The sequence below is a fragment of the Hoplias malabaricus genome, chromosome 5 (genome assembly GCF_029633855.1).
Source record: "Hoplias malabaricus isolate fHopMal1 chromosome 5, fHopMal1.hap1, whole genome shotgun sequence".
NCBI classification, from domain to species: domain Eukaryota; kingdom Metazoa; phylum Chordata; class Actinopteri; order Characiformes; family Erythrinidae; genus Hoplias; species Hoplias malabaricus.
Window position 1 is genome coordinate 44,897,474 of NC_089804.1, and position 108,597 is coordinate 45,006,070.

A 108,597-nucleotide genomic window follows, 5' to 3' on the forward strand; every position below is an offset into this window, starting at 1 on the left:
TTAGGCTTGGAAGGGCTTGGGGGTGAAGGTAGTTGCGTCCGGAGATGGGGCCCATCGCCCCAGGCACGGCGTTCCGCTATAGCCCCTCGCTCCGACTTTGACACTAACGCCAGGGCTGTGGAGCAATGTCCTTTCTGTGTTCTCCCCCCATCGCCATTGGGGGGATGGGGCCCCCCTTCGTCTGCCCGAAGCGGTGCCAGCTGTCCTCAGTCCGGGCTAGGCTTGCAAAGGCGAGAGGGGGTAAGGCCCACATCGGCGAACGCCTAAGGTCAGCGGCTAAATGCGGACCCCGACCGCATACGCAGAAGCCAGAGCATACGCAGTGGTACCCGAAAGATGGTGAACTATGCCTGGGCAGGGCTAAGCCAGGGGAAACCCTGCGTGGAGGCCCGTAGCGTTCCTGACGTGCAAATCGGTTGTACGACCTGGGTATAGGGGCGAAAGACTAATCAAACCATCTAGTAGCTGGTTCCCTCCGAAATTTCCCTTAGGATAGCTGGCACCGGGCAAAAACCCCAGTTTTATCCAGTAAAGAAACAATTGGAGGCTGCGGGGCCGAAACGGGCCTCGTCCGATTCTCAAACTTTAAATGGGTAAGAGGTCCGGCTCGCAGGCTCGGAGACAGGCTTTCGAATGACGGTGCCAAGTGGGCCACTTTTGGTAAGCAGAACTGGTGCTACGGGATGAACCGAATGCGCGGGTTAAGGTGCCTGATGCAGACGCTCATCAGACCCTAAAAAAGGTGTCGGTTGATATACACAGTGGGGCGGTGGCCATGGAAGTCAGAATACGCTAAGGAGTATGTAACAACTCACCTGCCGAATCAACTGGCCCTATAAATGGATTCCGCTGGAGCGTCGGCCCATACCCGGCCGCCGCTGGCGGTACTTAACCCCCAAAACGCATGAAAACACGGACCATATGCCCCGACGAGTAGGAGGGCTGCCGCGGTGATGCAGAAGCCTCTGGCATGAGCCTGGGTTGAGCCGCCGCGGGTGCAGATCTTGGTGGTAGTAGCAACTATTCAGATGAGAACTTTGAAGGCCGAAGTGGAGAAGGGTTCAACGCTGACAGCGCTTGGCCGTGGTTTAGTCAGTCCTAAGGGATAGGCGAGTGCCGTTCGGAATGCTGGGGCGATGGTTTAGTCTGCCTCGCGCTGACCGAAAGGGGATTGGGCCAATATTCCCGAACCTGGGATTGGTGGAGATTGAATGAGGAACTCCCATAGCGGTAAAGTAAACGAATGCGGAGACGCCGGTGGGGACCCCGGGGGAGGATTCTCTCTCCTTGCTAAAGAGCTGGAGCGCCCTGGAATGGGACGCTCTGAAAGGCGTCTCATGCGCTATGCGATGGCCAGGACATTTCCTATCGGCCCTTGAAAATCCGGGGGAGGTATAGTGAATTTCCCCCCAGGCCGTACCCATATCCGCATCAGGTCTCCAAGGTGAACAGCCTCTGGCATGTTGGAACAATGTAGGTAAGGGAAGCAGAGGTTTGTTTTTGTTTTAATAAAGTGATTATTTGCATTTCCGTCCGCCTCCCTGTCCTCTGTTCAACCATGACAAAATATATATTTAATGAATATATAGACTGCTGATTTAACCCAGTGGCAGATAATATTGCTACACAGCAAATTCATCAGTGTTAAATCAACACTATTAGTGTTAAATTAACACTGTTATTGTAATAATTTAACACTCTCAGTGTTAACACTAATAGTGTTGATTTAACACTGGTGAATTTGCAGTGTATTTTGCTATACCATTTTAACATAATTATGCTGTAAATAATGTACAAATATTTGTTTGTAAACTGCTTAACAAACACTGGATAAACATTGCAATCAGACAATGTTTTTTTCATCAAAAATGCAAAAATGTAGTTAAATAGTACTATATTAGATATATAATTTATCATATAATTAATTATTCTGTACAGTTATAATTTATCATTTTTATTATTGTTATTACATTGTTAAGATTTGCATTCTATATCTCTGTTTTAGTTTTTCATACTTGTTTATTTCAGAAAAGATAAAAATGTAACTCATGCTCATGTAGAAATGTAACTCATGCATTTCTATTTCCAGTTATGAATTTCAGTCATAGCAAAATATATTTCTTCCACCTTCAAGCACAAACATGGTATAAATAATAAGTATTTATTGCATACTTCTGACAGAACTGCCACTTGTTTCAATGATTCTTCTTCAAGAATTGCTGTGGTTAAGAATATTGTGTGTGTACTGTTGACTTTGTAGAAGTAGGTAAGAACATTAACCAGGACAAGACTCTAGAGATACAACGCTATGTGGAGGAATACCATGATCAGGTCAAAAAAATGGCATCCTTTCTGACCCTTACACAAACAGAGGAAAGACTGCAAGATGAAACATCACAGTATTCTACAAGACAAGGTAAATTCATACAAAACTGCAACTTAAACACAAATTACCCTCCAAGTAAAACTAAATTTGCATTGTTGGCTGCAGCCTGCAAAGACTGCCACCAGTGCTCAGTGGAATGTTGTTAATACACTGTCTAGAAGAAAGAAACCACACACACTGTGTTGTTGGATCACCTTAAAAGAACTCTATGTAATATTATTGCCTTAAAGTTTGAAAATTATTGTGATGAATCACTGACCTGTAATAAGGAGAACAGAGCTCTTGCCATTGCTGCTTTAGGCACAGCCCTGCAGAAACTGCACTATGTAACTTCTGTAGAAGGGTAAGAAGGGAAACTTTCCCTCCACCTCTTGCCATCAAACCCCTCCTCCAGGGAGACTGCTGTAGGGGGAACCCCAGGAGTAAATATATAAAATCTTACCTAGTGTTATTTTAAGCTTTTAAGTTGTATTCATTTTTGGCTTAGATTTTACACCAATGTGTTTTCCTGCCTTACACACAATGATTCTGAAGAGGATCCACCACAACCTTGAACAAGGATAAAGCGATCAGTGCCGTGTGTTCTACACTGTAATCATTTTAAGAAATACTAAATGCCCTGTATACACTCCTATAAATAAAGGTTCTACAAAAGGTTTTTTGAGTGGTGCCATAGAAGAACTATTTTTGTTTAAGACATGCGTGTGTGAAGAACCTTTTAAAGGTTTAAAAATCCATCACTTTGTCTTAAGATTCTTTACCCATTTAAACATATTAAAAAATGGTTCTTTTTGGAACCTAAAGTGGTTCTTCTATGGCATCGCCCAAAGAACCTTATGTAGCACCTTAATTTTTAATAGTGTTTGTTGATGATACTGTACTTTATTAACAGCACCAATATAAATGAGGTTATCAGCTGTTTTATTTGACACATTGTAATCTTTAATAACCATTTTTTTTTAATCATGCTGTTCTCAGACATTGTGGTAAATCGCAAACACATTATCACTGGAAATGTGAACACTGAGCAGAATTACCGTGCAATCTCTAATGACTGTCAGCAAACCTGTATTGATTCACTGATTATGAAAAGTGTGAATTAAAGAATTTAATTCAGCAAACAGCTCATTGTTGGGCGGCGTCATGTTTTGTGTGAAGGTAATCTGCTTCAAAGGGTGTTTACAAGTTGATGGCATTTTAGTTCTTCAGTTCTTTCCACACCACTGTTCTCATTATACTTGCACAAAGCTTAACAAGGTGGGTGCAGATAGATGAGAGGGAGGTGGCAATGCACTGTCAGTTCATTAAAACCTCTCCTATAGTTGTATGTACTGAAAGGACAGGTCAGTGTAAAGGGGGTCATGTAAGACAGCATGGGTCTCAGATAACAAACATGGCAGAAGGAGGAGGTAACGGTTTTAGCGCTTTGCCCACTTTATATTGAAGGTTACACTCTTAAAAGGGGGTTCCTTAAAGGTTCTTTAAAAGGCATTAACTATGGTTTATAAACAGTACATACTGTATACGCTGATCAGCATTAAACCAACATTACAACATTTAAACCACTGACGGAGAATAACACTGATTATCTCTAATTGTGATGGTTCAAAAATCACCTAAATAGCAGATCTTGATGGGTGTTCTTGGTTTGAAGTGGTTAGTATGCAGTAAAAGTGGTCGAAGAAAGGACGATTGGCATCACAATCTGGTGCAGGGCATGGGTGAACAAAATTCACCTGTGACTGCCCCCTGTGGGTTTTTAATTTTATGTTTAATCTTATTTAATTATTTTATTGAATTTTATGTATAAATCTTTATTTTCTCCATTTGATCTTAAATTTATATTGCTATTTTTGTGTCCTTTGATTTTACATTTTTTTTTACATACACATTATGACAATATTACAAAAAAAAATTATAAAAATTACAATACATTTGAAATGAAGTTAGTATGCAACTGCATTACTGTATTTTTGAACTATAGCATTAATACTATAGTATTAATAGTAGTAATTGTCACACGGTGGTATGTAAGGGAGGTCAAGGAGCAATGAACAGGGAGGAGGTAATAACAGGAGACTTAATTAATACAAAAAGGGAACTAAACAGAGAGACAAGGGAACTAGACAAAAACTACTAAACTCACTAAACAAAAAGGGACTAATACTAAGCAAGGCTAAAAACAGAGAAACTAAACAAGAGCAAAACATAACAGGCTAAGCACTAAACAGAGACGATGAACACAAAACAGAGGCTAAACTATAAACAACAAGGCTAAACACAAAGGCTAGGACATGATACACAAGGGCTAAACACAAGAGCTAAACACTAAACATTGGGCTAAACACTAAATAAGAACAGATCTAAAGGGGCAAGACACTAAACCATAAGATAAACATTAAACAAGGCTAAAGAAGATGGCTAAAAAATATGGCTAAACAAGATAACTAAACAAAACAATCTTAAGCACAGACATGGACCACAAACATACATACAATCACAATGTCCCACAACCAGGAAACACTGACATGGACTATAAAAAGACTACACAAACAAGAAACACCTGGGACAGATAACGAGGGGGCAGGAACACAAAGGAGGCACAAGAGGGAGGAGCAAGTGTGGAGACAAATGAGACCGACAGCAGGAACACACTAGACCGGGCTATACATGACAGTAATCAGTACTCCCTAAGGGGAAGTCAGTAGTTATAAAAGGTGAACCAGTTACACTATGGTCCTGCAAATTAATTAAAAACATGTTTTTATTAATGTAGATTATTATTTTATTAATTTTGCTTATTTTGATTAATAAGCACTCACTAACAGAAAAAGTGCTTTTAATTGACAATGAGTATGTTCTATATTAGCTGTAAACACACAAACTGTTGTAAACACACATTATGCTCCTTGAAATCAACAATAATAGTGGATATGCCTTGTGGCTTACAAAATATTGTGAACTGAGTGGTTATTCTGAATGTCTGTTCAGTTGCCAGTATTCAACACTTTATATAAATAAATCTATAACATGTTTGTAAGCTCTCAAATATGATCTTAATATTTAACTAAGAAACTATTAACTGTTCATTAATTGTTAATTACCTGCTTGTTAATAGTTAATAATCTGTTAAGAAGCAAACTTTAAAATAAAGTGTCACCATATTAATTCATATGTCAATCTGAAATCTGGTGCGATCTGGTAGGAAAGGAAATGAAGAGTATTTTCCAAAACCTCCAAAATTTTTTTTTAATTTTTGCCTAAAACAGCATTTTCATGTGAACAAGAACCAAACACATACAAAAAAACCTATTTAAAAATGTCCAGATATGTATAGATGCAAGATGCAGTTCTCCATAGAGAACGTTTAAGGTGAACATGTGCCCCCAAAATGTGTGTCCCCAAGTGAGGAACTGTGCCTTCATTTTGAGTGTCTAGAAATTTCTATAAATTCTAGAGATACCCCTGCTGGATGGGTAGGATGGTCTACTCTGTCACCTACCATCACTCAGCACAATGAAAGCTATTGTAGCATTAATAAATATGGCAATGTTTCTATAGATTTGTAGACTTTATTTATATTAATGTGACTAATATTATGTTTGGTGTTCTTCTGTTGGCCAGCAGTGAGAAATTTGTCCTGGAAGGATCTAAACTTAGTGGTGGAGAGGCAGCAGACACCATACCAGCATAACATGTTGGACGGGGCGTGGCCTTTGCTCTATGGCCTCATCTTTGGCTTCCTTGGTGCTTTGCTCATAGGTGTGCCCTTTCTACTATTGACCCTACATGCATGTGTGTGAGCAGTGAGATTCACTGTATCCCTCCCAGAGCAGAACTTGGCCATTGTTCTACCGACTTTGATCAATATTCCGTTGATGCCATTGAGGGACTCTTGTGCAGAAGCTAAAGAGAAATACAGGGTTTTATGTGACGGTTTAGAGGCATGGAACTCTGGACTTCTGGTTCCTATGAATACAATTATGAACAATAACTGAATTCCTTCTGCTTTATGACATTAAACAGGTTAATGCTTGGATTTGTGATTCCTGTTTCTGTTCTATTCTCGTATTCTGTTTTGTTGCTGAGGCGAGCACTCAAATGGATATGTAATGAATCAACAGTCGCTGTCATCATTCTGTAAATGGGTTTAGTGCTGACTTGTGCAATTGGATTTAAAATTATTATGAGCTAAAAATGATTTCAAAAAGGTGCTGCCAACTTCTAAATGGTCAGGAAATCCACTTTTGCACATATCAGCCAGATCTGGAGGGTATGGCTGGGTTGACACAATTTCGGTTTACCCATCGAGGAAGATGTTTCGATTCTCCTGTTCTAGCTAACAGTTTTCAACAGTGGTGCTTACCAATGGCCTTACACTCCAACAAATCAGTCAATACATCCCATAAAATTTTATCAATATTATACACTTGACAAAACAGAATAGCAGCATTGCACATCTTTCTGAAGATGTGTCAGTGAGCTGTGGACATCACACCAATGTTTGGGACAGCTGCACGAGTGCCTTTAGATGGATCCAGGCAGCTGTCACAAAGACAAGCTTCGCCACTTCCCCATTTCCAGTGCCACTGTGGCATGTGCGTTTGGCGTGAGGGAAAAACTAATTATGCAGCCTGGCTTCTGTCCCCTGAGCAAGCCCATATCCCCTAAAGCAATCCACCAGGCTAATAACTATGACAATAGTAGCAGACAATGCAAACCTGCACAGTAGCTATACACTGCCACTCAAAATTGGACAAGAAAGACTGGCTGACAAAAGTGGAAAACAGGGCACTGAGGACAGACCACCTCAAAGCTCTAGAATGGATCACATGAATACAGGTGTTTTCCCAGAGTCTGACAAAGTGTATGAAATGTAGTTCAACATTTGTAGAGAACTGTGTGATGACTGCCTAGCTTGCAAAATCACTCTTTACTGACATCTGACACTTTTCCATTGTATGGTACCTATTCTATGGCTCTATGCTTGATATTTAGTTGGTTTTCCACTATAAAATCACAAATATTACAGACAAATAAGTAGAGTTTTTTCATTCTTTGTTGCTCCGACTGTCATTGGAGTTGTTTGTCTGAGGGGAAAAAAATAACAGAATAATTTTAGGAACTGCCATCGTGAGTCAAATAAAAACTACTGTAGCTTGGAGACTTTAGAGATGGCTAATTTACTAAACCAAAGCCAACCTGACTGTAAACTTAATGCTAACCCTAAATACTAATACTACCTTCAAACTTAACCTCAAAACTAACCCCATGCTTAAATCATAACCTCAACTCTGAGCTTCAAAATGTCAATTTTTTTACTCACCAGAGCTAAAATAACCTTGTCCACAAAAGGTTTACAATGTTCTTTGTTTAACTCTTTAGGTGCATGTCAACATTTCACAAAATTAGCAAAACAGCTCCACCAGTGGCTAGGAGCTTACTGTATATCATGCTAAATATTTCAGACCTGTGTTAGGTGTACAGCTTTAATAATAGGTTTTATATCCATTGATTCATCTTAATTGGGCCTAGAATACTATGCAATGTAATGTAATGTGCAATTACTTATTACTGTAATTGCAACAAAATACATACATGTTGTATGTAATTGTCTTCTGCCTTAAACCCATCTGTGGCAGTGAACACACACACACACACACACACACATTAGTGCACTAGGGGCTGTGAACACACTCCCCACACTCCCAGAGCAGCAGGCTGCTATCCCCTTCGCCCAGGAAGTGTTTGGTAGATGCCTTGCTTAGGGGCACTTCAGCCATGGATGTTCCTTCCAGCCCTGCTGATAGGACCAGCAACCTATGATTTAAGGAGGCAGCTCTAAAACACAAAGTCTACCTTAACATTTTAAATAAACTTTTCCTCAGATGTGTTCAATCTCTCTCTCTCTCTCTCTCTCTCTCTCTCTCTCTCTCTCACACACATTGTGTGTGTGTGCTTTCTATTTCTTCTATAATTGAACTAATTACTTCATTATACAAATCTAGCCTAATGTGCTCCAGGAACCAGACAGAACGGATTAATAGTGGTGCTAAGCAGCAATTAGAGGCAATTAGTTCATAAATCAACATCTAAACAAATTATAGTGCGGTGCAGGGTGGAACCAAGCGTTCAGAAAGCTGGCAGCTCGAGAGGGCATGGATTGGAACATATTTGACCTGTCATATGGAGAGTTTGAGCTAATGCAGGGAAGGCAGACTTCTATAGCCACGCGTTATTAACAGCAAAAATCTCTTTCTTTTTTCCCACCTTGGTGCCCTGTCTTATATATGTAAAGAATGGATTTCCCATGCCTACAGTCCCCTTCTGGAAAAAATAGCTGCCATTGTTTAGTGATGTCATAAGACTATAGGTGTAAGTAGCAATTAAATTAGCAGGAATGATACACTCATCATTCAAATTACATGTCAGCACCATAAATACGTCCATACATCTGATTTCCATCTTGCTCATGTTTTATTCTTCTCTTTCAAGAGTCATAAAACTCAGAATCCTGATTTTTATTAACAGTAAGGAATTACATTTTAACATGTAATGAAGCAATTTTTGCACAGTGTATGGTCTTTAATTTTCCACAAAGGAAGCACTCATCCATTCATCTGGCAGCTCCAAATATCATCCAGTGTCTTACATGCTTAGCCACATATAGAACAAAATATGTCATGCATTTATAGAGAGATCTTGGACTGCTGTAACTATGGAGAATTTCGATTCATCCTTAAAAGATCTTCATCTCATTCAGGTTTGATGGCAGGTGGTCTCTGTAAGTGCAGAAACACTGATGTGTGAACATAAGCAGAAGATGGTTGCATTATTTGCTTAGTGTTCACACTGACACATTAGATGTTAAACAATCACAGAAATCTGAACCACACTCTCCTCTGTTCTCCCTGACATTGTAGGTACTGTTTATGCCATGAAGCTCAAACAACACACATCTTCAACACCTCCAGTTAATTATCTTTTTAATAAACTTAGTGCATTAATATGAAAATTAATATGTGAATGCCAAGGGTTGTGTTTGGAATTTCAGCCTCATTTTAAAATCAGTACATTTTTTTAATTTTTTATACGTCTAAAAAGATGACAAAACATTTGTGTTCCAAAAAAAAACTTTTGTTTCTAGGTTTTTTACTGCACATAGTTCATTAGGATTTTATTCTTTTGTCCACATCACAACCCAGTGTTTAATTTATTGCAATGCTTTAACCATTAAAAAAATAAATTTTCAATACACTGAAAAAGCTCTCTCCATTTTGAAATATAATGAAGCATAGATATTAATGTTATTGTAACATCAGTCTTGATTATATGCAGCTTTTACAGTATTAATCCTAAATGAAAAGGCTTCCATGTGGCATCAAAAACAGTATTTCTATTGTTATGATGTCAAACCGTTTTTGGTGCCATATAGTGATGCCATTCGAAAAGGCTCTATATAGAACCATAACATATATAACACATTATCTATGTCACATTTAATGGGTCAAGGGACAAGGAATGAAGGTAAATACAGGAGATAAATTTGAATGAAACAAGACACAAAAGACAAGATCCAAGATGCCAATACAAATACTGCTAAAATAAATAAATAAATAAAAAACGGAACACAAAAATAACATATCCTAGATCTCAATGAATGAACTATTCAAGTTGAACATATTTATTCATTACATAGTGGAATTCGTTGAGAACAAAATAACATAAACATTATCAATATAAATCAAAACTATTATCCCATGGAGGTCTGGACAAACACAACATGGAGGTCAAAATAAATGTGGAAGATCAAGTTACAGGCTGATCCAACTTCAGTGGAAATTCCTCAAGACAAGTTAAAATGAAGCTCAGTAGCCACATGCTGGTATGACCTCCCTACATCACCTGGGCATGCTCCTGATGAGGCGGCGGATGTTCTCCTAAGGCATCTCCTCCCAGGCCTGGATTAAAGCATCAGTGAACTTCTGGACAGTCTGTGGTGCAACGTGGCGTTGGTGGATGGAATGTGATGTCCCAGATGTGCTTGATTGGATTCAGGTCTGAGGAACAGGCAGGCCAGTCCATAGCATTGATGCTTTCATCATGCAGGAACTACTGACACACTACTGAAAGTTGTGAGCCACATGAGGCGGCCTAGCATTGTCATGCATCAGAAGGAACCCTGGGCCCACTGCACTAGCATATGGTCTCACAATGAATCTGAGGATCTCATCCTGGTACCTAATGGCAGTCAGGGTATCTCTGTCTAGCACATGGAGTGCTGTGCGGCCCTCCAAAGAAATGCCTCCCCACACCATTACTGATAAACTACCAAACCAGTCATGCTGGAGGATGTTGCAGGCAGCAGAACATTCTCCATGGAGTCTCCAGACTCTGTTACATCTGTCACATGTGCTTAGTGTGAACCTGCTCTCATCCGTGAAGAGCACAGTGCGTTAATAGAGAATCTGCCAATCTTGGTGTTTTCTGGCAAATGCCAATTGCCCTGCACAGTGTCGGGCTGTAAGCACAAGCCCCACTTGTGGAGGTCGGGCCCTCATATAACCCTAATGAAGTCTGTTTCTGACAGTTTGCACAGAAACATGGACATTAGTGGCCTGCTGGAGGTCATTTTACATGGCTCTGGCACTGCTCCTCTTATTCCTTCTTGCACAAAGGAGAAGATAGCAGTCCTGCTGCTCCATGCCGCCTGCCCCCTCCATGTCTCCTGTAGTACTGGCCTGTCCCCTGGTATCTCCTCCATGCTCTGGACACTATGCTGACAGACACAGCAAACCTTCTTGCCACAGCTTGCATTGATGTGCCATCCTGAATGAGCTGCACTACCTGAGCAACTTCTGTGGGTTGCAGACACCATTTCTTGCTACCTCTAGGGGTTTACCTTTACCTTTATAGGGATTGTCTTGCTAATTGCCTCTCATTTCTTCCTGTTGTCTTTTCTATTTGCACAAAAGCACATGAAATTGATTCACAATCAGTGTTACTTCTTAACTGGACATTGCACAGATGTGTGATTGACATGGAGTTACATTGTGTTCTTTAAGTGTTCCCTTTCATTTTTTTGAGCAGTGTATATAGGAACACAAAGCATGAAAACCTAAAGTAACAATAATAATAAAGAGAAATACATAAAAAGGAAATAAGACAAAGAACTAGAGACAGAGCAAGATAGACCAAATAAACATTTATCTAGGAGAAAAAACACATTTGTTCACTAAATGTTGAACAAAAGTAACATAAACCTAAGGGACTGAACATAGAGCTAAAAAACTAAACAAAGCTAAAAGACAAGACACAGAACTAGTGGACTAAAAACAGCTAGAGAATAAAACACCGAGCTAAAAACTACACACAGAGCTAAATAATATTGATTGCATCCCTGGATCTAAAGCTTCGAGGCGTATGTAAAAAAAAAAGACACCCATTGCTTCAAATCACTGTGTCAGTGCTTGATTTGTTCTACAATGATCATGTGACCAACGACATTTAAAGCTTCATTTCAGCACACAACCACGTAATTGCTTCAGGAAAAGGTATAAAAACAGCAAACCCCGGGGCACGCTTCGATCACTACCCACTTTAAAAGCACCCTGTCCACAAGCACTCTCACTACTTTTACATCCATGCACACAAGATTCTGTCATGTGAAATATCTCATAAATCAAGCTCACATGAGCCCTGCCTATGGAAATCAGGCAATGGACTATGTAATTTTGTGTTACCAAAAGCTCTGATCAAGAGATTGGGCAATAATATTAGAGTTTTAGATATATTAACAAAATAATCACATGACAAAAAGTGCCAAACTGTAACAGTGTGAATGTAATTAAAATAGTATAGATTTTCCAATGTGCCTCATCAAGATGTGTTTTGAGTGTATTCTAAATTTAAAGCAGTGAGCGACACATAACGCGGAATTCAGACAACACTTATTCCTGAAAATGATCCTGACCTTTCGTCACATAACACAAGAGAAATGTAGTTTGGCAATGTTTTTATTAATGTATTCTGTAATCATTTAAAAAAAATGTGTATCTACTGTTTTGTTTTATTTTACATGTAATAAAACTGGAATAAGTAAAAACAATGTATGTGTCTTATTTCAGTGCTCAAGCTCCATTTATTCAATAATCTTCACCCACACGCTTTAGTATTAATCAAAATGTCCATCGTGCTTGCAGTCCTGTTAGTTTTAGTAAAGATTTTATCCCTAAGACAGAGATGTAGATGTGCTCTGACAAGAATTAGGGATCTGAGACCAACTGTGTTTGTCAGCAAATTCAAATGGTGAGCTGTAAATTACTGCTGTGACCACAAGGCTATGCTCTTATTCGGAGAGACTTAAAAAAGGGCTTTTTAATATTGAATATTGATATAAAATTTGAATAATTAAAATACACTGCCTGTTTTTTATCATGTATAAACTTATCTAGAATTGTATATACTATTTTAGATTAAATTAAACCCTACAACTTGAATGCATTTTATTACTTATTTTACAGTAAGCAACAATTATTAATTAATGGTTTATGCTCAAACAAATGTAATCTTATTTACTATTACTAAAACACTACAGATACTGTTAACCTACCTTTTAGAAACAAAACTCATATCACTGTATAACAAGAAAGACAGACAAACTGAAAATAATTATATTATTAACTTTATTTTCAGATGGAAGCACCTAGAACATACTGCAACCTCAGTCAACAAGTACTGGTCATAAGGAGGTTTTCTGACAATATTAGTGACCTCCAGCCTGGCTGAATAAAAACCGTGATGTATTGTGGGCTATTACTCCATAAGTAGTGTACGGTTGTTCACTGGATTTAAAGTGCATTGTGGGTAATAATCTAGTGTACTATAAAGGGAATAAAATCACTCACTGAGAATTTGGACAACACTACAAAATGGCTGACTAATAATACACTAACCAGTGAATAGGGAGCAATTTCAGACACAGACAGATACTGGCTATAAAAAGACACATTGGACAAGTAACACCTGGGAAATAATCAAGACACATGACACTAGAAACCTTAGGGGAGGGTGATCACATAACAGGGGAGGAAGCAGGAACAAAGCATCATGATAGGGGAAGCAATCATGTAACAAGTGCTGCACAAACAGGAAACAAAACAAAACAGAACAAAATAAAACAAAGCATATGATACAATCTATCAGTCTGAAGAAACCCTTCATGATGCAAAGAACCCTTTAATAACGTAAAAGGTTTGAGTGCTGAGAGTTCTATATAGAATCATTTTCATTACTAAATAACATTTGTACAACCATTGTTTTTAAGTGTGTAGGTATGTTATAGCTAATGTCATAATATGCATTTTTTAAAATAGAGATTGTACTCAACTTATATAAAAATGCTTTGCAGATTAGCTTCATGTTTTAGTAGCAAAAAGCTTAAAGAGCCAAACAGCAGGTGCCTATGGCCCTCGCACAGGATGGTTGTGTTGCTCCAAGTATGGTTAGCTAACCATGCTGAGAAAGCTGGGTTCAGCATGGTTTGTAAGTACTCAGTGCCGAACTGTGTTTGTGTGGAAAAACCACTTATGATCCAAGACCAGAGGAAAATGGCTATGTCTCACATGGCCACTTGTGATCGAATCACAAAATAGATGTGATTACCAGGTATGGGCTGGGCCTGTGTCTTGTCATGTGTTCCCCTTCCTCAAGCTCATCTTTTTTTCACAATCTTTAAACCAAATATTTCTAACCATCAGCTATTCAGTGGAACATTTTAAGTACCTAAACTCCAACCTGATCATTTCTTGTGTTCGCTCCAGCGTGTCCTAAACACTTTGCAGACACAAGAACAGTTTCTGAGAGGATCTCTGCTACAGAGAGTAGATTTACAGGCTGACACTTCCACCAATGTGGCACCACAGATGGCTTCTGTCATCTACACAACAGAAACAGGTGGGGCCCTGTTTAACAGATATTCGCTGCCTGCATCCTACCAGGAGACAGTCCACGCTTTCAAGGTAATTACTGAAACGGCAAATTTGAACGTTTTCAGATGTTCAACATTTTAGGCGTGGCTTTAGCTGCCATATGCTGGGCTCTGTTGTGATGCTCCTCTGGTGTTTACATCTGGATTGTTTCACATGCAATGGGAGGGAAGAAAGCTAGCACAAAGTATCACAATGTCAAAACACATACACACTTAACAAACATACAAAAACTAAATAACTAACTACCATCCAATCAGCTATCTGGAGAATACTGCACACGCAAAGCCTGCTCTCAAATTGTAGATATGCACAGTAGCTAAATAACTGGCATGAATTTGTTGATCTTATCTGGAAATTCAAATGGATTTACATTTGTCTCTCATTCACAGAGACAGGAGCTTATTCTTGTATGAGTGAAAGTACAAGCACAGGGGTGTTGCCAATAGAGCTGCCAAGTGGACAGACTTTGCTGAAGAGATGCCTCTTGTCGGATGTTGCATTGTGCATTGTTTCCAGTGAAGGGGATGAAAGGGGGAGGAGGGGAAAAAAACAACACCACACCATAGCTGAGCCGTGGTCATCCTGGCATCTAACTGGCACTTACAAACAAGCCAAATGTTATGTTCTGTGGTGGTCTTCTACATGCATATAAATGATCAGAGAGGTCCAGAATACGTCCATCTCTTCTGTCTAATGATGGTACTCTAGGCCTGCTCAAGAGCTGACATATCACATTTGACCAATAGCCATTCTGGCATTTAACTGACAGTTCCTGAAAAGTCCCAAGTGTTGAGTGACAATCATCCACAAAATTTGACACACTGCATTTGTTGCCATGCTGGGGTTTGCTTTGATGCCTCTTGTTGCTGTTCAGAGTGCATGGTTTCAAGTGATCTGGTAAGCTTGACAAAGAACAATGAGGCTGACACAAAGACACATGAACCTCCATCTAAAGCCACCCAGAGGTAATGTCCATCAACTACCCCCTCTCTCTTGCATGTAATTATTAGATGAACAGTGGTATCTAATTGACACTTGAAACAAAGACCTGCTATTGAGTGACAAACACCCGTTGGATTTAACATGACATTGGTTGCAATATGCTTAGGTCTGTGATGATGCTTCATGTTGCACTTCAAATTTTAGGTCTGAAGCAAGCTGGGACAAACTGTCACAACCATCTCCTTTTCATGCACTGTGTAGTCCTCACCATGATCTTGCAATGTTGGAAACACAGCCCTATATGATAATCAAATTAGGTATTTGCAATACTGAATGTAACCCAGAACTTGTGATTGAACATACCAGATGCAGACTTGGCTGCCATATGTTGGTGTCAAATTCTTGTTAGGTTATGGACTAAGTGTTAGAGAACAGGTACTGGACTTGCCAGAATCTTTCATGAAAAGTTCTGTTTATCTGCATTTTGTGTTTTTTATTTTCATCTTATTTTCAACTTCACTGCTTCAAACGTGGAAAAAAAAAACAAAAGCAATTGTGTAATTCATGAAAACCAAACATGATATATGCAAACAATAAAAATGCAGTTGAAAGCTTATGGAGAGAGATTAGTCTCAAAATACACCCGCACCCCCCCCCCACACACACACCTTGTTTTTTTTTAAGGCCCTGAAACTGTTGCTTGGATACATGGGAGCATGTGTTGCTTCAAGTCCCAGCACATAACATCTCCAAACTACACCATAACACCTTGTTTTGTTTAAAATTTCTAAATATATTCATGGAAAGTTCTAAAAAATATGTATATTGTGGATAATTCTACAATGCCCCCCAGTTTCAGCACCACTATATGAACAGAGTATAGAGTCAAACAAGGGTCAAAAAGATTTTGAGCTTGTAACAATACTCACAAATGTAACTCACAATTGTAAGTGTTTAGAAAGTTCCAAATGTGACGTGGATTTAAAGCTTTTCTATTGGTCCATCACTTGGCTTACAAAACAGGGTCATAAATCTGCAACTGCAAAAAGAGATTCACACAAGCAGCAGAGAAGGTGAATGTATGGATTTTTTTCCACCACATTCAAAAACTCCACGTCACATTTGGAACCTTAAAAATGTTTGCTCTTGCACATTTTAAGTCATTTGTGAGGTACTGATTGACACATTCACGACATTTATAACTGGAAATCTTTTCTACACATTTGTGAATTTAAATTAATATTGTTGTTGCATTCCGGAACATTTGTGCATTCTTATTGCAGGACACACGTTTAGGATTTAGATGCTCAATTAAGAAGCAGACCAATATAGGCTGATTCCCTTCAGCCCTCAGCTCCTACTCCTCTTTTCTTACTCTGCAGTGCACCTCCCCATGATCCCACCCCCAGCAAGTTACTTTAAGTTAGCAGGTGTGGTTAACATTTAAAGTGGGCTGTGGCTGCTGCATCTTGCAGGAGGACAGTGATCTAAAGTGCACCCCAAAATCAACACAAATATCTCACCACAAAAATCCATGCAAATGATTACACGCAGGGTGAGAAGTTGGCAGAAAGTAAAAAAAAAAAAAAAAAATTACTATAATGGTATTCATCAGGTCCCCTCCAGGGTGTATTCCCGCCTTGCGCCCAATGATTCCAGGTAGGCTCTGGACCCCCCGCGACCCTAAATTGGATAAGCGGTTACAGATAATGGATGGATGGATGGATGGATGGTATTCATCAGCTTCATTGAGTTCAAACTTGAGAATTGGGTTTTACAGTATATTAGAGGTCACTTATAGGGACCATTATTGCAGTGAGTATATGTTTACTTACATCTTGTTTCATATGGCCAAGTACTGGGGAGATTGACACAAACAAACATCTAGGGATATTCCATCAGCCTGGTCCAGCCCTGACAGAAATAGAGTTATTAGACAAGGCATGGTTGAGCAGTGGGCATCCTGGCATCTAATTGACACTTCCAGAAGAGGCTTACTTCTTGAGTGACAAGCACTCAATGGACAAACGCTGATCCGGAGAAGTTTTCCCTCTCTCCAAGCTGCTGCCTCCTCATGCTTATTTAACAGTACAGAGATGAGAGCCAGGAGCTTGTCTCTCTCCGGGCCTGACGTCCTTCTCTCCTCATTGACTCTGTGTACCGTCAGGAGCAGGAAATCTTCAGTCAATCGACAGGAAGTGAGTTGAGCTGGGCATAAGGGAGCCAGAATCCTTGATGTGCCAAAGCACAATTGTCCTCCAGGGGCTGCTTTTTTTGTCATTAGACACTTTTACCTTCTGCTTCCTCCATTTGTATCACAGCCCTTCTTTCTAAAAAAGCGTCTGGATCACCCACCCACACACACACACACACTGTCTATCTTATTCAGCTCTCTCCATGTGCATGGATCACAGGCCGCAAAAAGATCACATCTGAGACTCATTTAAAGCTATACTTTTATTAATTGCCCCAGTCTAAGGCAGAGCTAAGCACCCCTCTCTCTCTCTCTCTCTCTCTCTCTACAGAAAATGAGACACTTCTTCAAAGTTTGCCATGTTCAGCAGAGTACATCGAGCCTCAGTGACAAAGCCACAGTGCCATCCAGTGGTGGCTGTGCAATATTGACACTAGAAAATCATAGAACGATTTGAATGCAGTTACGGACAAGAAACTGACATCTGCAAGAAAAGAACTTGTGTTCTGTGGAAGACAAGAACAAATTTGTGAAGCCTCAATAGAAGATGGAGCCTTGTTATTTAACATGTGTTCATTTTTAAACTTCCCTGGCATTTGTCTGTACATTGTAGAATGTAGCAGTAAGATTATGTCAAGCAAGAGCATGACACAATAAGGACACACAAGAATGCATACTGAGAAACAGGAAATCAGGAAAACAGTACAGAGCTATAGAGTATCCTTAAATCCTGGAACGATATATAGTTTCTTTCCCATATGAAAGATAATCTCTGAAATTCCTACTATAAAGCAGTGAGCTTAGATGGAAAGACTAACAACATTTTCACTGTACTCCCTGGTATATCTCCTTAAATCTTAGAAAGACCCTAATAATCTCATGTCTCCTCTTGAGTGTATTCAATGAATCTCAAAGAAGTCCCACAATGGCCTCAGCTTTGCTGAGACAAAACATTCATGTTTATCTGCGTCTGAACTAAAGCCAGGTACTCAAATCCTTTCTCATCCAACACTAGGAGCCTTTTTAGTTCTTATTATGAATAGCCATTAGAGTCTTTTTTAACTGGGTGAAAAGTGATTGCATGTCCAGTACATTCAGCTGTTTTGAGGTGCATTAACTGACTTTGACACTCAGTTGTACAGCAATAGTTATTACCGTCTCCACTGAAAAGCATGAAAGTAAATCAAACATAATGCAAATAGTTGAATAAAAGTTTATAACAGTGCAGACAAAGGCGCACTCAAACTACAGGGGTATATCAGGACAAGACAAACGAGGAACACCTGGAGACAATAATGACACAGAGGCAGGACTAAGGCAGGACTAGGGCGGAGACAGGAACAACAACAAACAGAGCCAAGAAGATTTCACACTAGATTTTGGAACATTGTTGTGACATTGTGACATTGCTGAGGTGAAGTATTGATGTTAGACGATTCACCATGGAACACAAACCACAAACACCACTCAGACTGATCCCAAGAGCATAGGAACAGAGTTCCTTTGTTCCTAATTTTAAAATTTTGAAAATAGATTACATTCTCTTTCCTAGATGGAAAGGATAACATCAGTATGTTTTCTAACTGGTTTAAGTAGAAAAATAAAAATAAATGTCTGGAGATAAAATAGGATTTATAAAAATCACTTCAACAGAATTTACAATACAAATAATTTTAGACCACTGTATAATTTTAAGGCCACTGTTACCACTGCAGCACGGTGGCGCAGCAGGTAGTGTTGAAGTCACACAGCTCCAGGGACCTGGAGGTTGTGGGTTCGATTCCCACTCCGGGTGACTGTCTGTGAGGAGTTGGTGTGGTCTGCGTGGGTTTCCTCCGGGTGCTCCGGTTTCCTCCCACAGTCCAAAAACACACGTTGGTAGGTGGATTGGTGACTCAAAAGTGTCCGTAGGTGTGTGTGTGTGTGTGTTGCCCTGTGAAGGACTGGCGCTCCCTCCAGGGTGTATTCCTGCCTTGCGCCCAATGATTCCAAGTAGGCTCTGGACCCACCGCGACCCTGAATTGGATAAGCGCTTACAGATAATGAATGAATGAATGTTACCTTAATTTTAATTTGAAAACAGTTTAAAAGTACAATTAATTTCCCACATTAAAAGGCATTAGGATATGCAAGTGAGGGTCCCACCAGTAAAACTAAAATATTCATAACTATATAAGGTTCATCTACATCTAAGTTTTGTCTGTGAATTTTGAGGACATTACTTGGACCTAAATTAATTTCATGGAAATTTACCCTAACTACCTAACTAGACCAAGGATGGCACGGTGGTAGTGTTGCAGTCACACAGCTCCAGGGATCTGGGTTTGGGGGTTCAAGTCCTGCTCCAGATGACCGTCTGTGAGGAGCTTGGTGTGTTCTCCTCATGCTCCGGTTTCCTTCCATGGTCCAAAAACACATGCTGGTAGGTGGATTGGCTTCTCAAAATTGTCCATGTGTTGCCCTGTGAAGTACTGGTGCCCCCTCCAGGGTGTGTTCCCACCCTGCGCCCAGTGATTCCGGGTAGGTTCCAGACCCTGAACTGTAAGTGGTTGCTGACAATGAATAAATAAACTTCTAGTTTTGCTTCATCTACTGCAGACTCAAAAAAGCACAAGTTTTCTCTGTGAACTGCAGGGACATTGTTTAGACCTGCACACATACACAAAAAATACACAGTCTACTAAATCAGATTCACATTCCTACACACACACATGTTTCAGATCAATAGAATAATGAAAATCATTCAGCTAAATAATCAGCTTCTCAGTAAATACTGTACATACATGAGTGTTCTATTATTAATATGCAGCAGAGCACCCGAGTGTTCACTGACCTCTTCAGATAAATTGTAATGAGATCTCAAGGGAGCTTTTGTGCAGTTTCTGTATTGTTCACCTTACTTTTTACTCAGCTATTGAAGAAAACAAGAGCTGTCATCTTTAACAATTAGAAGATCTCTATTAGATTTGACTTACTGGAACAAACTCAATCAATCAATTTACCTGGATAAAATAAACTCATTAATATAGAAATGCTAAAGCCAAGCATGTCTCGACAAAGTCAGAATAAGCCAAAGAACATGTGTTTTCTTATCACAACAGAATTTTAACTTTCTTCTTTTAAATATTTATTCATTCATTGTCTGTATACACTGGAGGGGGTGCCAGTCCTTCACAGGATCTCTCTCTCACACAAACACATTTTTGAGTGGCCAATCCACCTACCAACGTGTTTTTTTTTTTTTTTTCTTAGACTGTGGGAGTTAACCAGAGCAGCAGGAGGAAACCCACACGGACAACACACTCAAAACATCTCACAGTCACCTGGAGCAGGACTTGAAACCACAACCTCCAGGTCCCTGGAGCTGTGTAACTGTGACACTACCTGCTGTGCCACTGTGCCACCCTTCTTTTAAACATAAAATGATTTAATAATTGAAGTCCTGTCACTATTAGGAGTGCTGGGCTCCTGATTGGTGCAGCTGTCTAAGCATCGGCTCTATTAAAAGGGAAATCACCGGGTCATTCCCTAGTGATTCCTCAGGTATCCAAGGACAGTCGTCCAGTTAAAGAACACCTGACCTTGCTGTTTCTGGTTGAGATGGCCCTGTCTCTCTCCTTATCACTAGGACAGTGCTTGTCAGGTGTTGATGTTGTTGGAGATCTCCTCCAAGCATGCTGTCCAGTAGTGGTAAAAACTCAATTTTACTGAGCAGAACTAAAAGCCATGACATGACAAATTTGCTACGGGCACTAAATTTCCCATAATGTTCCTGTGTCATTCCAAAAGTTTGAGCAGTTAACGTTTTCACTCTGATCACTCTGAAGTTTTTTTGTTTTGTCATAATTATATGTTTTGATTTCAGTCACACTAATCATAAAACAAACATATATACATAATTAATTTAATTAAACCAGCACAGGCATCAGTTAGAATAGGCATAATTTACGCTAATAAAAGGGGCATTGATAACAAGCTCAAAAACTGAGATTAATATGGTTTTTATCTTTTTTTTAAGGGAAAACAGACATAAAAAAACATTTTTATAAGTTATCTCTTTTGTGTTTAACAGGCTTTTTACTAGATGTTGTGCTCCTATGACTGATTGACAAGAAAAGGGTACTGCTGTGCCCCGCTAAATACTGTGCCCCAGTAAAACAACTAGTCTAGAAATACCCCTGGTGTAACAGTTTATTGACCATGGAATCCCATTTTAGAAAGCTCCCAAAAACATAGTTCTTAGGCTGATGTCACTTCCAGAGGCATTGTATTTATGTGTTATGTGTTTCTGCACTAGGGAGCCTGCTCCAGATCACTGCCTTCATGGCTGAGCTTCTGTTTGTTCCAAAATGCTTGCATATTATAATAATAGCACTTACAGTTGGCTGTGTCTTTTCTATAAGACCCATTTTACCACAGATATCTTTCTATAGAGACTGCATCTCTGAGTGGCCAAAATACCTGATCACAAGAATCTTAGGGCCACCTGAAGTTTGGAGGTACGTAGTGATTGACTCTGCAGACATTTGACGACATCTACTGATCCTGCTCTGTCATTTTACATGACCTACGTGGCTTTTTTGCTGTTGTTCCCAATCACTTCCACCTTGTAATAACACCACTCACAGTTGACTGTGGTATATTTAGTAGTGAAGAAATTTCACGACTGGTTACACAGGTGGCATCCCACCATGGTACCTTTCTGGAATTCACTGAGCTCCCGAGAGTGACCCATTATTTCACAAAAGCTTTTAGAAGCAGTCTGCATGCCTAGGTGCCTGGATTTACATGCCTGTTGCCATGGAAATGATTGGAACACCTGAATTTAATTATTTTAATGGATTGGTGAATACGTTTGGCAATTGTGTGTAGAAACAAGGTAATTTTAATGTTATAGGTGATTGGTGTATAGTCATCAGTGGCCAATCTGAGACAAACTGAAACTCTGGGGTCTGATGTGAAATACAATACATTTAGCAGACTGCTTCCCTTGCTCCAATCCTTGGCACAATGCAGAAAACAAATTTATTTGTACATTACAGGAAGTACAGTCCAGTGGCTTAATTGGACATTAAGTAATTAGCCAGTCTCACCAGAAGCATCCTCTATGATTTTATGCTTAAATTAATCACCAGGGCCGGTTCTGGTACATTGAATTACCATTGGATTGGTAGACTGAGACAATGGATAACATTAATTAATATTAGCCATTGGTGGCCAGTAGTGCCCCTGGTCTGTATACAAACAATGCATACTGCATGGTGTTGAGGCAGGTGGCTTGAGATTTATGGCTCCTCTTGTGTGTAAACTTGTTCGTTAAGTGAAACACAATAGATTTTGCAAGCAGCAGATCTTTACGATTAATTGTGCTAATTGATCACTGTCAAGCAGTCATTTTGTATGTTTTTGGGAAAAGGGCTCCCATAGTTTGTCATCTGCACATGTAGATAAATGAGGAGGACACATGCACTTAAACACCATGCTTATGCCAACAGTACATCTCATTTGAGCCAGCAGTAATGCACATATCACATATTCCTCACAGCTGAAGGTTTAAATGCAGCAAATTGGAATTTACATGTTAATTAATGGTCAGTGCTGAGTCTTTCATTATATATATATATATAAAGTATTAAGAGGTTTCTAGGTATAAGTGAGAATAAACTGAATAATAGATTCAATTGACTGAATGGATTCTAAAAACCAAGTGTAATTTTCAGCTCATCTCAAGGTGAACACCATTCCTGCAATTGAATTAAATCATTCACTCACAAAAAAAAAAAAATAAATAAAAATAAAAAAATAAATAAATAAAAACAATCCCAAATGGGTTACTTTTATTACTGTGCAATGGCTACCTCATATTATATTTGTGCTGCATTAGGCAAAGAACACCGTGCACTGAACTCATCTGTTTGTTTTAATACAACAACTTCATAAATGAGACCAATCACTGTTTATATTTATATAGATACATATACCATATATCAAATTTGCAGGAACAGAGTGGCTATTTCTGAGTGTCACAAAGACCCATCCATCTATCAATAAACACCCATCTATCCATCTGAACAAATTAAGTAATGTCATTAAATTTTTAATTTTGTCATATTTGTACACACGTTTGGAAAATGCGGGTCTGAAAGGGTTAAATGGTGCATTAGTTGCATTCTGTCGCCGCTAGATGGCGAAATACGAACACAACTTCCATTCCGTGGAAAAACTGCACATTTAGCTTCCTTCCGCGGATATTATCTCTTTATTTTCAAAGTGTCTCAAAAATCTGAAAGTCTCACTAAAGACACAATATAAAAGACTATTGACATCTTGAAGATGAAGACATTTTACTGTGGAATTGTTTTGTAATGTCCCTGTGAACATAGCATGTGATATGACAGAAATGTGGAAACATGAACTGTGTAGTAAATGTGCTATGCATTTTTATTTTTTAATTGTCAGATTAAAATCATATCACATGCTCTGTTCACAGGGCCATGGATGAAAGAGAAAATCCAAATGAATCGATTGCTCACCCTTGGTGACCCGAATGTGTATCTGAATTTTTTGTAACTCGTATTTTGGCGTATGAATTTCGTACCGAATTTGAGCAACTTCGAAATATATTGATTGGATTTTTTTTTAGCTTGATTTTTTTAAAATCTGAATTTATTAACCTTGAATAATAACAGTGAAAACGTGTTCTTGTAAATTCACGAGTTCTATTCAAGAGTCATTATATGTAGATGCATAATTTCGAAGCAAAATATTCAGAGGTGTCAATCTGAAGATTTAAATTCAAAAGCAGCAAAATTCAGATGCATAATTTCAGTGCAAAAAATCTCAGTGCTGCAAATTTAAAAGTGGTAATATTTCAAAGTCTGATGAGACAGATTTGCTTCCATAGCTGGTCAAACAAGAGATCACCACTTTGAGTACTTCAAATTTACAAAGGCGCTCACTCGAGGGTCTTAACAAATTACCAGTTGGGATTGTGTCAGCAGTCTGAAAAGAGCAGTGAGAAAGCCATTATTTACGCTGCCCATTATTACGCAGCCCTCTAGTGGCTGTGCATGGTATAGCAGTCAACTGACTACAGGCCAACTATTACAAAGCCTGTCTTTCCTGGGCTTTCTTTAGGACGTATGTAGCAGTACTTTTATCTAGCAAAGCCATAATATATCCATTATTATTGTCTATAAAATTTCCATTATTAAAAGCTTCAGTCTTAAGAGGGGACAATGTGATTAATCATAGAAAATTGTGTGAGTAATTAGGTGACTTTTTTTTTCCTTTAATTGATCAACAGCACTAATTAAAACACACAAGGATCTCACTTCTATACATACTGCCCTGCTTTTGCTATAGAAAAAAAAATTTGGAATCTTAGCTGAATTAATAGATCACACTCATGCTCTCTCTCTCTCTCTCTCTCTCTCTCTCTCTCAAAGCTCTCAAAGTGAGTGGTAAACAGACACACACAGGGCCAGTCATTTAATCTCATGCTCACAGACATGCTCCAAAAGCAGCAAATGACAACCAGCTTACACAGAAGTGCCTTGTATAGAAATGTGTCGCACACAGGAGGGAAACTGGGTGCAATTTCACTGCCTTTCCCACTGCTCCCAATTAGAGCCAAAGGCAGTGGGATCCCTGTAATCACACTCCATGCCACTGTGTTCCATAGCCACAGGCAGCCAGAGGACCAGGTGTGCGTATGTGTGTGTGTGTGTGTATGGAATATCTTAGGATGACTAAGTAATAGCCTCATGAATCTACTCATGCATTAAGCATAGCTGAGCTAAGAGCCACTGGGCAAAGCAGCCTTGCACCTGCTGCTCCTGCACACACACACATACACACCAATTCAATTCTCATACTCCAAGGGAATATTGTGTGCAGTCTGGCCATGGGTGTTCAGTGGGCCTTTTTTAGGAAACATAATTAGTTTCCAAAAATGAGTTTTTCTTTGATTAAGCAAGGGGAAAATGGGCTCAGGTGCAAGTTCACACATTGTCAGTGCTCATGTAACACACTGGTTTTGAACAATGTCAGGACTCACACTCATACACTACATACACAAAGGTCATGTTTTGAATCTTGATCTCCACATGCATAGGATCCATATGCACTATAGAGCTGTCCAGAATACCATACCATACAATCAGTCACAAGCTAATCTCTTCATACTCACCTAATGACACTCAGGTTGTAGTTATGCCTCTGATTTATCTGATTATACCTGAAGTTGAATTCTAAAGAAACAAGCAATTATAAACCAGCAGGTCCTTTGCAGTTTATAGTTCTATAATAACAGACTGTAGTCCATCTGTTGCTCTGCAATACTTCATTGCCCCTTTCACCTTCTACAAATACAAGTGGATCAGACCCAGCAATTCTGCTGGTGTTTTAATACCCCTCAGGTCACTGTTGGACTGAGAATAGTTCACAAACGAAAAATATCCACCTCCCAAAAATATCTGCTCTGTGGTGGTCCTGATCATTGAAGCACTGTATGTGGAGCAACAGATGGACGACAGCCTGTAACAGTAGAACTACAAAGTGCACCTATACAGTCAATGGACATTGAGTGTAGAAATGAGGACATGATTGTAATGTTATGGCTGATCAGTGTATGTATTTGTATTCATATGTGGTATGATGTCTATATCATTATTATGAAAAGGTTATGGGGCAAGTTATACTTATAATATTCTGTAAAATTCTGTAAAGTACTAACACTAAATGTATGAAACACTCATGATATAAACACATGACACAAAAACATACTTCATTCATTGACTTAAATGACAAAATCCATTTCAAACTTTTAAACAGCATTTATAAGCATTTAACTTTGATAGACAAAACAGGATAAGGGAATTTCAACTTTATTTTACAACATTTAATTAAATCCTCTTTAAAAACCCTCTCCAGTGACAGCAAAGTGTTTACACTTGTTAGATGTCTGTGAGGTGTTGCTTATTTTCTAGAAGACATATCATACGCAAAATAAATAGCTGAATATTTCTGCTGACAACCTGAAATGGGCAGATTCTACAAGCGAGTGAACATAAAGGCAGGGACTAATTGTATATTGCATATATTAATTTCACTGAAAGGACACAATGTAAGACTTTGTTCCTGGGCTGCCCTACAGCTGCAGAGTGTAATTCGCTTTTACAGAACTGTCCTGAAATCAAGGGGGATTGGTGCTGTTTCTGCAGTGCTGAGCTCAGCATAGCAACAACAGAGGCTCTATTCTCTGTATCACAATCAGTGAAGCAAAGATTACAAAGATTTTGCAGCAGTAGTTTTAGGGTAAAAACATTACCAAATGTTCCTTTAATGAAGAAGAAGGTGTAGTTTTATAAGCTCCAATATAAGCATTAGCTGATTGGTTTCTATTAAATAAATAAAAAAAAAATGATAACAAAGGACAGAGTTGAGAAAAGTTGAGTTTATGACAGCATGCATTTTAATCTAAAGCCTTCTGATCTTATGATAGTCGTGGCATGCTGCTCACATTCTTTCTAATAACCATATTTAAGGTGTTGTTGTTTTTTTTATTACAAAGAAAAACGTGGCACTGACCAACACACCATAGCCAAACTTTGTTTTTACATTAACTCTAAGTTGAGGAGTGAGGGTCATCATGAGAATGGCCTTCATGGCCATGCCGATATTGACCTCGCCCATGGTGACCATGGCCTTGGTGACCACGACCATGATGAAAGTGGCCATGTTGACCACGTGCATGGTGACGATGACCATGATGATGAGCTCCACGGTGATGACCAGTATCATTACTATCAGATGACTGGTCATCCTGGTTGGATTGCACAGGATTGTCAGGTGTGCTGTTATCACGATCATGATGGTGATGATGATGACGATGATGATGACCATGAGGATGGCGGCCACACCTTGAGCAGGAATCATGACCATGAGAGTGATGAGGCTGAAGAGACCCAGACAGCACCTTGGACTCTAGAATAGCCTTTTCGCGTTCAGTGCAGTTGAAGCATATAGAGTCAGTGAAAGTGCCAAGGTCTAACACAACAACTCCAACACCACCAAGCCCCTTCTGCAGCAGCCAAGACACCTGCGCAATTCACAGTCAGAGCATTTGGGTTGGCTGGCTTTTAACCTCAGATTTTTATGGAAATCATGGTCTAGTGCAGAGGTCTTCAAAGACAGAATTTGGATTCACATTCCGGGCCAGGATTTTAAAATACTCAATCCGTATGACACTACAGTTGCAACTCCTAATGTATCTGACTGGCCAGGTATGGTGCCATCTCAAACATTCATTTTAAAATCCTGGCCTGGAACCTGGATCCAAGATCTAGATTTGAAGACGTCTGTTCTAATGTTTTATTGGATTTGATTTATTGTCATCTAGACTAACATTAAATGGAAAAAATGGAAATAAATAATAAAATGGAAAGAAAAACCATAGGTTACTCTAATGTTATGGTCAAATTGGTCATAGATATATTCAGAATCTCACTTTTTGTCTTTTTGAAAGTTTGAAAGCAAGAACACTACACCCTATGTCCTCAGGAATAAAAATATAATCATTCAGTCTGCACACTCACAGTGTCCTAAACTCACCTCTTCCCCAAGGCTTTGAGCACTCTCCAGTTTTGTTAAAGTCCTTAATTCTGTTTGTCCACTCTTAATAGCCTGGCAGACCTAAAGGGAAACAGCACACATTCACTGGGATGAGCAAGACCAAAGAAACTGCTGTGTACCATTTCACTAAATTGTCTCTAAGCAATCAAATGTCAGTCCAGATTACCTGTTTGGCAATCATGAGCCTAGGGCCATAGGGCTGCTCCTCCTTATCTGGATTTAAGTCCACAATTTCTGAATGTCTCCTATGCTCCCTTCTTCGAGACTTCCGTAACAATGCCGGCAAAGCCACAATAAGCTTTTTAGGGTCAACACTTTTGTCCTTCCAGTACTGGACTGCATTGTCCTATAGGGCAACAAAATAAGCCCAATCATATAAGCATGCTCTTTTTTCAGTGTTTCAGCTATTATTGCATTTCAATACATCAAAATAATCCATTCATACAATTTGTGTCTCTTCATTCTTAAGGTTTGTGGGCATCAACGAGATGAAATCCGCATATCTAGAAGACAAGAAATTCAATACAGGAGTGACCAATTTGACAGTGTTTAATGTAAAGAATTACATAGCATTTTAAATTAATTAATTTAAATTTAATATGTTTAACAAAACAGGATAAAATTATGGTAAAAGCTTTTATATACCCATAAATATATATCTTATCTCATTACAATTATTCAGTACTTTTGGCTGTAGTTGATGCTGGATTACTTTACAATACTGAGCAGGGAACTGAACCCTAGTCATAAGTCCTTACTGATCTGTGCTTTACATGAGTAGGGAATCAAACCACAGTCATCAGTCCTTGCTGATTTGTGTTTTACCCAGTGAATCAAACCCTAGTCATTGGGTTCTTACTGAATACTGATACTGATTGATCTTTCTGACTAAGTTTATTATTATTATTGTTATTTGTAACAATTATCTGTTAAAGTTTTTATAAATTTTAATTAATGACCATATAATGTATAACTATAATATTACTGTAATTTTACCCACTTATTAATTATATGTAAAGTCTGAGTACCTGGAACAAAATATCAATCATTATAACCTTAGTTTTGAATAGCATTTATTTTAATATGGCACCAAATGTTTTTAATTTATCTTATCTTACAGACCTCAAATATATGAAGTTTGGAAATTCATATTATGTATGATGAAAATAGCTCATGATAATATTACACTGACATTCTGTATTATTTTTGGGGCATGTCGCACACCCCAGTGCACTCCTGGTACATAACAGTAAGATACATTCCTATGTGTATTTTCTAAAAACCTAAATAATAAATACATGCATAAAGACAAAGCTTCAACAAAGCTTTAAAATATGTCGATGTGAATTTCACCAGCTGACATTTATAGTAAAGCACTTCTGAAGAGCTTTTAAAGTTTAGGGAGGTTCTACTGCAAGGAGAAGGAATTATCACACTTCTCAGAATACATTTCACTTACTGTGAGAGTGTTTCCTCGTCACTGTGGGTGCTGATGTTGTCAGCACTGTCCGGAAGAGAGACAGAAATATGTACACCCTTGTTACTGAGCCCAGGGTCTTCGTCAATTGATTCTTTCAGTTCCTGCAATAATATAAATAATGTATTTATTAATACTGAAAATTGGAGGAGTGGGGACCAAGATTAAGGCTAAGCCTACACTAAGAGCAATTTCCACTGATGTCTCTGCATTGACTCGAGCCAGAGTCTACACTATAGCATGTGCAAGAGCCCTTTTTACTTATGTTGCTGTCTGTGTAGCTCTGCAATTATACCACCAAACCACTAGGGCTGAATCAAAATATCTTCCTCCTCCCTATGTAGGAAACAATGTAGTGGTGTAGTAGTATTCGTTTTATAATTCTGTGAAGTGTGCTATTAGGGGGGTAGGGTGCTAATTGGGCATGTGTTTCATGTGTTTAAAGGATATAAAGGATTTTGTTATTTAGAGGTGTTTGTATTTTCCCTTCTATCACTTTATCATTCATTCCATGACATCCAGACCAACAACTAAAAAACCTCTTGCCATGAATGTCCTGCTGTCTGCAGTCTCTGTAGTGTAGAGAACTGGAAATCATATTTCTGAATTTCTATCCTTAGCATCGTTACATTTCTGGGAAGGTTCGTGTCAGGACCTACGCTTTACCTACCGCATCGGTTCGAGACAGAAGCATAAATTGGCCTTAAAGTAGCAAGTTTTCATTTTCACCCTTTGTTTCCACTTCACCTTATATAGAGCTAACATTATACTGACACCTAGTGGACTTTGTGTATCGTAGATTTTATTCTAATATTCTGTCCTATATTGGGCATCCACCCCCTTATAGGGAACGCAGTCCAGGCAGCATAAACTGGCTCATACAGGCAATACAAAGCAACTTGGTTGGTTTCACATTTTTAATATCTACAAAATAGCCTGTGAAAAAATCAGTCCTAACCTTGAGTAGACATATTAGAGCCTCTGTGGTCTTGGGAGGTTCATCAGAGCCAGTGTTTTCCAGCCATGTCAGCTCCAGTCCATCATAGTTTTTCTCTTTCAGATACTCCAGTGTGGAATAAGTAAAGTCCTTCAGAGTAGCCTGGTTTTGGGTCAGCAGCTCTAACCTTTAAAGAAACAAGCACTTCTACATAAAGCTTTGTTCAGAAACTGATAAGAAACTGATTTCATAGCCATGGTATGGTAAATTCTGAGTACCTTGACTGCTTAACCTCCACACCAAGCCAAGTCTTCAAAGCAGGGTTCCTAAAGAAATTCATGCAGCATTAGTGCCATACTCTTCCATTTTAAACAACTAGTATTAAACTGACAGCAATGGAAAAATTCCCTGAAAATCATCTGCAAAATCACAGAAATCATTCATTCATTATCTATAACCGCTTATCAAGTTCAGGGTCGCGATGGGTCCAGAGCCTACATGGAATCATTGGGCACAAGGTGGGAATACGCCCTATCACAGGGCAACACACACTCACGCATTCACTCACACACTCACACCTCCGGACACTTTTGAGTCGCCAATCCACCTACCAACGTGTGTTTTAGCACTGTGGGAGGAAACTGGAGCACCCGGAGGAAACCCACACGGACACGGGGAGAACACACCAAACTCCTCACAGACAGTCACCCAGAGCGGGAATCGAACCCACAACCTCCAGGTCCCTGGAGCTGTGTGACTGCGACACTACCTGCATTTATTTGAAAACTATTATAAATTATATATATATATATATATATATATATATATATATATATATATATATATATATATATATATATACACCATATTTCTTTCAATACAATCTGGCAAAATCCACTAATTTACCATATTTTATTCATGGGACAGTGGTGGGAAAATCTGTTGTTGCCCAAAGGCATCCTATTGGCATAAGCTATTGTTTATACCTAAGGTGGGAAATGAACCCCATTCTTTTGTGTACTATTAACCATCATCCAAATATCCAAATATTTCTATCCTAACAACATCCTATCACTTAGACTTGTCTCAATGCACAGCTAGGTCTTCACTAAGATTGTGTAGATTGGATTTGGTTTGGTGACAATTTATTCAAAAATACAATAGAGAAACCATGCATAGGTATTGTACAAGATCTTTATACAATACCTGGGAATATATAAACAGATTACGTCAGACTTCACAAGATGATAGTAGATGTTTTATGGTAAATGTCATTGTACTGACATACAGGCCCATTTAAAATTTCCATTACTTGTGAAATACAGTACTATTAAGGTGTAATACATAAAACAACACCTAGTGTAAAGTCATTTATGAGAATAAAATAGCATTTATATTATAAACCAACTTATTGTTGCTGCCCAAATAAGAACATGTATTTCCAAATTACAGAAGAAGGAAAAAAACCTTCTTGACTTTCAACGGAATTCAATACAAAAATAACTAATTTAGGAGCATTTCTAATTGTCCACTCATCATGAAATTTTCACACAATATAAAGTTCAGCTGCTGTGGTCAAACGATGTAGTAAATTAAAAACCGACAAAAATGGACATACATGTTTTTCTTTGGACAGCAATATTATACTATCTTGAGATTAGCTTGCATAACGTACAAATCTTGCTTTATAAAATAGTTATTCACTGCTTATATTGTTTGGCAAACCTCTCTTTCACTGTTTTCAGGGAGGTACAACCAGTATCTGGATCCTGGGCTGAGGTTTTGAAGCTGGAGTCATCACCAATGTAAGCAGAGGAGGATATAAGGTGTGTGCAGATGGAAGAGTTGACGTGAAGGAACAGGCGCCGAGTGGATGCATCCACATAGCAGGCCACTGTGTAGTCACTCTGTGCAGTCACAGCTTAAAAGAATAGGATTAATTATGTTTATCATCCTGAGATAATCTACAACTGGATTGGTATCCATGAAAATCATTAGCTGACCTAGGATCAGGCTTTCCTCTGTGCTAAATGACATGCATGAATAAGAGCTAATGAGTGTGTCCAATCTTACAGAGTGCAACTTAGCATAAATAAGAATTATACAAACACTAAACTTGCTCATGATATGTAGCATATTTCCTTAGTGTCAGCACTGACTCTTGTTTGCCATTGCATCAATTGTATTTCTTTCTTCCCAGGTAGCAGTATTAAGTTCCATACCTAGATCAAGAAATATTTATATTCTAAGCTGTTTGTACTGTAGGATTCATTCTCTGAAATGAAAACACAACACTTTTCTACCCTAGATAAGAGCATCTGCTAAATGACATGTATATTGTTGTCAAAACCACTACTTTTTATGCACAGCAGCGATGTGTTGCCACAGTTGGGTATACTAGCCATAAAACCACACTGAATTTAAAGCAGGTGTTAAAATAGCTACACCAAAACCACTTAAGTTTCATCTTAAACAACATCTATCAGCATGATTTGCTCCAAAATAAAATAATGATAGTTTTGATAGTTATAATATAAAAAAAACTCAAAACTAATGTTTGAAATTAAGCCCCTTTTTGTTTCATTTTAGTTTAATGTTCTGTTATGAGATCGGTAACACCCCTGATTTTAGAGCTTCAAATTTTACTTCTAACCAAAAGGTTTCTAAGAGAGGTGTAGAGATGTAAGAGCTTCATGTGCTGTTACATGTATTAAAAGTTTCAACTGCTTTTTTATGTCTGGCTTTAATTTATTTCTTTTTAATCTATTTATTTATTTTTACATACATATGTATTGAAAATACTCATTTTAATATTCACATTTACAAAATGGAACTGCCACAGATTAACCAGCATTTTTACCCTTTTTATCAATGCAGAGTGGGTAAATTTGCGATGAAATTGGTTTGTGCACATGTTATAAGGATAACTTTTATCAGTGTTAGAAAATCTGTTTATTTTTAACTGTAATAACTGTGGTCTGCTGTTGTATGACAGAGATTAGTTTACTAAAAACAGAAAAAAAAACATATGGTGCGACAGCAATTTTAGTAGTCAAACAGTTAAATATTGTTATACTATCCTCCCACTCCCCTACCAAAAACTCACCTGCTGATGTCACCAGGCACAGACAGGCTAACACTAAAGGAGAGAGACAGAGAGTGAAGGAAAAGACTTTAATAACTGTAGAACTGAACTTCATATTAAATCATTCATTCAAAAATACCCTGTGTTAGTGTTGAGCGGCACAGCTCAAGATTGTGTCGGGTCTTATTGATCTTACAAAACGTTGAAAAGTCTGAGACTTTTAAACTAAAAGAACTAAAAGTGCATTTAATCTAAAAAAAAATCTCCTACAAATTTTATAAATATTTTAAGAAATCAGTAAAACAAGTGTAAGTGTAGGTCAGTATTTCCAACAATTTTTATACACTGACAACGTTAGGGCCTTTGAATGAAGTGGCCTGATTGTCTATTCTAATCAAATCAGGTTTTTTGTTGCGTCACATTACCAAGGTGCATAGTCTGTCACAGCAGTAAAATGTACACAAATAAAATACAAAAAAAAAAAAAGAAAAAGGAAAAGTAAATAAGAGTATGTACATATCTTAGCTCATGCTTAACACACATTATCATGCACTACACATACACTATGCACACAATATTGCACTGTTAGAATATACAAAGTGTTATAAATTGAAACCTGTGTTTAAATGACAAATCACTTAATGTAAAAATGTTAAATCATTCTGAAACTCATATTTTCAAACTGTTATGCTGACGAGAAAATGTCAATTAAAGACAATGTAAATGTTTCACAAGTGGTCTTTGACATTTGGACCTAACAAGAGATGAAATGCCAAATGACACCATTTTAGGAAATAATACAGTTTAAACATAATCACACTCCTTTTAGCTGGTAATGAAGTCCTGCGATGGTAACTCTGAGAGCAAAGAAATGGCAGACCACTGTTGACCCACTGAGGGCAAAATTGGAGGTCCACTAGTGTTTTACTCAGCGTGTTCTTGGGCGGACCGCTGGTGATTAAACAGAATTTTAGACAAAATGCCACATTTAAGCACTTTTCCATTCACAGTCCAATTTACATTTTTGTCCTTCATTAGGTTCTTTGCTATTCTTTATAAATAAGATTAGTAAATAATTTTAATCCAGACCAGTGTCAACATTTTTATCATAATCATTTTATATCATTATTATATCTCTCATTGTTGTTGGTAATAATTGTATTAGTTTGTTTTCCAGAATAAAAGTCTCTGTGAATGTAAAATCTGTTTGAGGAGATAGCCATTTTATGCCAGTGAACCGATATATCTCGCTGTCTGGGAAGCTATGGTTGCCAAGCAACAAACAAACAGTCAGAGTACGGCTTGAATAAGAGCATAACCATATTTCTAGACAGTTTCAGTTTGTTTTATGTGATTTTATCATTTGAAAGTTACATATTCACCAATGTAAAAATATATTAGCAATATTAACTCCCAGTGGAGGGGGAATTTTTCTCATGATTAAATTTCTGAAAGCAAATATATACATTCACTAGAATTCTGATGATTCTCAGGTCAAACTTATGTGTCCATCAGGCTTTGGCACACTTGTGGAATTTTACGGAATTAAAACAAATGTAATGCTTGATTTCACCATATTAACAGATAAATCAAATGTATGTGTATTTAATATTTTACATTGGACTCAGAACTTGCTGCAGTTCAAATTTCAGAATCATAGTGAGTTTTACAAAGAGGACAAATAAAATTTAATCAGACAATTCAGGACTGATGTCAAGATCTGCATGGAGGACATAAGCAGTACCAGCATGTTTTATACACCTTGTTTTGTTTGTGTAGAGGACGTTTGTGTGGCTGCTCAAGTTCTCAGTAGAAACAAAAAAGCAGGAAAAAATAATCAAGCCACATCCTCATGAACATGAGACCACTAGAGGCCTACTTCAAACCACTGAGCTGACAGCCCTGCAGTACTATCCCTGTATGTTCTGTTCTCTTTTTTTTTACTGAAGGTTTCATAACACTGAAATATTCTTGCATTTTAAACTGTACTGTGCAATATACACTGTCTTACATATATATATGTTTGTGTTTTTTGTGTTTGTGTGTGTGTGTAAATCTACATGGAACAGTTCTCAGAAATCTGGAAAAAATGTACTATACAAATATAAAAGCTGATGAAAAAGTCTGCCCTTACCTGTGAGAAGCACCATCACTTGGCTGTGCTTTGGAGGGGAGACCAGCATTAACTGGCCAAAAGTGCAAAGTGTGTGCTGATAAAGTAGTGCTACACACCACATCCTGACCAAAAACACATCTGCGATTATCTGGTACACACTGTTCTGCTTCCTGTGTACATGTATTCATCTTATGATGACAAAGTTGTGGGTGATTGCCTACACTAAAAACAGTATTTTCCAAGTGAAAGCATCTTATATCGCAGTATGTCTGTGCATATTTCTCATTATTAGATTGAATTGTTGAATATTATAATAATACTCATGATTTTCTAGGTGTTTAATGTAATTGTTAAATTAATATCATTTAAATGCTTTAATACATATTTTAAAAAAATGACAATTCTGCATGTGTGTTTTTAAGTGATATGACCTTGTTCAGTACCATTTAGAATGTATTATATTATTTTAAGATACTTCATAATAAAAGAAACTACATTAAGTCAAGTTTTATTGTTTTGTTTTATTGTTTTTTTAATAAAACATTTATAAACATTTATAAAACATTTATAAAGCATTTATGGCTTAGTACATTCCTTAGCATTTTCAAATCATATGTTCCCTTAAGTAAACTAATTGCTTTGTATGCAATTCCATATTGCATTTCATATTTAGTTAATGATTTATGCTTTTGGGTTTCATTTTATTGTTTTGTTTGTGTGCTACTCTGTGATTCGTCATACTTCTGAGATTTGCTACTTAAGTATTTAAATTTAGATAAAAACATAAAAAATTGTAAAGTTCCACTGCAAACGTATTTTACAAACTTTATTTACTTGTGTCAGTAATTTACTCATGTAACAATACAATTACTTACACCCACTTAGGATCTAATTACCTATAATTATGTGCTAATGACAGAGTAGTTATATGTCCTTGACATGTTTATTATAAGTTTATCATGTATTGATTAATTCATTCCAGTCATGATTTATTTTAATAATTTTGTATCTGCTATGGACTAATCCATAGTCAAAACTGTAGCATAATGACTAGGCACTTCTTAATGCTCTATTCAGTATAAGATGTTGACAATAAAAATTTTTATGGACATAATTTATGTATTAAGTTCACAACTGGTACTGAATTATAAACACAGAGGGCAATTATGGTTTTCATGGAAATTGCTATTCAAAGTTTTAGGTTAGAGGCACAAAAAAAGACTTCAACCCGCAGGATTACAAACAAACATTTGTTTACAGTACACCATGACCATTATTATATTAATGCCCTTCAGTTGGTCATTATGAGAAAACCTCTCGCCTGAAAACTGTTCACCATTGTCACTCATAAGATATTATTTACCAGAGTGATAACCATTTCTTGTGCAAATTTGTTTTATTGCTGTAGACACAAGAAAATGCCTTTGTAACTGGCATGGCTTAAAATGAATATATCATAAATCATTAACAGTCAATCCTCTTTGTTTAAGTAATTTCAAACAATGTGTTTTTTTCAAGATTTTGGATACTTTTCTGCTTAGGCTTTAATATTTTCAATTAATGCATTTCTCGAAACTGTGCAACCCTAAATTGCTTTTCCTCAACTGATGAAACCATTTACTAATTAAAATCAAAACAAGAAGCTGTAATAATCCATTAATCTATAATGCAAACAGACAAAGGAAATTTTCTATAACATTTATTATTCTTTGTTGTATAGTGTGTTTGTGTGTGTAGGGTGCAACCCTATTTTTTCCCCTCTACTGATGAAACTGTTCACTAATGAAAGCAAAACAAGAAGCTGTAATAATCTATAAGTCTATTAATGCATAATGCTGAGGTATTGCTGTATTATCGAGAGCTGATTCTGTTTTTCCAAGCTTGTTTGACCTTGTTGTAATGAGACATGACTGACACTAGAGGGAAACACACCTCTCAGCATATGCTATATTATTAGCCAAAAGGACCTCACAATTTTGATCATTTTGCATTTTGTTTATTTGTTCTTTAAGAGTCATTTTATCACATTTAGCTCCATTGCAACTGAACATGTTTATATTCATCGCATTTTGCAGACACACTTTTCTTGAGCATATTGTAATTCATATTATGTAACAGAACCAAACAATTGTAGTGTAAAGGAGTCTTGCCCAAGAATTCTTATTGGCATAGCATGATGTGGATACCTAGGCAGGAAAGTGAACCCTGGTCTCCTGCATTGAAGTTTACAGTTCCTCTACACTCTACCATCCGCTCTCAGTCAAAAACCAATGGACAAGATATATAGGAGCATTTAGAAGGCAAAAGAAGTTGGCAAATCATATTAACTTTACTTACATATAAACATTGTGGCACAGCAGTTTACTTCATTACATCCAAATGAAGACACAGGAAAACAGCGTTCACAGACAGGAGTCTTATTGCCCTGTACGATGCTGAAACTGAGCAGCTTAGGTGCTATTGTTTCTCTTAAGCATCCTGATTGGATTAGCCCTTGGAATTTGGTTTGACCATTTGACCTCAAAGTGTAGGTATCTGCAAAAACAATGCTATTTCATCCGTCTACAAATCTGTAAGATGTAAATAATTACAGGATATATTGTGCACATATTTAATAACAATAAAGTCAATAATGGTAATTGAAATCAATGATAGAAAGAGCACAAAATAAGAAAGCACAGAAAAGAAAGTAACCATGTCCAACGAAAACAGAAGCAGTGCTATGTCCAGGTTAATAAACAAGGTCAAGCAGTGCACAGCAATATGGCAAATAACTGCATTATATTTGTGTGGCAATGAGTGGGCAGTGTGGGGGTGGAGAGTGTTGAATGTACACACTTTTATCAATGCCATGGCAGACCATGGGCACCTAAGGGGGGGTACATTCTGATTTGTGAGGTTCATTATTTTATTTTAGGCCAAAATAAGAGAGGGCTGTTGCACTGGTAAATGCTGACCGTTCTAATTTCCATTGCAGTTATAAATGTTACTCGGTACTTAAGTAGTTTTTGTGCCTGTGTTCATATACCAAAGTTCAGTGCAGCTCTAATATTAACATAGTGATTTATCATGTACACTTTGTGTAGTCACAGTGTATGCTGTTAATTTTTAGCTAGTGCAAAACAAGCAGTGTGTGCCCTCTGCTGGCGAGAAGGTAAACAACATGCCCACAATTAACTTGTACTGCCATAAACACAATGAAAATTGTGAAAGTTTTCTCACATCAGCCAGACTTTCTGAATAATTGGTTATAGTCCATGAGGTGTGGGAGCTGTTTCATTTTGGGTGGCTTCACTTTAGACCTTGCATTCATCATCACTGCCCTTAATTATCTATTATAGAAAAAAATATCTACAAAGAATATATTATTCATAACCATTTTCCTCTTTGGAACTCTCAGAACAGTTCCTGTTGGAGAAAAGAGAATAATATAACGTCAGTATGCCCTATTTATTGTATATGTATCATATATCTTCATGTATACTTCCTAGATAACACTATTTGATAACAATATATAAAGCTTTTACTTACCTGCTCCAGGTCTTTGTCCTCTTCCTCTATATCAAAGGCCAGCTTTATCCTGTCTTTGTGTGCCTGGATGTGACACACACAGAGTGTACACACAATGACACAGCGATAACACAAATTGCTCTACACAAGAGTGAACATGAATTAAATGCTTTCATCAATCTCTAGAGTGTATTTGCTTTGATAAAATATGATAAATAGATCCTAGAAAAATGGAAAAATTCCCTGTTCGTGCTCTTGTGACTTACTTCTTCCACAGTGCCAGAGGTCAGTGATTTGTGTTGGGCAAACAGGACGGCGTCATGCACAGAAAGGAACAGGTGGCCATGTGTAATACTGCTTTCCTCAAACATACCTCCAGCCTCCAGCTCCTCAAACACCTGAGCTACAGCAACACATACACATATACTGAACACTTACTGTTCGAGGAAAACCCTTTTAATAAATGAATTCAGCTTCTATAAAGTGCACTGATTATGGAACCAAATATTTCTTAGTATACAAACAACTTGTATAATCTTCACAGAAAAGCCTGGAATGGGACACACACTGCAAATGCTTTGCTTTGTGATATGAAACTTTTTAGCACTGGGCTGTGGAGCTGTGTAGCTTCTCAGGAGTGATGGAGCTTCATTAACTGATGTGGTGTTTCTAACATCAATACTTTACTTTAAATAATGTTCTTATGGCTGAGTACAACCAAATATACTCACAGAAATGTTCCTATACCCATTCTTAATTTCATGGGTTTACAATATATAGAAAAAAGGACAAATTATCAGATATTATTAATATATAAATAAAAGTATTAATAATCAGCAATAACAGCCATATATCCTTTAACCACTATAACATACAGCCACCTGAAAAGAAGGAAAGCTGCATACTTGTTATTTTTTAATTACATAACAAATCTGTCATTGGAGGTACCTAAATAATCCAGTTTAATTCTCCTTACAGTGGGTCCCTCACGTGGGAGTGGCCATGTTTAACATAGGCATGGTATAGAATCACCAATATTATCCATGCCACTAGGTGTCAGTGTTCAGTAATGGCTGTTTCATATGCTGAATTAAAAACAATGGTGAAAATTGAAAACTACTGATTGCTCATTCAAACGGCCAGGGATAGAAGAGAAGACTTTGTGATGCTGCAGCATTGACTATATGCAAAATCTTCACATAATCCAGCAGGACAGTGGACATTCTTTTTCAAACATCCCTACTGGAATCTTAAATGAAGTAAAACCTCTCACCTTGAACATTGGCTAAATACAGGCCAATCCCCAGCATACTGTACATGTTGCTCATCTGTAAGGATAAAAAGCCTGAAATTACTATATATATATATATATATATATATATATATATATATATATATATATATATATATATATATATATATATATATAACAATAATTATAAATTACACGTAATTTCTTATAAAGTCTTCAGCTTAGTAATTTCAGTACATAAGTCAAAATGACAGACGTGTATGTTGTTCAAAACCCATGAAAGCTGGCTGGCTACAGAAGCAAGTTTTTTTTTTTTTTTTTTTTGGATAATTTAATTTGTAATATTTATATATAATTTGTTCATTTAATTTCCCCGCCCACTGGTGCACAGTGATAATCACTTCTCAGAAGTCACTTCTGACATATTCAAAGATCAGAAGACGTTTCAAAGTCTGGCAAAAGTTATTACATTCAATAAAAATAAGAAGAATTCTCTTAAAAAAAAAAAAAAAAAAATATCCATTTGGATTTTCAGTGGATTTTTAATGTTGATTTGTTGTTGATTTGATTGATGTCAATTTCAAGTATGGACTTAAGAATAGTTAAGAATAGTTTTAAATTTTGATTTTGTTTCCAGGTAGATTTTGATTTGGTTACTTTTTACACACTGAATTCTCGGAAATTATTTACTTTAAATTTAAACCTGCTCTATAGTATGTAACCATTAGGTGGCTAATTTAGGTAAAACAGTCTGACGGATTGATTTTGACAACCAATAAAACTACTGAAACTTGAACATTCCATTGCTGTTGTTGGTTTGTTCTTTTTTAGTGAACAACATGTGTTTCCTTGAGAATTTGAATGAATATTTTCATATAAGTGAATTATGCCTATAGTTGCAATACTTTCTTAAATAATACTGTTAATAATCCAAAAACTTTCATTTAAAATGAGCAATGTTGATTTCCTTTGACGGAAGAGTTATGCTTATGGAGTTACAAGTTATTTGTCTGATAGTATGATCCCCCCCCAGTTTACCTTGGTGAGAAGTTTAATCCCCATCAGGTCAATAAAGCAGACTCCTCCCAGGTCCAGTATGAGTGTGTGAAAGGGCATAGGCTGCATCTCTATAGTTACAGAAGGTGGGCTAGTCAGCTCAGGGTCTGGTAACTGATCAGTGGAACTTGAGATGTCACAGTAGGGGTTGACATAACTTGTTGGCATATCAGCACTGATGGTGTAAAAGTCACTCTGCAGGTCAATCTCTGAAATGGTCTGAAAATGTACAGAGTAACATACAATAACACATCAGTTGGAGGTTTTAAGTAAAACGGTATTTGATTTTAGGAGCTTTACTATTTCTTTTGATTTGTTTCTGGAGTTTTTATGTGTCTCTGTAAGAAAACTATGCCAATACAATGGAATGTAGATCAATTTTTAACGTTTGCATCAGCATAATCATGTCTGGACTTTCTCAATTTGTTTTTCAAGTGTGACATAATTTCGAAATATTATTTGTTCTGTTGTTTGATTTAAAATTTCTCAATGAGAAGGCCGATAGAAATTATCCAAATATTCTGTAAAGTTACTTTTATGGAGACACAAGATTTGTACTGACTGTCTGAAAACATTCATTTTAAGCATCTTTTTTTTTTTCAGCGATTACCTCTACAGTTAACATTTTAAAAAAAAGTATCTGAACCTGAGCCTTCATTGTAACCAGCGAGCTCAGTTTCCTCTTTCTGGCAGCCACCTTCACCTGACTTTGCTTTTCTTTTATCTCCTGTTTCTCTTTGTCCTGCTGTTTTTTCAGAAACTTCTTCCTGGCCAGAAGAACCTTGCCTGGGTCAAGTCCAGTCTGAAAACAACACACAGATATGAAGGAAATTGTTTATTAACAAATTATTTTATTCATGCATTCTGATTTTAATAATGAATCAAAGTGAAATATGACATAGTTTACTAAAGTTTGAGAAGTCTTCCAATGAGTGATATCTTAAAGCACAGGTAATAAATTGTTGGGAACAGTCACCTAGTGGGGTGCAAGGGAATTGGCTGCAGCTACAGGTGAAAGATTTATTTTCCATACTGATTTTTTCTTATGTTCATAGCAATAAATGGCCAAGATTATGTGTGAAAAAGCACATTTTCTGCTCAAAATTGCAAAATGGTGGAAAAGAATTGATTGTCAAGTTCTGTTTTTTACTTTTATGTTTTATTAATACATATGCAGTTATTAATACACAGTATAACAAATGGGGTGATCACATCTGATTTTTTTCTACATAAGCTGTGGTAATTTGCATTCTGACAATTTTGTGGATGTGTGCATGTTCACTGCCATGGATTGCATAAATAAGTATATGAATATACACGTAAATGTACTCTGGGTAAAATGGAGATAAATTAATTTAATGTCTTTGGATATTTCTGTACCACAGGCGATTGCTCTAAGACTGCAAGAGAAGCTCAGCTTCCCCTAAAATGTAAAAAAAAAAATAAGTGATCAAATATATACTGTTGTGTGTACATGTCATTGAATAAATATGCACTACAATGCGCTCAACTTTTGTTCAGAATCAGCTTCTTATCACTGGTATAGACTGGTTCACAGTGCTTTAAACAGTGAGGACGCTGAGCGTCCACAGAGTTCAATAGCGAAGCAGCGAAGTGCAGCGAAACAAGTCATTGGATAAATGCTGGGCTTTGTCCCGCCCATCGGACGCTCAGCGTCTCTGGGGGTCTATGGGACCTCGGCTGGCCCGGACGCTCAGCTTCTGCATGATGATTGGATGATGACTCCCATCATGACTCCCTTTTTGATTGACAGCGAAATGAGCGAATCAGCGATCCTTTGGTGTAAAGATCCGTAGGAGCACAGGCGGACACACTTCACATGGGCCAAGGCCGTTTAAGTAGCCTAGCTCTGCTGGCCATTGAGAGGACACTAGTCAAATCCCTGGAAAAGACGCCTTGTTGGTACAACAGGGTCACAGATCATTTTCTTAAAAAGGAACGGAGGGTAGAATTTACGTATAAATAAACCGACACATTTTATGATGTAGGCCGAAATTGAGCTTCCCCTCCTTGAAAGACCAGCATCTGCCACTGTTCTGTACAGTTGTGAGTATGTGTGCATGATAGTCAACCATGAATTAATTAGCAGTTGTAATAATAAACACACTACGCCCCTGAAATGGATTAAGCAGAAAAGATGATGAGAGGAGATGAGAATAATAAACACATTTACCTAGCTAATATCAACTTACTTTTTTGATGACCTTCCTTCGAAATATCTCCACATTGGCAAAGTAAATTGGTGAGCAGTAACTTACAATTTTCACACCTTCAACCATTTTCACCTGAACAAAAAAAAAGGGCACACAACTTCTCAGAATCAAATTTTACAATATATCAGCACTATGTTGTATATATTTGTTCCAAAATTCATATGTATATGAATTAGACATTTATTATTATTATTATTATTATTATTATTATTATTATTATTATTACAGCAATACATCTTTTTTTTAGGCTTATGTCAGTTGTTATGAAAGGTTTTATTACATATCATATAGCCTACAGTAAAGTGCTACTAAGTATAATATTCAACACATTACCATTAACCATTACCTTATTATACACTTTTGGGTTCTTGTACAGGTCTGTGTCCATGACCTGAGTCACTTCTGAGCCATTACGACTACAGCCCAAAAACAAGATCACCAAACAGCATTGTCATGTAAGATTTTAAATATCATTTCTTAAAAGTTAAAAGCATGAAATTCAGATTTCACTTACAACTGAGTCTGGAAAATCACTACCAGGATGGAAAAGCCCACTCCAATTGCAACACCAAATGGCAAGCTCAGGAAAAAGGTTGCCAAGAAAGAAACAACCCATACACACTGGAGAGAAACACAAGAGTGAGTTGTGAATGTTTACTGACAGAAGGTAATATCTGACTTTGATGGGACACACTGAACAACCCTATAGTGCTAATTTTGTGCCGCAATATTTGGACCAAGTGGCACCATTCCGCGTGCACATGCATGGATATTGTGAGTGGGCAATTAGATAATTCGAAGAACATGGCTTCTGAACGGCAGCAGCAAAGCAGCTTTTCACATCCACATGTAAGTAATTATTCTTTAATTATAAAACAGTTTTAATAAAGAATACTCATTAGAAAAGAATAGATACACATCTGACTTGCACTCTTGCACAGCCATTAGTACAAAATGCCATCATTTCAGTCAATCAGAAATGACAAGAGGTTTTATTTTATATTCATTGGATTGGCAGAATTGTAGAATTTGTATCTTGTGTTTTTGGCCTTTTATGTAATAGTGATAGCAATGACTGTAATTGGTACTAGAACTACTGTAGAAACTATTTTATTAATAATAGAAAATACTGTAAATGGTAACTAGATAGGTGGTTATCAACATATATGGCTAACTTATTGTTTAATCACTATTTGATTAATGAAAATAACAATAGTAAATAAGAAAAAAGTCTTTGTAAGCAAAGACTAATTATTTACAATGGGCTGTGGAAAGATGCTTTGTTGCGGCAGTTCAGAAGTGATTTTGTTCAAACTATCTTGCACTCGCTCAAAATATTCACATGCATGTTCAAAAAAGTCTGCTTGTTTGCTCAAAATATCTGCCTGCGAGGAATTGTGGCACAAAAATGAGGAGCAGTTTGTAAAGCGGTACCATCTTGTGGAGAATTTTAGGCAACTTTGTGTTACAAGCCTGTCACATGAGGTGCTCCATCCAAAAATTTCCTTAGGTATACAAATTAACAATTAATATAAGCTGTACATCAAATATTAAAAATGGCATAATACAACTTTATCTTATAAATTAAGTATTTTTAAACATGAAGCACCTAAAATTTATGCAAGGTGTTAATCCGATATTTAAAATTTGAAACAAAGGATGTTGAATAGTAATAATACATTTAAATTGCCATCTACAAGATACAATAAAAGTACTATGTTTAATAAAACAACAGGAAATACATAGACTAAATAACAGAGCAGCTGGTGAATTAATCCACTCTAATTTTCTTTAAATATTGTACATTACAATAAAAATATTATTCTTTTGAAATATAGTTTTGTTCTGCAAAAAAAAGTGTGTGCTGTGGTTGACTTTGTTACCAAACAGGAAATAATGCAAAGTATTTGTGCATTTTAATAATGATATATTAGTGTATATAAATCCTGTCACATCTCAATAAATGACTAAAGTATGTCACTGTTATGCTGTGTGTTGCTCAGCGCTGCTTACAGAGTCATATCAACCACTGATATGGTTTCCTTTCACGTAATGTGTACCTTTAGTTAAGGAACATAAACATAGCATGTTCCGGTACAATTGTAGAGTTTAGGTTGCACTAATATTATGCATCATGCTTTACATCCTATTTTTTATTTTCTTTATCTATTTAAGTTTTATTATAAATATTACCTATTCACCTTTAGCATAACATCTTTAGTGGAGAACAATATACACTACCATCTTTCCTGACAATGTGTTATGAACTCACACAGTCTAGTTTGCTCTTTTTCCACAGGTAGAATGGGTCTGAAAGCTGCAAGAGTGTGTTCTTCAGATTAACAGCGATGAGCGCTCCCAGAACTGACTGCAGACAAACAGGAAACAACTCTGTATCAATAGGCACAATCAGCAATCTGAAGTACTCAGAATAATGCAGAAATAACTGACTAGGTTGATGATGTTTCTTACCTTTGGGAGTGGTTTCAGATAAGCACCTAGAGCCAGCATAGTGACCATAACCACCAACATTACACACAGACTGGCAAACTGAGAATGATAAGTATTTTTTATACAAAGTATAAATAAAATCTAATTAAATCCATAACAATGCAGTATAACATTGACAAAGTGATAAAAACATATGCAATTCCGTTATGCCATATGTTTCGACTGAAAGACGGTACAGTTAGCATATCTTTGCTGTCCCATCAAAACTTATGGTAACTTTACAGGACAAGGAAAGTAAATAAAATTATTATTTCCAGTAATTTTGAAATGATATTTAGGTTGGTCCATTCATTAGGGTTAAACAAAGTGTAATGATGGCTGGTGTTTTCAAATTACATTAAAACAATCAAGATACAGAATTTTAATCTGATAGTGATATAGACTTTGCTTTGTGAACATAGAATTAATATGAATTTGTGTTAATGACTTGACCAGGGAGGAGTCTCACCTGTGAAGAGCCCCCCGCACTGTCTACTGCCAGGGTGACAGACAGAGCACAGCATATGACGTGGATCTTAAAGAAGCCACCAAGGAAGTTACTGAAACCCAATGCAAGCATTTCCTGCCGAACAGTTGTGAAAACTGCTTTAGGGCTTGAAAAAATGTTCATATTACCAAATTACCTTAGCAAGGGATATGATCTTAAATCTAGTAAAATAACAAATCTAATATTTCTCATTGTGAGATTAAGCTGTAAAAGACTATTCAACCCATATCCAGATGTTTCTGCTTTACTGAGTGATTTTATCCATTGCAAATATCTTATTACGCTAGTGGGTCATTTTAATTTGTCTTGCTGACATATTCTCTGAATAAATTCACTTCAAACATGTAAGATGGTCCGGAAATAGGTCAAATATTCTATGATTGTTCTTACTCTTAATCATATAATTGAACTGTGAGATATATGGATATAAGATGATTTCAATTATGAATATAATTTTGAGCAGTGACATGTCCACATCTCCACAGTGTGTACCTGATTGGGGTCCACATCATAGCCATGCTTAGCAGCCAGTGTCCTGCCCATGGCCAAATTGATGACATATCCAACTATGGCCAGAGAGAAAGCTGTACTTAGCATGTCCTCCCACTGAGACACAGTAGGCAAAATTGGGGCTGGAAATCTAAAAGGAGAAATTGAGTTTGCAAAATTGTATTCTACTAGACAGAAATCAGAAATGAAAGTGACTCATGGTCAGTGATGTGTTACCCTAGGGATTTCTAGTCATGAAACAAATTCCATTATATTCAACTGCAGTTATATTTGCATAGATTCTTATATGCTAAGAAGGATACAAATGTGCACATTTCCCACTGTAAAAAGTGAATACAATGTATATTTAAAGTACACTGTTCGATCATTTTTATACAGTTCTGGATATAATTAATCTGGAGGAACCAAACTTTACCTGTATAATGCTGTTTTGCTTCTATATGTGCATTAAAATCATGCATCATGACATTTTCCATCACAATTAATTGTTGCGGTATATCTGTTATGATATATTCATATTTGCAGTAGTTTGCAATATGGCCATGTTAGATGAAATTTTGCATTATTTGTAATTAGCTGTAATTCTAAAAGCCTTTTTTAAGTTTTTGTGCAAAATACATGTCCAACTGCTGTTGATCTATTTGAAATACCTCTTACCCCAAAGGAATTTGTCCTACTATGTTCATGTGGTACTTCTCAGGGAGATCCAGAGGACCAGAAATGGCAGTAGCCACCACCACCTTGGAAATGACAACCAAAATGTACATGTGCTGTAATAAATTATGTGTGTTTTCCCACACTAAATTTCTTCTTCTAAAATAAAAATCTGAAGCATAACATCACCATCATATTCACGTCTGTTCACTTACAATAATGATCTCCATGGGGATGGGGAAGGGGATTTTATGGCGGTAGTGAGCACTCAGTTCTTTCACTATGATAAGCACCACAGAGCTGACTAGGGCAAACAATAGAGAGGCTATGTTGGTTTTAGGCAATCCCCGACATATATCTATCAGGGTCTAAAATAGAAAACATGGAAGAGAAAGGAGAAATTTATTTTACTTTATCAGAAGATGTGACACCTACATATACCTCACATAGACTTATAAAGACGAACAATTACTGAATTAGGAATACCTACCCGGTACCTACACGGTACCTTTTGTCCATTTTATCAGCTCCACTGTCCATACAGGAGCACTTTGTAGTTCTACAATTACAGACTCTAGTCTTTGTGTTGCTCTACATATTATTTAGCCTCTTTTCATCCTATCCTTCTATGATTAGGACCACCACAGAGCAGGTATAATTTGGGTGGTGGATCATTCTCAGCACTGCAGCAACACTGACTTGGTGGTGGTGTGTCTGTGTGTGTTGCACTGGTACAAGTGGATCGTGTAGTAGATCAAGTGCTATGATTCCTAAACACTCACTGTCCACTTTATTAGACACAACTACTAAGTTGGGTCCACATTTTCCAAAGTCTGAGACATTTTTCTAATAAGTCTCATGTGTAATAAGGATTGTATTTACCAAATTTAATGCTAATATAGTATGAGTAAGAAATTTGTTTTCCTTTTTGCTGCATTAATATCTTTTACCCTTCTAAAAAATCTTTACACTAGAAATTAGAATGCTACTTTGCATTGAGCCACAAGAACATTAGTGAAGTCAGGTATGATTATAAGAGTGTTAATTCTGGGTCACAATAAGCATTATGGCCAATTCAGGTGTGTTGTATACCCGTTGAATCCTGGCTTGGCACAGAGCATAGTGAAATTAGTGTCATATTCCATTGAACAGTCCTTCGCTTGTGTCTTTGTAAAATTATTCTTTGGAAGAAGACTTTTGGATGTCACTGTCCCAAATATGTTAAAAATAATAACTTTATAAGAAAAGCAAAGAAGTTCAACTGACATTAGTTCAAAAAGAATTTCTATTGGTCCATTCATCATGAAATTGTCACATGGTGTGAAGGACAGCTGCTGTTTTTAAATAATGTAGTAAACTAAAAATAGACAAAATGGAGATACATGATTTTCTTTGGACATCAAGATATGTATGTGTCATGGGGCACTTTCCAGGACCAGTAGTACTCTTGTTATTATTGGACTTGCAATTTTATACCCATGAAAGGTGTAAAATATATGATATCGGAAAATAAGCAATGAATGACATCATACTTACATAAATGATAGCCAAAGGCCCACTATATGGTGGCACATCAATCCCAAAGATGTATTTGAGTACAGATATGAGAATTTGCAGACCTGCAGCTGTCATGAAGCCTCTAACAAATGATTCAGAGAGGTATATTGCCACAAACCCAAACTGCATCATTCCTAGACCAATCTGTAAACAAGTACAATCAGCAATTCTTTTTATTTTATTCTACAAGTATCAAAATTTCTCCCAAATTATTAGTCATCACCAATTCCACCTATCACTGAGTTTTTTCAGACTGCACACAGTGTCACAAGCCACAGGAGGATGAGGCAATGTGCTGTCTCAGAGACACCCATGGCTTCTTTTTGAACTGTTACTAATGCAACACTACTAAACAGTTTAATATAACAGCATAATTATTACATTACATTTACCTGTATGATGGCAGTGAGACAGGCCAAAGTGCCCGATATACCCAGTCGGACTTGATTCATCCTTTCTTCATCCACTACAGTCGCATTGAGTGTGGCATTGAAATGGCTGAAATCTGACTCAGGAGCCAGCCTCAGACACACCATACCCACCATGATACTCAACACAGCAAAAGTACCTGTGTAAATAAAGAAACATGTAATGGTTCATGACATATTAATAATACAACCACACAATGAAATATTATCACAATGCAGAGCAATTGCACAGGCCATATTATTTTTTTTTTGTCAACCTGTTATTTTACTGCATGACTCAAAATGTAAATGAAAAGTCATTTTTATAAATGAATGACCTTAATAGATTAATGACCTAAAGTTAGTCAAGAAGTCTACAGAAAATAACTGTCCATTGCTATGAAAACATACAAAAATAAAACTCAGAAAACACATTAATTAGAAGTAGCACTTGGAGGCCTGTATCTAATTTGAAACCTCAGGATATTTTTGTCCAAATCAGAATCATTTTTTTCTTTCAGGAGAAATCTGTCATACTCCACAATGAATGTTCTTAATGTTATGACACAACCAGGTAACATTTTATTTTGATGGTCTAGAGGGGGACCATCGAAATAATACCGTCACCCACGACCATTATGCTTGATGTCTAGTAGAAAGGCTGAATTGAAGATCTATTTCTAAAGCAGTGGCGATTGCTCTAAGACTGCAAGGGAAGCTCAGCTTCCCCTAAAATGTAAAAAAAATAAGTGATAAAATATATACTGTTGTGTGTACATGTCATTGAATAAATATGCACTACAACGCGCTCAACTTTTGTTCAGAATCAGCTTCTTATCACTGGTAAAGACGCGGCTTTCCTCTCAATCATTCTCACAGTGCTGAGCGTCCACAGTGTTCAATAGCGAAGCAGCGAAACGAGACGAGTCATTGGATAAATGCTGGGCTTTGTCCAGCCCATCGGACGCTCAGCGTCTCTGGGGGTCTATGGGGCAGTGGGCTGGCCTCGGCTGGCCCGGACGCTCAGCTTCTGCATGATGATTGGATGATCTGTCTGAGGCTGAATCCCTTTTTGATTGACAGCGAAATGAGCGAATCAGCGATCCTTTGGTGTAAAGATCCGTGGGAGCACAGGCGGACACACTTCACATGGGCCAAGGGCGTTTAAGCAGCCTAGCTCTGCTGGCCATTAAGAGGACACTAGTCAAGTCCCTGGAAAAGACGCCTTGTTGGTACGACAGGGTCACAGATCATTTTCTTAAAAAGGAACGGAGGGTAGAAATTACATATAAATAAACCGACACATTTTATGATGTAGGCCGAAATTGAAAGACCAGCATCCGCCACTGTTCTAAACCCATATGGGCGACCCACTTTTTGAAGCATAAACTGGTTCGTTCAGGGACTGAAAAGAAGTTTAATTCTTAATCATATGCCAGCTGATTTTAATGGAAGAAAATCCAAATCTAATAAATATTCACATTCATAAATATCATTTGCTACTTGTTGGTGGTAAAATGACTGCTCTTTTAATTTCAAAAAGTAGAACATTTATAATCTAATTTCCCCCCCTTTTTTATTTCAGTTTACTGTTATAAAAATCCTTTCACAAACTGCACTATGACATTTATCTATGTCCAATCTCCTGAATGAATATTAGAAAGTTTACCTGGCACCATTTGATGTGCCGTGCCCATGAAGAAATATGGAATGAGAGGGAAGAAGGATGAATAAAGCCCATTCACTGGGGGGAGGTTAGCCAGCAGGGCAAAGGCCATTCCTGTTTGAAAGTGAAACATGTTGGTGTAAATATAATGAATTATATAAATGACATAATATTGATTTCCTATATGAGCATTCCAGGAAAAAATCATAATGCAAGGGATATAAAGGAGGAGCTGAGAATCAAGCTTATAAAAGAGTGATATATCATGATTTATATTGGCAGTTCAATAACTTGTTACAATGTATTTCAGGTAAAACAAATTTATTTCATTTATTCATTCATTTTCTGTAACTTCTAATTTGTGGTGGGTCCAGAGCCTACCTAGAATCACTGGGCACAAAGCAGTCTGACTCTGGAGAGGTCACGCCAGTCCATCAAAGGGCACAAACTAACTTTCCTAAGATTAATTGAAAATTTACTTTTCCTCAGGCACTAGTAGATATACTGCTTATTGCCCTCTGCTTTACTAGACAAAAATGAACATTAAACACATTGCCCATTGTACCCTTCTGGTACATCTGACATATTGTCTCTAGCTCTGCTGGACAAACTACATCTTGCTTCTTGCTCAAGTGGACACACTACTTAATGTCCCCTTGACTAATCATTTTTCACTGCCTGTTGTTATACTGGACAGATGTGTATTTGTATGAGTTTAACTGACCCTGTGGAACCTGAATAGTGCCTGCACTGACACCGCTAATGACATCAGTCAGGAGGTTCTGTCTGAAGTTGAATTTGGGAAGCCAGCTGAGTATTGGCAGGTGTCTGAAGAGAAGACTTTTTAGACGCCCGCTGGAACATCTGCATTATTAACACACATACAAACACACATATTATATACAACTTTGTTTTAATACAAACTGAAGTCCACCTGTTGTTTGCTCCCTTTCACCCTCTTCACCAGTTTTAAGGAACTCCACAGGACCACCACAGAGCAGCTATAATTTTGGTAGTGTATCATTCTCTAGTAAACACACCTATCTCTTAGGTCCACCCTGTAGATGTAAAGTCAGAAATAGTATCTCATCTTCACAGTATGTTTTGGTAATCCTCTAGTCCTTCTAGTCTCGTGCTGTTGGCTGGATATTTTTGGTTGTTGGACTATTGTCATTCCAGCAGTGACACTGAGGGGTTAAAAATCTACAGTGGCACTGTTGTGTCTGATCCACTCATATTAGCGCAATGAAGACCAGAGTTAAAAGGGGCAAACAGAGTATGCACATAAACAGATGGACCACAGTTTGCAATTGTAAAACTACAAAGTGCTCACATAGTGCTTTTCCACCAATGAGGAAACCAAACAGTTCCAGTTCCTGAACTAAATTTGGAACCATTCGGTGCATTTCCACCAACATAAATTGGTTTTGGAATGTAATTCTAATTGTAAATTGTAGATAACCTAGTATTTATTTTTAAATAAAATGAACAAGAAAAACATGCTGGTCTTATATATTATAAACAAAACTTTGTGCTCCTTTTTTCATTTCTGCATTTATTAGTTCAGCCTTCCCTAATTTCTGTACATTCATTCATTTTCTGTAACCGCTTTTCCAGTTCAGTGTCGCAGTAGGTACAGGGCCTACCTGGAATCATTGGGCACAAGGCAAAAATACAACCCGGAGGGAGCACCAGTCTTTCACAGGGCAACACACACACACTCACTCCTACAGACACTGAGTTGCCAATCCACCTACCAATGTGTGTTTTTGGACCGTGGGAGGAAACCGAAGCACCTGAAGGGAACTCACATGGACACAAGGAGAACACACCATACGGTGTATAACAAATTCAACACACATACCCTGGAGCTGTGTGACTGTGACACTACCTGCTGCGCCACCGTGGCACTCTATTTTCTGTACACAATCATATAATTAAAGGCACATATAAACAAAGACCAAAGCTTCTCCAAACCTTCCAATATCAAGGGTATGTATTTTGGATTTTCCTGTTTTTGAAATGCCAGAAACACCTCTCTGACAATGGCTATACAGCTAATGGCTGTCCAGCAAAACTAGGCTTGCCTAGTTTCTCTTTGCTCTTGTTTCATAATCTTTCACTAACACTTTATTTATTCATTTATTCATTGTCTGTATCGCTTATCCAGTTCAGGGTCGAGGTGGGTCCGGAATCTAACTGGAATCACTGGCCACAAGGCCAGAACACACCCTGGAGGAGGCACCAGTCCTTTACAGGGCAACACACACATTCACTTCTTACATGTTATTTATTTGTTTATTTATTTATATATTATTATTATTATTATTATTATTATTAACCAACATTTGGGTTTCCCTGCCCACTACCTTTAAATTATTTATGGTGAGAAACATGATTAGAACTTCCTTTCCTTTTTGTCACTGATTTAAAGCAACAACAACATAAATCTTAGCTATTTAATGACAATGCTTTATTTTGCATCAAATTGTATTTTTATTTTGCATTTTGATGCAAAATAAAACACATTAAATAGTTAAGATTTATGTTGTTCTTGCTTTAAATCAGTGACAAGATCAATTTCACGGTGACTAATAAAAATGATATATACACTTATAGCATCCGGCAGCCACCGTTATCAGATTAGACTTTTGCAAGTCAAGTGTCTTGCTCTAGGATTCATATTGTTAAAATGAGCTTTGGTTGCACAGGCAAGAAATAAGATCCTTTGTTTACCATGTGGAAACCTTACGATGGAGTTTTAAGGCCACGACAATGAAAAAAAAAAAAGATTCCAAAAGTAAAGTCAGAATTCTGAGAATAATGTCAGAATAAATCGCTGCACATATAATGAAGCAGACACAACCACAGTGTAATTGAGGAATACAATGTGTTGCTGAAGTCATGCTATGGTATAGACTTCAGGAATAAATACTCAGTTCTTTGCCACATCAGGACCAGATTGTGATTAGTAAGTAAACCCTGAATCAGTTCAAGAACCCATGTATTCATAAGAGGGCATGTAGTCTCACAGGATACAAATAATAATCACAAAAATGATCAATCCAGAGTGAGTGGAACTCTGGCATAACCACGACGCTCTATCGCATTACGACAAGGGCGTAGAATGATCATGTACGAAGGTGACGTGTCCACACCAATATCCAGAGATTATTGAATATCCCCAACAATAATTTAATCCCTCCAAAAAAAAAAAAAAAAAAAAAAACTCCCGATCTGTCAACATCTCATTAACCTAGAGGTGCAGAAAGGGTTAAATCATGTTCTCTACTCAAGTCCTACCTCCCTGTAACACATATGGTCAGTGCTATTGGCTGTGCGTTTCCCTGCTGTCACGTAAGACTCTGGAGCTACATTTGGTTATTAGCAGCAAAACTGTAAGGAAAACTTTCTAGTCATATGATAGACTTATTGTGCAAGACTCAGATGCAAAAGCAAGTGAGGATGGCAGCAAAAGGTGGACATATGTAGCTATAAGACCAGCGTTAACCTGGTAGCTGTTTTTAGATGTCTTGAGCTGGTCTTTGCTGTTCGGAAAACTGGTCATTTAAGCAAAACATACCATAGGCTAGCTGGTTAACCAGCTCTTGACCAGCATAGCGTATGTTGCATTTGATTTTGTTCATGCTTGGTGGTGCCAGTCATGTTGCTGGTCAGCCAGCTTGATTATGCTGGTCATGCTGATCAACAGGAATGGTTATGCTGGTCATACTGTTCAACTAGCCTGGTCCTGCTGGGCATGCTGGTCAACCAGTCAATGGCGCACAGACTGACAGTCTCTGTTTGTCTACATATTATAATAAATAATAACAGTGTTTCTGTAAATATTCTGACTTTATTCTCAGAATTGTACTGACCTTTTTTCTCAGAATTATTCCGACATTATTTTCAGAATTCTGACTTTTTGTCTCAAAATCTTATTTCCTTTTTCAAAGCCATGGCCCTAAAACTCCATCGTTATTTGATACAATGCTACACCAAATGCAGTATACAGTATATGTATAGAGTACATCATTCAGTAATGGTGTTGACCTACCTGAAGACTTTTTTCACTTTATCTCCCAAAGGAAAGCTCCTTCTCTTCCTTTCAAACTCCTCGTCAAATTCTGGAAGTGAATATGCTGGCCTGTTTACATTATAGCGAGGGTGGACTGACTGCATTATGTTGGCCAAACCTTCAGGGAGCAGTAAGACATTTTTACCACCACAAGGTGGTAAAACAATATTTATGAAACCATTTTGTTTATTATTTTACAATCACATGATCTGAAGAAGCAAATTGCTTTGCAGCCCCTGAATCGAACCAATTTGTGGTCCATAGAGTGGAAACTGCCATGTTTAATATAGGTTTAGTACAGAATCTGTGAAATGTCCATCCTTCAATGGCTGTTCAATAACATGAAGAACCACCATTGATGAAAAGGACTGAGCGTTACTTTAAAGTTCAAAGTTATTCCATATGCTTGTGAAATAATACATTTCACAGACAAAGAGAAATGAAATATGACTGTTTTGATGAATTATGACTGCTTTTTTGCAGTCAAACAATAACATACTGAATGAAAATATCGATTAATTCATTTCAGTGGTGAGACACTGGATTTCTAAAAGCTGAGTGAGAGTAAGTGTAGGATGTGTTTTTGTTACACTGATAACAACTCTTTTGTACAGCGTTAAGGCCCTTATCTGACCTTGAGAGGACTTGTTTGAGTAATACTTAAGAACAGATTGCTCAGACCCTATTTGACTTTCAACTAAACAGGTGCATTTCTCAAAATTAAAATTTAAAAGCTCATAATTGCTTGTTTCAGAAGAAGTATATCAAAGATATCACAGCCAACTATAAATGTTCCTATAGTAATACAGAAACTCATAGGTCCACACATACACTTGTAAATAGGAATTAGGGGAAAGAACATGTTCATTTTTAAATAGTATGATAATAATAATTTTTACTTGTTATCATAATCAAATGGTTAATACATGTATACACCTGCAAAACATAAAATCATAGTAACCACTTTATATTAATTATATTAATAATTAAATACAATTAAGAAAAAAAAAAATATATATATATATATATAAATAAACATATTTACGCCATAAATGTGTTCTCAAAGAGGGTGAACTTAAGAGGGCAATACAATGACTATCTGGAATTACCACAGAATAATGAAAAAATAGTATGTATATAATTTTCACATCTGGTTCTTCAGATGTACATCCCTCTTCAGCCATCTATATAAATATATAATTAAAACATTTGTTTTTACCTGTTTCACGGAGTTCTTCCTACCGTTCCGGTCTTGTGAAAATCAAAATCTTACACTGTTATATCAGACCATTGCTTTCTTCAGATCAGAAGCTGCTATGCACTGGTACAATTGGACATGGGGAGGAGCTTAAAAAGCAATCCTGTACATTGCCATTGTTTACACCAGCTACATATTTCTTAGCTCTCCAATGATAGAAAATCACAGTAAATTTTTATGAATAAATCAATCCTCATAAACTGCCCTCATCTTCGCCATTTTTTTAAAGAGTTAACATACCAAAGGGCTTTATCTACATTAATTTTAGATGTTCAACATTTAATTAATAATATATGTACAACTAATTACATCAGAAGTTCCCCTTTTGTTGATTTTGGGTATGATTTGGATTTTCAGCACCATAGTAGCACTGTTACTCTATGGGTTGTGCTGGTACGGGTGAATCAGACACTGTAGTGCTGCTGAAGTTGTTATATATATATATATATATATATATATATATATATATATATATATATATATATACACACACACACACTGTCCACTGTTTTATACACCTACATTGTTGGTCTCCTTGTATGTGGGGAAAATCACTGAGCGTGAGTCACCTGTTGCTGCAGGTAGTGCTGGTCATCCTCCAGTCCATCAGTAGTCACTGGACACTGCCCACAGGAAGAGGTTGGCAGATCAATCCAAATATCAATAATATAAATACCAACACTGGTATTGGTATTGATCAATAGTCATTGAAAAAGATCGATACTCAAGCTTTTTTTCTCTCCCGCTAAAGTCTGGGTGAACACTAGCGGTATCAGTATCGGTATCCATATCGGCGATACTGGCCCTTTATTTACTTGGTATCGGATCGATATCAAAACTCCCGGTATCCCCCACCTCTATCCACAGGACACTGCTGACTGCATTATTTAAGTTGGTGGACTATTCTCATTGTAGCAGTGACACTGAAATATGATAAAACTCCAGAAGCACTGCTGTGTCTGAGCCATTTTATAACTCAAATGAAGGCCAGAATGAAAAACTGGGAATGAGATCCACCTCTAAGTATTAAAGAGGGTGGAATTTCCTCACCCCTGACATAAAATAGTTTGTTAACACAGAAATATCACTCCAGTTCCACATGGCTATTTTCATACCCCAGCAGAAACTTCAAAACTCAATAGTGGACACTGAAACCCTTTAATGGTTCTATATGCACTTTGACAGAAGTACAATTTAAAAACACATGACAAATATAGAATTCGGTAACTTCATGGCAGGGATATAAAGATTATTTTTAAATTGACCTTGAGCAATTTTTAATTTGCAAGCATACCACAAAAAAAAAAAAAAAAAACAAAAAAAAACACACTTTGATCTATAGAAGACTGCACAGCAGTTTTGGGTATAATTTTCCCCCATCAGGACACACTACATTTTGGCATCAATGAAAAGACATGTTTATCAAATATGTCAAAAAAAGATATTTCTCACAGGTGTGTAACATTTTTTTAAGAATGAAAGCATTGTTCGATTTATGAGAAGGGAAACCAAGCAATTCATTCAAGTTTAACATTTTAATACAGATTCCTACGTGTGTGTCCTACTGGGAAATGACAAAGAGTTGTTGACCTAGGACTTTAGTAGAAACCAGATCTGGTGATTAGTGGCTTTTGTTGCTGTTTGATTATCTTTAACTGCTCTAAAGAAATATTGCTTAAGTTATGTTCGTATTTAATGCATATATAACATTACAATCTACAGATTATGGCAAACACTCTAAATAGTGTTCATGTAAATAATACCAAAACACAAACATTACATCAGAGAATGAAAAGTCCACAATCAAAGATGGAAATTACTATGACTTCCATAAGCTATTAGAAATAGCTTAGTGCATGTCTTTCATTGGAAACTCTCCCAAGCATTTCCTTGCCTCACAGATGGAGAACAAGTAACTGGCAGCATTCATATGAAGGTTTTCTCAAGTTGCTTTAAACAACACTTTCACTGATTCATTTAAATATCATCTTGCATTTAAAATGATGAAAAAGGAATGGGATGCAGACAGTCTCTTACAGGATTGATTCTAGATCAGCGGAAAGGTTGAACACAGTCCAGCTTGTTTGTGGTGAAAACAGAAAGAATAGTGTAACCGAAGATATTTATCCACTTCTTCCTGCTTGGCAAGCTTGATCTCTTTCTACCCACCTCATGAATGGCAGGTAAAGCCACCAATAGGTAACAACAAGTCCGTCCAGTTCCAAAGACGTAGCCATTCAGAAGTCACTGAGGATACTGATGTCAGCAAATTCCTGGCGGTACCGGTAGGAGTACAGGCCGAGGAGGAAGGCCCACTTAAACGTGAGGAAGCTCCAAACACAAGAGAGATAATAACTCTTGGGATCTGTGAATGCTGTGAACAATAACACACTTCATTACTTTAACTGAACAGATGTTGGTAGAAATAAATGCTTTTTCAGGGACAAGCATAAGGTAATCACAATTTTAATTATACACTGAAGGATCAATGGATTAGGAACACCTACCTTGTATATTTTATTAGCACCACTGACCATACAGGAGCACGTTGTAGGACTACAACTACAGACTGTAGTTCACCTGCTTCACTGCATACACACTTAGCCCATTGCATCCTGCTGCTCAATGGTCAGGACACCCACAGTGTATGATTTAAGTTGTAGATCATACTCTACAAGGTGGACCAATAAGGTAGGTGTGTCTAACAGAGTGGACAGTGAATGGACACAGTGTTTAAAACCTCAAGCAGCATCACTGTGTCCAGCACATTACTGTCACTGCAATCTTGAGAACGATCCACCACCCAGATTATACCTGTGGGGCTCTTAACTAATATAGAGCAGGGTGAAATGTGGATAAGAAAATATGCAGCGAAACCAGTGGACAAAATAGTTTAACTGTAGAATTACAAAGTATAAATATAAAACGGTTAGAGGGTAGACACAAGGTAGGTGCTCCTAATCCAATGATGGCTTATAGATTTATACGTAGGAAGTATAAACCTTGTAAATTTTTACATTTTTAGATAATCTGTATCGACTGATGTATCTGCTTGCAAGACAGATTATCCAAAAATGGCGACAGGAAGCCCCACAGGAAGTCCCGTCAGTTGGGCTACTATGGTGCGATGTTAGAGCTCCCTCTTGAGTACATTTCACCATTCTACATGCACACGTCAGTGGGTGATATAAAATGTCCCTGGAATTAAAAGCTGCATTCCAAAGCTTAGGCTGTGGCTGAGGCAAGATGTGTCCTCGGTAGGACTGTCCTATGAAGACTCCTTCTTAGTAACCAGGAAACAAAAATGAACTTATAAATGCTCAAGCGCCATCTTTAAACCTATACATTTCAACTGTGATTAAAAATATATACTAAACGTATGCTTTCAATGGGACTGTAATATGCCAATAAGCTTTTTGATTAAATATGGTATAGACACAAATAGTTTACTTAATTTATTTTACACCTTACAAATTAAACAAATGCTGAAGGTCCGAATAACTTATTTATTGTTTTGATTGCTTTTGCCATATAAAACTGTCTGCATCATCTCTCGCTACATGCAACAATATGCAATATTACTTCCAATTGGTTGCATTTGCTAATAGGGGATTTTACTTATTGTCGTACATAAACATTCTAAAAGCTAACGTTAACATCAGCAATCAGCGCTTTGGAGAAACAAACGTTCTGTAACGTTCTACATACAGTTCCTGCATTTTACGCATGTGTACCACCCTCGCTCGCGCACGCGCCTCTCTCTTTCTCTCTCTCTCTCTCAGCTTGGACTAGTTAGTAAGATGCTGCGAGAACTTTCAGTGAGGGTGGGATCATTTATAAGAAGGCTGAAAACTTTGTTTGCTGCATTACAACTTTCTGGTCTTAATTGGGACTGTGATTAAAAACAAAGCTGTTGCTACCATTTGCACTTCTCTAGGTGTTAAGTCTTTTTATTTTTTATTCATAGAATATTTTCTACAGAGATTAGATTTTTGATTACTTATCTGAATAAATAAAGACAATACATGTCTTCGTTATTCTCAAATATATTTCTTTGTTGAAGCTAATAATACATTAGTGCTAAATAAATATTAATTGATACTAAAAATAAAGAGATGCATGTGGCTGGGTGCTGCTGTGTGCACTAACATTTACTTTTATTATTTATTCATGTAAGTTTTACGAATGTTTGTTTTGTCAGAAACAGATGCTGCTAGCTGCTTGTAAATGCTGTTTTTAAGTGCACAAATTGATTTTTCACTGCAGAGTGCAAAATAATGTTAATTTAAGAACATTATTTCAGTAGTTTGTATCTCATTTATTATTATTACTATTAATTAATTAATTGTATTTTATCCGTTGCGCACAAAAAAAAAAAAAAAAAAAAAAAGATAGAGAGGCATAATATTACAGCCATCGGTTGCCCTGCTCTTTAAATATTCAAAAATACTTATCATTCGACCGCTATAAATCATTAAGATTAAAATAAATACATATTTTTTATTGCATTGAACTATTATTTTTTTTTACCACAAATGCATTAAGTGCATCTTCAAAATAGTATCTTTATAGAAGTAAAGTCAAAGTAAAAAGATTTTTCCCCAATAAATTTTGGAGTTTCTATTGGACCATTCATCATGAACATTTCAGACAACATGAAGGACAGCTGCTGTGTTCAAATGATGAAGGTCATTAAAAGAACTATCCCCACAACATGCTGAATTACTCTGATCAAACTCACCTTGTTTTTTAGTAATCGCAAGAGTCATAAAGGTAGCAAAAGCAGCAACAGCCAGCATTGAAAACACTGCACTGGCAAATATGAAGAGTCTGAGTCCCTTTAGCCATGTGCGCCAGTAGTCCTGTATGTACATTATGTGTGTAACCAGAACCCACAAAGCCAGCACTCCTGAAAACACACAAACACATTCAAATAGTGAGCGTATCATACCTATGAATCTACCAATGTTTGTTCTGAAATTTTGTGGTGTCAAGCTGATACAGTTTACCCGTAGATTCTATATGGCCATGTAAGTCTCGTACATAGTCAAAAATATCCTAATACGATTAATATAATATGACACATTGTGGCCACAAAACATAAACAACTTTGTCAGCCTAATATTTGTTTCACTTTCTGTTTTCACACCATGGGTGTAGTGGCATACTAGATTATTTGAACCAAAAAGCCACATGAGATCTAAAATAAGATGTTTAATTCTCAATAATCAGGATTAACGGTTAGTTTCTGTGTACCACAATCGAGAGACAAATATATATGCTACGGCAAAAACAAAACTTTTCGCAAATCGTGTTTAAGTGTGCTCACTGTGAAGTGTATTTTAACCGGGTAAACTTGTTTTCAAAAACACCAGGGTGTGTGATTTGATAGTGTTTAAACATTTGTAAAAACTGAAGACGTTAACATTAGCTCCGGCGGCTAACCTCGACCGAATCTGGGAGGGCAGCTTAACACATCAGTCTGTTTTACGGAGTCTGTTTTTGTTGTGCAGCCATTTCAGCCAGACCACCGGTACAGAAAGTGATAGATAAACATTAAAAAAAACAGATTATGAATACATAACTTGCGGTTTGCTATGTCTGATGTTAACGTTTCACTGAACGTAAAAGCCCCGAGAGTCAGGCGGTTGTTTACCTGATAATCCGCCCATCGCCGCCGTCCACGGTTGCCAATAAACCACATTCCACACGATAAAAGCAGACACTCCGAATAAAAGCCCGAACGACGCGTAGCCCACACTCAGGTACGTCCTGTGCCACCCCATTAATGTAGCGATACTAAACTAATAAAACAAGAAAACGGCCTAAAACCGAGCCTGAGTGCACACCACAGCAACCCAGTGATTATGTAACACAGCAGCTCTCAGTAATGTGAGACTTCTTCATTCCTTTCTCCAGTTCTGAGCGAGCCGGCATAGCGCCACCTATTGTAATAGTCATGCACATAGCAATATTTATATTAAAAATGACTAATTCTCCAAATAATTAAAAAATAAATAACTAAATAAATAAATAAAAAACAGATACAGAAGTTTCAGACCACAGACAATGCAAAAACAAACAAACAAACAAACAAAAAAAAACATCATTAATTTATAAACAACACAATATTTCAACTTAGGGTGAGTCCAGAAATCAATATTTGGTGGAATAACACTGATTTTTCATCACAGCTTTCATATGTCTTTGCATGCTTTCTATTAGTCTTTCACGTTGCTGTTGGGTAACTTTACGCCACTCCTGGCACAGATATTCCAGGAGCTCTGCTTTGTTTGATGGCTTGTGACCATCCAATGTAATCTTCCTCTTGATTACATTCCAGATGTTTTCAATGGGGTTCAGGTCTGGAGATTGGGCTGGTCATGATAGGGTTTTGATCTTGTTGTCCCTCATTCACACTTTGATTGTCCTGTTGAAAAAAACAATCATCAGAATTGGGAAACATTGTCAGAGCAGAAGGAAGCAAGTTTTCTTTCAGCACAGTTTTGTAAGTGGATTGATACATGTGTCCATCACAAAGACAAATCTGCCCTATTCCAGCATTGCTGAAACACCCCGAAACCATCTCTGACCCTGCACCAAATTTTACAGTGGGTGCGAGACACTCTGGCTTGTAGGCCTCTCCATGTCTCCATCTAACGATTACATGACCAGGTGTTGGACAAAGCTGAAAATTGCCCTCTTCAGAAATGACCTTACTGCAGTCTTCTACAGTCCAGTCCCCTTTTTTGCTTCACGTTGATAAGGGGCTTTTTTTTCTAGCTTTGCATGACTTCAGCCCTGCCTCCAAAAGCCTGTTTTGAACCGTCCTCGCTGTGCAGTTCACCCCAGCTGACGCTTGTCATTCTTTTTGTAGGTCACTTGAAATCATCTTACAATTGTTAAGTGACATTCGAATGAGGTGCCGGTCATCGCGGTCAGCAAAGAGACATTTTTTGATATTTGCCAGTCTGTAGCTTTGTTGTCCCATGTGCTTGCTGCTTGACCTTGTTCATATGAACTGCAGTTTTTGAAATTTTCAAAATGTAAGCAAACTGATGCTCACTATGTCCCTCTGCCAGTAAAGCTACAATTGAACCTTTATTTTCAATGCTTTTGGCATCGTCTGTATTGTTCTATAACAAGTGAACAAATTTTAAAAGATTATTATAATGATTTTTACTATTATAAGCAGCTGAGTAAATTGTCAATTTTCAAAACAATTTTTATTAGTCAGGATATTGTCCATATTGGCTCTGAACTAATTGCTGAAAGTCTGGACCTGATGTGACTGTAAGAATTTTGTCAGCCATACATCCTAGAGCTTAGAATAACAAGAAAAATAAGAAAAATACTGTGACCCATTTGTCACAGTAATATGACATGCAACAAATTATCATCAAAAATGCTTATGTTTTTAACTAACAGACACCCCAGACTAACCATTTCTGCAAAGATATCTGATATTAGAATATGAATTTGTCATGTAGTGGTTTGGTCAAGGGACAAGAAACAGAGATGTAGGTATATGCAGGAGATATAATATTATAAGTAACACAAGTCACTGATGAAGACACAATACAAGACACTAAGAAATCTAGAAATTCAAGAGAGACAAAACTAACTAAAAGATTACTGAATCAACCCGGTCTCACATCTATAGGTGATATAGTCACATATATAGGGGACTGCAATTCGTGACATAGTCGCATATTTTCGACATTTTATGCAACATTATCATGATCATAAGTGTATGGGTTATTACGTACAAACACTATGTGACAGTAACATTTAACAAGTAGTAACAAGTTACAAGTAGTAAAACATTTCCTCATTACCGTCATTACTCATAACATAGAAAAAGGCATAATGCGAATTACAGCTCATAGGTTCTTATTCCAACAAAGGCATAAAACTTTTTATAATATTTCTCCTAAGTGATGCTTATTATTGGTGTCCTACTTTAGATTTAACGCTAATGAGAACATTTCTTTCACTTAACGTTATTTTGACTAATTTTCAAAAGGTTAATACTGAAAAGGACATTTCTCTAGCCATTATTTGCTTCGATATTTTAGCAAATCATGAGTTTGTAACATTATATTTTTCGTAAATAAAAATAAGACCGTGGTATTAACGGATGGTAATGACGCCTTAATGAGGAGTCATCGTCGTGTTACTATCACAAAACATGGGGCACTGATATGACTGAGTTTGTATGGTAATTGCCCATTCACTTATGATCGTAATATTGTCACATAAAATTTCAAAAATACGTGACTATGTCACGAATTGCAGTCCCCTATATATGTGACTATATCATGAATAGGTGTGAGATCAAAAATACCAGAGGGAATAACAGAACAAGAAACAGAGAGAGATAATAAACGAGACAAACTAAAACATTAACAGTAAACCTAAACACAGAAGCTGGAGCTAAACATAGTCTAAACACACAGAACAAGGAGCAGAACATGGAACTAAACATACTCTAGGACATGAGACCATAACAGGAATAAACACAGAACCCTGAAAACAACACCATGGACCAAAGACTAACAATGTCTCACAAGAAGGAAATCCAGGCACAGGCCATAAGAAGACAAATAAAACAAGAAACACCTGTGAACTAATCAAGACCTGTGACTCTAGAAACACGAATGAAGGGCATCACATGACCAGATAGAACATGAGGGCTAGAAGATAGCCCGACAGGGGAGCACAACAAGAAACAATACAAAACAGGACCAAAAAAAAAAAAACTAAAAAAAAAAAACGGCAAATGTTACACTTTTGAAGGGTGTACATTGAGAAATATGTAAAATGAATAAACAAATAAATACATTTTGGTCAAAACATGGCCAATTTTAAGAAAATATCAAATATCAGTTAGCATTTAAACCTCAAGTGATTACATATTTGAGTAGCCAAGAGTCTTTAGAAAAGAAAACAACGTATTGAATATGGCTAGGCCACATAGTTATTGTTTAAAGGCAACTGAAAGAGGCACTGAAGAAAAAAAAACAAAAAAACAAACGGACTAGCAAAATTCAATATAGCTAGGGTTCTAGGAGTTAAACAAATCTAATTCTAACGATAACTATCAAAGCACATCTTGTAATAAGATTAAAAAAACAATGAATATACACCAGTGTGACAGGGACTGTAACTTTCACAACATATCACATCTGCAGCAATAGTTTCATGGTCTTCTACACTGGGTGTCTAACGCTTCTTTACTGGCTGACTACAACACTGCTTTGTCCAACCATGGAATATAGAGAATTTCTGCCAAGGAGAAAGAGAATATTCAATTATAAAGACAACAACAAAAGAAGAAGATGCAAAAATATTACCTGACCTTTTGGATGTCCTGCTGGATACTCTCCTTGATATAGACTGAATCCCAGAGTCTTGTTTGCTTTCAAAACAGCGGATGAGATCCTTTGTGCTCAAACACAGAATTGATGACATGACTGTGAAAGTTCTATCTGACATTGCTCGATGCCGGTAGTCGGCGGGCCACAATTTGATCATGAATACTTGTAGGCTTGTGTCAACTAGAAAAAAAAGCTGGCAAAGTCCAGTGGGCACAGGTTGGTTGAAAAGATGTTGAGACAATGTCTTTGTTTGTCGTCAGACGGTCAAAATATTGTTAAATTTGGAATATTTTTTCCTGACGTCCATGTGACATTCGCACAGTAGTTGTTTACCAATTTAATTTTAGGTCATTTTGACAACTTTAGTCATAATTTGTGCTGTGTATTTAGTGTTTCACACTAGAAGTCTGTATTCAGAAGATCACATTTAAACATAAAGAATGTCAAATATACAAATATACATCTAAAAAAAAACATAAAAATAAATAAATCATAGCAAATATTTCAAAGTGTAGCACTAATACACAAACAAACAGTGTCAGATTAAAGTAAAATATTACTGCATTTATTTATGCTACATGAAAACATATACAAACATATTTCAAATAACTTTCAGTTAAGTAAAAAATCAATTTACATCTAAAAGCCAGATTTAAATGTAATTAAGTTAATAAAACATATATTTTAAACATATTCCATATTTTAACAGGGTTAGGAGCTCGGACATCCGGGGGAGACTCGGAGTGGAGCCCCTGCTCTTACACATCGAGAGGAGCCAGTTGAGGTGGTTCAGGCATCTGGTCCGGATGCCTCCTGGATGACCAAACAGTGTGGGGAACAGCCCTGGAGGGCCAGCATCAAGTTAAGCATCAAATAGCTTAAAATGGAATGATGATTAGCTTGGATGATTGAGGGCTTAAACGTTCATGTTTTAAACATTCCAGTGTTCAAGGAGCCAAGCACGAAGAGCTCCTGCACAAATTCGAGAACACTATGGGGTTCTAAATTGTTGCACAAATACAAAAGAATGAATCTTGATAGACAACTGACAAGTGAGACATCACTCAGCTAATAAACAATAAACCTGTATCATCTCCAAAGATGTTAAAAAATTATCTGGTTACAGACCAAATACTCTTATATTGCAATGATCCACAAGTAACCGTCTGATCACAGGAGTAACAAAATTATTTAGCAAACAATTGCTTTTTAGCTACTGGAAGTTGCTTGAATAAAAAGCTATATTAGGGAGAGATTGTTCTGTGAAATCTCGTTTGATTAATTTATTATTATTTATTTAGTGTGTTTTAATTATATTTAAAAACTTTTATTTAAATTTTAGTATCTAGTTTAGTATTAGAGACTGACATTTTTGCCCATCTTCTTTGCAAAATAGAACGTCTTTGAACAGCAATTTATATGTCTTGCCAAAGATGCTCAATGGAATTTAGGTCAGGACTTTGACTGGGCCATTCTAACACATGAATATTTTTTATCTAAACCATTCCACTGTAGCTCTGGTTGTATGTTTAGGGTCATTATCTTGCAGGAATTTGAATCTGCGTCCCAGTCTCAAGCCTTTTGCAGCTTCCAACAGGTTTTCTTCCAGGAGTGCCCTGTATTTAGCTCCATCCATCTTCCCATCGACTCTGAAAAGCTTCACTGTCCCTGCTGAAGAATAGCATCCCTACAGCATGATTTTGCCACCACCATGTTGCACAGTTGGAATGATGTGTTCAGGGTGATGAGTAGTATTAATTTTCTGCCACACATAGCTACATATTTAGGCCAGAGCGTTCAACTTTGGTCTCATCTGACCAGAGCACCTTCTTCCACATGTCTGCTGTGGCGTGAACAAATGACAATTCTTTGTCTTTCTTTCAACAATGGTTTTCTCCTTGCCACCTTTCCATAAAGGCCAGATTTGTGGAGTGCATGACATAGTTGTCCTGTAGACAGATTCTCCCACCTGGGCCTCTTGGCTTCTCTCCTTGCTCGATCTGTCATTTTTGGATTGAACAGTGCTCCTTGTGATGTCCAAAGCTTGGAATATGTTTTTATAACCTGACATTGCTTTAAACTTCTCCAGAACTTTATCTCTAACCTGTCTGGTGAGTTCCTTGGTCTTCATGATGCTTTTTGTTCACTAGTGTTCTCTAACTGAGGACTTCACAGATTTTGGAAAGTGAATAATTTCATATTAAATCTTTATTTTATTCTGATTCTGTTATATTTTGCTTTAGGTTGTTGTGGACTCTTTCAGAGTTGTTTTTCTGTTCTCTGCCTGTGTATCATTGGTTTATAACCTTGATGCTTGGTAGAGGGGGGGGGGGGTAACATTGAGGGTGATAACATATTCTATAATGTTTGTTTGCTCCCACTGACGGCACTGGAGTCAAGCTATCCGCACTTTGGAAACTGACGGTCAAGCCATCCGCGCTTCAAATCCGAATGCACGTATAGGCGCGTCATTACGGTTTTTCATTGCGGAGAACACCACATCCGCTTAGGGACAGATAGAGTCTGAAACCCGCGTTTGAGCAGCGATGTCTCTGTTACTAAATAAATGCACGCAATGCTAAAATGGACTAAATGGGCTAAAATGAACAAGCCATTAGGAATATATTTCGTTTTAAATCTCTTTAAAGAGGCAAAATACGCTTTGATTATTTCATACATTTACGTATTTTTTTTTTATTTTTTTTTACTTTTCTATAAACACTTAACTGGCTTTGAATAGTAATCCTGGTGGACATGTAGAAATACAGATTACATTTTACTGTCATTAAACAGAGGTAGCTCACTGTATAATATTCTCATGGATTTATACTGAATTCCTACCAATATGGATTTCTCAAAAACTACCCATAATGCCTAAACCATTCCACTGCCATTAAACAGAGGGGCCTCGAGGCTATTACCTGTATGATTTTGGTAGAATTTCACTGTGTACTTTTCTCATAAACACATACTGAATATTTAAAAATATGGATTTCTCAAAAATTACCCATAATGCCTAAACCATTCCACTGTCATTAAACAGAGGGGCCCCTTGGCTATCAGCTGTATAATTTTGGTAGAATTTCACTGTGTACTTTTCTCATAAACTCATACTGAATATTACCAACATGGATTTCTCAAAAATTACCCATAATGCCTAAACCATTCCACTGTCATTAACTAGAGGGGCCTCTTGGCTATCAGCTGTATGATTTTGGCAAAATTTCACTGTATACTTTTCTCATAAACTCATACTGAATACATTCCAATATGGATTTCTCAAAAATTACCCATAATGCCTAAACCATTCCACTGTCATTAAACAGAGGGGCCCCTTGGCTATCAGCTGTATGATTTTGGTAGAATTTCACTGTGTACTTTTCTCATAAACACATATTACATACGTACTGATATGGATTTCTCCAAATTTACCCATAATGCCTAAACCATTCCACTGCCATTAAACAGAGGGGGCTCCTGGCTATCGGCTGTATGATTTTGGTGCAATTTCACTGTGTACTTTTCTCATAAACTCATACTGAACATTTACCAATATGGATTTCTGAAAAATTACCCATAATGCCTTAACCATTCCACTGTCATTAAACAGAGGGGCCTCTTGGCTATTAACTGTATGATTTTGGTAGAATTTCACTGTGTATTTTTCTTATAAAGTCATATTACATATTTACTGATATGGATTTCTCAAAAATTACCCATAATGCCTAAACCACTGTACTGTCATTAAACAGAGGGACCTCTTGGCTATTACCTGTATGATTTTGGTAGAATTTCACTGTATACTTTTCTCATAAACTCATACTGAACACTTACCGATATGGATTTCTCAAAAATTACCCATAATGCCTAAACCATTCTACTGTCATTAAACAGAGGGGCATCTTGTCTACCAACTGTATGATTTTGTTAAGATTTCACTGTATATGTTTCTCATAGAGTCATACTCAATATATACCGATATGGATTTCTCAAAAATTACCCATAATGCCTAAACCATTCTACTCTTATTAAACAGAGGGACCTCTTGGCTATCAGCTGTATGATTTTTACAGAATTTCACTGTATATGCTTCGCATAGATAAGAAAGTATTTGATGCGAAAGTATTTGGCCCCCTTGAACTTTTCAAACTTTTGCCACATTTCAGGATTCAAACATAAATATATGAAATTTTAATTTTTCTGTGAAGAATCAACAACAAGTGGAACACAATCGTGAATAAAATAAAATATCAAATAAAAAACTGAAAATTGGGGCATGCAATATTATTCGGCCCTCTTAATAATATTGCATATTTTATTTTATTCACGATTGTGTCCCACTTGTTGTTGATTCTTCACAGAAAAATTAAAATTTCATATATTTATGTTTGAATCCTGAAATGTGGCAAAAGTTTGAAAAGTTCAAGGGGGCCAAATACTTTCGCAAGGCACTATATATTCTGCTGTTGCATCCGTGGTCTCTTCCCTGCAGTTACATAAGCATGGCATGCTGTACTCTGGGTTGCTCTGTAGCGGATGGATGCTCTCATTTGATTGGTTGTCATGTAGGTTATGTTCAAAAACATAGACAGCTAGGGTTAGTTTCCAACCTATACCGAACCACCTCTATCCCCCCAACTCCAACATCCTAACAACTTGAACGTTAATAATTATCAAAATTATGAAGAACTTGAATTACTGTGTATTTCCAGATTCTGTTTAAAAACAGCTGTGCAGTCTGCCTTCCAAGCATCACAGAAAAACAACTGTAACTCAAATGCTTTTGCCATATGATATGAAAATGAACAAGCTCCTTTCCCATGGGCTTCAGAAAATATCTTTCTTATCTATGCGAAGCATATACAGTGAAAATCTGTAAAAATCATACAGCTGATAGCCAAGAGGTCCCTCTAGTTAATGACAGTGGAATGGTTTAGGCATTATGGGTAATTTTTGAGAAATCCATATTGGAATGTATTCAGTATGAGTTTATGAGAAAAGTATACAGTGAAATTTTGCCAAAATCATACAGCTGATAGCCAAGAGGCCCCTCTAGTTAATGACAGTGGAATGGTTTAGGCATTATGGGTAATTTTTGAGAAATCCATGTTGGTAATATTCAGTATGAGTTTATGAGAAAAGTACACAGTGAAATTCTACCAAAATCATACAGCTGATAGCCAAGGGGCCCCTCTGTTTAATGACAGTGGAATGGTTTAGGCATTATGGGTAATTTTTGAGAAATCCATATTGGAATGTATTCAGCATGAGTTTATGTGAAAAGTATACAGTGAAATTTTGCCAAAATCATACAGGTAATAGCCAAGGAGCCCCTCTGTTTAATGGCAGTGGAATGGTTTAGGCATTATGGGTAGTTTTTGAGAAATCCATATTGGTAGGAATTCAGTATAAATCCATGAGAATATTATACAGTGAGCTACCTCTGTTTAATGACAGTAAAATGTAATCTGTATTTCTACATGTCCACCAGGATTACTATTCAAAGCCAGTTAAGTGTTTATAGAAAAGTAAAAAAAAAAAAAAAAAAATACGTAAATGTATGAAATAATCAAAGCGTGTTTTGCCTCTTTAAAGAGATTTAAAACGAAATATATTCCTAATGGCTTGTTCATTTTAGCCCATTTAGTCCATTTTAGCATTGCGTGCATTTATTTAGTAACAGAGACATCGCTGCTCAAACGCGGGTTTCAGACTCTCTATCTGTCCCAAAGCGGATGTGGTGTTCTCCGCAATGAAAAACCGTAATGACGCGCCTATACGTGCATTCGGATTTGAAGCGCGGATGGCTTGACCGTCAGTTTCCAAAGTGCGGATAGCTTGACTCCAGTCTGACGGCGGAAGAGAGTAACAAGTCGCGACCAAGAAGCATCTCTGTAAGCTTTTCGATCTCTACTTTAAAATAAAACATCCTTCTTCACACGTGCGTGACTCTGTCTAATTCATTCTCAACAACCTCAACCAACTCCTCAATCCAACACAGAACAGGTGTAATTATATCATCATCGTCTTTTCCGCTTTTCCATTTCAGGGTCGCGGTGGCAACATTGGCATAATCTCTATAATAAAGACGCTGTTCTTTTGTGTAATAAATTTATATTTACAACTTCAGACGTGTCTGCGGAAAATCTTCTTCTTTCACCATCATCCACACCGCACCACTCCACTCCACTCCACTCCAGAAGAATAAACGACAGTGTTAAAGGACGTTGGTTAAGATTGTGTTACAATGCCGCACACCTGACGTGACACTCACACCCACACGCGTCTGTGTGCAGACATATACACAAGCCATATACTACGGCTCCCACGGACAACGTCCTCGCACGTGTGTTTTACTCAGTCTACGAGAGCTCGTTTTCCAAATAGTAAACGGAGCGCTAGGCCGCTGGTGTTTCGTCCACGCTTTGGCCGAGGAGCTTTTCAAAGGTCACGCCAGGGTTTGTCGCCGTTTTCTACCGATTTTCGCGACAAATGCGCCGTCTCTCGTTCGAAATGGAGGTGAAGAGACACACTTTTGAGAGCGCCGTGTGAAACGAGGCGTCGCTACGCAGCCTTTCCCGGTCTCCAATCACACGAGAGAGACGTTTTTAGACGGGCGCGTGGTTTGTTAGTCGCCAAATCGCACCGTTGTTTCTATTTCTGTCAATAAAAGCCGCGAGAAAACACAAACGAGAGCCTATTGGCGAGCACAGCTGTAGAGCGACCGCCGGGTTGAGTCTCCACCGTTCTCATGTTTCTTTTAAGAGCCGTTCCCCTCGGCAGGAAGGAAAGTTCCTCAGAACAAACTTGTCTCTCTGTATACGCGCACTCGCACTCGCTCCCGCTACGCAGCAAAGCAGGAAGATGGCAGAAGTCGCTCCAGCTCCCGCCGCAGCCGCTCCGGCCAAGGCTCCCAAGAAGAAAGCCGCCGCTCGCCCTAAAAAGAGCGGCCCCAGCGTCGGCGAGCTCATCGTCAAGGCTGTGTCGGACTCCAAGGAGAGGAGCGGCGTGTCTTTGGCCGCGCTGAAAAAAGCCCTCGCCGCCGGTGGCTACGACGTGGAGAAGAACAACTCCCGCGTGAAAGTGGCCGTCAAGAGCCTGGTGACCAAGGGCACACTGGTGCAGACCAAAGGCACCGGCGCGTCCGGCTCTTTTAAGCTCAACAAGAAGCAAGCCGAGGCTAAGAAGAAACCAGCCAAGAAGGCGGCTCCTAAAGTTAAAAAGCCTGCCGCCAAGAAGGTAGCAACAAAGAAGCCCGCCGCCGCCAAGAAATCCCCGAAGAAGGCGAAAAAGCCCGCGGCCGCCAAGAAGGTGACCAAGTCTCCAAAGAAAGCAAAGAAGCCTGCGGCCGCCAAGAAGGCGACCAAGTCCCCCAAGAAGGCAAAGAAGCCCGCGGCCCCCAAGAAGGCTGCCAAGAGCCCCAAGAAGACGAAGACAGTTAAACCCAAGGCAGCCAAGCCTAAGACGGCAAAGGCGAAGAAGGCTGCCCCCAAGAAGAAGTAAACGTGCAGTTTACCTTAACTTTTCATTCCTTTATAAAAACAAAACGGCTCTTTTAAGAGCCAACCACGTTTTCCCTCCAAAGAGCCATATTTTCAGTTTCCTCCGTGAATGAGAATGGATTAAGAAATGTGTCCGATGCAAAGCACCGCGGCAAGGAGATAATGCACTATTCATTTATTGGACTTTCTTTTACATGTATTATTTTCAACGAGAATGGGGAAAGAGCGGAACATGTGAAAGTATGATGTTTTTTATGGTTATTTAAGTTTTTTTCATTGAAACCTCCCTAGATCTTAAATATAATTTCTACTAGTCTCACTTTACCTTAAAATGTCATAGGGAAATAATTCTTTTTTTTCTCTCTCCATAAAGAAAACAAGTCCACGTAATATGATGGATATGTAGACCGAACAAAATTGGAAGAAAAAGTGGGTGGACCGTAATCTGATTGGTTGTTGAGTAGCTGTTGTTTGTATCCAATAGGAACACAGCCAGTTTATCTATATGAAGAGTGTTTTTAAGCCAGAGCTTTTATTTTAGCTTTGGGTTTCATTTGAATAGTGATATTACAATGAGCGGCAGAGGGAAAAGTGGTGGTAAGGCTAGAGCCAAGGCCAAAACTCGTTCATCCCGTGCTGGGCTGCAGTTTCCAGTTGGTCGTGTGCACAGGCTCCTGCGTAAGGGAAACTATGCTGAGCGCGTTGGCGCCGGCGCCCCGGTCTATTTGGCGGCGGTGCTGGAGTATCTGACCGCTGAGATTCTGGAGTTGGCTGGGAACGCTGCCCGTGACAACAAGAAAACCCGTATCATTCCTCGTCATCTGCAGCTGGCCGTTCGTAACGACGAAGAGCTCAACAAACTGCTCGGAGGAGTGACTATCGCTCAGGGCGGAGTACTGCCCAATATCCAGGCTGTGCTTCTGCCCAAGAAGACGGAGAAGGCAGCCAAGACCAAGTAACACTACTTTCTTCATCTGAAAATACCAAAAGGCTCTTTTAAGAGCCACCAACCTTTGCAAGAAAAGTGCAATTGAGTTTGAATTAATGTATAATATAGGTCAGTAATAACACCTGTATATGACTTGCTATAATATAACATAACCCCCTGCCCCCAAATATGAGTAACTAAACTGACTTTATATCTTGTGGTAAAAATGAGTTTTAAGTAGTTTGAGAAGAAAAATTACTGTGTGACTGAGATGTAACATGTCTAAAATTTTATTAGCCTTTTGAAGTACCACAGAAACTCATTTGCATCTCAAGATGAGCTACATGCTTATCGTGGTTTGAAGTTCTTCAAGATTTAGAGTTTAAAAAAATGACAGATGCCTGTTCTCCCCCACGAGCAGAGAGAGAGAAAGTCTAGCGTAACAGACAAAGACAGACCACCGCCCCCTGTCCCCCGTAATTGTTCCTAGACTCCATTAGCTCTTTAGCATTCGTTATTGGAGGCCTTCTGACAAGCTAAGCATGATATACATTTGAGTTTCTTAAACCAGATTTTGTCAAAACTATTTTATATAAACTTTCTGTTCAAATGAGTTTAAACCATTAGATACCTTAAGGATAAATACATAATCAGTGTAGTATAAAAATATATGGGAATAAACTGTAATTTGAAAAGTTGGAGGGACTAAAGCCGCCCAATAGCGTTGAGGCGACGAAAGGAAAGCCGTCCGTTTGAAGGCGGGAATATCCCCGACGCCCAATGAGCTGCGAGCTGCTCCAACGCTTAAAAGGGCCATGAGCTGAATGACCTCTCATTCTCAGACGAGAAGGAGAACTTGATGCGATGGCAAGAACTAAGCAGACCGCCCGTAAATCCACCGGTGGCAAAGCCCCGAGGAAACAGCTGGCCACTAAGGCCGCTCGAAAGAGCGCACCGGCTACAGGTGGCGTGAAGAAGCCTCATCGTTACAGGCCCGGCACTGTAGCTCTCCGAGAGATCCGCCGTTACCAGAAATCAACCGAGCTTCTCATCCGTAAGCTGCCCTTCCAGCGCCTGGTACGTGAGATCGCTCAGGACTTTAAAACTGACCTCCGCTTCCAGAGCTCCGCCGTCATGGCTCTCCAGGAGGCCAGCGAAGCTTATTTGGTTGGTCTGTTCGAGGATACCAACCTGTGCGCTATCCACGCCAAGAGAGTCACCATCATGCCTAAAGATATCCAGCTGGCCCGCCGTATCCGCGGAGAGCGCGCATAAATCCATCGCCTACTTAGAAAGCGATACCCAAAGGCTCTTTTAAGAGCCACCGACCTGTTTCAGTCAAAACGAGTAAAAGTCTCCTCTTTCGCTGAAGAATGGGCTTCAACTTTATTTTATTTATTTATTGTTTTTCTTGTCAACATCTGCATGATACTGTATATAATCTACAGTCATATGTAGAGGAAATGGATGAAAAGATGTAATGTTTACAGAGATGCTAGTTGTTCCTCATTGCTGCTCTATGTACTGGCCATGAGTTTATTAATAATGGAAATCCAAAAAGACCAGAAATGTATAGGTTTTTTTTTTGTTTTTTGTTTTTTTAAGGCTCTTTAATCTCTAGGACACAGCGTGTTCGTGTGTGTGTTTATATATCGTCACTGTTTGATTAAAGCACTTGTCTTCATTTTTAGCTGTTTTGATTCTTTTACGTGTTAAATGTGGACATTAATCTCTGTTCATAGCGACTAACGAAAAGCTGAAAACGTCCAGCTTCTTTAACGAGTATATCCTTTGGCTGCTATCTCCTTAGAGGAGTTACATGCACTGGTAAATGTACCGTATGATAGGACACTTGAGCCAAACGTGTTTAGCGACGAAGATGGAGTTGAGAAAAAAGGCAGGACTGAATACTAAGGTCCAATGTAATGCACAATAATTTATTAAAAAACTAGAAAAAAGGAGAGGAAAGAAACACATTAAAGGAATAAAGGATAAACATGGAAATATTATTTGTAAATGAAATTAGAAAGAGGAAAATAATTAAATCCATATGTGAAGAAACTTATAATAAGTTGCTTATTAATGAGGAAAAATTAAACAATTTCCTGGATTTATCACCTAATCTAGATGGGGTTGATTTAACTCATATGACTGCACATATAGAACAAAATGAAACAACAGAGAGTTTAAATGATGGAAAATCACCAGGACCTGATGGTCTACCAGCAGATTTCTATAAAGCATGGATCTTTTAGCAGAATATTACAATCGGCATTGAATATGGGATTTTGACAGATTGTTTTTATCATGGTGTTGTCTTCCTTATTTATAAAAAAAAGGCGGTGACAGTGATCTCAACAATTGGAGACAGATCAGTGTTATGAGTATAGATTACAAAATTTTAGCAAAAGTTTTTATGCGTAGAATGAATAAACGTTTATATAAAAGTATTGAGTCTGAGCAAACTTGTGCTACAAAAAGGGAGATTTGTGTGGGATAATTTATGTGTAATTAGAGATCTGATTACAGATGAGCATGCTGAAGATTTCTTTCTTATTAGTTTAGACCAGAATAAAGCTTTTGATTTTATCTCTAGAGGATACATATGGCAAGTAATGAGATGCTATGGTTTCCCTCATAAATTCATAGACATGATAAAGTTACTATAAAATAAATCGATACTACAAGTAAATGTGAATGGAGTTTTAACTGAAAAATTTAAAGTTTATAGAGGAGTTAAACAATGATGGTCCTGAGTGCAGCACTTTATGTTATGGCTATAAGTCCTCTCTTAAATAGAATTAAAAGAGATCCTAGAATTTCTGGGGTAGTGTATAAAGGTAAATATAGAATTAAGATCTCTGCTTATACAGGTGATATAGCAGATGATGAGGATCAAGGGTACTGGGCCTAATCTGTGTTAAGTGTTTGTTTGTCCTGTTTGGAGATGTCGGGCTTAAAGGTTCTCTGTGTCGTTCCTGGTCCAGCCGGCTGGGCGGGATGGTCTGTGCATCATTTAGCGGGAAGTCTAGAAGCCGAACGGCTGAAGAACTTCAGACTCAAAGTTAACTTTTATACAACGCTGATTTTTTTTCATAATATTTTTTGTTGATTTCTTTTGCACTACACCTTTGTATTATTCACATATGTCATGTATAGGTTTTCTAAATGAATTTTGACCCATAAAAGGTAACTTGATTTTGTTGACTGGAGGGGCAAGACTATGTGTATGCATTCTTTAGACACGCACACACATAGTCAAAAAAACACTAGTCTGAAGACAAAGAAATCTTTGATTAATGAAACAACTTATTGGGTGGTGAATCAATCTCTATAAAAGATCTGTTGATCAACAGTTTTCCATATTTTAAAGTCCAAAATACACACTATCAACCAAAAATAGCCACTTTAAAATACTTTTATCCATTTATTTCGAATTTTATGTCAAGCATTTCCCGACGTTTCTAAATATCCTCAGATATCCTCTGGCAGTAAATGAAAAGATGTTCTATATTTTGCTCTTCATCGCATCTGAGACATGGGCATATTTTAGTGGTGACTTAACAAGTCCATTTAAACACATCTTACAGCCAATTCCACATTACGTTTGTCATATTTTCTGAAATATACTTAGATTGGAGATTTTAAACACACATATATTTTTCTCTTTCTTTCTTTCTTTCTTTCTTTCTTTCTCTCCACACAAAAGGAACAATGAGTGGGTTTGATAGCCCTGGTCTGATTGGTTGTTGTGGAGCCGTTGTTTGTAGCCAATAGTAACGCAGTCGGTTTTACTATATGAAGAGCGCTCGGGGGTTGGCGTACTTTATTCTAGTTGAGTTTATCCAACGAGCTGTAAAACGAAAATGAGCGGCAGAGGGAAGACCGGTGGTAAGGCTAGAGCTAAGGCTAAGACTCGCTCATCCCGTGCTGGACTACAGTTTCCTGTTGGTCGTGTGCACAGGCTCCTGCGTAAGGGAAACTATGCTGAGCGCGTTGGCGCTGGCGCCCCGGTCTATTTGGCGGCGGTGCTGGAGTATCTGACCGCTGAGATTCTGGAGTTGGCTGGGAACGCTGCCCGCGACAACAAGAAAACCCGTATCATTCCTCGTCATCTGCAGCTGGCCGTTCGTAACGACGAAGAGCTCAACAAACTGCTCGGAGGAGTGACTATCGCTCAGGGCGGAGTACTGCCCAATATCCAGGCTGTGCTTTTGCCCAAGAAGACAGAAAAGGCTGCCAAGACCAAATAAACTGGACCATTCCAGGAATCTGGAAATACCCAAAGGCTCTTTTAAGAGCCACCCACATTTACAAGAAAAGTGCAGTTTTTTTTTTTTTTACCATATTTTTAGTACAACTGATATTTCCATTCTTTCCCCTTTACATATGTAAAAGGTCTAAAATTATGCTAAATTTCACATTTAGTGTTTCATATGTGTTCATAAAAGTTGTTCTGAGCTCCGATGTGACTCACGTGTTCAGTGAGACCTCAGTATGTAGTATAATGTTCCCAATGTATTTATGGTAATGTCCACAATTATAATAAACTATCCCAGCTAGCAAAATTGTATCGGCCCACACTCGGGCCGAATCACGCACGCCGGAACAAAAACACTCGGCCGAATGGGGCACGCGGAGTCGGCATTGTCTCGGCCGTGATGTACGGCCGTAGAGTGGGCCTATAGTTCTGGCCCGAGTCTGGTAAACTCTCGGCCGAGTGTTGTGGCTGAGGCGCGGCTCAAATGACACGGTTCTAGTCCGGCAAGTCATAACTAAATCGCGATAACCGGACCACGGCCGAGTTTGAGCCAGAAGCACGCCATTAGTGACAGACTCGGCCCAGATCTGGCTCATTATCGGTTTTAATAGTTTTTCTCTATACGCCGCACGCACACACACAACCCTCCCTTCCCTTCCCTCAGAAAAGGGTACAATCAGGTTTATGGTGAAATTATTGCTTTATTAAATAACTTACACTCTCAGAAAAAAAAGTACATTGTTGGTCACTGAAAGGTACAAGTGTTTAAAAGTCCAGTTTTGTTACATAAAGGTACATTGCATTCTCTTCTCCGGTTGAAGACACGTTTGTAGTATTTCATTATGGAAATCTCATATAACAAAAAAACATAATAAAAGTCCTGGAGATGAAACAGGGTGTATGAAATCAACACATTTTAAAATCTACAATTATAATATAATCATGTTCCCTAATTAAATGTACAAATATGTACAATTGAGGGTACCACCACAATGACAACATACGAAAACCTTTAAACAATGGAAACATACAGCAATTGCAATGTATACAAATAGTACATAAAATCAATACATAGAAAATATATTTGTAACTGGCATTGAAAATTGAAATCGGCAGTGTCATGATTTCCTAAATCCAATTAAAAATCAAATACTGTTTGAAAAAAAAAAAAAAAAAAAAAAAAAAAAATTGGTTTTACACCCTAAGAACTGCCGTTTAAATTCAGACTTTTCTTTAAAAATATACTATGCTAAGGCCATATAACAATAGTACACATTTGACACATATTCATGGCACACATCAGTTTGATCAACAGTTTGCAAGCCTCTGCTGTGTTGTCACGCTTTGTCAATACCTCACTGCCCTCAACAATGATGGACATATCAGCCATATCCTCATCTCTGGCAGCCTGGAGAACAGGGATCTTCAGGATGTGCAGTGTAGTGAAAGAACACTCAAGTGTAGTCACCTCAGTTGTACTCCTTGTTGAATTCCAGCTCTATAATTAAACAGATAGAGATTGTTCTGTTCTCTTCAATATATTTTCTATAAAAATATTGAATGAAAAACTAAACTGCTTATGCATGCAGATTCATTAACTACAGAACTTCAAATGTAAAAGATTATCAGGTTATAGTACAAACGGTTTTACAAACGATTCTGCTACAACTGATGCTGAAGATCTCATCTAAATAAATTAAATTAACCTCCTATCCGCTTTTTTCCCTGCCCACCCGCATTATTCACTGCCCCACTAGTTTTCTTACTGCAGTCCATCTTTACGTAATTACATAAAGAAAATGAATTAGTTCATGTTCATAGTTAATTTTAAAAATTTTAACTAACTTCACAGCTCCAAAAATAAACTACTTCACATGCTTTTGTTTATTTTTTTTTCTCTCAGTAAATAGGCTTCTACCGTTTTCAATATAACCGATGTCTAAAAGGGGAAAAAAATGGCAATCATTTAAAAAAAAAAAGTGACTTAGAAATACTGTACAATAATTTTGAATGCAATAAATTTGAAGGCAAAATTGAATAATTCTACAACACTATACAGCCTTCACACTATGACCTGTAGTCTATTCAGCCTCCAATCCCTATGCCACAATCATATTGAAATGCAGTAGCAACAAATGTGCTTAAAATAAGCAACAAACCATTTCATCTAGATTATCAAGAATGGCCTGGACATCTCCTCCAAAGGCTGCCCTTCTATTCCTGTGCAGTTTAAGGAGTTTTGGCACGTGTCCAGTGCACCATGCAACTGACTCTTCAGGTTGATGGCAGTTATTCTACGAAACTCACTGCATATCTAGAGAGAGAGAAGAGTAAACAATAGAGAATACAGATTATCAGTCATTATGTACAGAGCCTGTACATTTCTAGACAAACACTGGTTCAGTTGATAATAGTTAAGCAGGGATCCAGACTAAAACCATCCCGTCATCCCAAGGCCAAAAAAATAGCCCTCTTTTGGGACGCTTTCATGACAAGTGTGGTGTGCGATAAAACTTGTTGCCTTTAAATAACATTACTGTGGTTGGACAATGCTGTACGCTTCTTGGTTAATAAGTAAATAAGTTTAAAAAAAAAAAAAAAAAAAAAAAAAAAAAAAAAAGTAAATAAATAAATAATCCAAACAGCTGATGACTTCGCATTAAAAGAGTTTTGGAACTGTTTGGGGGAAAAAAGTATCATTTTAGACAAGTAAACTAGATTGGTTCACACTAGGTTTTGCAGTGTGAAACAATCCTACAAAAACTATAAAAAGAAAAATATGCTGAAATGGGCCAGAGTTACAAGTACAGCAAACAAACACACTACTCACCTGACTCTCCAAGAACAGTGCTGGCCATCATTCTCGAACCAGACCAACCAAAGGTTCCTGCTTAACAACCTCCTTCCGCCGTAAAAAAAAAAAGGTTCACTCCAACTCATGTTTGGACCCTTTTTATCCATCTCAGCCCTCATTGCCTTTCTCTCTTCATCCAAAGAATCCTCACTCAGCCCTGCAGGGTTATATCGCAAACATCTTTGTAATCACAAAGCTCACATTTGAAGGTAGAACTTTGGTGACATGTAGATACTTTACTATGACATTTTGAAAGATGACATCTCAAGGAACCAGCTGTTTTAAAGGAACACACACAATTGGAGTGAAAACAGGGCCAGCGTGTACCATGGAATCCGTGGCGTACTCTGTGGTGCTTCAACCGAACATCCGGGTCTTGGCTTGTGAAAGAGCAGATTTTCCACTTCATCTAATGTATCCCTTTTTCCCTTAAAAATGAAAACAATATTAGTGTTAGTATTGTCATTGTACACAAGTATAGTTTGTAAATGCAATTACAGAACCACAAACGATGTAATGTTATTTAACGTGTTTGTAATTTATTTACACACACACACACACACATATATATATATATATATATATATATATATATATATATATTACATTTAGCTAAATGTTTTGATAAACAGATGTTGCTAGGTATAGTGTTAGGTATAGTACTAGTGCTGTTAGACACCTACGAACTTCTCAAAAGCAAAACAAAAAACAAATAGTAGGTCTGAACACTATTTAAGCCTATTCCTAATGTGGAAAAGTAATGAGAAACGTTTTTACCAAACTGATTCATGTCTGTGCATCTGTTGAACCGATTCAGACAATACCGCTATTGTTGTATCTTTTACGGCTTAATCTTGTAATAACATCCTGATGCCTTCATATAAATGATATCAGACTAAAGGAGCGTTGTTGTAGACAGCTTCCTGAATTTTCCGTTCTACCTTAAACTGCTCAGCCAACACTGAGGAGGCTCAATATAACGTTACCTACTCCAGTATATAAGGTGGAACAGAAAAAAAGCCAGCCAACAAGATGCCAACTTAACATTTTCAAAATAGAACTTAAAAGAAAGCGCTCAGGCTTGTTACACAGCCTGTTTGAGTCTGTTACATTGGGCATTTGATTAAATGAAACAAATGGCTCATAATCAAACTTTCCATGGCTACCATCGAGGTGGCAAAGTTAGCTAACATAACAATGCCACAGCAATTTCCCTCACATATTCATGGCTTTAAGATAGTGTTAAAACTAGAAACGTAACTTTAAAATGCTTTGTGAACTAGTTATTTACCTCAATCTTGAACTTCTCCAAACTTCGAGCCACAACAAAGAGAAGTCAACCGTCCTTCGTGCGTATTCCCGAACCTCCCACTGAGCATGCGCAGGTTTATCTTGATCAGTAACTTTTCCAAACAAATTTTCTCAACACATTTGTTTATGTTGTGCCTACAGGTTGATCAGAACAATACATTTCGAGTTAGATGAACTATCACACAATTGAGTTATATTCCCAACACACTATTTCAAGTATAATCAACTAAATTTGAAGATTTTTTACAGTGCATTAATCACTAGCCCAAAATCACTGCTACTGCCTAATAAAGGATTAGTGTATGTGGAATTATATATTTAAAACATTACATTAGACCAAAAACCAGCCCTGAGATTGAGAATGTATTTTAACCTACTTAGCTAGTACCGTAATGTGTTTAAGCAGTTTTATTTCTTACTTTATTTCTTATACTGAGGTATGCGGTTCTGTGTGACACAAAAACCCACACAAATGCTCACATCGTCTTGTAAAATACACCATCAAACCACATAATTACTCAAATTAAAATAACTCATGTATGAGCGATTGTCATGTCATTTCAATGTTTTCTATGTCAGAGGAAAAAAAAGAGCTAGCTAAACCGGTTAGCTATAAAGTTTGTCATTTGAAAAAAAAAAAAAAAAAACGGTTCAATATTAGGTATGTAACATACGTAACATTAACGATGTTAACTACATTTGGGCGATAACAAAATACTTATGTATCCGAAAATATAAGGTTAAATTGAAATACTTACGGGATGAAGTTGTTCCCTAAGGCCGGTGAGAGCTGCTCGCGCCAGAATCGGCCCAGATCTACCTTGCTAGCTGGGATGTAGTTTATATTAAGTTCAAAAATGTTTTCTCACAATTTACTGCTCCTCAGTCTGTTTGCTCAAAGCCATTCTAATTTGTGCATGAATCCTGTGTCTAAATTTACTTTTTGTATGATTTAAGAATAGTGGGGAAAAAATGCATTATTTATTTGAGATTTTGAGAGGGAATTCATAAACATACCAAAGGCTAAATTGATTAAAGTGTATGTGTGCTTTAAATATATATTAAGTCTTTAACATGCCTGAAAGGGAGAATGATATATCTCTGACTTTTTCAGATTTTCTAAACCATTTCTGTTCACTTAGTAATACGTTTTATTTGTAATGCGTTTTACATTTCAAGGAAATCTCACTTGACTTTAAAACCCTATATTCTCTCTCGTTATATTTACTGTATGCTTTGTTATAGTCCGTTTTATATATTAGGAATCAGATACCCCATTCATATGTAAGGTTATATAATTAATGTGTACATAATCTCAAAACATAAAAAAGCTGATTTTGACTTCCCCTTTGCTCCCTCCGAATTACTACTCACTGGAGCCCGCCACTTTAAGAATAGGTGATGAGACTGAAAATTTGAAAAGTTGCCGGGACTAAAGACGCCCAATAGCGTTGACAGACGAGGGGATGGCCGTCCAATAGGCGGACACATCCAAGACGTCCAATGAGCGACGAGTTGCCGATCGCTTAAAAAGGCCGAGGGTCGTAAGCACGTTTATGCTTTTAGTTTCGCTGAAGGAAACGTAGAGCTTAACGCGATGGCAAGAACTAAACAGACCGCCCGTAAATCCACCGGTGGCAAAGCCCCGAGGAAGCAGCTGGCCACTAAGGCTGCTCGGAAGAGCGCCCCGGCCACCGGTGGCGTGAAGAAGCCTCATCGTTACAGGCCCGGCACCGTGGCTCTCCGGGAGATCCGCCGCTACCAGAAATCAACCGAGCTCCTCATTCGCAAGTTACCTTTCCAGCGCCTAGTGCGTGAGATCGCTCAGGACTTTAAAACCGACCTCCGCTTCCAGAGCTCCGCTGTCATGGCGCTCCAGGAGGCCAGCGAAGCTTACTTAGTTGGGCTGTTCGAGGACACCAACCTGTGCGCCATTCACGCTAAGAGAGTCACCATCATGCCCAAGGATATCCAGCTGGCCCGCCGTATCCGCGGAGAGCGCGCATAAATCCAGTTCTTCAAAAGCAAACAAAGGCTCTTTTAAGAGCCGCCAACCTGTTTCAATCAAAACGAGTAAATACTACTGCATTTTTCTGCGTTATGTTCTGTGTATATAATATACACTGAAGGGGGCCGATAGTTCGCAGACATTTATAACGGAAGAAACAGCCCTATGTAGGTACAAAGGTGGGGTGCTAATGATGGGAATTTCCACTGGTACAGAACAATGTTACCTACATTTTACATGACTATATGGACAAAATATTATTGTTCAATATTAAAAATAATAGTGTTGCAATGGCCAATTGTTTTTATGGCTGTCTTGTAATAACTCACTGATTGCACTCACACATTCAATTGTATAAATAACTGAATTCTTATTTAAACACCTTAATAAAAAATCACTTATAAACTCTGAAATACAGCCAATGGAACCCAAAAGGAAGGTATTACAAAATAGCTTATAAAATTAAATAATCATCCATTTCTGGGAAATAAAATAAACAAATACTCTGCAAAGCACAAAACAACAGCATTCAACGGTAGTGATTAAAACAACCACAACTGTCAACAAACATTTAACTGATTTAACATTTTCTTCAACTATTTTTTGGAAGGCAGATTTGTAATTCAGGAAAACCACGTGTCTCAGCTCGGAGGGTTGGAGCTTGCTTGTTGTTATCTGATTGGTAAATGACAAGCCTTAGAAAAAAATGGCTCGGTCTTAAACGGGAACCGGCTCACATCGTTCACTTACAAGAGCCGGCTCTTTGAACCGGTTCGTTCGCGACCGACACATCACTATTGGGTGCCATCGTCAGCTTGAAAGCACAAGCTACCAGCTCAAAGGAATTTGAATATATTTTGCACGTATTAATGCATATAAATGCAGGCCTGCACACATACATTCATTAAAGGTTTTTGGTTTATCCTCAAACCACATCAGGTGGGCAGTAATAGCAGCTATAATAAGAAAAAAGAAATGTGAAAGTAACATCTATTTCTACATCTGAGTTCATTTAGAATATTTTTTTGGGGGAGGGGGGCGATATACAGATGACTCACCAGCGTTCACAAACAATTTACAGTGGGTTACATATGTTAATTAACAAAAATAAAACCACTGAGCAATTAATAAACAAAGGAAGAGTACAGTACAGGCCCAGTGTTTGGCCTGATGTTACACAATATAAGCAGTTGTAGTTAAATTTAGTAAAGTGTTGAGTTGAGGAAGATTTCAGACCTCTAGGAAATGTCTTAAAAAAGGTCCTTTTCAAATGTAGTTCGTTTTAGGAGAAGCAAGCCTGGAGCAAGGCCCATGTTTGAAACGGTTACAGTGAACAAAATTTGGAGCAATGGGGTGTACATGTGTAAAAGAACTGAGAACAGCTGTCCAAATAGACGAGATTGTGAGCTTGTAAGTTTAGTATTTCGCAGGAAAGTCTTTTAAATGGAAAAGTGGGTGGCTCTTAAAAGAGCCGTTGGTTCTTTTATGCGTCCGGTCACTGCTTACTTGGAACTGGTGTACTTGGTGACAGCTTTGGTGCCCTCGGAAACGGCGTGCTTGGCCAGCTCTCCGGGAAGAAGCAGACGCACGGCTGTCTGAATCTCCCTGGAGGTGATGGTGGAACGCTTGTTGTAGTGAGCCAAACGTGAAGCCTCACCGGCAATACGCTCGAAGATGTCGTTAACGAACGAGTTCATGATCCCCATGGCCTTGGAGGAGATCCCGGTGTCTGGGTGAACCTGCTTCAACACCTTATACACGTAGATAGCGTAGCTCTCCTTCCTGGTGCGCTTGCGCTTCTTTCCACCTTTGCCGGCCGTCTTGGTGACAGCTTTCTTGGATCCCTTCTTCGGGGCAGACTTGGCTGGCTCAGGCATTATGCTGCTCTTCGAGTTCCACTCAAGAATGAGAGGCGAGTGTGCTGGGCAAGGCTTATGTAGACTGCCAGATGCTGATTATGTTGAGCTCCGCCCAGTGAAATGCTGTCGAACGTCCATTGCTCAGTGAGTTTGGTGACGTTAAGTCTCTTTGTTCACCTTCCCGCGCATTTCTGACCTGTAATAAGTTCAAATATCCTATATGTAACATTTCACAGTGCACGCTTTCATTGGGCATATATAAGCCTTTGAAGTTCATGACAACCTGAAGTACTTTTCTTATTATTTTCCCCTTTGTTTGGCAGCCTGAAGTCCTGTGTACGAGCCCCTCTTGGTTCACGTCCAAGCGCATATTTAACTAAAATAGGGAAACACACAAACACATCAAAACAGTTCACGCCTCAAAAGTAGCAAAGCTGTATTTTCCAGCGTGTGTATTCATTCAAACAAAGTGAGGGAGGCAAGTACTTTAATTTAGACCCATGTTTCACATGCTAATTGCCACACAAGGGTCTTTGAAAATAACTATTGTTTACATTACTATAAAGCCAGATATAGGGACGTTATAGTGAACAAGGCCCTTGACTCGTCTAATCAAATAGGACTCTGGGAAGCTATTTTGTTGAAAACACGTAGCTAGCCTAGCGTCCTCAGTTTTTGTTCATCTCCCCGACATACAATTATTCCAGTTTATGTATAGCAACATGTAACAGCCATTAAGCTTAGCAATGCTTCATAAACGTATCTAGGGAGCTATACTATGGACTCGTCTTTGTACATATGCCAATACGTATTTACCACAAACTTTCTGTGGCTAATTCACAAGACATATGTAGCTAACGGGTGTAAATATAGAGCACAAGTTTGCCTTTTTATACACATCTAGCAGATTTACACAAACCTCAACACACAGCTCCTATTGATAACGAGAGGAAACACTTTAAAATCGCTGCTTTTACTGAGAATGTTGGTGGCTCTTAAAAGAGCCGTTGGGTTTAAGCCGTAGTCGAGTGGAGCGTTTAACCTCCGAAGCCGTACAGAGTGCGTCCTTGGCGTTTCAGAGCGTACACCACATCCATGGCGGTGACAGTCTTCCTCTTGGCGTGCTCAGTGTAAGTGACGGCATCCCTAATCACATTCTCCAGGAACACTTTCAGCACACCACGAGTTTCCTCGTAAATCAGGCCGGAGATACGCTTGACACCACCACGACGAGCTAAACGGCGGATGGCGGGCTTGGTGATGCCCTGGATGTTGTCGCGAAGCACTTTACGATGACGCTTGGCGCCTCCTTTTCCGAGTCCCTTGCCGCCCTTGCCTCTTCCAGACATATTTTCTTCTACTCCTTCAACTGCTGCAAAGAGAAAGAATGAAGAGGTGTCTAGAGGGACGCATATTTATGTTCCTCTACCGAAACCAAGCGCCAGAAAGGCGGAGCTTAATACAATAGACACTGGAGAGACTATACCCAACACTCCACGCAGTGTCAATTTACTCCTTTCTGCTTTTTACAGTCAAAGTTTGCTTTTTTTTTAATCAAAAGGAAAACATAATAACACGGCTGCCCAAATCACGGCAGAATTAAATGTGCACCTCAACTCTCCTGTTTCCACCAGAACTGTCCGTTGCAAGCTCCACAGGGTCAATATACACCCCCAGGCTGCTATAGCCAAACCTTTGGTCACTCATGCCATTGCCAAACGTCGGTTTCAATGGTGCCAGGAGTGCAGATCTTGGGCTGTGGACAATTTGAAACATGTAATGTTCTCTGATGAGTCCACCTTTACTGTTTTCCCCACATCCGGAGTGGAGAAGCACAAAAGAAGAGTACCACCCAGACTGTTGCATGCCCAGAGTGAAGCATGGGGGTGGATCAGTGATGGTTTGGGCTGCCATATCATGGCATTCCCTTGGCCCAATACTTGTGCTAAATGGGCGTGTCACTACCAAGGACTACCGAACCATTCTGGAGGACCATGTGCATCCAATGGTTCAAACATTGTGTCCTGAAGGCGGTGCCGTGTATCACGACGACAACGCACCAATACACACAGCAAGACTGGTGAAAGATTGGTTTGATGAACATGGGTGAACATCTCCCATGGCCTGCACAGTCACCAGATCTAAATATTATTGAGCCACTTTGGGGTGTTTTGGAGGAGCGAGTCAGGAAACGTTTTCCTCCAACAGCATCACGTAGAGACCTGATCACTATCCTGCAAGAAGAATGGCTTCAAATCCCTCTGACCACTGTGCAGGACTTGTATATGTCATTCCCAAGACAAATTGACGCTGTACCGGCCGCAAAAGGAGGCCCTACACCATACTAATAAATGATTGTGGTCTAAAACCAGGTGTTTCAGTTTCATTATCCAACACCTGTGTATATACATTTCAAATATGATTCCACATACACATGCTCCACACATACACAGATCTGTTTATTTTTAAAACAAGGTTTTGGTCTGCGTTTTGGCCCCCCATCCACAAGAAAGCTTTGTTTTAAGTCACTGAAAATGGAGGTTTTTCGATATTTGGATGATATGGCTGATGGTAATTTATCTTAACTTAAGCAATAATGGCCTATTTGTATTCATGCATCCACAACAAGAGCAGAGGGGCAGCCCAGTCAAAGACAGTAAATGAGCTCTGAGCACATCCTTGGTAGCAGTAATTCAGTTTCAACACAAGATGTGCTACAATTACTGCAACATTACCATTCATCCATTCATTGTCTGTAGCCGCTTATCCATTTCAGGGTCGCGGTGGGTCCAGAGCCTACCTGGAATCATTGGGCGCAAGGCAGGAATACACCCTGGTGGTGGCACCAGTCCTTCATAGGGCAACACACACATTCACACCTACGGACACTTTTTGAGTCACCAATCCACCTACCAATGTGTGTTTTTGGACCATGGGAGGAAACTGGAGCACCCAGAGGAAACCCACGCGAACACAGGGAGAACACACCAACTCCTCACAGACAGTCACCCGGAACGGGACTCGAACCCCCAACGCCCAGGTCCCTGAAATTGTGTGATTTGTAACAGTACCTGCTGCCCAACATTAACATTAATGGTCATATTTCTACTGTACAATTCCAGAGTCATTATTAATGTGATGATCCACTGAGTTGTAATAGGGAGAAAAGAGACTCTGGCATTGCTACTCTGGGCTCAGTATGGCAGAAACTGCAGGAATCTGGAGGAAATTACATAGTGCAGTCCTTTGATTTCATTGTAGTGCTGTAAAGGTAAACTACACTCTGCAAGTGCAGGAGGTGTACAGGAGCAAAAATATCAAATCTTACCTCTTATCTCTAGTTATTAAATATGATAAATAGCAAGATTAAGTAGATAGTTGTCTAACAACTCCACTACAGCTAAATTGCTCCATATCAACTCCAAATTTTACCTGATGAGGGTAGACCCCTGGATACACAATTTTAAAAAGAAAAAAGTAATGGGACTCATGAACTCTTCAGTTTATAGTCACTTACATTTTTATTTTCCAAAAATAAGACAAGCGCTTACATTTGTTTGTGTTTTTCACAAGCTTTTTACCACTTCATATATATTTCAGGACTCTAAATGGTTTCTTTTATAAATTTGAGAGTTTTCTGTAAAAATAAAACATGATATCTGCCTGAGCAGATAGGATATAGATTTGTAATTTCAGATGGAAAATGGAAAAAATGGCTGCATTGAAATGACATTAAATTAATTGTTATATCTGGGCAAGATTGTTTACCCAACCATATGCCCTCAGTTTTACTTCTATTCAGTTTTGCCCCAGCAACTTCCTCATTTATTTTAAAATGTACCTAGACTACACTTAACTCCATTTACATTTACAGGTAAATGGACTACATTTAACATTTGTTTAGTTTTTGATAAAAACAGCTATATCATCTGCATAAGCAGAGATGTTACTTCTATTTTTACCTTCATACACTACCCCAGAAATTCTAGGGATCCTTTTATTTCTATTTAAGAGAGGACTTCACAGTCACATAAAGTGCTGAGCTCAGGAGACATCCTTGTTTAGCCCCTATACAAACTTCAAAATTTTCAGTTAAAACTCCATTCACATTTATTTGTAGTATCAATTTCTTATATAACAGCTTTAACATGTCTATGAATTTATGAGGAAAGACAGCTTCTCATTGCTTGCCATATGGACTCTCTAGAGATGAAGTCTTCAGCATGCTCATCTGTAATCAGAGCTCTAATTACACATAGATTGTCCCACATGAATCTCCCTTTTAAAACACACGTTCAGACTCAATATTTTTATCTAAACATTTATTCATTCTATGCATGGAAACTTTTTGTAGTCCACTTATTATGTAGATCACTCCTGTCATCCTCTTTTTTTTAAATACATAAGTGAGACAACACCATGATAAAAACAATCTGGCAAAATCAGATGCTCAATACCTTCATTATAATATACCAAAAGATCCACTGTTTCATATAAGCATGCTTTATAAAATGCTGCCGTTAAACCATTAATTCTTGGCAATATTCCATCATTTAAACTCTCGATTACTTCTATTCTTTCATCTTAAACACCATCTAAATTTGGAGATGAGTCCAGGAAAAAAAAATTTCTCATTAATAAGTAACTTATTGAAAGCTTCTTCACATATGGATTTAATTAGTTTCATTTTCTCAGTTTCGTTATAAATGTTTCCATATTTATCCTTAATTCATTTAAATGCCTCTTTCCTCTCATTTTTTCTAATTTCTTAATAACCTCTTGTGAATTACAATGAATTTTATTATCCAGACCTGCCTGAAGTTGTATGTTTAAAACAATTTCTTTATCTGTAAAAGTTCTGAAACCTGTGCTCGTCTTCAATGTTTCGATCTTGTTTACACTGTAAACTGACATATTCACGGATGATTTCATTATAAAATTCATCATGTTCTTTAATGAATTCTTTACACTTTTAAAAAAAGATGTTATTTGCTTCTTGAAAACCGGCACAACCCTGTACTAGATCTCGTTAAAACTTCATTCATGTATTGTCTGTAACCGCTTATCCAATTCAGGGTCGCGGTGGGTCCGGAGCCTACCCGGATTCACTGGGTGCAAGGCGGGAACACACCCTGGAGGGCGCGCCAGTCCTTCACAGGGCAACACACACATTCACTCACACCTACAGACACATTTGAGTCACCAATCCACCTACCAACGTGTGTTTTTGGACCATGGGAGGCAACCAGAGCACCCAGAGGAACTCTGACAATACCTGCTGCACCACCGTGTTATAATTGTCAATGTTGTTGATGTTCTGCTCTTCCTCCTCATGATGCTGAACAGGTGGACTCACACTGCTCTCCTCGCTTGACTGCTTTGTACTCTCTGGACATTTTGCAGCACACGCTTTATTGCAATATGAGAAATAAAGAACTTAAAGAAGTTGTGGCCCCTCTCACCACACAGCTCTTGATTTGTTTGTGTGGGAATGTAGAGCCATAACACAAACAGTTCACGCCTCAAAAGTAGCAAAGATATATTTTCCATTTTCCAGCGTGTGTATTCTTTCAAACAGAGTGAGGGAGGCAAGCACTTTAATTTAGACCCATGTTTCACATTCTAATTGCCACACAAGGGTCTTTGAAAATAACTATTGTTTACATTACGATAAAGCCAGATATAGGGACGTTATAGTGAACAAGGCCCTTGACTCGTCTAATCAAATAGGACTCTGCGTCCTAGCCTAGCGTCCTCAGTTTTTGTTCATCTCCCCGACATACAATTATTCCAGTTTATGTATAGCAACATGTAACAGCCATTAAGCTTAGCAATGCTTCATAAACGTATCTAGGGAGCTATACTATGGACTCGTCTTTGTACATATGCCAATACGTATTTACCACAAACTTTCTGTGGCTAATTCACAAGACATATGTAGCTAACGGGTGTAAATATAGAGCACAAGTTTGCCTTTTTATACGCATCTAGCAGATTTACACAAACCTGAACACACAGCTCCTATTGACAACGAGAGGAAACACTTTAAAATGGCTGCTTTTACTGAGAATGTTGGTGGCTCTTAAAAGAGCCGTTGGGTTTAAGCCGTAGTCGAGTGGAGCGTTTAACCTCCGAAGCCGTAAAGAGTGCGTCCTTGGCGTTTCAGAGCGTACACCACATCCATGGCGGTGACAGTCTTCCTCTTGGCGTGCTCAGTGTAAGTGACGGCATCCCTAATCACGTTCTCCAGGAACACTTTCAGCACACCACGAGTTTCCTCGTAGATCAGACCTGAGATACGCTTGACACCACCACGACGAGCTAGACGACGGATGGCGGGCTTGGTGATGCCCTGGATGTTGTCGCGAAGCACTTTACGATGACGCTTAGCGCCTCCTTTTCCGAGTCCCTTGCCGCCCTTGCCTCTTCCAGACATATTTTCTTCTACTCCTTCAACTGCTGCAAAGAGAAAGAATGAAGAGGTGCCTAGAGAAACGCATATTTATGCTCCTCTACCGGACCTGGTTGAAACCAACCACCAGAAAGGCGGAGCTTAATACAATAGACACAGGAGAGACTACACCCAACACACCACGCAGTGTCTATTTACTCCTTTCTGCACTAAATAAAGGGCGATTGTTACAGTAATGGATGTGTTCAATTCCGCGTCCACTAAGCCTTTACCATATAATGTGATGTGGTGTAGCACATTTCATTTGAAGAATGTGTATTATAATACAGCATGATTTAACAAATTAAATGGGCACTGTATGTAAAGTGAGTTAGAGAAAGTTTAATAACAAATCACACATTTACAGCTATGATATTTCCCCAAATGTTACAAAACATCACTTGATTAATTCTTAGCCCCCTCCAGGGTGTATTCCCGCCTTGCGCCCCATGATTCCAGGTAGGCTCTGGACCCACCATGACCCTGAATTGGATAAGTGGTTACAGATAATGAATGAATGAATGAATGAAGTATGAGAAAATATGATATTGCACAAATTATATCACATATATTATTACATATTACATATGGTTTTGGTCATGGAGGGAGCTTGGCCGCTATTGTGCTGTGGGATCATTGCAATTTGTTACAGAGGATCTTTTGATCATTTCCCCCTTATTTGTATTGTAATGACCTTTAGTCTCCCAGGATGTATCTTAATTTACATCTGGCTTTTGGGGATCAAAGCTGTGTTTGCATATCATGGTTTTTATATAGCCTGTTTATATGTTGAGTTTTGTATTTAAATCCTAGGCTCAGAAACAGAGTAAATGCAGAGGTGACACAGTATTACAGCTTCACAATATATGATACATGTAAAAATATCCAGTGTACAGGTGGGAGAATATATATATATATATATATATATATATATATATATATATATATATATATATATATATATATATATATGACATAAATGGCAAATCGCCATTTTACTCGGCATAATTTCTTAATGGTGTATTCATCCAAAGATTTTTAAGTGCAAGACATAGTTTATGTCAAGGTCTTTTTTTTTTCTTCTTTTTGTAAAACGCTGTTGGGGTACTGTCCTGTGTGACCTGAATCTCACAGATTACAGCGTAAAAAGCACAACTTATATCCCAGCTAGCAAAACTGTATCAGCCGAATCATGCATGCCAGAACAAAAACACTTGCCCCAACGCTGGCACGCGGTGCCTGCATTGTCTCGGCCGTGCTGTATGGCTGTCACAAAGGCCCATAGTTCTGGCCTGAGTCTGGGAAACTGAGGTGCAGCTCAAATGACTCGACCCTAATTCGGCCAGCCATAACTAAATTGCGATATTCGGACCACAACCGAGTTTGAGCCAAAAATATGCCATAAGTGCAAGACATGGCCTAGATCTGGCTCATTACCGGATAGTAGTTTATTTCCTTCTAGACAGCACCCCGCTTCTAACCTCCCTTCCATCAGAAAAGGTTAGAATCACTTCTGTGGAGAAATGACTGCTTTATTAAATAACAACTTACATATTTCCTAAAGCCGCATTCAATGCAATGAGATCAGTAACTGTGCTTTTCATACAACCTTGAAACAATGCAGTACAATACATTGCAGTACAATGCACTGCAATACAGCAATTGCAATGTATACAAACAGTACATAAAATCAGTAAACAGAAAATACATTTGTAACTGGCATTTGAAATGGGCAGTGTCATGATTTCCTAAATCCAATTACATTCAAATATGTTTTTTCAAAGAAATATGATTGGTTTACACCCCAATAACTTCCATTTACATTCACACTTTTCTTTAAAAATATGCAATTTATTTACTACGCTAAGGCAAAATAACAAAATGCATAAATACTATAAATAAACGTTTCACCAGTAAGTTTGTAAAAGTAAAAAAAAAAAAGAGTTACTACATGGCTCTGTTGTGTTGTCACATTTTGTCAATACCTCACTTCCCTCAACAATGATGGGAACATCAGCTGTATCCTCCTCTCTTGCAGCCTGGACAACAAGGATCTTCAGTCCTTGTTGTGCAGTGTAGTGAAAGAACGCTCAGTTGTAGATCACCTCAGTTGTACTCCTTGTTGAATTCCAGCTCTATAATTAAACAGATAGAGATTATCTACATGTTCTGTTCACTTCAATATATTTTCTTTAAATATTTTTTAACGAAACACTGTAAACTGTTTGTGTATGCACCTTCATTAACTACAGAACTTCAAATGTGGCAAGATTATCAGGTTATAGTACAAATGATTATACAAATGTTTATGCTACAACTGATGCTAAGGATCTCATCTAAATAACTTAGTTAAATAGTTAAATGCTCAGTTCATACTAAACAAAATGAATTAGTTCATGTTCACAGTTAATTTTGAAAATTTTAAGTAACGTCACAGCTCCAAAAATAAATTATCACATATTTGTTTTTTTTTTTTCTCTTCCTCAATAAATAGGCTTCAATCGTTTTCAGTATAACCTCCTTCAAGGAGATTGTGAATGTGTTATAATCTATTTATTATTTTATGTCTTCTTAAAATGGTAAAGCAATTAAAAAAAACAACAACAACAAAAAAATAAACAAAAACATACATAGTCATTCATTCCAAACTTACAATGGTAATGGTATGGTATAAACACAGAGCACTTATCACACTTGCTTAATGTGTAAATAAAAGTGAAGAGAATAGTGACACTTGTTAGATTCAAAATGATGAAATGCTTTAGAACATTTTATGAAGTTATATAACTATATGCATGTTTACAAATGTTAAGGTATTAAATGCCAGTCATTTATTGTGAAATATAAACTACCAGTTGCCAAGGGGATCGTGCTGTATATAACCTACAGCCTAATGTAGAGGAAATCGGATGAAGAGTTTAAACATTTACAGATATGCTAAACAATGTTGTCTATTCATTGCTGCTCTTCATGTATTGACTGAGTTAATTCATAGTGGAAATCCAAAAAGACTAGAAATTACAGGGTGTTAATGTACTTTTTAATGACTCTTTAATTTCTAGGGCACAGTGTTTGTATGTGATCATTTATCGTGGCTGTCTGATTAAAACATCTCCATTTTTAGCTGTTTTGCTCTAATGCTCCAAGAATTGAGAGACTTTCTGAGGCCTCAAAAATAGCCACCCTGGCTTCTTCTGGGGTATCAGCAGTCTGTATCAGCATTGTAGAAAAAAAAAAAAAAAAAAGCATACATACACAGCTACAAATTCCACACTCTAAAGGTCCATAGATCCTGTAAACATAGCACATAGTAAGGGAATTTGTGTTCAGTTCTTTGTTGAAACAATGCTTTTTGGCAATAAATCTTATACCGTTGGAAAGCCTGTTAATTTCCCTTTTAAATTGTGCCGCATTTGTAAAAAAAACATTTGTGAGTCGAGCAGTAACGCTAAGAATGTGGGTTGCATCCATGAAAGATTTGTTAAATCTCTGCCAATGCCAAACATTTTATTCTGCCATTGACTCTTTTTTGGTGTTTAGGTGAACTTTAGTTATACAAAATCAGATTGTAATCTGTCAGATTGTAATTATAATCTGCATACGTTGTCAGCTCAATTTTAATGGTCAGGACCTCAACAAGACCACCACAGAGCAACTATTATTTGGGTGATGGGTCATTGTCAGCCCTGCAGTGACCCTGATGTGGTGTTGGTGGATTAGTGTGCTGTATGATTGGATACATCAGGGCTGCTAAAATGTTTAAAACCTCAGTGTCACTGCTGGACTGCCATCATAATAATAGCGGCTCTGTGGTGGTCCTATAGGGTCCTGATCTTTGAAGTACAAAGTAAAATGGGGCTAACAAATTATGCAGAGAAAAAGACAGACCACAGTCTGATATTGTATTACTGTATTGTATTATATATATATTATCTGTGGAACTGCTAATATCTACATTGGGTAGACAGGTTATAGGAATATAGGTTGCAGTTGTTGCAGATAAAAATGAGAACCTTTTTCTCTATTTAGGAACAAAAAATGCATGTATGCTTACAGGTGCTAGTAATAAAATTAGAATATCATGAAAAATTTGATTTATTTCAGTAATTCCATTCAAAAAGTGAAACTTGTATGTTCTACTCATTCATTACACGCAGACTGATATATTTCAAGTGTTTATTTCTTTTACTTTGATAACTATAACTGACAACTAATGAAACCCACTAGACCACTATGCACAAGCACCCTTAAATATTTTATTCTATTTCTTCTTTTTAATTCTAGAATTATTGTGATGTGATTAGTGATGTGTCGGTCGCGAACGAACCGGTTCAAAGAGCCGGCTCTTGTAAGTGAACGATGTGAGCCGGTTCTCGTTTAAGACCGAGCCATTTTTTTCTAAGGCTTGTCATTTACCAATCAGAGAACAACAAGCAAGCTCCAAACTTCCAACCCTCCGAGCTGAGACACGTGGTTTTCCTGAATTACAAATCTGCCTTCCAAAAAATAGTTAAAGAAAATGTTAAATCAGTTAAATGTTTGTTGACAGTTGTGGTTGTTTTAATCACTGCCGTTGAATGCTGCTGTTTTGCACTTTGCAGAGTATTTGTTTATTTTATTTCCCAGAAATGGATGATTATTTAATTTAATAAGCTATTTTGTAATACCTACCTTTTTGGGTTCCATTGGCTGTATTTCAGAGTTTACAAGTGATTTTTTATTAAGGTGTTTAAATAAAAATCAAGTTATTTATACAATTGAATGTGTGAGTGCAATCAGTGAGTTATTACAAGACAGCCATAAAAACAACTGGCCATTGCAACACTATTATTTTTTTGTCCATATAGTCGAAAGAGCCGGCTCCCCAAAAAGAGACGAAATTCCCATCACTACAGTAAATACATGAAGAGCAGACATTGTTTAGCGTTTCTGTAAATGTTTAAACTCTTCATCCGATTTCCTCTACATTAGACTGTAGGTTATATACAGCACGATACAGAAGCAAAGAAAAAAAAAAAAAAAAAAAAAAAAGTTGAAGCCCATTCTTCAGCGAAAGAGGAGACTTTTACTCGTTTTGACTGAAACAGGTCGGTGGCTCTTAAAAGAGCCTTTGGGTATCGCTTTCTAAGTAGGCGATGGATTTATGCGCGCTCTCCGCGGATACGGCGGGCCAGCTGGATATCTTTAGGCATGATGGTGACTCTCTTGGCGTGGATAGCGCACAGGTTGGTATCCTCGAACAGACCAACCAAATAAGCTTCGCTGGCCTCCTGGAGAGCCATGACGGCGGAGCTCTGGAAGCGGAGGTCAGTTTTAAAGTCCTGAGCGATCTCACGTACCAGGCGCTGGAAGGGCAGCTTACGGATGAGAAGCTCGGTTGATTTCTGGTAACGGCGGATCTCTCGGAGAGCTACAGTGCCGGGCCTGTAACGATGAGGCTTCTTCACGCCACCTGTAGCCGGTGCGCTCTTTCGAGCGGCCTTAGTGGCCAGCTGTTTCCTCGGGGCTTTGCCACCGGTGGATTTACGGGCGGTCTGCTTAGTTCTTGCCATCGCATCAAGTTCTCCTTCTCGTCTGAGAATGAGAGGTCATTCAGCTCATGGCCCTTTTAAGCGTTGGAGCAGCTCGCAGCTCATTGGGCGTCGGGGATATTCCCGCCTTCAAACGGACGGCTTTCCTTTCGTCGCCTCAACGCTATTGGGCGGCTTTAGTCCCTCCAACTTTTCAAATTACAGTTTATTCCCATATATTTTTATACTACTCTGATTATGTATTTATCCTTAAGGTATCTAATGGTTTAAACTCATTTGAACAGAAAGTTTATATAAAATAGTTTTGACAAAATCTGGTTTAAGAAACTCAAATGTATATCATGCTTAGCTTGTCAGAAGGCCTCCAATAACGAATGCTAAAGAGCTAATGGAGTCTAGGAACAATTACGGGGGACAGGGGGCGGTGGTCTGTCTTTGTCTGTTACGCTAGACTTTCTCTCTCTCTGCTCGTGGGGGAGAACAGGCATCTGTCATTTTTTTAAACTCTAAATCTTGAAGAACTTCAAACCACGATAAGCATGTAGCTCATCTTGAGATGCAAATGAGTTTCTGTGGTACTTCAAAAGGCTAATAAAATTTTAGACATGTTACATCTCAGTCACACAGTAATTTTTCTTCTCAAACTACTTAAAACTCATTTTTACCACAAGATATAAAGTCAGTTTAGTTACTCATATTTGGGGGCAGGGGGTTATGTTATATTATAGCAAGTCATATACAGGTGTTATTACTGACCTATATTATACATTAATTCAAACTCAATTGCACTTTTCTTGCAAAGGTTGGTGGCTCTTAAAAGAGCCTTTTGGTATTTTCAGATGAAGAAAGTAGTGTTACTTGGTCTTGGCTGCCTTCTCCGTCTTCTTGGGCAGAAGCACAGCCTGGATATTGGGCAGTACTCCGCCCTGAGCGATAGTCACTCCTCCGAGCAGTTTGTTGAGCTCTTCGTCGTTACGAACGGCCAGCTGCAGATGACGAGGAATGATACGGGTTTTCTTGTTGTCACGGGCAGCGTTCCCAGCCAACTCCAGAATCTCAGCGGTCAGATACTCCAGCACCGCCGCCAAATAGACCGGGGCGCCGGCGCCAACGCGCTCAGCATAGTTTCCCTTACGCAGGAGCCTGTGCACACGACCAACTGGAAACTGCAGCCCAGCACGGGATGAACGAGTTTTGGCCTTGGCTCTAGCCTTACCACCACTTTTCCCTCTGCCGCTCATTGTAATATCACTATTCAAATGAAACCCAAAGCTAAAATAAAAGCTCTGGCTTAAGAACACTCTTCATATAGATAAACTGGCTGTGTTCCTATTGGATACAAACAACAGCTACTCAACAACCAATCAGATTACGGTCCACCCACTTTTTCTTCCAATTTTGTTCGGTCTACATATCCATCATATTACGTGGACTTGTTTTCTTTATGGAGAGAGAAAAAAAAAGAATTATTTCCCTATGACATTTTAAGGTAAAGTGAGACTAGTAGAAATTATATTTAAGATCTAGGGAGGTTTCAATGAAAAAAACTTAAATAACCATAAAAAACATCATACTTTCACATGTTCCGCTCTTTCCCCATTCTCGTTGAAAATAATACATGTAAAAGAAAGTCCAATAAATGAATAGTGCATTATCTCCTTGCCGCGGTGCTTTGCATCGGACACATTTCTTAATCCATTCTCATTCACGGAGGAAACTGAAAATATGGCTCTTTGGAGGGAAAACGTGGTTGGCTCTTAAAAGAGCCGTTTTGTTTTTATAAAGGAATGAAAAGTTAAGGTAAACTGCACGTTTACTTCTTCTTGGGGGCAGCCTTCTTCGCCTTTGCCGTCTTAGGCTTGGCTGCCTTGGGTTTAACTGTCTTCGTCTTCTTGGGGCTCTTGGCAGCCTTCTTGGGGGCCGCGGGCTTCTTTGCCTTCTTGGGGGACTTGGTCGCCTTCTTGGCGGCCGCAGGCTTCTTTGCTTTCTTTGGAGACTTGGTCACCTTCTTGGCGGCCGCAGGCTTTTTCGCCTTCTTCGGGGATTTCTTGGCGGCGGCGGCGGGCTTCTTTGTTGCTACCTTCTTGGCGGCAGGCTTTTTAACTTTAGGAGCCGCCTTCTTGGCTGGTTTCTTCTTAGCCTCGGCTTGCTTCTTGTTGAGCTTAAAAGAGCCGGACGCGCCGGTGCCTTTGGTCTGCACCAGTGTGCCCTTGGTCACCAGGCTCTTGACGGCCACTTTCACGCGGGAGTTGTTCTTCTCCACGTCGTAGCCACCGGCGGCGAGGGCTTTTTTCAGCGCGGCCAAAGACACGCCGCTCCTCTCCTTGGAGTCCGACACAGCCTTGACGATGAGCTCGCCGACGCTGGGGCCGCTCTTTTTAGGGCGAGCGGCGGCTTTCTTCTTGGGAGCCTTGGCCGGAGCGGCTGCGGCGGGAGCTGGAGCGACTTCTGCCATCTTCCTGCTTTGCTGCGTAGCGGGAGCGAGTGCGCGTATACAGAGAGACAAGTTTGTTCTGAGGAACTTTCCTTCCTGCCGAGGGGGACGGCTCTTAAAAGAAACATGAGAACGGTGGAGACTCAACCCGGCGGTCGCTCTACAGCTGTGCTCGCCAATAGGCTCTCGTTTGTGTTTTCTCGCGGCTTTTATTGACAGAAATAGAAACAACGGTGCGATTTGGCGACTAACAAACCACGCGCCCGTCTAAAAACGTCTCTCTCGTGTGATTGGAGACCGGGAAAGGCTGCGTAGCGACGCCTCGTTTCGCACGGCGCTCTCAAAAGTGTGTCTCTTCACCTCCATTTCGAACGAGAGACGGCGCATTTGTCGCGAAAATTGGTAGAAAACGGAGACAAACGCTGGCGTGAGCCTTCGAAATTCTCCGCGGCGCCTTCGAGGTAAGCCTCGGCCAAAGCGTGGACGAAACACCAGCGGCCTAGCGCTCCGTTTACTATTTGGAAAACGAGCTCTCGTAGACTGAGTAAAACACACGTCCGAGGACGTTGTCCGTGGGAGCCGTAGTATATGGCTTGTGTATATGTCTGCACACAGACGCGTGTGGGTGTGAGTGTCACGTCAGGTGTGCGGCATTGTAACACAATCTTAACCAACGTCCTTTAACACTGTCGTTTATTCTTGTGGAGTGGAGTGGTGCGGTGTGGATGATGGTGAAAGAAGAAGAAGATTTTCCGCAGACACGTCTGGAGTTGTAAATATAAATTTATTACACAAAAGAACAGCGTCTTTATTATACAGAGATTATGCCAATTTTTCTCTTTCTCTCTCTCTCTAGCCCAAACATCCCGCTTATATAGACTGCTCTCAGTCCAAACAAGATCAAATCATATACCTCTTGTTTAAAATAAACTATCTGTATGTAATGGGGATAGAGAGCTTAGGGACCGCAGACTTACAAAATATATATTGTACTTAACAATCCATTTCAAAGGACTCAGAAGCTATATGTGGAGACCCAGAACAGTTAGGCGTTCCTAGTGCTGCATACTTAGCATCATATGCATACATGGTCCACGTTCATGTATAATACACTTCAACTCAAACACACAACTGACCCCGACTGTGTTCAGACCTTCACCATCACAATCCTTATAGTGGAAAGGAGAAGATGCAACCATAATGCATAAAAAAAAAAAAAAATGTAACTTCAGCAAACAAAGTGTTGTGAGCTGGGTGAGTTTAAAGTGCTGGTGGGATGAGTAACAGCACATTTGAACAAAGAGGAAAATGATGGCAGACTCAGGGATGGACACTGACTGTGGAGCTAATTCAGTTACTTAATTATTTGATTTATACTAAATCAATCTTTGTATATTTAAATTGTATTTTTCTGAAATTTGAATATTTGAAATATATTTTTCTGGATTCTTAATATTTGAATACTATTGGTCTTAATATATTATATTTGAATTATTTTTGTGTGGCATTTTATAAACTTGAAATTTAGAAGTTGTTAAATATTTAGATGTGAAAAATGCATATTAATAAAATTCAAATTATTAAAATCAGAGTAATAAAAAAATCACATTTAAAAATAAAGACCCATAAATTAAAGTCTAAAAATTTCAATTCGCAAAACGACACCTGGCCAAGATTTGTAAAGTAGCAGGTTTCTCAGGAAAAAGTAAACTTGCACAGAGAGATGAATCACACTGTTTAACTTGAACTGAACGGACTGAACTAGCTTATAATCAGTTTACCCACACAGTTTCTGAATGTTAAATTGGGGCTTTTAAATATATACTATCTCTAGCAGGGCGGTACTGTGGCGCAGCAGGTAGTGTTGCAGTCACACAGCTCCAGGGACCTGGAGGTCGTGGGTTCGTTTCCCGCTCCGGGTGACTGTGAGTAGTTTGTGTTCTCCCCGTGTCCGCGTGCGTTTCCTCCGGGTGACTGTCTGTGAGGAGTTTGGTGTGTTCTCCCTGTGGGTTTCCTCCGGGTGCTCCGGTTTCCTTCCACAGTCCAAAAACACACGTTGGCGACTCAAAAGTGTCCGTAGGTGTGAGTGTGTGTGTGCGTGTGCCTGTGTCTGTCTTGCCCTGTGAAGGACTGGCGCCCCCTCCAGGGTGTATTCCCGCCTTGCGCCCAATGATTCCAGGTAGGCTCTGCACCCACCGCGCCCCTGAATTGGATAAGCGGTTACAGATAATGAATGAACTATCTCTAGCATTTAATGCACTCATTGTCAGTGATACGATTACTGATAACCAACTTTATGCATTATGTCTCTGCAAAACTTGGATACACTGAATATATTAAATACAATAAAACCCAATGAAAACATTGCCTTGAATGAGTCCACTCCCCCTCGCATCAGCTATTACAGTTGCCCACAAACATCTGGGTCTGGTGGTGGTGTAGCCACAATTTATGACCCTATCATAGACAACTAGAAATTCTGGTTAGGACGATAAGTGTTTACTATTAATGTTACTGCATCACAAAGGCCCCTGGCCTTTATGCAGATTTTCTTTGTGGATTTGCTGATTTTTTTCTCAAGTATAGTTATCGCTTAAGAAAAGGCCTTAATTGTTGGTGATTTCAATATTCACTTCGAGAAGGACCATGCTTCACTTGCATTTGAATCCATTTTGGATGTGGTAAGGTTGACTCAGACTATTAGACTATTACTTGGCCCACTCATCAGTGGAAACACACATTGCACCTAGTGTTAAAACAGGGCATTGAGGTTGAAAATCTGTCTAATATCTCGTTACGTGACACCATCTCTGATCACCATCTAATCATATATGAAATTGCTGTAAACCAATCTGTTCACAATCTGTTCACAGCCAAAATCTGTTCACAACCATGCTATATTAGAAAGTGTACTACAAAAACCTCAACTGTTAGTGATTTTATCAATAACCCTCCAGACCTTACCACCATTTTTTCTCCAAATCACCCTTATGACCATGAGCTCATTACAAACAACCTACAGACTGCACTATGTACAAATCTAGATAGTGTTGCACCAATCAAGACCAAACAATACGGAGAGAAAAATCTAGCTCCATGGTACAGTGACAGCATGTGTGCCTTAAAATTCGTTGCTCATAAGCATGAATGTAAATCAAAAACCAGAAAACTAGCATGTTTCCAAACTGCATGGCAGTCCAGGCTCGCCGACTACAAACATGCCTTATCTGAGGCCAAGTCACAGTTTATCTCTTCTCTTATAGAAAACAACAAAAACATCCCTAGATTCCTTTTTAGCACTGTGTCAAATCTAATCGGTAACAAAAAGGAAATCAACTTCATTGTCCCCTCTGATGTCTGTAGTAATGATTTCATGAGGATTTTTAATGATAAAATTGATTGCATTTGACATAAAATCCAAAATCAATCCAAAGTCACATCGGCTCTTGTAGATGAATTCCCGGCCAGCTGAGATGTACTTAGACTACTTCAATCCTGTCAACGGAAATGACTTGCTTAGTCTTATTAGCTCATCTAAATCATCTTAATGTTTACTGGATCCTATACCAACAGTTATTTAAACAAATCTTACCTAAAGTCATTAGACCAATAATAACTCACTCCCTTATCGTTGAATATGTATCTAAATCTCGGAAATTAGATGTAATCAAACCAATTGTTAAAAAACGCAACCTTGACCCTCTTGAGCTTGCAAACTACAGGCCGATATCAAACCTCCCTTTTATTGCTAAGATTCTAGAAAAAAGTCGTGTCACAGCAGTTGTGCTCTTATCTACAAAACAATGACATTCATGAAAATGTTCAGTCTGGATTTAGACCAAATCACAGCACAGAAACAGCTCTAAGAAGAGTAACTAATGACTTACTCCTTTCACTTGATAAGGGATGTATCTCTATTCTGCTGCTTGACCTTAACACAGTGTTTGATACTATAGATCACGTGATGCTTTTTGATAGGCTGGAAAATCTCTTGGTTCAGATCCTATTAATTTTTTTAGCAAATTGTTTATCTGAATAATAAATCCTCACATCATACATACATAGTTAAATATGGTGTTTATTTAACTATTCACAAGGGACAGTGCTTGACCGTCTATTATTTACACTCTATATGCCGCCACTGGGTAGACTAATCTTTAAGCATGGTATTCAATTCCACTGCTTTCTTCCACTGGAGAAATATTTAATGAAGGGATTGAGAAAAGTAAATAAAATAAAATAAACAGTTTTTATCATTCCGCTATTTCGCTAATTTATAAAAAAGGGGATCCATATGAGCTGGACACAAGAGACAAAGGAGAATTGGAGACAAGTGAGTGTGCTAAGTTTAGATTGTAAGACCTTTGCAAAAATCTTGATGAACAGATTGTGATGAGGTTAAGGCCTGCCTCATCACTAAAATCTGTAACACGAAGTAGACCATGTGTTAAAAATGTATATGTTTTAAAAGTGTTTACCTGTTTCTGCTTGTCCCTCAGGTAGCGTGGTCAGGGGAGGAGAGGTCCATCCAACTTCCTTTTTTGTAGATGCCGAAGGGCCCTCAGTTGACTAGAAAAGGGGGGGGGGGGGTGACCTAATATGGTACCTGTAGAGGAAAGAAGGGAACAGTTTGAATGAGTATGAGTATACTTACCAGTAAGATGAAATATATGTCATACATATGTTTATTTTTTTAGGGATTAGATCTTAGGTATTAGGATAATAGAAATTAGTTTTAAAAATGTACTACCTGAAAGTGGAGAATGGGTTGACTCAAGTTAACTGGGGGCGGGGCCAAAACCTATAAAGTGGAGAGAAGGAGAGTCATTAAGGGGAGGCTGGAAAGAGCTGTCATAGAGGGCTGTGCAAACCTTAATTTACTGATTGCTGTGAAGTCAGTGTGTGGTACTCTAAGAAAACAGGCATATTGTTTTCTTTTTTGTATGATCCTTTTTATTTATTTTTCTTTTGTTATTTTTGTGTGTGGAGTAAATAAAATAAATTTAAGCGCTAGGGGTGAAAATAATTTTGGAGTTTGGAGTGATCCTTGATTGGCGGACCCAGTTTCCTGTCCTTCCACTCAGTCCCGTGGGAACGGTTATTTCACTACTTAACACAGATTAAATGTATTTTTATATAAAATAATAGTATTGGAACAGACCTGTGCTATATGTGGGATAGCATTGGTATAATTAGAGAGCTCATTATAAATGAGGATAGTGATGCATTTATAATTAGTTTAGATCAAAAGAAAGCCTTTGACCTTATCTCTAGGGAATGCTTATGGAAAGTCATGGAGTATTATGGATTTCCCCAGGATTTTATCTTTATGTATAAAAAATCCACAGCTCAGATTAATGTGAATGGAGTGCTAACAGATGAAGCCCTTTAAGTGCTGCACTGTATGTACTTACCAGTGGTCCCTTATTAAATAAGATCAAAAATGATTCTAGAATTAGAGGAGTTGTAATCACAGAAAAGCAAAATGTCAAAAGACAATTTGCTGTTTTATCTCAAAATAACTCTGCACCTCCTTGGAACTGGATCTCTGTAAAGCTGCTTTGTGACAGGTTTCTGTCGTGACAAGCGCTATATAAATAAAATTTGATTGAGTTTCTCTTTTTAACTGAAACCAGAGTGCCCAGGTGAACATAGGTAGAACACACCAAACTTCTCATAGACAGTCACCCGGAGCTGGGCTCGAACCCCAGGACCCTGGAGTTGTGTGACTGCGACACTACATTCTGTGCCACCATGCCGCCCATTGGATCATTTCATTTTGGCTAATAAATATATGAATGTATCTGCATTTATTAAGTTAAAAATATCACAGTTTAAATAAAATATATTCATGAATTTATCTTCTGTAAACGAGTGTCATTGCTATACAGTGTCTTTTTTAAAACATGCTGAAGTTCGGGGAATCACTTGCTGTAGTGATATAATGTAAACGTCATGCAGGTCAGGACAGTTCATGGTCAAGGAAAGCCTGTCTATTCATAACAAACTACAAAACTGTAAAATTCATGATCATGGCAGGACCTAAAAAGATATTTTAATGGTGATGCTCATTAAATGCAAGCACGTATTCATTTAATTAAGCAGAGTAATATATACTTAGTGAGGGAATAGGGTAGAGGTTGGTCTCTTCAGCGTATTGACTCAGCTGTTAAAGCAACATATTGTTACTCATATACAGCATATCTACCTACAGGTTTATACGCCTCAGAAGCTTAAACTCTTCATTCTGTTTTATGTTATTGCGCCTAACAGCATCAGAAGCACACAAAAACTGAGGATGTTCCAGTCATATTTACTATTATTTTTTTTATATGAAACATTAAATTACCAAGTCCAGCTCCACTGGGTGATGTGTGAGGCCCTAAGCTCTTTCTTGAGTTAATGAACCTTGATACACCCACGGATGACAGCTGAGAACTAACTTTTCTGGTTCTGGATAGTTTATGTTGGTGGAAACGCGTTGAACAATTCCAAATTTATTTTGCGAACAGTAAACTGCTAATTGCAAAACCTCATGTTCAAAATATTTACCTGGATTGAGTGATTATAACTTAAGATATATAGATTTTTTATTTTTATTATTATTATTTTTTTTTTTTTGCATAAAGGTAGTTACCATAACGTATGGAAAAGCACAAACAGACAGTGTACTGTTGGGAAGATTTTGGAAATGCTAGGAACCCCCATCACAAACCCTATCAGATACTAGTCTCACACTACTTCCCAGTAAGTGGTCCAGTGAACCCCAATAAATATGGTTTATCACCTGTTGGACTGTCACATACAATTAAGCATCCCTTCTTTTACCAGCCTACTGGCTGCAAAAGTCCAAACATGTCTTTACCATGAGAGAGCCTGTGTGTTTTGTTGGATTTCAATTCCTTATATTACATTCTTGCCCCCTCCAGGGTGTATTCCCGCCTTGCGCCCACTGTTTCCGAGTAGGCTCTGGACCCACTGTGACCCTGAACTGGATAAGCGGTTACAGATAATGGATGGATGGATATTACATTCTTTAAATTATATTCCTAACAACGTTTTTCTACTAGCAGTTATATACACACACCACTGCTTGCATCATGGGAGAAAATTCCATACGTTCCTAAAAGGACACA

The 108,597-nt window shown here is 38.2% G+C and overlaps 14 protein-coding genes and 1 long non-coding RNA gene across 17 annotated transcripts in view; 5 read left to right on the forward strand and 10 right to left on the reverse strand.

Annotated features, from left to right (window-relative positions):
• Positions 1 to 6,333, forward strand: part of LOC136698008 (transmembrane and death domain protein 1-like) — a 19,761-nt gene extending 13,428 nt beyond the window's left edge. The window contains exons 4-5 of one of the 3 annotated variants that reach the window (XM_066673386.1): positions 2,261 to 2,416; positions 6,011 to 6,333. In XM_066673386.1, the coding sequence (XP_066529483.1) occupies positions 2,261 to 2,416; positions 6,011 to 6,189 (335 nt within the window). In that variant the 3' untranslated portion in view covers positions 6,190 to 6,333. Of the gene's footprint in view, positions 1 to 2,260; positions 2,417 to 2,873; positions 3,436 to 6,010 lie in introns of those variants that run through there. The other 2 variants (XM_066673387.1, XM_066673388.1) reach the window with 2 other exon arrangements.
• Positions 6,334 to 26,325: 19,992 nt separating this feature from the next.
• On the reverse strand, positions 26,326 to 35,890 carry hrct1 (histidine rich carboxyl terminus 1). The gene is made up of 10 exons (XM_066672159.1): positions 35,781 to 35,890; positions 33,668 to 33,700; positions 32,287 to 32,482; positions 30,840 to 30,887; positions 30,583 to 30,748; positions 29,607 to 29,728; positions 28,593 to 28,650; positions 28,314 to 28,493; positions 28,127 to 28,207; positions 26,326 to 27,614 (listed from the first exon to the last, which is right to left on the reverse strand). The coding sequence occupies exons 1-10, from the start codon at positions 35,881 to 35,883 to the stop codon at positions 27,141 to 27,143; spliced, it is 1,461 nt and encodes a 486-aa protein (XP_066528256.1). The 5' UTR covers positions 35,884 to 35,890; the 3' UTR covers positions 26,326 to 27,140.
• Positions 35,891 to 39,158: 3,268 nt separating this feature from the next.
• Positions 39,159 to 55,788, reverse strand: LOC136697321 (solute carrier family 26 member 9-like). Its single transcript, XM_066672357.1, has 20 exons — positions 55,664 to 55,788; positions 52,331 to 52,470; positions 51,610 to 51,720; positions 49,926 to 50,101; positions 49,513 to 49,677; positions 48,192 to 48,344; positions 47,980 to 48,062; positions 47,305 to 47,452; positions 46,774 to 46,887; positions 46,287 to 46,364; positions 46,087 to 46,182; positions 44,329 to 44,435; positions 44,161 to 44,230; positions 43,794 to 43,886; positions 42,227 to 42,382; positions 41,563 to 41,799; positions 40,546 to 40,600; positions 39,526 to 39,675; positions 39,294 to 39,346; positions 39,159 to 39,170 (listed from the first exon to the last, which is right to left on the reverse strand). The coding sequence occupies exons 1-20, from the start codon at positions 55,786 to 55,788 to the stop codon at positions 39,159 to 39,161; spliced, it is 2,322 nt and encodes a 773-aa protein (XP_066528454.1).
• Positions 55,789 to 58,081: 2,293 nt separating this feature from the next.
• Positions 58,082 to 62,848, reverse strand: slc48a1a (solute carrier family 48 member 1a). The gene is made up of 3 exons (XM_066672283.1): positions 62,599 to 62,848; positions 61,684 to 61,851; positions 58,082 to 59,316 (listed from the first exon to the last, which is right to left on the reverse strand). The coding sequence occupies exons 1-3, from the start codon at positions 62,726 to 62,728 to the stop codon at positions 59,180 to 59,182; spliced, it is 435 nt and encodes a 144-aa protein (XP_066528380.1). The 5' UTR covers positions 62,729 to 62,848; the 3' UTR covers positions 58,082 to 59,179.
• A 10,214-nt stretch (positions 62,849 to 73,062) lies between these two features.
• LOC136697522 (histone H1-like) lies at positions 73,063 to 73,848 on the forward strand. The gene has a single exon (XM_066672695.1). The coding sequence runs from the start codon at positions 73,187 to 73,189 to the stop codon at positions 73,823 to 73,825; it is 639 nt and encodes a 212-aa protein (XP_066528792.1). The 5' UTR covers positions 73,063 to 73,186; the 3' UTR covers positions 73,826 to 73,848.
• Positions 73,849 to 74,377: 529 nt separating this feature from the next.
• LOC136697524 (histone H2AX-like) lies at positions 74,378 to 79,030 on the forward strand. The gene is made up of 2 exons (XM_066672697.1): positions 74,378 to 74,779; positions 78,606 to 79,030. Exons 1-2 carry the CDS (start codon positions 74,397 to 74,399, stop codon positions 79,003 to 79,005), a joined length of 783 nt encoding a protein of 260 aa, XP_066528794.1. The 5' UTR covers positions 74,378 to 74,396; the 3' UTR covers positions 79,006 to 79,030.
• LOC136697523 (histone H3) lies at positions 75,546 to 76,054 on the forward strand. The gene has a single exon (XM_066672696.1). The coding sequence runs from the start codon at positions 75,617 to 75,619 to the stop codon at positions 76,025 to 76,027; it is 411 nt and encodes a 136-aa protein (XP_066528793.1). The 5' UTR covers positions 75,546 to 75,616; the 3' UTR covers positions 76,028 to 76,054.
• Positions 79,031 to 80,278: 1,248 nt separating the features above from the next.
• LOC136697526 (uncharacterized) lies at positions 80,279 to 82,286 on the reverse strand. Its single transcript, XR_010802708.1, has 3 exons — positions 81,844 to 82,286; positions 81,173 to 81,327; positions 80,279 to 80,511 (listed from the first exon to the last, which is right to left on the reverse strand). It is a non-coding gene; the product is annotated as an uncharacterized lncRNA (long non-coding RNA).
• Positions 82,287 to 84,755: 2,469 nt separating this feature from the next.
• On the forward strand, positions 84,756 to 85,202 carry LOC136697224 (histone H3). Its single transcript, XM_066672258.1, has one exon. It carries the CDS (start codon positions 84,776 to 84,778, stop codon positions 85,184 to 85,186), a length of 411 nt encoding a protein of 136 aa, XP_066528355.1. The 5' UTR covers positions 84,756 to 84,775; the 3' UTR covers positions 85,187 to 85,202.
• Positions 85,203 to 86,665: 1,463 nt separating this feature from the next.
• On the reverse strand, positions 86,666 to 87,241 carry LOC136696896 (histone H2B 1/2). The gene has a single exon (XM_066671636.1). It carries the CDS (start codon positions 87,061 to 87,063, stop codon positions 86,689 to 86,691), a length of 375 nt encoding a protein of 124 aa, XP_066527733.1. The 5' UTR covers positions 87,064 to 87,241; the 3' UTR covers positions 86,666 to 86,688.
• Positions 87,242 to 88,082: 841 nt separating this feature from the next.
• LOC136697880 (histone H4) lies at positions 88,083 to 88,394 on the reverse strand. Its single transcript, XM_066673197.1, has one exon. It carries the CDS (start codon positions 88,392 to 88,394, stop codon positions 88,083 to 88,085), a length of 312 nt encoding a protein of 103 aa, XP_066529294.1.
• Positions 88,395 to 93,115: 4,721 nt separating this feature from the next.
• Positions 93,116 to 93,500, reverse strand: LOC136697802 (histone H4). Its single transcript, XM_066673070.1, has one exon. It carries the CDS (start codon positions 93,479 to 93,481, stop codon positions 93,170 to 93,172), a length of 312 nt encoding a protein of 103 aa, XP_066529167.1. The 5' UTR covers positions 93,482 to 93,500; the 3' UTR covers positions 93,116 to 93,169.
• A 5,084-nt stretch (positions 93,501 to 98,584) lies between these two features.
• LOC136696123 (histone H3) lies at positions 98,585 to 99,119 on the reverse strand. The gene has a single exon (XM_066670271.1). The coding sequence runs from the start codon at positions 99,046 to 99,048 to the stop codon at positions 98,638 to 98,640; it is 411 nt and encodes a 136-aa protein (XP_066526368.1). The 5' UTR covers positions 99,049 to 99,119; the 3' UTR covers positions 98,585 to 98,637.
• A 737-nt stretch (positions 99,120 to 99,856) lies between these two features.
• LOC136696126 (histone H2A-like) lies at positions 99,857 to 100,287 on the reverse strand. Its single transcript, XM_066670274.1, has one exon. The coding sequence runs from the start codon at positions 100,266 to 100,268 to the stop codon at positions 99,882 to 99,884; it is 387 nt and encodes a 128-aa protein (XP_066526371.1). The 5' UTR covers positions 100,269 to 100,287; the 3' UTR covers positions 99,857 to 99,881.
• Positions 100,288 to 100,840: 553 nt separating this feature from the next.
• LOC136696130 (histone H1-like) lies at positions 100,841 to 101,728 on the reverse strand. The gene has a single exon (XM_066670277.1). The coding sequence runs from the start codon at positions 101,480 to 101,482 to the stop codon at positions 100,841 to 100,843; it is 642 nt and encodes a 213-aa protein (XP_066526374.1). The 5' UTR covers positions 101,483 to 101,728.
• Between the last annotated feature and the right edge of the window lie 6,869 nt (positions 101,729 to 108,597).

Bases quoted from the DNA above. Each gene is read 5' to 3' on its own strand.
- LOC136697802 (XM_066673070.1), bottom strand. From the start codon at position 93,481: ATGTCTGGAAGAGGCAAGGGCGGCAAGGGACTCGGAAAAGGAGGCGCT.
- LOC136697880 (XM_066673197.1), bottom strand. From the start codon at position 88,394: ATGTCTGGAAGAGGCAAGGGCGGCAAGGGACTCGGAAAAGGAGGCGCC.
- LOC136696896 (XM_066671636.1), bottom strand. From the start codon at position 87,063: ATGCCTGAGCCAGCCAAGTCTGCCCCGAAGAAGGGATCCAAGAAAGCT.
- LOC136696126 (XM_066670274.1), bottom strand. From the start codon at position 100,268: ATGAGCGGCAGAGGGAAAAGTGGTGGTAAGGCTAGAGCCAAGGCCAAA.
- slc48a1a (XM_066672283.1), bottom strand. From the start codon at position 62,728: ATGGGGTGGCACAGGACGTACCTGAGTGTGGGCTACGCGTCGTTCGGG. The intron at 61,852-62,598 runs GTAAACAACCGC...GTGTGTTTTCAG, and splicing joins GGCGATGGGCGGATTATCAG to GAGTGCTGGCTTTGTGGGTT. The intron at 59,317-61,683 runs GTGAGTTTGATC...TATTGTTCACAG, and splicing joins TGCGATTACTAAAAAACAAG to CATTCACAGATCCCAAGAGT.
- LOC136696123 (XM_066670271.1), bottom strand. From the start codon at position 99,048: ATGGCAAGAACTAAGCAGACCGCCCGTAAATCCACCGGTGGCAAAGCC.
- hrct1 (XM_066672159.1), bottom strand. From the start codon at position 35,883: ATGTGGTGTGTAGCACTACTTTATCAGCACACACTTTGCACTTTTGGC. The intron at 33,701-35,780 runs GTAAGGGCAGAC...TCTCTCCTTTAG, and splicing joins AGTGATGGTGCTTCTCACAG to TGTTAGCCTGTCTGTGCCTG. The intron at 28,494-28,592 runs GTATGAATGGAT...GTTGCCCTATAG, and splicing joins AGAATGAAGAGACACAAATT to GACAATGCAGTCCAGTACTG.
- LOC136697524 (XM_066672697.1), top strand. From the start codon at position 74,397: ATGAGCGGCAGAGGGAAAAGTGGTGGTAAGGCTAGAGCCAAGGCCAAA. The intron at 74,780-78,605 runs GTAACACTACTT...TTATCCAACGAG, and splicing joins GAGAAGGCAGCCAAGACCAA to CTGTAAAACGAAAATGAGCG.
- LOC136697224 (XM_066672258.1), top strand. From the start codon at position 84,776: ATGGCAAGAACTAAACAGACCGCCCGTAAATCCACCGGTGGCAAAGCC.
- LOC136697522 (XM_066672695.1), top strand. From the start codon at position 73,187: ATGGCAGAAGTCGCTCCAGCTCCCGCCGCAGCCGCTCCGGCCAAGGCT.
- LOC136697321 (XM_066672357.1), bottom strand. From the start codon at position 55,788: ATGCAGTCAGTCCACCCTCGCTATAATGTAAACAGGCCAGCATATTCA. The intron at 48,063-48,191 runs GTAAGTGAACAG...GTCATTTCCAAG, and splicing joins TCCCCATGGAGATCATTATT to GTGGTGGTGGCTACTGCCAT. The intron at 43,887-44,160 runs GTAATGGTTAAT...TTTTTTGTTCAG, and splicing joins ACCCAAAAGTGTATAATAAG to GTGAAAATGGTTGAAGGTGT.
- LOC136696130 (XM_066670277.1), bottom strand. From the start codon at position 101,482: ATGGCAGAAGTCGCTCCAGCTCCCGCCGCAGCCGCTCCGGCCAAGGCT.
- LOC136697523 (XM_066672696.1), top strand. From the start codon at position 75,617: ATGGCAAGAACTAAGCAGACCGCCCGTAAATCCACCGGTGGCAAAGCC.